At 38.4% G+C, this 117005-nt stretch overlaps 5 protein-coding genes and 1 long non-coding RNA gene across 8 annotated transcripts in view; 2 read left to right on the top strand and 4 right to left on the bottom strand.

Moving 5' to 3' along the window:
- Positions 1-17420: 17420 nt before the first annotated feature.
- On the bottom strand, positions 17421-48107 carry LOC113058735 (FXYD domain-containing ion transport regulator 6). The gene is made up of 9 exons (XM_026226908.1): positions 47657-48107; positions 32242-32295; positions 23100-23123; positions 22966-23001; positions 20935-21009; positions 20576-20612; positions 20422-20471; positions 20292-20330; positions 17421-20190 (listed from the first exon to the last, which is right to left on the bottom strand). The coding sequence occupies exons 2-8, from the start codon at positions 32288-32290 to the stop codon at positions 20302-20304; spliced, it is 300 nt and encodes a 99-aa protein (XP_026082693.1). The 5' UTR covers positions 32291-32295; positions 47657-48107; the 3' UTR covers positions 17421-20190; positions 20292-20301.
- A 1319-nt stretch (positions 48108-49426) lies between these two features.
- On the bottom strand, positions 49427-54002 carry LOC113058734 (uncharacterized). The gene is made up of 2 exons (XM_026226907.1): positions 53519-54002; positions 49427-52769 (listed from the first exon to the last, which is right to left on the bottom strand). The coding sequence occupies exon 2, from the start codon at positions 52761-52763 to the stop codon at positions 50169-50171; it is 2595 nt and encodes an 864-aa protein (XP_026082692.1). The 5' UTR covers positions 52764-52769; positions 53519-54002; the 3' UTR covers positions 49427-50168.
- Positions 54003-54065: 63 nt separating this feature from the next.
- Positions 54066-65660, bottom strand: LOC113058733 (transmembrane protease serine 13-like). The gene is made up of 13 exons (XM_026226906.1): positions 65478-65660; positions 61553-61727; positions 60651-60758; positions 60382-60549; positions 57902-58034; positions 57515-57610; positions 57373-57416; positions 56997-57159; positions 56247-56410; positions 55949-56047; positions 55238-55380; positions 54595-54750; positions 54066-54471 (listed from the first exon to the last, which is right to left on the bottom strand). The coding sequence occupies exons 1-13, from the start codon at positions 65493-65495 to the stop codon at positions 54457-54459; spliced, it is 1482 nt and encodes a 493-aa protein (XP_026082691.1). The 5' UTR covers positions 65496-65660; the 3' UTR covers positions 54066-54456.
- Positions 65661-71266: 5606 nt separating this feature from the next.
- LOC113058732 (uncharacterized) lies at positions 71267-83707 on the top strand. Of its 2 annotated transcripts, none has more exons than XM_026226904.1 (7): positions 71267-71428; positions 80084-80198; positions 80343-80518; positions 80633-80778; positions 80898-81048; positions 81306-81418; positions 82167-83707. In XM_026226904.1, exons 1-7 carry the CDS (start codon positions 71350-71352, stop codon positions 83034-83036), a joined length of 1650 nt encoding a protein of 549 aa, XP_026082689.1. In that variant the 5' UTR covers positions 71267-71349; the 3' UTR covers positions 83037-83707. The 2 variants fall into 2 exon arrangements, with proteins under 2 accessions (XP_026082689.1, XP_026082690.1); XM_026226905.1 differs by lacking the exon at positions 71267-71428 and adding an exon at positions 78979-79216.
- A 14178-nt stretch (positions 83708-97885) lies between these two features.
- On the bottom strand, positions 97886-102755 carry LOC113059033 (uncharacterized). Its single transcript, XR_003278051.1, has 4 exons — positions 102571-102755; positions 100407-100511; positions 100256-100283; positions 97886-98153 (listed from the first exon to the last, which is right to left on the bottom strand). It is a non-coding gene; the product is annotated as an uncharacterized LOC113059033 (long non-coding RNA).
- A 2421-nt stretch (positions 102756-105176) lies between these two features.
- LOC113058731 (transmembrane protease serine 4) overlaps positions 105177-117005 on the top strand; it is a 15994-nt gene continuing 4165 nt past the window's right edge. Inside the window, exons 1-8 of one of the 2 annotated variants that reach the window (XM_026226902.1) lie at positions 105177-105202; positions 113489-113546; positions 113711-113851; positions 115367-115519; positions 115677-115806; positions 116158-116271; positions 116523-116566; positions 116943-117005. The exon at positions 116943-117005 is cut by the window's right edge and continues 103 nt beyond it. In XM_026226902.1, the coding sequence (XP_026082687.1) occupies positions 113740-113851; positions 115367-115519; positions 115677-115806; positions 116158-116271; positions 116523-116566; positions 116943-117005 (616 nt within the window). In that variant the 5' untranslated portion in view covers positions 105177-105202; positions 113489-113546; positions 113711-113739. Of the gene's footprint in view, positions 105203-108072; positions 108436-113488; positions 113547-113710; positions 113852-115366; positions 115520-115676; positions 115807-116157; positions 116272-116522; positions 116567-116942 lie in introns of those variants that run through there. The other variant, XM_026226901.1, reaches the window with a different exon arrangement.

The raw sequence follows: 117005 nt of genomic DNA, 5'->3' as shown, positions 1-117005 counted from the left end.
CAATGTGCATCAGAGAGGAAGTGACCACTGACTGGCCGGCAGGCAGCGACTGTTGAAATCATTGCTAATACAAATCATCTGCATCGCTCTCTCTCATCGGTTGCCTGGAGAAAAGCAGAGAACGAGAGAGAGAGAGAGTACGCCAATGAGGAGAAGGAAGGAGAGAGAGAGAGAGGAGACGGCAGAAGCGGGTGGGCTAATGAGAACGGTAATGCTAATACACAGACAATCAGAGTCCCCCCTCAGGCCACGGCTACATGGTAGAATCATATTAACGCTAATGTTATCTGGTATTAATGCAGAGAGCCCCCTCCCTAACCAAATGCCTGCAAGGTCACTGAGGGTAGAGGGTGGTAGAATAGTGGAAAGGAGGGGGCTAGGGTGGGCGCCTTCCCACCTTAGCCACACACAGGTGAGGCACTAAACGCTAGTCTTCCGTAATGGTGGCTAACGTGCCCCATTTCAGTTCCCCCTGCAGAACAGGCCGCCTGTTAGAGTGCTATATGCAAACTAGCGGCATGCAGATCCAAAATGGCGGCCGAGGAGGCCCAGATGGTGAGCTGTTTTGGTTTAGCATGGCGGTGCAGCGGCGCACAGCTTGCCCAGTTTCGCTGGAGCTGCACTGGCGCTAATTAGCCTGCTTGAAACAGAACCGTACGCCATGTTACGCTCGCCAGCATTAGTCAAATGAGTCAGTGAGCTGCACCAAGTCAGTCAGCTGAGGGAGGATCCCGTGCATCTGCGCCTGCGCAGTCGCGTCTGTTTTTTACAAGACCAAATGTTTTTCATTTCGTAATTTTTATTCTGTCTTTTTTCTGGGTTTTGTTTTGGATTGACGGAGATGAGGATGAAGGGTGGGTGTGATTGTGTCTGTGTACATGAGAGAGTAAGTGAATGAACGTGTGTGGAAACAGGAGGATATTTCTGGATTTCTATCTCTCCCTGCTGCCTGTTGAGGGGGGAGAGATTGGGGGAAAGAGGAAGGTGGTGAAGCGAGACGTCAGGGGGGTGTTAATTTATTCAAATGAGCAAGGGAGGGTAATGAGAGAGAGGGAAAGGAAGAGAGAAAGAGGAAAAGAGAGAATGGGGGGTTGGTTGTCTCTGCAAATCTCCCATCTCCTGATCTTCCTATTTTTGTATGTGTTTATCGTACAAGTCTCTCGCCATTATGGACAGCAGTGGAGCAGGAGCTGGAGAGAGGAGAAGAGTCTTCTTCTCAATTTGAAAGGAATGAGTACCTGGATGAACTAGGGTTAGCCAGTAACCCATCCCAACCCAGTGGATGTTTTTTATATATATTTGCAAATCAAATTAATACAAATATCTTTGTCACTAAATTGAATCTTTTTCATGATTGCTCATGCTGATGAGGACAGAACGGGATGATTTTGTCCCTCTCCCTTGGACTTGGGTGTGTATGTAAGAGTCAGCGGGTGATAACTATATGCAGTGCTTTTGAAAGTATTTGAATATTACTGGCATCTAGTGGGAGGATCGTGCAATGCAGACTATCTATCTATCTATCTATCTATCTATCTATCTATCTATCTATCTATCTATCTATCTATCTATCTATCTATCTATCTATCTATCTATCTATCTATCTGGAATAACCACATTAAGCATTCGTATTCATTAGGCCTCGTGGGCTTCAACCAGTAACCTTTTGCAGTACGATGTTGTTTCCATCCATAGAAGTTTCCATCCAGACCTGTGTGTCTTGATTGTATCTCCATTCCCACGCTGCAGTGGCCCCCCTCCAAGTGGATTTATTTTCACTACAAGTTTAACCAGTCTATGCTTAAGCTCTAAGCAGGGGTGTTAAAATGCTGACCAGCTGTAACAAGACCTTGTGCACTCATGTATACGCTACAAACTTGAACACTTCTCCGTGTGTGGGAACCTACAGGTGCTGACCCTCTCACCATTAAAGGGTAAGTTCACCCAAAAACGAAAATGAACCTGTGTTTTACCTTCCCCCCGAGGCATCCTAGGTGTATATGACTTTCTTCTTTCAGACAAATAGAGTCGGAGTTATTTAAAAGGGGGGTGGGGGGGGGGGGCATCCTGAAGTGAATAGATGCATTTTTGTGATTCACTACAGGAGGCCTTTATTGACCACCATTTAAATGCTTTATATACGTAAAACAATTAAGTTATATAATAAAAGTAATATAACATTTTAAGTAATAAAATTATTCTTTACATACACAGTGGGTAGACAGGAAGTATTCAGACCCCCTTAAATGTTTTACTCTTTGTTATATTGCAGCCACTTGCTAAAATCATTTAAGTTCATTTTTTTCCTTATTAATATACACACAGCACAGAATTGTTGACGTTTTTGCAGATTCATTGAAAAAGAAAAACTGAAATATCACATTGTCCTAAGTATGTGACACTCATATATTTAACTCAGGTGCTGTCCATTTCTTCTGATCATCCTTGAGATGGTTCTACACCTTCATCTGAGTCCAGCTGTGTTTCATTATACTGATTGGACTTAATAAGGAAAGTCACCTGTCTATATAGGACCTTACAGCTTCATGAGGTCAAAGGAACTGCCTGAAGAGCTCAGAGACAGAATTGTGGCAAGGCACAGATCTGGCCAAGGTTACAAAAACAAATTCTGCTGCACTTACGGTTCCTAAGAGCACAGTGGCCTCCATAATCCTTAAATGGAAGACGTTTGGGACGACCAGAACCCTTCCTAGAGCTGGCCGTCTGGCCAAACTGAGCTATCGGGGGAGAAGAGCGTTGGTGAGAGAGGTACAGAAGAACCCAAGGATCACTGTGGCTGAGCTCCAGAAATGCAGTCGGGAGATGGGAGAAAGTTGTAGAAAGTCAACCATCACTGCAGCCCTCCACCAGTCAGGGCTTTATGGCAGAGTGGCCCGACAGAAGCCTCTCCTCAGTGCAAGACACATGAAAGCCTGCAGGGAGTTTGCTAAAAAAAACACCTGAAGGATTCTCTTGTCTGATGAGACCAAGATAAAACATTTTGGCCTTAATTCTAAGTGATATGTGTGGAGAAAACCAGGCACTGCTCCTCCCCTGTCCAATACAGTCCCAACAGTGAAGCTTGGTGGTGGCAGCATCATGCTGTGGGGTGTTTTTCAGCTGCAGGGACGGGACGACTGGTTGCAATCGAGGGAAAGATGAATACAGCCAACTACAGGGATATCCTGGACGAAAACCTTCTCCAGAGTACTCAGGACCTCAGACTGGGCCGAAGGTTCACCTTCCAACAAGACAATGACCCTAAGCACACAGCTAAAATAACAAAGGAGTGGCTTCACTCCATGACTGTTCTTGAATGGCCCAGCCAGAGCCCTGACTTAAACCCAATTGAACATCTCTGGAGGGACCTGAATATGGCTGTCCACCAACATTTACCATCCAACCTGACAGAACTGGAGAGGATCTGCAAGGAGGAATGGCAGAGGATCCCTAAAATCCAGGTGTGAAAAACTTGTTGCATCTTTCCCAAAAAGAGCAAAGGGTCTGAATACGTAGGACCATGTTATTTTCCAGTTTTTCTTTTTTTAATAAATGTGCAAAAATGTCAACAATTCTGTGTTTTTCTGTCAATATGGGGTGTTTGTGCAAATGGCTGCAATATAACAAAGAGTGAAAAATGTAAGGGGGTCTGAATACTTTCCGTACCCACTGTATGTAAAGAACCACCCACTCTTTTTGCACAAGGCTATACACAATTTTCTGAAGGAAACCCAGGCATTTCTGGGGACAAAAAATCTGTTTCCTGGAATGAAAGAGGGGAAAGAGAAAGAAAAAGATGAAGGTGACACTAGCAGAGCGCTTCAGCTCACGAGCACGGCTGACAGGCCCTGTCTCTGCCTTTAATGACTTATTTATTCAAGCATAATTAAGCTTAGGCCTGGAGCGGTGATTAATGCTCTTTGTCAGTTTGCAGAACAATACCTCAAACTTCCTGAGCCCTGGCTCATCTCCAGCTCTTCTTTTCTTTCTGTTTGTCAAGCCATGCAGTTCTTTACCTCTGTACAGTCAGGCAATGACCAAGACTGTATAAACCATGTTATATGCAGTGTAGAGGACAGTGGGGTAAGTTGAGCCACTGCAGGCTGACCTACCTTGTGTATAGGGATCTTCACCTGTGTTTGTTCAATATGATAAAAAAAAAAAAAGAGAAATCCAGAAATATTTGTATGTTTGTCTTATTTGACAAAAGCCTCAATAACTTACCCATCTTACCCCTCTCAACCCCATTTGAGGAGTAGACAAGAGCACGAGAGAAGCAGAATCTAGCCGGTCAGTTCAGCTGCTGAGTTTATCTGTGTTGTTTTGCGCAGGAAGCAGGTTTTAATCTGGAGAAATGATCGTTCAGGATTAGTGAACGCGCACAGATCTGCATAAATCTGTGTTTGCCCAGGTTAAACAAATCTCGGGATGTTTCCTGGAACTCCACTGAAGCGAAACATTATCATTTAAGTGGAAATGTACTGGTTACAGCATTCAAGTGAAGGTTTTAAAGAAGATGAAGTAGTAAAATGCTTGGATGTAGCATAGTTAATGAAATAGCCATGTTACCTTACAATAATTACTTCAATGTATTTTACTGCCATTATTTTCACATATAGAGAATTTATTTTTATTATTAATGAAAAACAATACAAATTAACTGTCCATTATATATATATATATATATATATATATATATATATATATATATATATATATATATATATGTGTGTGTGTGTGTGTGTGTGTGTGTGTGTGTGTGTGTGTGTGTGTGTGTGTGTGTGTGTGTGTGTGCACGCTCTTGTTTTTGTCAGGACACAACTCTGTATAATGACATGGGTATGACACAGGTATTACAAGGAGAGGGTGACTTATGAGGACATAACCCATGTCCCCATTTTTCAAAACGCTTATAAATCATACAGAATGAGTTTTTTTTTTGAGAAAGTACAAATGCACAAAGTTTCCTGTTAGGTGTAGGGTTGGTGAAGGGTGATAGAATCTACAGTTTGTACAGTATAAAAACCATTACACCTATGGGATGTCACCACTTTTCACAAAAACAAACATGTGTGTGTGTGTGTGTGTGTGTGTGTGTGTGTGTGTGTGTGTGTGTGTGTCATTTTCTTTCTCATTTTCAGACCTGAGAAGAAATTCAATTCAAAGTACTCAATACATCAAGTATCACTGATTCACTGCACATCAAACACTTGACAGAAAAGTTCAAATGTGCAAAATTTTTAGAATTTGAGTTAAAGCTTGTATCCCAAAAGCTGATATTTGCTGCCCTCTAGTGCTTCATATTGGATTTTAATACATTTTTCATATATTAAAACAATAAAGTACACACGTACACACATACTATATATGTTTTAATGAAATGTTTAACAGTTAAATCACAAACAAATTAAAGTGTTAAAATACACATAATAATATGACTTCGCTGGCTATTCACATCTCAAAACCATCCAGCATAGACATGAGCCATCTTAAGTTTCTTCATCCGCATGCTTCGCCTGACACACACACACACACACACACAATACAGAGACATGTAAAGACCGTCAGCTCAGATAATCAAAGTCATACACTTAAAATACATATATTTGTTATTTTGTCTACTTCAGTTACATTGCAAAAGCAGTAAAACACTGAAAGCAACCCACCTGTGTAATTCTTAATTCAATTGTGGTTCTATTTATTTACAAATCAATATTACAGCAAATTTCTACGAATAAAAGTAAACCTACTCCTAAAGATTTACACTGGAATAAAATGACAACTCTTTTGTTTTAAAATGACAATATTTGTACAACACACTGTTCGCTGTATGATACCAGAAACACATCGGTAGTGAGAGGATGCTCACCTTACGCTTGCCACAGCGTTTGATGCGGTTACCTACAAGAGCAGACATTCATTACACATCAGTGATTTGACATGAATCGTATGACACACACACACACACTCTGGCTAAACACTTACCTGTCAGGAGCAGGATTGACAGTATCACAATGACCCCAGCAAAGATCAGGCCTCCAATGCGTAGATTCTCATAGTCTGCGAAGCAAAGAACAACTTCTGAATTCCAATATTAACAGGTAATCCCATTATTACTGTCCACATAAACACAAAACTGAATTATTCAAAAATAATTTGCTCATCCTTACCATAGAAAAAGTCAGCATCAGGGTCTACTGTAGGGGCTGGAAACAAAGAGAGACTGTAATGAAACAGGACAAAACTCAACTATCAATCATCCCCTCCAATTAGAAGAACATGCATTTGATCTATTAGCTGCACGCTACATGTAAATGCAACAACGTTCATTTGCCTGAGAAACAAATATGAACAAATAGCGTTTTAGTTTTGCAAAACTTATGCATGTCAACATCATTCCGTTTAGGGGATTTGTGTTTTCGTCCTGAACCAGACGCATCTACACTTTGGCGGATTAGGTATACATGATTAAGTCCCCCCTCGGACACCTGGTTGGGGTCCATATGCCAGCGAATCCAATGTTTAATAGGTTGTCTGAGCGTGTTTCCATGTGCTATCATGATTGTGAGTTTTCATATGCTAAGCGATTTCCCAAAAGGATTTAGTTCTGTATTTTGATGGTCGAGACATGCCCGACTCCTGCCCCAGAGGTGATGAAAATGACAGAGTTAGAAGAGGAAATCAGGGTCTGCAGGGAAAACATGTGGCTTAACTGTCATTGGGTTTCACAGTCCAACACAACAGGCTGAACCGAAACACTTAAAATAACATGCAAACACAGGCCGGCAAATGAAGTGGAAGGTTTTCACTTCGTTTTATTTGAAAATAACTTTCAGAAAATATTGCTTTTTAAGGGAAATAATGCTTTTATTGCCCAGTGAGCGAGCCGAAGGCAACTGTCGCAACTTGCAAATAATAATAATAATAATAATGATAATAATATTTTAAGATTATTGTTTTATTGTTTTTAATATTAAAATAATCATATTTTAATATGAAAAATAATAATATACATGTTTTCCCTGCAAAAATAAAATTTTATTAAATCTTAAAAAAGTATTTATATTTGTAAATACCACACACACAAACACACACACACACACATATATATATACACCACACACAGAATTTTTTTATTTTTTATTTTAATTGTGCATTTTAGCATCTATTAAATTCTAACTGTGTAATTAGTCTTCTTTTTTGGTTGTTGTTCTTTTTTTTTTTTCATTCCAAAAAAAAAAAAAAAAAAAACTTTAAAATGTAAATTCTTTGGCAGAATGATACATTATATCAGTTGAAGAATACACAATATATACAGAATAGATGTAGAAACACCAATACATTCATAGAGTTTTGGTGCAGAATTGGTGTAATAACATACCATAAACCAGTGGTGTGCGGTGGTGTTCTGAAATTCAGAAAGTCCTCAAAGTGTTCCTTTTTATTTTTGTTTTCATTTGAATCTTTATTTCTTTATTAATCAAGCGTAAATTCAAGTCACAGTCACATTTATTGGTTAAGTAAACAATGCTTACACTGAAAAAACAAACATTTTATTCTAAAAGAATAACTCAAGGCAGTAACAATTTCAATATATATATATATATATATATATATATATATATATACTTATGTTCAGCTATTCCTTTGAATAGTTAACGTTTAAAAATGTTAAACATCAAATCTCAGTAAATATTGTTCACAGGCACAGATATTTACTTTAAATTTCACTGAGTTGATTACTCAAAGTTTCCACATATTATATTTTCATACTATTTTAAGCATTATTTTGATGTAAAAAGTTGTTATAACTAAGGGTGTGAGTTTCTATATATATATATACATATTACAAAATTAATAAGTATGTTCTTCCCATTAACGCCATTATATTGTTCATTCAGACTGATTCGTGAGAACATGTACAAACACACGAGGCGACATTTATCGTGTGGACCAGTCACAGCCGAACATAACCAGTCATGTCCAATAATATCGTGATGAAGGCATTGCCTCCTCTCATTTGACTTTCTCCATTAGGGCAGGGCAAGTCAGTTTCACTTGAATTTAATTTTTAAAGGGGGCCAAGGGTGTGGAAGCCATCCCGATCTCTTTCTGGGGGTTTTATAAAATAAGAAATTTAATTTAAATGCATAATGCTCTAATATAACCGACACCAACATCTATTAAAAGATTATTAATTATCATTCATGATTATTAATATATTGTTATAATTTCACACTGATCATCCAAATGAATGTAGAAACAACATAAATGTGGTATTTTAAATATATGTTTAATGGCATCTCTTTACTAAGTTGTTTGATTAACAAAGGCCAGTATTGTTGATACCAATTCTACTATTGATGTCTCTATTAAATGCATTTTCACCTCAATTTTAGTCATTAACTGTAGCCATTCAACATTACAGTTGGCTATAATAGATATATTTTTTTTTTCTTAACATTTAGTAGGCTCTGAAAAACGTCACTTTTAATTTAAGTGAACTTCAAACAATCTTAATATAAACTATAAATTGTATTTTATAGTTTCTGCATTATAGTATATATGTCGAACGTCACCTGACCAAACCTGGAAAACAGGCCTCATCGATTTCGCTTGTCGGAGAACGTGCCAAAAGCTGTAAGAAATTATAGCAATTTCTATGGACATTTAGATAACTACTTAAACTAGCTAGCTGTATTGTTGCATAAAATAAATAAATAAATAAATAAATAAATAAATTATATATATATATATATATATATATATAGCACAGAGACAGACACTTTAGGGGGTCTGTTAAAACTCAGTGGACTCAGGGGAGACAAGAGAGACTCCCGTGTTGACTTTATTGTGGTTGACGCTGTTGGACAATCTTCTTTTAGAAAAAAAGAGTGATTTATACATGTACACTGTAAAAAATTATTTAGCAGTTTAGTTGTTTCAATGAATTTTTTTATGTTGACACAACTTGCAGTTACTGAATTTGTTCATTCAACTAAAAATTTTAAGTTTTCAGTGTCTCAACTAGTTTGAAAGTTGACTGAACTAGGTCATTTGTCCTCATAACTTAAAAAAATTTGTTGACTCAATTCAATAGCAATATCACGTTCACAACATCACTTATCGCGAGATCTCATCATTCTCCTGAATGCTGTTGAAGAGAGAAGAAGGTCGTCAGCCATTCTAGTCAGTTTCTCCTCAAAGTTTGGACATTTGACTAGAATACAACTTTGGTAAGTAAAATATTCGTATTTATTGGCTTAATGTGTAAAATTACATTTGTTGTCTCAGAAGAGTAAGTATTGTTAAAAGAGTCGTATATTCTGTATGTAAGTTACTGTATGTAAATGTTCGTTTCGCGGCACTCTGAAGCCTCAAAATACAGGCGGTTCCACAGTATTCTCCTTATAAATATTAAAACAGATATTCTCCCATGCGGGACAGCGGAGCTAAACTTATGTGGAGCACGATAAAAATACAGTTTGTATGTATTATTTGAGCCCAGGGCTGCGTTAGAGGCCGTGCAAACAGAGCGCGAGAGCTCAACGCGGATCACTGTATGGATTAAGAACCGCGGGAATAAAAAAAAAAGGAACTGCTCTAAACCTGACAGCGTAAGACATTCGTCAGAATATACATCGATGAAACATTAGGAGAAAAAAGAGGATTCCTACTCGAACTGTGTCTTTTCTGCATGTTATAAGGGAAACAAATGAGCACCATAGATGAGCACCTCCCTCAGAGTTCTTCTGGAGCGCGTATCTTAACGTTACATTTGATATCGCTGACATAAGCTTAGTTCTGATGATTTTTTTACAGTCTACGGTTCAGATGAAGTTCTGAAGGTAGCGTTACAAACTCTTCTTTCAGTTTTCTGAAGTAACGTTAGTCATTCAAGTGCCTCGCTAGAACCTAGAACCCAGTGTAATACTGCGTGAATATCTGTTTTTATATAGTCTATGGTGAATATACGGTCATAAGTAAATTGCGTACGTTTAAATCTATATATTTTAGAATAAAAGTAATAATATCATATATCTTGTATAAATAGAGATACAATAACGATCGACACAAATGTGTTAAATTTCCTTTTATTGTGTTATAATTATGTGTTGTGTCATTTAAAAGCATTGTCTGGATGGTATAGTTTGTCTTTGGCATTTAATACAAACTTGTCAATACATTTGTCTTTCTCTGTAAAGATTTATTTATATGTATGTTTATTATTTTACAGTGTTTTAACATGTTTTTGTATTTTTCATGTTTATGATATTTTTGAATGACTGAAGATTCAGCGCAGAATTCAATAATCCTGTGGATGGACCACAGCGAGTCCTTTTGCAGTTATCCATCAAAAAGATATGCAGACATAATGGAAATGGCATTTACATTGTAGAGCTTGGACAAAGTTGTAAGCAAATTTATTTATTTATAAATGCACATTTATTGGAGTCTATATGCTTTACAATTGTAAGGCCCTGTTTAATGCATCCCTTTGTTTTTATTAAAGCACACAGGCTCTGCGCAGGAATTCATCAAGGACATAACTGCTGGGATTACGCTTGTGGATGACCAATCTGAGCACCATCAGTCTGCAGTGATATGGTCCAGGTAATAGAAGAAGAAGAAATCTGGGTGATCTGGGGTTGTAACTCGTTGTGGTATTGTGTACGGTGTTAGACGATCTGGGACTGGGACTAACAGAAATAAACTAATTCAGGTTTAAAACAACTTGAGGTTTAGTAAATGACAATTTTCTTTCTTTTTCTTTTTTGGGTGAACCCTTTACGAAAATGTAGATATTTGCATTGGAAAACAGCTTCAAAATTTAGAGAACATAATTTGACATTATTTTCCCTTCAGTTTTATTTCGTGAATTTTCTATAATTGGTATTTAAAATGTCTTTATAAAGTGTTGAATTTATCTTCATAAAACCACCAGAAACCCTGTTTATGGACATAGCCATTCTTTATTATTTTGCTGAATACTGTTTTGAATCCTGAAAAATGTTCAGTTCTAGCATATTGGCCATTAGCAACTTTGCTTAAAGGATTGTTTCACCAAAAAAATTAAATTAGGCCATGTTTTACTCATTCTCAAGGCACCCTATGTGATTTTCTTCTTTCAGACGAATCTGATCTGAGTTGAATTTAAAATTGTTCTGGCTCTTCCAAGTTATTTAATGGCAGCAGACAGGTGTGTTTTTTTTTGTCAGCAGTCCAAAAATAATCAAGTAAAATGCACCCAACCATCAATAAAACGTGTCTCACGTGGCTCTGGGGGGTGAATAAAGGCTTCCTGTCGCAAATCGATGCACTTTTTGTAAGAAAAATATCCATATTTAAAAAGTTGTAAACACTTTTTTTTCTCTTCCACTGACTATCATATGTGCAAGCCTAATTTTGTGATTCTACTTCGTGATTGGTGTATTGTTGTCTCCTCCGCTCTTCCGTGTTCGTCACTAATCACCGGTGCATGCATGACCCCTATGTCCTATTTTCATCCACCCGGAATGGCTCTTACGAAAGTGAGAGAAAAGGATTTAAATATGTTTTGAATAACATTTTAAATATGTATTTTTTTTTTATTACAAAAACACATGGATTCGCTACAGGAGGACATTATTCACCTCTCAGAGCCATGTGAGGTACTTTTTATTATGAATTGATGCACATTATTTGACTACTTTTGGACTGTTGAAAAAAACACCCACCTATTGCCATAAATATTTTTTTATATAATCCGACTGGATTTGTCTGAAAGAAGAAAGTCATACACACCTACGATGCCATGAGGGTGAATAAAACATACATGGGTTAACCAACCCTTTAGGGCCATTTCATAGTCAACGCATCTGTAGGCATACGTGTCCCCGAGGCTACGCATCATTATGCTTCGGCCGCCATTATGCGTCGGTGCGTAGCCAAATGTGTGGTCCTAGTTTTTGATACGCGACGTGCCGATTCACGCAATACTATGTGTTGTCGGTGGGGGCGACATTGCAAGTATTGTACATTAATTCAAGTATATTGTGTTTACAAAAGAAGAAGGTATACAATGAATTGAATACAATGGCGGGCGAAGAGGAAAAATTATACGAACATATACATATTCATCCACATTTATACGATAGTTCATCAGCAACAGAATACAATCCTCTTCAGTTGCCATTGTAATCTGAATATCACGCGACCCGACTCTACTAATATCACCCGACTTTACTACCCCCTGTTGCGTGAGCCGTGTATTGCATACACGCATCAACCGTGACGCTTGCGTTCACTGTTTAGACTATGAAAAGGAGTGCGTCGCTCGCGTTTCTTGCTCGCGTTTCCCGCGTTGACTATGAAACGGCCCTTAGGAGTCATGCTTTACTCTGAACATGCAGTGCAACAGACTATTATTTAAAAGGAATACCTATTTACACCAATATATTTTCTGATCATTGTATAAATGGTGTGACAGATTAGACACTTAGAATCAGATTAAGAAAAAAAACCTGAATGTTGTATTGGTTTGTCACATTTTATGTCATTCAGAAATCATGTAGAATACCAGTGAAGAAAATAATTTCCCCCCATTTTTAGAATAGTTGGTTCTGGGGGTGTATTTTACACTTATCTTCCCATGGGATTTTAAACTCTTTGTGTTCAGCAGAACAAAGAATTTAGTACAGGCTTTTAACAGTTTAATACAGGAAGTTATTTTGAATGTTTTTAAACGAAACCGTTGAGGAGCACCATTTAATTTTGACTTTCATTTTTGGTTACATTTTTCTAAATATCTTCCACTTGAAGGTGAATTACACTTTGCATTAATTGGTAGCTGTGCTTTTAACAAAACACACAACTTTAATAGTGTATGTACATATGTGTGTTCGTTTATAAATTTATTAAGTAATGTAATATTTTTTTTTCTTTTCCCAGCCATCCAGTGACATTAAGGATGTTGAGAAAGAAATTGAAGAGGGCATTCTGATTGTAACTGAGGAACAGCAATGTGATGTGGTTCCCAAGGAATAACCAACATTGGTCTCATTTGGACATCCTGTCATCACTGACATCTCCCATGTCCCCAAGGCATTTAGACTCCTAATGGGTCTGTATGCAGTGAACAGCACTACCTCCAGCGCATTAAATACACCATTGAGGCTCTGCAAAAACTTGTGAAGATCAGCTGCTCCCACCATGTGCTCGCTACAGCGGCAGGAACTGTAGGTGTGGGGGAGTGAATGTCCAGTGCTCTCTCCACCCTCAACACCACAAATAAGGTGTCCTTGAGCAAGGCACAACTTCTCCCCGGGTACTGCAGCATAAATGGCTGCCCACTGCTCTGGGTGTGTGTTCACGGTGTGTGTTCACTGCTGTGTGTGTGCACTTTGGATGGGTTAAATGAAGAGCACAAATGTATGTCATGTCACTTTCACTTTTCAGTGTTCATGATGTGTCCATCGGCTCCACCGCACTCTTTCTTAAAAAGTAGTGTTTTTTTTTTTTTTTTAAAGGAAAGGTTCTTTTGTGCCTTTCACTATATAGAATGTACATTAAAGTTTACATGTCATGACTTGGAATATGCATGTTCTCATGTAAACAAATGTTTTTTCACCTCTCATTTTCTTAAACAGTATGTACACATTTTCAGTATGTAGCATTATGATGGGGGACGAGTTTGGAAACTTTCAAGATCCTTCTGATGTTAACACCTCTGTCTGGTCATGTTGTGCTGTGAAATTTAGAATCTGACTTTAGATTTTTGTGCTTCCATGTGCATTCATTCCATTTATATCTTATTATACAGAAGTACAGTACACTCATTTTTTGTAACTAATTGTGATATTATATTACATATATCTTGGTTTCTCATTTTGACCATGACTTGCATTATGGTGGGGGGAGTGCATGTGAACTTGTGCAGGGTTAATATGCAGAGTTCAACCTTCTGATTTTCATATTGAGTTATGAATTTAAAAACAATCCCTGTGGTTTTGATCTGATGAATTGAAATGCAACTATTTGTTTCTCAATCCCATGCCAATGTTATTTATTATACATCACACTTTCAAGTGTCGGTTCAGATCTTTAGACGTGTTTGTATTTTGCATTTTTTGTTTTGTTTATCAATTATCAGTTGATGTGTTGACAGCAAATTGCTTGTTCAATTTAAATGTGAATGAAAGTGTTGTCTCTATCATTAAATAATTACATTAAAAAAAGTGTTTTGTCATCTTTATTTAAACATTTAAGGCAGTGGAGTAACATTTGTTTATGATTATTGATCGAAGTAAAAAAAAATCCCTGTTGACACAACATGATTTAGTTGACTGGACTAGAAAATAATAGTCAAGTCAACTTAAAGAAATTTGTTACCTGGACTAACTCCACTCTAGTTTGAAGTTGTTTCAACAAGATTTTTTTTGTCAAGATAACAAAAAAATTTTAGGCAGCGGGGTAACAAAATATTTTTAGTTGACTCAACAAATTCTTTTTTACAGTGTATGTAATATTGGCTTTCATTGTTGTACTATGATTTTTACTGTATTTTTGTCTCATCCAATATTTTGAAGAGACACTGCCTCCCTTACCTCCTCGGCTGAAGCGCCACAAATGCTGTGGTTGCTTAAAAAGTGTTTTGTTGTATTTTTATACCCCAGCACAGTCCCTCGGTTTGAGGCAATCTCTCAGTTGAGAACTGACTTTAATGGAAACATTCTCTCTACAGCTCCCATTAACAGTGTGAAGGAGAAAGCAGAATCCATGTAGACCTACAACAGAAAAAGAAAAGAAGACTCACCTTGTCCAGAAGACATGGCTACTCTCTGTGGGTCACGGAAAAACTGGTAATGTAAATCACAAAAAAGCATTATAACCCAGTAGTCCTTACTTATTTAGTGCTTTAAACAACTGTATGTAATTCAGTGTATTGTGATCCAGTAGATATCTGTACACGTGAATTTGTTGTTGCTGAAAAGCAATAACCCCTTTTCTCTGAATTTTGTAAACGATCAGTTTTGGAGGGCTTTATTTATTTGCCTCCAGAATATGCATTTTTTTTTTTTTTCATTGGTAAATGTGTGCAGAGGATCACTCATTGGTTAATTTGTCTTTTCCAATACAGTTGTCTTCACATTTTGCTTTTGCCTTTCTCTTTTGTAAATGTTTAATCAGTAAACGTTGGATTATTCATTTTAGCGAATATGATTTTCACGGAATGGTTGCTGCAACATGTAAGAATTTAATAGGCTTTGAGCAGATCTTTTTAGAAACACTTAAATAAAAAGGTTTATTTGCCTTTGATTTCTTCTCATTTCAGCTCCTCCAGGCTTTCTTAAGGATAGTGCTTATTTTGATTCACTTCCCAATCCATATCTCATAAGTAATGATTAACTTGTGCGGCTTTGAAGAGAAAATGACTCATAAAGCCTCAGTCAGGGCAGTTTGCTTTTCAATTCTACATGCAGATCTTGTCAGACAAACAAACTCTTCAGGTCCATGATGTGAACTTTCTCTGAAATGCTTCGCTCTAGGGCACAATGGTTTTTGGCTTATTGCTCATTCTTTGTTTAAACTTCTTGACCTAACCTTTAACCACTGCACCACACCACCCACCCACGATTACCCATTCTTATTGACTACTAACATTTCAAACTTAAAACAAGAACATTAAAAAGTGCTGCTCAACATGTCAAATTGAGAAGAAAGAATCTCTGGTATAAAACATACAGTAAAGCCAAATTCCTAATTGCAATTCAAGCATACAGTGAATCTTTACATGCTTAAGGTCATATATGTTCCTGGATCAAATTTACCATAAAATCATTAAGGTATATATATTTTTTTCTTTTTATTATTGTATTTTTGTATTGCATAGATCACACTGACCTCAGGGTTAATAATTGAAATAAATGCAGCCTCCTACCCTTTGTCTATTTGAAAAAATAAAACGTTCTAATAAAAAAATTATGTTTCCAGTAGCAATTTACCCTCAAATTATTTTACTAATTAGTTTTCACATGCTACGATCATGCTAACTGCTACCACAAGTCCATTAGAATTTGCTTTATTGTATTTTTTTTAACTGTTTACGTCTTAAATTGACCCCGAAATGCTAACATGCTATCCTTTTGGATTTGGTTCATTGCATTTGCTCAAAAAGCTAATTTAGGTGGCTCAAAATCTAAACATTTAATTACATTTCTTTTTTCTTTTGTATGGATTACACTGGCCTCAATATTGCATTTTTCAACATGCATTTTATCCCCACATTTTGTTATCAACCTAGATTTCAGACAGCCTGAAATAATTGAAGAGGAATATAAGAAGGCCATTTTAAAACTGTACAGAGGTCTCTGGGACTCCTACAAAGAGAATTTCCACAGAACATGAGCATGCACATGGCACCTAACACACCCCAAATGTCCCAAACCTCACCTGTCATGTCATGAACAATAAACCAATAAAAACATGGTTAACATTCTGCAAAAATCCATAACAGGGTTATCATCTCATCTCACCTGTATACTGTGGAAAGCTCCTCTTCCTCCTGAAGTCTTGACTAATGTGATAGTGTGTCTTTAGTCCAGGTGTATTTCATCCCTCTACCCCTCCCTGCCTCCCAGAGAATTCGTAAATTTGACTGCCCCACCATTCTTTGAAACACTTTTATTAGCCCATAAACACTGGCCTTTAAACTATGATAAAATACCACTGAGCCCAACCTTTAGAGTCATTGCCCAAGGGAAGTCCAATTACATCACAGTATATAAAACACTGGGAGTGATTGTGGCCATATTCTGTCTTGACTTTGAAGTATACTAAACGGCAGACCTTAGAGAGCTTTCAGACATTGGTAATTGACTTCAAATCCACTTTTTGTAGGTAAGATGCTACAATGGTGTCAAATCGATCATTCTGATGGATAACCGAGTCCATATGGTCTTAAATAAAATTTTACCTGACAAAGTGAAAGAGAGCTGATTTTTATGCTGTTTTATAACAAAGTTCGGGAGGAACAGTCGCAGTTCATTAACCTGATAAACACAAGTGGAGACCAATCAGTAATCAACTCATGACAAGGTATAAATAACAGCAGAACCTATCTCTGTTCATTGACGGTTTTCAGCATCCCTCCTCCACCCCATTTCTCCTCACTTATAGATCCATCTACTCTTACCACAACCGGGGGGAGTACTCTGGGTTCGGGCCACATCCCGAGCTCGGAGCCCTCCACCCGGACAGCATGCCAAATACGCATAAACTTACGGTATTAATATACGTAGATGTGAACTCGTGAATTTCTCTCTCTGGCAGGTGATGTATGACTTTTTTTTTAAAAGAACCAGAAAAAGAGAAGAGATTGACTGTTACTTGGCATCTTTGTTCAGATGCCTCAAAGAAAACAAAACGAATCCACACATCGATGCCTGTGTCAGACAAAGACTTCATTTATTTTGAAGCACAAAGAGCGGCCATACACAGCAGCTGCACAGATATGAGACGGATATGTGTTCAATTCCTCTCTAATAGCGAAGCATCTGTAGCGTTAGACGGTGTTCTTGAACACATGTGATTAATATTCAGTGAAATGCTTCTCTACAGAGTGACCTACATTTCTATAACTCTCATAGGTTTATCACAGCAAGTGATGTGTGGAACAACACACACACACACACACACACACACACACACTCACAAACGTATGCAGACACACACAAATGCAAAGCTTAGTCTCTTTAGAGGCCGACATGTTGTTCCCATTGAACAGTTCAGAAATACGACTGATGTTACCAGGTTAGTTCACCCAGAAATCCATATTCTGTCATTGTTTACTCAACTGAATGTGATTTGAAAGTCATACAATCTTAACGTTATCCATAGCTCTGGAATGTTAGATCGAAATTTAAGTCATTTGCAGAAAACACAAAATGTGCACACTAACAGAGTGGAATGAGATTTGAGAGCTACATTGGAGATTTTCAGCAAATAATGGTTTAAATTTCAGTCTGTTCCTTAATTATACCATAATATGTCATTTAAGGCCTGGTTCACACCGGACGGCGAAGAGACGCGGAACGGAAAATCACGCGCGGTCCGGCGCCTGTCTGTTCACACCAGACGCGTATACTCCGCGGCGGTCGACAAGCGCTTCTGCTCAGTTGTTCTTTATTCAGAGCACATCATGGGTAAGTAAATAAACTCATAAAATGAATACACCATGTTTCTGTAACCAAGAAGTCCACCCACTCCCGTTTCTCTGTGTGCATGTGCGTGCGTGTGTGTGTGTTGTTTTTTTTTATTTTTTTTAATATTTTTTTTCTAGTCTGTTTAGATACACAAATATGATCGCATTTGTCACTCGCGGTATTTTAATGTGAAAATTGCTTATATTTTGACAAATGACCGGATTGTCTCGTGTTTCTTGGTGTGACTTCCTGCCGGAATTGACGCGAATCGCTCGCGGCTCGTGCAAAAAATAGACCAGATGCCGAAACTGGCGCTTCACGGTGCGGGCCGGCCGCGGCACGCTGCGGCGCTCCGTGTCTGGTGTGAACGACACCATAGGTTAACATGGGCGCCGATTCTGCGCCACTTCGGCGTCCGGTGTGAACCAGGCCTAAGTCATATGAGACACTTAATGATAGTTTTATGGTGCTTTTTGTGCGCATCAAAGTCCTAGTTCCTAAGCAAGCCAAAGTAAATTTCATTTTTGCACTATTTAGTTTGTCCACAAGGTGGCAACACTGCCTTTGCCTGTTGTTTCACAGTCAACAACACCAAACAAACTACTTTCGAAGACAACAGCTAACATTTTTGTTTCTCATAACTTTTAGATAGATAAAGCACAGACACTGGAAAAGGATGAAATTTCCTTGTGCACATGTTGACCACCTGTGTAAAATACTAGAAAAAGAGTTCAGCTGCACATGTGCAAGCACGCTTTATGCCTTACCTTACTTTATGCAAAACAGCTGCTTGGACATTTAACAAAACACCAAATTTTTTTGCTCCACATAACAATGACAACCATCTTGTTTTTTGAGTTTTAACGACATTAGGGTGAGTAGACGATGACAAATATTTACATTTCTGGGTGACTTATTAATTTAAGAAAGTAAATACGTAGGCTACAGAAGACATGTGTTAGTAAAGGTAAAGGACACAGGTTTGCGGCACTATGGTGAAGTGAACTGCTCCTGCGGTCTCGTTCTCAGGCCGCAGACGTTTAGACTGTGGGTCCGAATAGGGGCTTTGAGCCCGGCAGTGTTACAGCTGATCAGAGGACAGTGGTATAGCGCCCACTCTGGTACCGTAGTGGTACTGTGTTATTTTTGTGCTTGGTCTGGGTTCAATGATCGAAAGATTGTCAGGAGGAGGTGCCCTGAATGTGAGCATTCCTACGAGCTCTACATGATCTATCCATACGTGCGCACACATGTGTACATTGTATATTCAAATATATATTCTTCATCACATATGAATCAATACATATATGAAATAATTTATGTGTGCATATAATCTATATAATATACAAGAGAAAAAAACAACAACAACAAAAAAATAAATAAAAAAAAAACAGCAGGTGTGACACAAATGACAATAACAAGCGGTCCCACCAACAATAACAGCAACAGTTATTCACTGTTGGACATACAAACATTTTTATTTATCTATTTTTTTTTTTATTAAAGGGACAGTTCATCCAAAAATTTAAACTATGGTGTTTTTTTGTTTTGTTTTGTCATTATATGATAAGGGCTACATACAGAATGTTTAATATTACCGCTTTTTGTGTTCAGCATAAAAAAATTAAATAAATATTTGGCAGAAATATTTGGAATGGAATGTGAATGTGATTTTGGGTGAACTGTTCCTTTTTAACCACATGCATACATTCAGTTGGAGAGGAGCCAAAAACGTTAAGAATGATCTGCAGAAAGTGTCTCGTTTTGCTAAAACAACTCACTCAAGACAGACTATTGCAAGAGGGCACGCACGGAAAGACGGATACAGTTACTGTTCACGTGACAGGACTAGAGGTCTACGTACAAGACACCGACCCATCAACTCCTCCCACAAATTTCTTGTCTCCTCTCTTTCCTTTCATAGCCATGGTCAGGAATCAGCTTCATCATCATCAGCATCCGCAGCATCAGTGAAGTCGTTCAAGTCACGGCTATGCATTTAACAACACTGAGAAGAAATAAAGCCAATATTATATAGCAAACATTCTGCACTTTGGTCATGTCTGATGCTACAATCACACTTTCATGAGGAAAGTCACTGCACCTTACCTGGACTGCTTCAGTTCTCTGCTATAGGAGTCTCCTTGGCTTTATGGGGAAGAATAATAAAAAGAACAACAGTTAAACATTTTCTTATAAATGACCTGTATGTGTTAGAAAACATAGTACTGAATCTCACTCTTGGAGACCACAAGGTTCTCTGCTTGAGCTTCTTCATCTCCTGGAGCCCTGAGAAAATATAAAATGTGAAAAAAAATAATAATAATTACAACCGCTGTTTATAAACCAATGCAACACGTGACAGAGAATCAAAGAGACTGTTTAGGTCTAACCTGGACTTCTGGTTGATGCTGCAGCGGCATCTGCGGCCTGCAGGGTGCACACAAGAACAAGGATTTAGATCAAACCGATGGATGGCAAAACCATACCAACCACATGTCAGGTTTCATATTGTGATAATGACTGGGATAATAAGGATTATAATCCATTACATATGTTATTCTTGTTCATTTATATCTCTGCCCCTGAGTGTGACGTATAGTCATGCATCTCTATTTCAAAATAAAACTTTGTAGCTCGGTTTAGCTATTGTACTCTGATTTATTTTGTTTTGCAGGCATTTTTTTGCATGATTTAGATTTGAATGAAGAAATTACAAAAATAAATAGATACATAAAAAGATGTTTCTTACTGAGAATAAGGAGCACTCCCAGAGCAAATAGCACCACAGCAAACGCCAAACCCCAGATCCTCAAACTCTCATAGTCTGGTAAAGAAATTAAGGATTTTCATTTTTGGAGTGTGTTTGAGAATGAGAAAATAAATAAATAAAGATTATTAGTTCAAAAACCAGTTTAATTGTATAATGTAACATTCTCGGATATACAGAGAGAGAGATAGAGAGATAGAGAGAGAGAGAGAGAGAGAGAGAGAGAGAGAGAGAGAGAGAGAGAGAGAGAGAGCCTGTAGGATGGGATTTTAAATGGTATTTTATCAGGAAGTGACATCAGAAAAAAAAAAATAATAATAATTACTACATGTTATTGAAAAGTTATGAAGAAGTTATTTTAGTTTTTTATTTATTGTTTAAAAATAAAATAAATAAAACATGATTCAATTATTCCGAAATATAACCTGGAATATGCAGAATTCTATGTAGATTGAAATGGCAAGTAACACATTGAATTAAACATATAATTTTGAAGTAGGGAAGACTGAAACAATATTTTCTTATAAAAAGTATACTCCTTTAGTATAATAATTATTTTATTTAAAATAAAACAAATCTTTATCATTATTATTATTATTATTATTATTATTATTATTATTATTATTATTATTATTATTATTTCGATATTTGTCACTATATTGGTCGCAATTTTAGCATGGGATCTGGCTGAGGATTATAAAAGCCATTATTTGTCTTTAATTATATATATATATATATATATATATATATATATATATATATATATATATATATATATATATATATATATAATTATTATGATTATGATTATTATTATTATTTATGATTATATGTCATTCTCATGCATTTACACATTTGCAACCTTGTGGTTACCTTAACCTACAATCCCGCAGAACCTCAGAAGCCAATGTTAGTTACTAGATATCTTTAGCAGATTTATTTATTTATTATTATTATTATTATTATTATTATTATTATTATTATTATTATTATTATTATTATTATTATTATTTACAAATCATATTCAAAGCATTTATTTTTTATTTTTTTCAAGGAAAATCCCTGGAGCAATTTTCTAGGTACCTTTTTTTTCAAGGTACCTTCATCAATTGCAACTGTTGTATAGTTCCCACCATCCATGCTGAATGTTAAGCTGAATTTAGTTTGTATCAAACATAGCACCCGCCTGCACACCAAAGATTAAAGCTTTGGACTCTTAAACTACAAAATAATATGACCGCAGATTGCAGGTCTTTCCTTTTGGAAAACTCGAGGCATGATGTTTAAACTGTGGAGTAGCTCAGAAGTGGCTTGCCTCTAGCCACTCTCTAAAAGAGGCCGAACCTGTGAAGTCCTGAAGTGGTTGTTGATGAGCCTCTTAGTTTCTTCCCTGACAGCTGCCTTTCATATCTGGTTGAAAAGCTTGATGTAGCTAGTATCTGCACTTATAGTGGTTTTACAACTTTTCTCTTTCTTTTCTAATATTTCGTTTCTTTATAGCATAGTATCATTTTGAAGTTCCCAAGGAGTGTGACTGATGACCACATGTTTGTTGTGATCTTTTTTCTTGAGACTTCACTAAGGCCCTATTTACTCCTGGTATTTTGATTGACAGGTGATAAGACGGTCCTTCACAGTTGCCTAGGATGCATCAAGACGTGTTAGTGTTTACACTACAAATACGGAGTAGTCACATGCTGCAAATCTGGTTTGAGTGGATTGGTTTTGAAACTCACTTTGACCTTTATTTTGCACCTAGACACAGTATATTTAGTCAAGTCAATCAATTTCAAAGGACTATTTACAATTTGTCAGATACAGTATTAAACATTAAACAGTATTCTAGAGATTAACAAAATACTTTTATTTGTTACTGTATATACTGCAACTAAAAAAAAAAATAAAAAAAATAATTCTAGCTGTTTGAGAAGCATGTTCCTTATAACTTGACATGATCCTTGTAATGTACGTAAATATTGACCTGTGAACGCTTTTGTAAGTATTGATTCTTACCATATACAAATGGTTCCAGTCCCTTCTCTTTTCCATCTGATGGAAAACAATCAGAAATTACACATGTAGCTTAATATAAGTATGGTAAAATATAAAATGTAGTGATGTGGTAAATTAAATAAAGCATAACTTGCCTTGGGCAGCAGAGTCAGTCAAAGCTAAAAACAGAAGATCAACACAGAGAGCAGAAACCATTATGAGAAAAGAGAAGAAAACAATAATGGATCTTTAAATTCACAAAACATTCAATAACTGGAACAAGAGTTATGTTATTTGTTTGTGGTCTTGTTGGGAAAGATCTGAGAGCCCTAAGCTAGATGCAGTATTGGCAGAAATATGACATTTTCTAATAAAAGTGAAATCTGATTCAGACATAATAACAAGGGTTTTTGACAGAGTCAATACTGTATATCAAACTCTATGAATCCATTAGACTAAATCGATGCATATGAGACAGGAGGGAAAAATTATAAAGATTAACATCTTACAGATTTCTCTTCACTGTAGTACTAAAGAAATATAGTTTAAAAATGATTTTCCAAGCAATCTAGGATGAGATTAATCTTAATTTACACTGTATGTTACAATAGAGATGATTATATAGACTATAATCACCATCGAACTGGAATGAGCATTTGAGGAGTTAACAGTCTTAAATGCAAGCATGACAGTTTATTAAATCAAATCATCTATTAAGACGTCTCTTAATATGACATTTGATAGCTGGCAGTGGATAATTTCACAGGTGAATATAGAATTACTCCCTCCCCCGCTCTTCACAAAAGCTCGATTGATTATTTAATTTGACTTTCACAAAGGACATATTTCTTTCTTTTACACAGAATGTACAGTATAATACACAAACCATGAGAGACACCTGAAGGTAGCGTGAAAAGGAACACGACACACGTACAACCTTTGATGGAAAATAACCGGTAAATTACCATTTTTAGATCATGTGTGAACAGGATCTTTAATTTCTGGCAATTTTCTAAGATGAGAAACTGCGAAATTACCTGTGAAATGCCATTTTTTAAGCTATGTGTGAACAAAGCATAAGATTCCAGATATATGCATGAACAAAGTCAGGCACTGATATCGTACTCGGTTACTAACGTAACCTCGGTTCCCTGAAATACGGGAACGAGTACTGCGTCGAAGACGCATATGGGAAAAACCCCCTTTTTCTCCTGAACTGAAGCCTTATTCAATCACGCAGTGAAACTGCACAGCCATTGGATCGTGCAGTGCTATTAAAACAAACCAATGGCTTGGCAGCGGTGCTGCACGAACCTATGGCAGCGAAGCCCGCCAAAGCCCGCCAATATGGGCGGGGAATCTGGCTATATATTGGCCGCTTCGCCACAGGAATTCAGGTTACTTCGACTGAAGCGACGACTGAGTTGTGCAGCCTTTTTAGCATGGCAAGGAACGCAGTACTCGTTCCCGTATTTCAGGGAACCGAGGTTACGTTAGTAACCGAGTACGTTCCCTTTCAATACTTCACTCGTACTGCGTCGAAGACGCATATGGGAACCCAGTTCAATCACGCCATGCTAAGAAGGGAGGACGACCAACGCAATCAAACTTGATTTGTTAAACCAAGATATGATAATAGCAACTAGGGGCAGAATAAGCTCAATGAGGTTACGTCTGGCCTAGCCTGATCATCCCGTGTTCGTATCGCCTCAGTAGCCAAGGGACCGAGTGCATACGAGTAGAGTTTGAGCCTTGGGCAAGAATGGCCAAGAGCATGCAAATGAGGAACAAGAAGGTGACCTTCACACAGAAAGTACCCTAGCATGAAGCGCTGGGACGTCTAGATTGTAAAATCTAGCAAATGTGGACGGCGAGCTCCAGCCAGCCGCCTCACAAATTTCTGCGATAGTCACACCATTAGACCATGCCCAAGACGAAGACACTGCTCTCGTCGAATGGGCTCTTACTCCAATTGGGCTTTGCAGGCCCAAAGAAGAGTAGGCTAGCTGGATTGCATCCACAATCCACCTTGAAAGTCTTTGCTTAGAGACCGGTAACCCTCTGGTGCGGTTTCCAAAGCATATGAAGAGCTGTTCTGATCGTCTTATTGGTGCAGAACGCTCTATGTAGACTTTTAGAGCCCTCACTGGGCAAAGTAGATTCAGCCCTGGATCCTCCTCTGTGTTTTGTAACGCAGAGAGGGTGACCACTTGTGCTCTAAAAGGTGTGGAGAGCACCTTTGGCACATAGCCATGCCTCGGTTTCAGGACGACCCTCGAGTCGTTAGGCCCGAATTCTAGGCAATTAGGGCTCATCGAAAGTGCTTGCAAATCACCCACACGCTTAACAGACGCTAGTGCCAATAGCAGAGCGGTCTTTAGCGACAGGGCTTTAAGGCCTATGGACTGTAGCGGTTCAAAGGGGGCCCCCTTCAGGGCTCTCAGCACCGTGGGCAGGTCCCAAGAAGGGACGGTGGGAGGGCAAGGCGGATGAAGCCGTCTGGCACCTCTCATAAATCGGACGACTAAGTCGTTTCTGCCCACCGACTGGCCTGCTATAAGGGCGTGTGATGCCGCTATAGTTGCTACATAGACCTTGAGCGTGGAGGGGGATCGTCCCTTCTCCAAGAGCTCTTGCAAAAATGACAGTATCACTGATACGTCACAAGAGGTCGGGCTCTCACCATGGTCTGAACACCATGTGGAGAACACAGACCATTTGGAGGCATAGAGGCGTCGTGTAGACGGAGCTCTAGCCTGTGAAATTGTGTCTAGCACACGCTCAGGGAGTCCCGCGGGCTCCCGTCGAGCGACCAAATGTGCAGAGACCACTTCTCTGGGTGTGGATGCCAAATCGTTCCGTCCGCCTGAGAAAGGAGGTCCCGTCTCAGGGGAACGGGCCATGGGGCTGCAGTCAGCATCTGCGACAGGTCGGCTATCCAGTGCTGATTTTCCCAGAATGGGGCTACAAGCAGAACCCTGCATCTCTGGTCCCTGACCCGCCTGATTACTTGGGGAATCAGAGGGACCGGAGGAAAAGCATAAAGAAGACGGTTGGGCCAGTCCTGGGACAACGCGTCCTTGATCTTGGAAAAATATATTGGGCAATGAGAGTTGTCTTTTGAGGCAAAGAGGTCTATTTCCACTCTGCCAAAGACCTCCCATATCTTCTGAACCGTCTGCGGGTGGAATCTCCACTCTTCTGAGGAGACTCCGCTTCTTGACAGCATATCCGCGCCCTTGTTCAGCTTGCCCGGAAGATGCACTGCTCTCAGGGACCCCAAATTGCTTTGGGTCCATTCCAGCAGTCGCGACGTCAGTCTGAAGAGACGCGTCGACGACAGCCCACCTTGGTGATTTATATAAGAGACCACCGTCATGCTGTCCGATCTGACCAGCACGTGGTGGCTCTTTAGGTCTGACAGGAAGCTCTGGCAGGCTCGTTGAACTGCAATCATCTCGAGGCAGTTGATGTGAAGCCTGCTCTCCTCTTTCGACCATTGGCCGAAAGCGGGTTTCCCTTCGCACAGCGCGCCCCAACCCTTGTTGGACGCGTCTGTGGAGATCACTTTCCTTCTGCAAACCATACCAAGTGGAGCACCCCGTTCCATCCATTGCATGTCCCTCCAAGGGGTCAGGGCCGAAATACAGTCCTGACTCACCTTGATATTCAAGCGTCCGTGACGCCATGCATGAGGTGGAACACGTGGTTTCAGCCAATATTGGAGGGGGCGCATACGAAGCAGCCCGAGCTCCAGCACCGGCGATGCCGCCGCCATAAGACCCAGCAGCTTCTGGAATGTCTTTAGGGGTCGAGAAGCACCTATTTTGAAAGAGGCCGCAAGTCGCTGTAGAGCCGCAGCGCGCTCCTTCACCATTGTTGCCCTCATCGTCACTGAGTCTAACACTGTTCCCAGAAACGATATACGCCGGCTGGGGGACAGTGAGCTCTTGACAAAGTTCACCCTGAGCCCCAGGCATTCCAGATGGCTGAGGAGCACAGTTCTGTAACCCAATGCCTCCCCCTCTGACTGAGCTAGAACTAGCCAGTCGTCGAGGTAATTGAGAATGCGGATGCCCTTCTGCCTGAGAGGGGAGAGAGCCGCATCCATGCACTTTGTGAACGTGCGAGGCGCCAGAGACAGCCCAAAGGGGAGGACCTTGTATTGGTAAGCCACGCCCTCGAAGGCAAATCTCAAGAACGGCCTGTGACGGGGGGCTATCTGGATGTGAAAGTAAGCGTCTTTCAGATCCAGCGAAAAGAACCAATCCCCTGAGCGTATTTGCGAGAGGATTTGTTTCAATGTGATCATTCTGAAGCGCCGTCTCATGAGGGCACGGTTCAGATGTCTTAAATCGAGGATGGGGCGCAGCCCACCATCCTTCTTGGGAACCAGGAAGTAACGGCTGTAAAACCCTGAGTCGCGGTGTGCTGGGGGAACGATTTCTATAGCTCCCTTCACCAGCAGATTTTTCACTTCGGCACGAAGAACGTGAGCGTTCTCGTTGTGCACTGAAGTGGTGACCGCCCCGCGAAAGCGTGGTGGCCGTCGTGCGAACTGAAGGGAATAGCCGTGTTTTATTACTCCCATGACCCAATCTGATACCCCGGGAATGGCTTGCCATTGTGAGGCCCGGATGGACAGAGGTTGTATTAACTCGAGTGATTGACCGCCGTGGGGGGACATAGCACTCGTGAGTGTTGTGTGAGGAGAACTGCTCTTTTTGTGAAGGAGTGTGTTTTTTATTTTTTGCACTATAACAGCGCTTTGCTGTCTGGGCGCTAACAAGGGCCCATTGTTTGCAGCAGGAACAACTTCGTCGACATCTGGAGATGGACGGCAGAACACACGGGGCAGTTTGGGGGGTGGTCCGGCTGTGGCGAGACTTAGCCCCCTCCTCTTTCTTTCCTGTCGATCAGGATGACGGCGGCGGCGCAGGGTCCAGCACTATCTTGGGCCGGGGTCCCATGCGCTTGGGATACTGATTCCGTCTGGTGGCCGAGCGAGAACGGTGTCGAGGCTCGGGTTTCACCGGCTGGGCTGCGGTGGTAGCAGCTGGCGCTTGCTTAGGAGGCTGACGAATCGGCACCTGTCTGGGGCGACTGGCAGCAGATGAAGCGCGCTTCGGCAGGAAGTGTCGCATTGCCTGGGACGACTTCTGCGCCTCTGTGAAACGCTCGGCGAATCCCTCTATCGCCGGGCCAAAGAGGCCGCTGGGGGAGATCGGTGCGTCTAGGAACTGGGCTCTGTCAGCATCCTTGATCTCCGTAAGGTTGAGCCATAAGTGGCGCTCCAAGACGACCAGGTTAGCCATCGAGCGCCCAATGGCCTGGGCGGTGCTCTTGGTAGCACGCAGCGCCAAGTCTGTTGCACTTCTCAGCTCCCTGAGTGTGGCGACATCTGGGCCAGACTCGTCGGTGGCGGCGAGAAGTTTGGCCTGGAAGACTTGAAGCACCGCCATAGAGTGGAGCGCCGCGGCTGCTTGCCCTGCCGATGAGTAGGCACGCCCGGCGAGCGCCGACGTCGTACGGCAGGGTTTGGACGGATGGTTGGCCTTGGCTTTCCATCCAATAGCTGCTGGCGGGCAGAGATGCACGGCCACAGACTCGTCCAGCGGCGGCAGCCGTTCGTATCCTCTTTCATCAGCGCCGTCAATTGAGGTGAGGGCGGATGAAGATGAAGTACGCAGGCGCGCTGAGTAGGGGGCGCGCCACGATTTAGTGAGCTCGTCGTGGACCTCCGGGAAGAACGGAGCAGTTCGCTGACGAGGGGCTTGCTGGCGCCCCGGCAGAAACCATTCATCCAGACGGCTACGGGCTGGTTCCTCTGGAGGAGACCAATCCAGACCCAGCTCGTCCACTGCCCTGGAGAGAACGCGGATAAGCTCGGCGTCCATCCCGAGTTTCGAGCGGTTTGGTTCAGATGACATCGAGGGGGCGGGGTCCGGCGAGCCCGACAGCTCCTCAGCATCTGAAGCGGCTAGAGACATGCTGTCCTCTAGCAGTTCCTCCTCAGTCCCTCCAAACAAAACCAGATCACTCGCGGCAGCAGAGGGACACTGGTCTGGCTGTACAAAGAGGACTGGGGAATCCCCTCTGGGCGGAGAAAACGAGGCACGCGGGGGCTGAGCCGGCGTGAGCTCGCTTTCATCCTGCTGCTTTAATCCTCTGCCCCGCCTTTTCTTCCTCGCCGGCTCGCGGGAGGAAGAAAAAGGGAGGGCGCGAGGAGCGAGATCGCTCTCTGAAAAGAAAGCGATTCGCGAGCGCAGAGAGGCGATATTCATGTTCTCGCAATGAGAACATGAATTCCCCGCGAGTGCTGTGTCAGCGTGGGGTTTCCCCAAGCACGCGACACACTCGCTGTGCCCGTCATCAGCGTGCAGAGGGGCTCTGCACGAGCTGCAATGACGAGACGGCATTTGCAACAACGCCGTAGAAAAAGGCTCTTTTAGAGAAATTTGCTCTTTCAATATATCTCACCGGATGGCCGCAGGGAAGCGATGAATCTGCGGTGGGGACCGGCAGTCGCGTTCCAGTGCGAGGCGTGTCAACGGCGAGCAGTTCAGCGGAGATCAGCGAAGCGATGTGACGTCGTCGCTGAAGGAGAAATAATCTGAATTCCTGTGGCGAAGCGGCCAATATATAGCCAGATTCCCCGCCCATATTGGCGGGCTTTGGCGGGCTTCGCTGCCATAGGTTCGTGCAGCACCGCTGCCAAGCCATTGGTTTGTTTTAATAGCACTGCACGATCCAATGGCTGTGCAGTTTCACTGCGTGATTGAATAAGGCTTCAGTTCAGGAGAAAAAGGGGGTTTTTCCCATATGCGTCTTCGACGCAGTACGAGTGAAGTATTGAAAGGGAACTGCTTTGGACCAATTCTAAAATTGTGAAAGGGATGACACGGTTACTAAACACTGTTTACAGTACTGTCAGTCAGAGCTAATGCTGAAGATTTTGGCAAATTGGACAATAGTGAAACTAAAGCACTTCTCATCTGGATCCACAAAGAAATGTCACAGCCTTCAAAGGTAATTTTAGATGACTAACATCACAGAGTTTACTGGTATTTTGGCACTGATGTTTACATACTTAAAGGTGCAGCCACATTAGCAAAATTTTGGAGACATTTTGTGGACAAGAAAGATCCATTGTTCAATATCATACTGATGCTGGTCAGAAAGCAGTAGTAAATGCTACTCCATCTGAAAGCACTGCGAGTTTGTTCTTTGCTTATAATGTATATTTGAAAAAAGCAACACTCGTCAAATTTCTTCCAAACATGAAAAGCATTTATGAAGCATTTGTGATCTTGTCCACCAAAAGGCAACATTTGATATGCTTTTAATCTCACTTCGTAATGTTAGTCAACTGTTTGAAATAAAATACTTCTGTGAAATGATGTGGCTTCTTACACAGAATAAGACACGCAGCATTATTTCATAGTATTCTATCCAGTCATAAAGGCTATGTCGATTAGCATTGCATTATAAATAAATTTTATTACATCGAAATAACCCATATATAGAATTCTTTCTTTTTTTTTTTCCTGCTGCGTGGCATATTTGGAGTTTCATTGCAATAAAAAGTGTCATTTTTTTGTTTTGGCATTGATTTTGACTGCTGATCACTTTCAGAAGTTGTAGTGATGCTTTCTTTTCCAAGAAAGAATGTCAAACATACATTAGTCATATAATTTTTAGCTTTTAAATATTATTTAAATTGATTTCACACACTTGATTTAACATATCAAATTTTTCTTCAATATTGCTCAGTCCTATTTTAGATTGTTCAAATATTCTTAACACTAATAATCAAGATGCCTACCATAATAATAAACAAGATGCATTAAGAGCTGGGGGGTGAAAACTTTTGAACACGATGAAGATGGACAAATTTGTCTTATTTTGTTGAAATATTTTTTTTTTTCCATTAAATTCTGCCCTTCGTAAGCAACAGAAGATACTTGTATGTTTCCCGGTACACAAATTAAGTACAATTTACCTTGATCTTCAAATTCCAAAGTTTTCACCCCCCAGCTCTTAATGCATCTTGTTTCCTTCTGGAGCATCAGTGAATATTTGAACCTTTTTTAATAGTTGTGTTTGAGTCCTTCAAATGTCCTCAGTCTGAAAAGATGCATCTCAAAATCATAAAGTCACTGCTGGAAAGGTTTCAAATGTGCAAAGAAGCTGGAAAACTGAAGAATCTGCAGGACCTTAAAGATTTTTCTGAAGAACGCTGCTCAGTTTAACTGTTCAGAACAAACAAGGGACTCATGCACAACCATCACTAAACAGAAAGACAGTCGTGGATCATCAGGTAACAGAACACAGTATTAAGAACCAAGGGTTCCCAAACTTTTGAGGGGGTTATTTTAATAATTTCAGTATTTTTTTTTCTTTTGTGGACTAAATGTTAATATATTTTATGTACAATATCTTACTCAGGACAGTACTAAATAAAAAAATAATATGCATTTAGTATGATCTCTCTTATTTTTTGAAAATTACTCATATTTTCAGTTGAACATGATAAATATTGGACGGGCGAGGTCCTTAAAATATGTATTACAAATTACACAGTGTTCATTCTGAAATCTGAATAAAGATTTATGATTTGTATGCAAGAGTGTGATCTGTCTATTTTATGGTAATTTGCCAAGTTTAATGTAAGAAAGCGACTACTGAAAGGAAACAGTGAATGAAGGAAGAAAAGAAGGAAAAAAACAAAAAATTAAAGGAAGAAATGGAAAATGGAGGGAGGAAAGAATGGATGAAGGAAGGAACCTTGTGATTGCAGTGTGAAAGAAAACCAGATGAAAACTAGTCTGACAGTGTGCGGAGGGTTTGTTGACAAAGCTGAAGAATACATTTTTTTTCCAGTGTATAGAGCTCTGTGAGTATGAATCTAGTGCAGTTTCACATGGCCTAATTATGGGTAGGGTGGAGTCTCTCAGAGGACTGAGATGGATGAGAGTGTTATTTAAATGACGCCCTCATTTCACAAATTAAGTTTGTTTGGTAAAAGCAGGACAGCAATTCACAGACATGTAGAAGCACAAATACAACACTCTGAGCTTAAGATGGGACTTTTGAAGAACTACAGAGAGCACAAACACATACACGGACACACACAAGTTCATGTGATCCCTGTTTAGGAGAGGTCACTGATCAAATTCTCAGTTCAGAACACTAGGTCATGTGTCATGTCATGGCTTTCTCCCCATCCTTTTCCAGTTCTTTCCAATCCCACCGGACACGGGGAGGGATTGGAATGGAATGGAGGGAGGCACTTACCAGACACATAGACTAGAAGGGAAAAAAGGAAGACCAGAACAGTTTCCATGGCAACTGCAAAGGGAAGAGAGAGAGAGAAAGAGAGAAAGAAATAGTAAATAGTCTGAAAATCTGTGTTAGTGGGTTACATGCTTTCCACATTCAGAAAGACTAGAAAGTTCTCACAAGCTCACTGTATAAATATATATAATCATGATTATGCTTTGTCCTTGACTGGCATATTTCTGGTGTACATATGCAATATTGCTATAGCAGAGTCAGCCTGACAGCATCGGTTGAATTAAATCTCCCTGTAGACTCATAAATCACAGACGAACATCTTGTGGGTTTTGAAATATGTTACATGCATTATTGTTTTTGCTATTCTGTGATACACTATTTTAATAATAAAGTTTTCATGCAACAGCCAGGATTTGTGTGGTATGCCAAAAATCTTTTATCACATTTTGAGTAATTCGAAAGGCTATATATTTTACAATATAAAAAACAAACACTATATTTCAGAAGTTTGCAATCAGTAAGAATATTATTATTTTATTTTATTTTTCAAGCTTTGAATGCTCACCAAGTTTGCATTTATCAATAATACAATAAAACAATAACATTGTGTACTATTACACTTTTAAATAACCATTTTCTTGTGTAGTATATTTTCATTTATAATTTAATTTATACTTTAATATATTTTAACTTTCTGTTTTAACTTTTTATTTCTGTCATGCAAAGCTGAATTTTCATTGTGCTGCTTTGTTTCAGGATTATTTAATAATAACAATAATTATAAGGCAATTATTATTATTATTATTATTATTATTATTATTATTATTATTATTATTATTATTAATAATAATAAATTCATTATTATATTTTTTTTTCACAAACCTGGTAGTTATGATTGGTTGAGTAAGTTGAGTGTGTGAACAAAAAGTAAGTGTCAAAATTAACAGAAGAGGATTACACAATGGTTATGTCAGTAAAGCTTTAGTAAAGTCTTTATTGATAGGCAGTTTGAGACGGCTGATATTCAAGCAGAATATATTCTGTTTCAATTTCAACTGAAAGATAAGAGTCCTTATATATTTTAGGTGCTGACTGGTGTGGTGACATGACATCATTGTCAAATGATAAAGGGCCTTAATTTATTCTAGCTGCTGCAGGTTAGCATGATTGATTATTATTATCACTCTCTAAGATGCATCAGTTTAATGTCATGATTCTGCCCTCGTGTCCTTGATTTTTCCTAGTCTTGAGGCAGGATCATGACAGACCCGTGTTTTGTGTACAAGCACATGGCCTTGTCTTTGGGCCATGTGCTTGTGTTGTCTCGTTCCCTTGCCCCGCCCCCCTTGTTATCCTTGTCTTGTTGTGATTGCCTTATCTGTGCCACCTGTTGTCTCTTGATTAGTTCCCCTATTTAGATCCCCTAGTGTGCTCTGTCTTTTGTCGGTTCATTGTTCCTCACCTGTGATTGTGATTTGTACCTGTACCTCTGATGTGATTGTTTCCTCAAACTGTTCCACGTATTGCCATCCCTGAAGAAGTCTTTGTATACCGTGAGTGTTTGTTTATAGTTAGTGTTCTCCTGTCTTGAGTCTTTGTTTATCTCGTCTAGTCAGTCTATTTAGTATTTGCTGTATCTGCCCTAGTCCTGTTTTCCCCCTCGTGGGTTTTGTTTTCCCCTTTTTGTGAATAAACCCCTTGTTTTGTGATTCCCTGTCTGCACTTGAGTTCCTCCCTTGCCTAACCCTGACAGAATGAACCGACCAAGATGGAACTCAGCAGACAGGAGGCAATGCTGGATGTCATCAGCCAGCAAGCGAGATGGTTTTGAGGGTTCTCGCCTAGTGGTGTTCCGGGGGACCAGGGGAGGTCGTTCCGGAGCAAGCGGTCGAGAGGAGGAGCCACAGAGGTCCCCTCCACCTACCCAGCTGCCAACGATTCCAGAGGGTCGTATCCTGGCCGTGGCCGCTCTGGGGGATCAGGCACATCCCTCACCGAGCCCTGAGGTGCCTCCCACACCCGTCGGTCTCCCCGGGAAGCGAGGGAGACGGTTTTCGTGGGAGTCTGCCTCAGAATCGTCGGCGTCGGAGTCAGCCCTGCCAGAGACCGAACTCCCCCAACCCGTCTCTGACCCAGCGGTGACCTCTGCACCACGGCCAAGGAGGAAGAGGAGGAAGAAGGGGTCTTCCGGTCCTGTGACTTTGTCTCCTCCTGCAGTGGTGAGCGTGCCCGAGCCAGCAGCGGAGAGCGCTGGCGTGCCCGAGCCAGCAGCGGAGAGCGCTGGCGTGCCCGAGCCAGCAGTGGTGAGCGCTGGCATGCCCGAGCCGGCAAGGAGAGCAGTATTCAAGTCTGCAGTCGTGAGAGCGGAGGAGAGAGCCGCGGCCGACTCTGCAGCAGAAACTCTAGTACAGTCTGTCTCCTCTCGTAAGGAGATGCCAGTTATCTTAGCTGCTAAAGCCTTCTCAGAGTATTTGTCCCGTCTTGTCCAGATTCTAGAAGCCCCAGTCAGTCCTGTCTTGTCCCCAGACCCTGTCCCCAGAAGTCCCCCGTGTCCAGCCGTTGTCTCCCCGTGCCCTGTAGATGTTGTCTCCCCGTGCCCTGTAGATGTTGTCTCCCCGTGCCCTGTAGATGTTGTCTCCCCGTGCCCTGTTGATGTTGTCTCCCCGTGCCCTGTTGATGTTGTCTCCCCGTGCCCTGTTGATGTAGTCGCCCCTCGTCCCATAAGTGTTGCCCCGCGTCCTGTGTCTGCCCCTGTCAGGTCCTCTGTCAGTTGTCCAGAGACCTCTCTCCACCCAGACCTGCCCGGACCCCTCGTCGTCAGCCTTCGTCCCGTCCTCCTAAAACTCCTGCCCCACCCACTCACCCTGGTCTGTCCCCCATGAACTTTGTGGTCCCACCCCCTCCCCTTCCCTGTTTGTTTTTTTTGATATGTCACCCTAACCCTTCCATTGTGTATTCATGTTTGCCTTTGTTATTATTTGTCATGTCTTGTTGGTTTGTGTCTGTGTCCCAGTCTGTTATGTCAGTCATGTCCCGTGTTTGATGTTCCCTTGAGGAGCGTCTGGAAGCCGCTCCTTAAGGGAGGGGTTCTGTCATGATTCTGCCCTCGTGTCCTTGATTTTTCCTAGTCTTGAGGCAGGATCATGACAGACCCGTGTTTTGTGTACAAGCACATGGCCTTGTCTTTGGGCCATGTGCTTGTGTTGTCTCGTTCCCTTGCCCCGCCCCCCTTGTTATCCTTGTCTTGTTGTGATTGCCTTATCTGTGCCACCTGTTGTCTCTTGATTAGTTCCCCTATTTAGATCCCCTAGTGTGCTCTGTCTTTTGTCGGTTCATTGTTCCTCACCTGTGATTGTGATTTGTACCTGTACCTCTGATGTGATTGTTTCCTCAAACTGTTCCACGCATTGCCATCCCTGAAGAAGTCTTTGTATACCGTGAGTGTTTGTTTATAGTTAGTGTTCTCCTGTCTTGAGTCTTTGTTTATCTCGTCTAGTCAGTCTATTTAGTATTTGCTGTATCTGCCCTAGTCCTGTTTTCCCCCTCGTGGGTTTTGTTTTCCCCTTTTTGTGAATAAACCCCTTGTTTTGTGATTCCCTGTCTGCACTTGAGTTCCTCCCTTGCCTAACCCTGACATTTAATCTGTCACATTACTAACTATATTTAAAGGGGGGGTGAAATGCTCGTTTTCACTCAATAACCTGTTAATCTTGAGTACCTATAGAGTAGTACTGCATCCTTCATAACTCCAAAAAGTCTTTAGTTTTATTATATTCATAAGAGAAAGATAGTCTGTACCGATTTTTCCCGGAAAAACACGACCGACTGGAGGCGTGACATTTGGGCGGAGCTAAAGAATCACAAGCGCCAGTAGGCTTTTGCGTTGAGAGCGTTTGGAAGCTGTGACCGTGAGGGAAACAACATCATCCAAAACAAACCATGGCTAACAGTCAGATTCAGCGTATATTTATGATCCAGAATCAGATCCCGAGGCTGAAACTGAACGAGAGCAGCAGCAGCAGCAACGACTCGTTCCGAGTGGGGCTCGAACCTGGGTCTCGGCATGGGAGGCGGACGCACTAACAAGGACGCAGAGATATTTGAAGCAGTTTTACTCACCGCCTGCGGTTCCAACACACGATCGTGACCCTTTTCGTTGGGATTGCATCATCCTTAAGAAATAAACGATACGCAAATCCGTCGTCAAACTGGGCCTTGTTTGTAAAACAAGCATTTTCGAAATGCAGGGAACAAACACAAACACTTGCACAACTCCGTTGATTCTCTGTAAAAATAAACTCCATCCACTGGTCCCTTAATGCTGTTTTTTCTTTGGTAATCTGTGCAGGGTTGTCTTGCCCTTGCAACCAAAAACACACTCCTTTTGTGACATTTCGCGACGCTCTCACTCTGATCAGTGAATGTCTGTGGTCTCAGTGCTCTGCTATACGGGAGCGTGCGCTCTTCCGGCAGACGTGCCCTTAGGACCCATATAAGGAAATTCCGCTCCATCTAACGTCACACATAGCCATACTCGAAAAAAACTTTCCGAAACTTGTGACAAACCGGAAGGAGTATTTTTGAAACAGAAATACTCCTTCAAACATACAACTTAATTTTTGAAACTTTGTCCATGTTTAGCATGGGAATCCAACTCTCCCATGAAAAAACTCAGTATGCATGAAATAGCATTTCACCCCCCCTTTAATATATAAATTTCACTCACCCTGTAACCTGTGTCCTATGATATCATTATATATAAATTAATACAATTTTAACAACTCTGATACTAAACCTTCCAGGGTGATCCCATTAGTATTTTACATTACATTATTTTCTATTTTGATAGACAGGGAACTATATTATACAAAACTACTGTAATATACAGTCTATTCATTTCCATGAATTCATTTTTCTACAAACTCTAAGTATTTGTACATCTATAAAGTTGTTCATATGTACGTTTTTGCATTTTAGATGCTGTCAATACACGTATATTGTACATTAAGAATCTATAAAAACCATACTTCACATACAAATCTGCATTGAAAACAAGCTTGCTTACTGTCTCTATCTGTCTTTTACATGTTTCCCAGTTCTTTGAATTTCTGTCAGTGAGTTCTATACCATTTGTTATAGGAGGAAAAACATATTTGTTCAGCGTCATGGGCAGACGTTGCTGAATTCTTCCAGCAGTCCCACAATCCCTATAACATCTTTCAGGGGTCCAAGCAACACCGTGTCATTTACTAGAACATTAAGCATTGGAGAGCCATCAAAAATAATATGATACGGTGTAGAGGAGATTAACTGCCCTTGAGCACAGGAAGGACATTCATCCTTCTTCTTTGACTATTTTTTAGACATGTATTGTATCAAGGGAACAATATTTTTATATAGACAGTTAATTTACCAAATCACAACACACTCATTGCCCTCAGCTGTCCAAACTTTTGACAACCTATCTATCACTCCCGCATGTGAAAGTTCTAGTTCCTTTATAAACAAGCCACAGAAAGCAATCTAATACATTAAAAAAAGATAAATGACCAATTTTCACAAACAAAACAGACTTCAAATCATCTTTATAAAATGACAGATCATGGATATTTGTTTAATCAATATGGGTGTTTTCACACAAAAGAAAAATACATTTTTAAAACTAAAAATTTCACAGAACTCTGCTGCTACTCAAAATTGTAAAGCCAATTCTGTCATCGCCCTCCTGCTGTTATGTAGGGCACAATCATCTCAAAATAGTGTCATGGTCAACCTGTAAAGTGAAAATGTTTAATGCTTAATGTTTAGAGAAATGACAACTGAATGTGTCAAAGAGGCTTTACAGTAAACAAAGAGGCAGAGTGGTTGTGTGGTATCACTTTTATAAAAACAGTTCAATAAACAGAAAGTTACTTAACTTACATTTTAGACACAGTAACTTTAGACACTTTGCTCCACCAATGAAAATAGTTTCAAACAAAGTCAAAGCAGAGCCATTTCAACACTGTTTTTAAGATTTCATGCAGTTGTGGTGTTTTGCTCATGATGATTTTGAAATGAATTAAATTAATAAAATTAATTATAAAGACAATCACATACCACAACCCACTGGTCTAACGATTTAACCTGTATAAAACAGTCTGTAAAATCTCAACAATTATGAACAGACACACAGTTCCTCTTCAGGAACTCGAGCTGTGTCAAATGCTTTGGGGAATGCCTTTGGCAAGACCGACTCTGAATATTGTGTGCAATCTGTCCAATGGATGGGCGTGATGTCACGGGCAGGGTGACGTAGCGACCAGGAAGCTATAAAAGCATGTGCAGCGCAGCTGGCTTCAGCTTCTTGTCTTGCAGCAAGTGCTCTGTGTGTGCATGTCATTCTGTCTTGTCAGTCTTATTTATTGTCGTCTGAAGGGTGAATCCAGACCGCGTTTCAGATTGTGTGTTCCCCCCTGCTTTTATAGCTAAACATCAGAGGCGGGGATACACACAGTCTGTGAGTGGTCTGCCCGGGATCAAAGCACGCTGTGTATGATTTCACATGTGGATGCTTCGATCCCGGAGGGCTCTCTTCGATAAGTGAGCCTTCGCCAGCGATCCTCACTGTACTGGTCCTGGTTTCGCCGAGGCAGAGTGGAACTGGCATTCGTTGGGCTAGATAGATCTGTTGGAGGGAATGGAGACGGGCACATCCTTATCTCCTACCTTACCCATCAGATCTGGGTTCAGAAGCCCAAGCTTCAGTTCTTCCCCCCGAGCATTGGGCTAGACACTCTGCCTTTCTTTCTCCAGGGAGATTGACCGAGGGCGGCGGCGAGTTTGCAGTTGCACAAACATAAAGTTGCATAAGCACCAGTTTACGTCAAACAATATTATGCCTAAACATTATATGGGCAGCGTTAATGAGCAGCGTGCTCATACAGTCGGCTCTCAAGAAAATAAGGGGGCTGATTGTGCTTCTCCACATTTCTGGCGGACGGGCTGAAGACGATTCTTCCTATCTCCACCCGTGTTCCCTATATCTCATTCTTGAGGTTCGGAAGCCTGCGGTTCTTCCTCCTCTTCCTGTGGACTAGCTGCGTCAGCTATTTAATCTCTGAAGGGGTTAATATTGTTTGTGTGACTAAGCTATTCGCGCGCTGTTGAGGCAATGTGTGTATTACATCATTTTGATGTGAATCTTTCCACATCCGACTGCTTGTCTGGTTGTTTAAGATCCATTTAATAAGGAGGAGTTAGATATAACACTTCGATGTGAATTGTATCACAAGTCAGACCGTGCTACTGATTGTTTGACTGCATTAAATTCTGAGGAATATAATGACTTTGAGAAGTTAAAGGGGGGGTGAAATGCTCGTTTTCACTCAATCTCCTGTTAATCTTGAGTACCTATAGAGTAGTACTGCATCCTTCATAACTCCAAAAAGTCTTTAGTTTTATTATATTCATAAGAGAAAGATAGTCTGTACCGTTTTTTCCCGGAAAAACACGACCGGCTGGAGGCGTGACGTGTGGGCGGAGCTAAAGAATCACGAGCGCCAGTAGGCTTTTGCGTTGAGAGCGTTTGGAAGTTGTGACATTATCGTGAGGACAAAACCAACCAAAACAAACCATGGCTAACAGTCAGATTCAGCCTTTTATTTATTATCCAGAATCAGATCCTGAGGCTGAAACTGTACGAGAGCAGCAGCAGCAACGACTCGGTCCGAGCGGGGCTCGAACCCAGGTCTCTGGCATGGGAGGCGGACACACTAACAAGGAGGCAGAGATATTTTAAGCAGTTTTACTCACCACCTGCGGTTCCAACACACGATCTTGACCCTTTTTCTTTGGGACTGCATCATCCTTAAGAAATAATCGATACGCAAATCCGTCGTCAAACTGGGCCTTGTTTGTAAAACAAGCATCTTCGAAATGCAGGGAACAAACAAAAACACTTGCACAACTCCGTTGATGCTCTGTAAAAATAAACCCCATCCACTGGTCACTTAATGCTGTTTTTTTTTTTTTTGGTAATCTGTGCAGGGTTGTCTTGCCCTGGCAACCAAAAACACACTTCTTTTGTGACTTTTCGTGACGCTCTCGCTCTGATCAGTGAATGAATGTCTGTGCTCAGCCTCTCAGTGCTCTGCTATACGGGAGCACGCGCTCTTCCGGCAGACGTGCCCTCAGGACCCATATAAGGAAATTCCGCTCCATCTAATGTCACACAGAGCCATACTTGAAAAAAAGTTCCGAAACTTGTGACAAACCGGAAGGAGTATTTTGGGAACAAAAATACTCCTTCAAACGTACAACTTAATTTTTGAAACTTTGTCCATGTTTAGCATGGGAATCCAACTCTTTAACAGTGTAAAAAACTCAGTATGCATGAAATAGCATTTCACCCCCCCCCCCCCCCTTTAATATATCACTTCAATGTGTACTTTATCACAATCTAGCCCATGTTTACTTGTCTGATTGTTGGATTCCATTAGATTCTGAGGAATATAATGACCGTTATCTAACTTTGAGAAGTTCAATATATCACTGCAATGTGTACTTTATCACAATCCACACCTTGTTTACTTGTCTGATTGTTTGATTGCATAAAATTCTGAGGAATATAATGACATTTATTTAACTTGTGAAGTTAGATGTACTGGAGGGACTGCTGAGCAGGAGCAGCCCCCTCCGCGTTCAAACAGGGCGTTTGCCGCCCGTGTTCCCACATCTCCATCCTTCCACAACACAGGAAGTTTATAAGGTTTGCTTTTGGGGGCAAAGCTTACCAATATCGAGTACTTCCCTTCGGCCTTGCACTCTAACCCCCGCAAGTTCACGAAATGTGTAGATGCGGCTCTGGTTCCTTTGTGTATGCAGGGCATCCGCATTCTGAATTATATCGACGATTGGTTGATTCTAGCTCAGTCAGAGCAGGTTGCAGCTCGGCATCGAGATGTCGTTCTCGCACATATGGGGGAGCTGGGTTTGAGACTGAACTCCAAGAAGAGTGTACTTTCTCCGGTTCAGAGAACCATGCCTTTGTGCATTAGACATGTGGAAGAAACATTGGTTCTTGAATCAGGACCCGGTGTAATGCTAGCAACAGAGCATTCCTCACCGATTGGGGTACGGTCATGAGTGGCCACCCTGCTAGTGGTCTGTGGAGCGGTCACCATCTGACATGGCATACCAGTTGTCTAGAGATGCTAGCTGTGCATCGAGGTTTGAAATATTTCCTCCCAGTCCTGAGAGGTCACCATGTGTTGGTGCGCACCCACAACACATTGGCGATTTCTTATACCAGTCACCAGAGATCTGCGTTCGCGCCTCTTGTACAAGCTGGCACACCAGATCCTTATGTGGTCCCAGGACAAACTCCTCTCGTTCGGAGCAGTGTATATTCCTGGGAGATTTACTGTGGGTGCAGACATACTGTCGTTTCCTCATCGAGGAAACTGTATGCCCTGAGATGGAAACTCTTCAATCCACTCGACACAGGAACGACTGCTGCTGGAGTTACCGACTGAAAGGGAACTGTGTTTTTTAGGTGGGAATTACAATTAAAGGAATAGTTCACCAAAAATGAAAATTATTTCATTAATTGCTTGCCCTATGTCATTCAAAACTCGTAAGACCTTCGTTCATCTTCGTAACAAAGATTAAGATATTTTTGATGAAATCCAAGAGCTTTTTGATCCTGCATAGACAGCAATGCAACAAAAATTTTCAAGGCCAAAAAGGTAGTAAGAACATCATTAAAATAGTCAATGTGACATCAGTGGTTTAACCACTATTTTATAAGGCTTCGAGAATACTTTTTGTGCACAAAGAAAACAAAAATAATGAATTGAAATAGTTGAATAAAGTCATTTTCTTTACACATAAAAAAGCATTCTTAAATCACGGTTGAACCACTTATAGACGATTTTAATGATGTTCTGACGACCTTTCTGGGGTTTGAATGTGGTAGTTGCATTGTTGTCTATGCAGCGTCAGAAAGATCTTGAATTTTGTCAAAAATATCTTAATTTGTGTTCTGCAAAGATGAATGGTCTTACGTGTTTGGAACGACATGAGGGTGAGTAATTAATGACAGAATTTCTATTTCTGGGTAAACTAATCCTTTAAAATTTAAGGATGGCCATTGGAAAACACTGGAAAATACAGTAATTTTTGAACAATATTCTGAATAAAAACATATCATGCAGTGTTTGGATTGACTGGATTTGCTGTATGTAGAGTAACTATATTAAATGCAATTATGTCTCATAATGTTGAACTCACTAAAGCCAACATTTCACAGCTATTGTACCTTTAGCAGACCTCTTAGTTACTAGATGACCAAACAGAAGAAGGAGCAAATAAGCCAGAACCACAAGCAAATGATGGACATCTGGGAAATCTTGCAGCATAATACTATCTTGGATAACCTCATATGTTCTTTTCAGCTATATAAAGAGATACATGGCTCTACAGCTACCTTATGTGTGATAATGTTAACACAGCGAAACACCTCCCTTATCTTGGTCTTTTTTAAGTGCTTCAGTCTTATCATCATGTCACCCATTCTAAAGGCACTGCACACTATTAATGGACACTATCAGATTTAATGAATTCACAAGGAAGCAGAAGTGTTTGGAATGAGCTGATAACAACAACATAGTTGAGTTATTCTGTTTAACCAATTTAATCTCACCTGACATTCAGTTTCGGGTCACCAATACTCAAACAAGGCATACTATACCAGCAGTATTACTAAAGGCTATTACAAACCTTTTATCATGTGTTATAAGAGAGCATTGTGGGTATATTGTAAACAACAGACATTGTCTTGTCAGTTCAGCTTGATTCCTCTCCTCCTAATGGCAAGCAGTCCCTCACAGACATGAGAAGAAACCATTCACACTTGTGTTTCATCCATCAGCCCAGCCATAGATTTAGGATTATGTTTGTTTGACAGGAATGTACTTGGATAAATCACTGGTGCCTTACTGACCTAAAATCATTTCTGTGTGGAAAGAAAATCAATAAGCAGTCTTTGTGTGACTAAATGGGCCCTTGCTAATTCTCTCTATACAAGTGTGGATCTATACATGTATTGAACATTTGCTCATGTTTTCTAATATTCAGAAATGTTTAAAATTAATAATAATAAATATATATATTGCCGTTGACACTATTTCATTTTATTATCTTTAATATTTTCAAAAACTGTAAACAACCAGTGTTCACATTTGCAGTATATTTACAGTTTCTGAGGACATATTTGTTGTATTCAGTAGTTAGGTGCTCATTTAATTATTTCAAACTATTTCAAATTGTTGTCACGTAAAATAGTGTCCTACTGTATATTTAAGTGTTTAGAAGGCAATTTCGGATACAGCCCTAGCGAAGGGAGAAACTTTGAATCGGCATTTGCTGTTTTGCAAAATGATTCACTTTTTCAAAGTGCTCGAAACAATATGCTGGTGACGTCTGCTGGTCATAAAAGCCACGTTCTGCCATGAATAGATGGCGCAGGCGGATGGGTTCTTAATGCACATTGATAATATTAAGAGTGTTAAACTACTTGCCACAAGCTGATTGGTTCATGTACAAATCCATTGAACTTAATATTTTATATATGAATGGATGTTTAACATTCCCTAGAGTTCCTCTGAAACCTTCAACCTTCCCCAGCTCCACCTGTATAAATCTGCTACAGGTTATTTTATATGATTTTTGTGCAGCAGCAGTATGTCTTAAGTAAGCAGCAAATTAGGAATTTATTGAGGGAAAAGTTCTAGTTAATAGTGAAAAAGTCTTCCCTATTCTCAGAGTCTGTGTATGTATTAGCATTGTATGTGTCATATATCTGTGATTTATTTCCCATCCTCTTGGAGATGCATGCTATTCTTTGAGGATCCCTTGCTCTGCACATTTAAGTCAGAAGAAGCCAGTTAACTCACGGACACCAGGACACAAGACTCGTCTGGCTTTAATTATCAAACACATCCTCTGACCTCAGCAGACATATAAGTGGTATAGTTATAGCATCAATTCATTCCTTCTTCTAAGTAAATGCCTCCCCAGTTGGTCGCTGACCCATGAAATTCACCCTGAAAGTCAATTGAGACTACGTTGTCGGCCACAGATATTTCCTCTGTTCCCAGAAAACAAAAAGAAGACTGTCACTAGGCTGTATCTGGATGGCTTGCAAACAAGATGAAACAAAATTCACTTCCAATGACTGTTATGTGTTATGTGTTATATGAATTATGGATTTCTATACTGATGTATACTGATGATACTGTTTGAGTCCCGCCATAAGCACATGTTGAACAGTAGAGTATCTTATGTAAGATGACCAAACAGTCACAAACAAAGTGCATATGTTGTTGTGCTATTTTTGCTGGACTGATTGCATCATCAAATAGTAGACCATATGTCAGAAGCTGAGAGGATCTGACTTCATTGATATGACTCGCACTATTTAATGAGAGGGAATAATTTCATCAACAGAGCTTGGCGCCGACTGAGAGCGCTCATGACTAGGTGTAAGAGTGCAAGTGTTTACACACATTTATTCTGCCAGAACTGGAGCAGTTTCTCCCCCAATCTAATTAGCTCTTTTTATGCCCTTTAGGCCCACTAAAAACACCAGCTAGGAGAGACAGTTCTCCTGCCAGTTGCCATCTCTTTTTTAGACAGAATGAGATCAATATTTTCTTTGACTTTCACACAAAGTGGTAATGTGATATTTTTTTTAAGGAAAAAGTATGTGAACCCTTGGATATATCTGGATTTCTGTATTAATTGGTCATTAAAATTAATCTTATCTTCAGTTAACAACTAAAAATGCTACGGTAACAGAGTGGTGCAAATGGATACAGTAGATGACTACATGAAATTGAGTCCACAGAGTACAATCACATAACACTAAAATAACATGATGTAACAAAAACCAATTTTTTTTTCTTTTATTATTTGTAATGGTTTTTCTGTAATTCAGTGGTGCTAATTATAATTGTAATATTTTAAATTATATATATATATATATATATATATATATATATATATATATATATATATATATATATATATATATATACTAAACCAATGTTTCAGAATACAAAATTCAAAAATTTACCTTGACCAAACTGTATGTATATATATATATATATATATATATATATATATATATATATATATATGTATATATATATATATATATATATATATATATATATATATATATATATATATATATATATATATATATATATAATTCTTTCTAAAAGTTTCTGTAACATTCTGTAATATTTTAGTGCTTTCTGGAACATTCCAGAACATAAAAGACAAAAATCATCCTGCGTACACTACTGAATTTTGTATGACTCACTTTTGGTAAATGTTTATCTTAACTGTATAACTGTTGTTAGCTCAGTATTATGCATGTACCATCTGATTTTTAAGCAAGAGTAATAACCGATTTGCTTGTATAAGTTACCAACATGGTTATTTATTAATTTATTTAATAATTAAAAATGAATATGATTTTCATATTCAGCATGTCAAACTTCATAAAGAAACAGTAAAAATAAAAGTGAAAGAAAACTCTCTCTCTCTCTCTCTCTCTCTCTCTCTCTCTATATATATATATATATATATATATATATATATATTTCACAGTTTAATACAATAAACATTAAACAAAAAAGAAAAATGAAAACACCCTCATGCACACATTTTTTTTTTTACGCCAGCAGTTTTCCTATTCAAATTATTTGCCAACAGTTTAAAACGGTGTGCCTGTTTCCCTTCCCTCAATCTGGTTTATGTGCAAAATGATATCTGACCCCACTGTGGTTAACTAAATTGCATCTCTTTACTTTACAAATAATGTGATAGAGTGTAAGTAAACTGCTGAAATGCCTGCAGGGGTGTTGATGACAGAAAATGCTATAGTTTAGCCTATAACAGACGCCAAACCAACATTGGTGCACTAGGCTATACTCTCTTTTCTATTTGGTAATCTCATATGATTTCTGATTAACCCACTATCTGTCATGTGCGATGTCAGTGTCCCATAATTACTCCTTACCATATTTCAGATGAGCAAGACATTTATATTTAGAATATTTATTGTGACAGATCTAGGATTTCAGTTTATTGATTCATATTTTGCTATGAATAATAGGTCATCGTTAACTATAAGGTGAGACCCAAGCCCTTCATCACAACCAAAACGAGGGTAGACTGTATCCATGACAACAAAGCTTTCACTGCCGCGCTGCCAGACGCGTCTCTACCAGGGTGCAGACATTTTGCTAAGGCAACTGTATTCGTCAGGTGATCACGAATATTAGTGCCGAAAAGAGATAAGCCTAGTGATGGTAACCTAGAAACTGAAAAGGATGGCTATATAGCCATATATATATAAACATCCCAGCGAATCAGACGTTATTTGGAAATTGAAGCGCGATGCCACACGTACATGATTGTTAAATGTGTAAAATAAGTCCCGTTAGATAACCATTTCCTCAAATAATAATCATCACCTTGTCTTGTCTCACCCTGAATGGGTTTGTTTGTGTATCACACTTAAATCACGACTACCAAAAATGTACATTATATTTAAGCTTGACTTGAAACAATACAATTTTAGATATGAAATAAACCAATATGAAATATGTAACAATTGCCCAATCAGAATCAAGTATTCTAGAGAGCGTCACGTAATAAGCACTCTCTCCGTTCATAACCTGTCGATTAGTACCGAATATAACCCGCTACCTGTTGTGAGCCGTGGTCAACCCCTCCCAAACTGTGGATTTCCTTCAGCACGCATACTAAAAGCTGATATCCCCACACTCTTGTGTTTTCTATTTATTATCATTATTATTATTTATCATGCTGATACATTTTCCTCTCAGTAATTAACCCTAACCCGCTCGCGCGCAATCACCATTCCCCGTCTCATTTCAGATTTCCACATTTTTCTTATTATAACACAAATACATCACGCAGATAAGAATATGCCAGACTATAACGCAAATGATGTATTGAGGTTCTGCAAGTAGTCATTTGAAGCTTTAATTGGGCAAGAAGGCACGAAGCAATTCGGACACACCCACGCGCAACAATAACAGCGCGCATTATACAGAATTGTATATAGGCTACATTTGTGTATTAAAATCAGAATTCACTTCTGCTATTTGTAAACTGTATTATCCATCTTAAAAAAATTATATTGCAGTTGAAATGCACACTGCCCATTTATGTAATGTTTACAATACTTAGACTGATGATGTCATTGGAGTAAAATCGAGGCTTTACGCACGTCATTCCGATATATCTTTTTTATAACGGGATAAACATCATGCAACATCACTAAGACTATAAAGCTACATCAAACCCTAGTTGGATAAGTGACTTCATGCCCTACCTCGTCTCGTCTCCTTAAGGATACTTGTAAGTGAATGGGCAACAGTGGGTCAAACGCTGACACGATCCGCACGACTGTTGTGTCCTCGAGTCGTTTGTCTGATAAGTGGATTTTTTGGCTTTTTGAAATGGAGCGAAAAGTTACTAATGGATTACAGTCCACGTAAACGAGCGATTGGTGATGATATAGCAGCCAACAAGATCCACCTCTTCTTTTCTGATATAAATATATTTACTGTCGGCTTGTCCCTGTCTCTTCTCTGGCGCTCTCTCGGTTCCCGCCCCGGCACGCGCGCAACGAGAGACACCGCACGCGTTGGTCGCGAGTGTTGGTTGGTTGATCTTTATAAGCGTGCATGGTCACATAACACAAGTCTTCAAAGCGTATGCAAAAGTCCATGCAGAGCCTGTCGTAATGGCTCCACTAAAAATATGTTGTTGTTTTTTTCGGTGTTCTCACACATGCAATGTGTTTACTGTTGTTTTCAAATGAGTTTGAATGTAAAGCAAATCCGAGCTTTTACCGAGCTCTTTAGCATTTCACATCATTCTCCTGTGAAAATGACTACAGAAAATGCACATTCAGAAGAGATGTCTCAGACTGCCCAAGTTTGGATAACAAAGACATTCGAAAGTCTGACATTTCAATATGACCTCAAACATTTCCCATTAAATTCTCCTAGCTCTCAGCAGTTGTCTCTCTTTTTATCCAATGTTATCTGAGGAAAAGCATCTGGGACAAGGTTGATTCCACAACAATATTTTCCTCTGGACTGGGGGTGGCATGCAAAATGATTTACAGAGGAAACTGAGACTAGTTGTAACACTTTTTACTCCAGTGAATATTTATCAATGTGGATGTACTTCTGAAGGTCAGTTGTACAGACATATGACTTTAAACCTTGGCTACAAAAAAAAAAAAAAAACCTATATATATATATATATATATATATATATATATATATATATATATATATATATATATATTCTTATTCTTTATGCTGAAAATTCCATTACATTTCATTGATCACTTAAATTATGTTTTAATTCAAAACACAAAATTTGACAACAATATGACTCTTGCTTGTGTAAAATTGTTATTTTAAAACTGTTGCCCAACAGTTAGTGTTTTTCTATGTATATCTTACCCTGCACTCTTTCAACTGAAGTGTTACACTGGAAATCAGAATGTGTCCTTGTCCAGTAGTTACGGCACAATGAGATATAGCATTTCTCATTCTCCATTATAATTTATTGCAATCGGAGAATAAAGCTCAAACTGTATCCATTTTTGACATGATTTATAAAAGAAACAGTATATGAATCAGAGATAGAAAAGGATGTGACCTTCACATATAGGCTAAAATAATACCAGATTTTATCATAGCTCATAGACACTGATTTTCAAACAAAAAGAACATCCCTTTGGTTATTAAATACATATTTGTAGAATACTCCCAATATGTGTGTGTGTATATATATATATATATATATATATATATATATATATATATATATATATATATATATATATCACTGATTCTTGAGAGTCGGGACAAAACAGGTTTTAAAAAACTTTTTTTTTAAATACACACTATATCAATTAAAGTTATATGTTTCTGCAGAGAAAGGTCCTAGCTATTTAACCATGTAAAGGAACAGGTTCTAAATAAAAACACATTTTCAACAAATCAACATGTTTTCATTCAGAACTTGTTTAGTGTCAACTCCATCAGACACACTAAAAAGTATAACATTTTAATTCTTTCAATCCAACAAGAAACTAAAATTCTGAAGTATATTGTAATAGTGTTTAGTTACTCTGATATGTAAAAAAATACAATATATACACTTAGGTTGTGATTCCACACTATTCTGAAAACTCAGATTTCTAAATATTAGCATTTTCAAACATTGATTTTAACTTTAATATTTCCTTAAATAAATAAAGAATAAATAAAACATAAGAGAATGTAGATCAGATGGTCCTTTATTACAAAAACAACATAAACTGAAGGAAGAATATTTTTTCCCCAAAAGATTAACAAAAAAATACATCCAACGCTGTTGATGAAGATCTGACGGTGTTGACGAAAAACTGATGGTGTTGACAAAAATATGTGTGCATTGCTGATTAATGAACAGATGTGCTTTTCAAATACTATACTAAAACTACTCATTGTTTTTAAAGTACTGTAAAGCAAACTATAATTAAGATATTGCACATACACCATTTCCAACTATTATAAATTACACCGTTTCCAACTATCAAAAAAAAAAGAACAATAAGGGAAACCAGGGGCCCTCCTCCCCCAATTTTTTCATCTATCTCCTCTATACCACTTCCTGCTCTTCTTTTTCTCATCCACCTCTTCTCCTCTTCTTTTCCTCTTCTTTTTACTTTGAAGTGAGGTGTGTGTGTGTGTGTGATGTGTTTGCCCTGCACTGCCTACTTTATACTGGGTGTGATCTTAAATTAACAACAATAGTGCAACACATAATCTAAGCTGCGTTTATGCCTTGGGCAGCAGGCGTCGGACATGCTCACGCTCTATGAAGTCCATCACATCAGGGGCTATGCTGTAGATCTCTCGTTTTCTTAATTTGACTGGTGATGCAATTCCCATTAGTTTCACTATGATGTCTTTAACTGGGCAGAAACAGACATCCTTTGTGAGAAGCTTAGGCTGATACTTTGCTGTTGGACCATGGGGATGCAGAAACTCCACTTTCACATCTTGATGCTCAGTATCCACGGCAATGGTCTTGGCTAGCCACCAGTGGTCATCATATACTACTGCTAGCCAGTCTCCATTGTTAAGGCTGCTAACAGTCGTTACTGTCACAGTACCCTCAGGACTTTTCAGAGGCTCCTCATCTAACTCCTCCTCCATTACATCTTCCCCCCCTACCATCTCTTTTTCCATCTCCTCCAACAACATGGCCAAAGGTCTTTTCTTCCCTGCCCTCCTTGTATCACTCTGCTGTTCCTCTGGGTAGCCATGGAAATAGAAGGTAGCTGGGCTGAAGCACTGGCAAACCAACATCTTGCTGCAAAAGCAGGATAGTTGTCTGTGCTGGATCCTGTTCTCATGTGGGATGACCTGGTGTATTTTTCTGGTTGAGGGAACCTGTTTGAGAGGATGCATGAGAAGTGTATCATATCTTTGCATGTCTTCTTCTGCAATGTGATACAGCTGAATGCTCTTCAGACTGTTTGAGACCTTTACAAAGAATGTGTGTCCATCTGTCACATCATTTCCTCTCAGGACCAGGTTGTCAGCTGTTCTTTTCACTGTTCCGCCAATGCCGTCTGGTGTGCCCTTACCATGGGAAGTGGGGAAGAAGTTCCATGTGGCTCTTTCAAACCCAAGTGTAGGTGGGATACAAGACAGAAGGAAAAAATTCTTCTTGTTCTTATATTGTTTACTTGGACCATCAGACCAAAAGTGCACAGTGGTGACCTGTGGATATCTTGTTTTGATATCTTTTAGGACTGGATCCATGTGTGTCCAGATTGCTGCAGCATCCTGTCTCTTTGACTCTGAAAGTGTGCAAAAACCTGCCTTTCCACCCTTAATGTAATACATTCCAGTATGTAGAGTTAGCTGTGGCAGATTTTGTCCAAAATGGCAGGCCTGTACTTCAGATTGATACTTGCATCTCCAGAATTCTGAAAAGTCAACGTGAACAATTGCTGTACTTTCTTCACAAGTCTCAATTGTGTTTCTGTATGCTTTTGACTGGTTTCGGACTAAACACACATGTGTTGTGGTTTCATTTCGGAGTATTTGCTCATAGAGTTTAATTAGCTTTGAAAGACTGCCACTGTGTTGGACGAGTTTAGTGTTGATTCCATTGACTGTCTCTTCTTGAACTCTCTCCCACTGCTTCCACTGAACATGGATTTTGTCTTGCTCTTGGGTTGTAACTGTTCCTTTGTTTACACATCGTGAGCAGGTGCGAAGAAGGCAGGCCTCACTTGCTGGAGAGCAACAAACTAATTGAAAACTGTCATCCAGTTTGTTTGACTTCACAACACCAGACATTCTAAGGACCTCAAGAATTAAGTATGCATTTTCATGCTTTTGACATAGACATGTCTTCCGATCAGATGCTTTTGGTGCTGTAATATAGAATGGTTTCAGAGAACAGAAAGAAGAATAGCTCAGCTTCACAGTAGGGTTACTAATGAGGAAGTCAGAGTGGAGGTTGATCATGGAGTCTGCCAGGATCATTCTCTGCTGCTTTATCTTATTCCTAGTGATGGTGTCAGTCTTATCAGTGGTCACACGTGCAGAGTTCAGAAAAAAATCCTTAACAGTTTCTGTTATACCCTTTAGGAATGTTGGCTTTTTCTTTGTCTGTTTCTTTCCTCTTATTAACTTGTAGGTTATCCCAAACTGGTGGATTTGGTGAAGGAGACGATACTTTTTGAGAATCTTGCCTGAAGACACACTTAGTGCTGGTTCCTGACGCCGTGGCCCAGGAGTTTGTTTGTTTTTCTTCAGCTCTCTTCTGAGGATGTTGTGGAATAGAAGGACTTTCTTGATTTTTGGATTCCTAATGTTGCTTTCTGATAGCATCTTCTTTGTTTCTGTGCCTGGGGAGTCAAGTGGTGTTTTATTTGTAGCGTTTCTTCTTCGATATATTTTCTTTCTCAGTTTGTTTCGTTGTTTTGTTACCTTCTTAAGCTTCTCTTTCAAAGTTTTTATTTCTCTTGAATGCCTTTTTCTCGTTTTACTCCTCTCCCTTTTCTGTCTAAGAGACTGTCTGCTGTGTCTGGCATTATATTCTTGAATATCCTGATCTTGCGGACTATCTGGAGGGGTGTGTGCCCTCAGCACTGCATCTTCAATGGATCTTTTCTCTCTAGACCTTTTCTGTGCCTCTCTCCAATACTTTCTCTGATTCCTCTTTGCCCTGTCTCCCATCTCGTCTATTTGTATTACTTTTTTGTCTTTAACTCTCTTCTTCCACCTTTGTCTTTCCTTCTCTTGCAGAGCATGCTTGCTCTCTTGGTCACTGTTTAATTTTTCTCTTCTCTTTCGTTGGTACTCTCTATTTCTTCTCCTTTGATCCTCAACTGACAATTTCTGTCTAGCCATGCTTTCCTAAAATACAAATTGAAATAAAGAAAAAATTACTTGAATAAGAGTATAGAATCAGATTTCTTGAATAGTGGATGGATGTAAAATCCTCAAGGTGCAGTATGTAGTTTTCATATAAAATCTACACACTGGCTTCTCATTCCTCTATCTCTGTGTCTATATATACACACACATACAGTATATATGTAAAGTATGTAAGTATATATATATATATATATATATATATATATATATATATATATATATATATATATTATATATAAATAACATGTTACACAATAACAAGCAGACCACTGCCTGCCCATTCTTTACAAGTCAGATGCGTATGGTTAAATAATGTAATGCAAGCTAAATGTGCATTTAAGTGTAAATAAAACCCTGAAATAATAGTTTAATCTTATACTATATTTACAAACAATATTATAATCGCACATTGAGAGGTTATTGGTGGATTTGTCAACTCCATCAGCTTACAGGTCAACTCCGTCAGACATAGAACCTGACGGAGTTGACGTCTGACGGAGTTGACATAAGGGCATGTATTTTCCCTCCAAAACATGTATTGTACACTACAGCTAGGTAGTTTTTCCTCAGTTGCTAGCTGTCCCAATAACCTCACTAAAATACTTAAATTCAATCCACTGTGGTTTATAAAAAGTATCTTAACAGAAAGATGGTGTTGACATGGTGCAGCTGTGACCATAGGAATATTGACATTGTTTGTCTAATATATTAAAAAAATGTAAACATACCAGAGCATGTGTGGTAGTGCTGCATTCACCACAGGCAGGGAGATGAAAAGGGGTCCTCAGGGATATAGCTGACCTGAATTTCCTGATTTAAATAGCTTTATTAAAAAAATCTGACGGAGTTGACAGAAACTGAGGACACAACTTTAATAGGTAGATTTTTATGGAAAATATAGTTTGATGTTCACTTCATGCATTGTTTTTTATATTTATACCTCTTATTTTTTATTGGCTATATATGTTTTCACAATTTTAGAGCTTTTTTAAAGTTTTTTGGTATGATTAATATTGTGACCGCTTGCTGAGGACAAGTGCAATAACATGGACCTTCTAACCACAGACCACACATTAAAAAAAAAAAACCCAAAAAGATAAAAAAGTTTATTCTAAAAATTACATGGGTATATACAATTCCTTTAGATTTAACTTTGTAATTATGTCAATCATGATGATTTTTTAAATTTTTGCTATAAATTAGACTTTTCTATATGGGACATGTTTTGTCCCAACTCTCAAGAATCAGTGATATATATATATATATATCTGTGTGTGTGTGTGTGTGTGTGTGTGTGTATTATTATTATTATTATTTTTTTTTTTTTTTTGTAGAATCAGTGAAAGGATACCAAGTTAAAGAGGCAACAAAGGCTCAGATTCAGCAGCGTGTACTGAAAATGCAGTATAAATGCTAATAAAATAATTGAGAAAAGCACAGCGACAGAAGGGGACCACAGGGTCCTCAAAGCCTGCAGCTCTGCTTTCCCAGGTTGCGTTGTTTTATTATTTTATTTCTGAAAGTCTGTTTTCCTTTGTCCAGTTGTGTACAATATTGCAACATTGTCCCATCTCAAAGTGCATTGCTCTGTCCTACATCTTTTGTCCTTTGTCCACTGTCGTTATTTAAGTCTTCAGCAATGGGCACCTCATACAGAAGAGAGCCATCAGGGCTTCTCTTGCTAAGATGACATGACGTAAACAGGTTAAGAGAAAGCAATAAGTATATAGTACATAGATGGTAAAATAACAGTATTATGAATCAGTGAGATGTGGAATATGTTGGATCATGTTGTCCAGCTTACCTGCATCTTGCTGTAGATCCAGGGCAGAAGGCTGGTCACTCTGCTATATACTCCTGGTTTTTGTCTTCGTCCACATCCTGCTCCCCAACTCGTAATTCCAGCCAGATACCAGCGGTTATTACCTCCCTTGCACACCAGCGGACCTCCACTGTCCCCCTGAAAGCAACGACAAGGACAGAGAGAAAGCAAATGGAACATAGACTTCAGATCATTGTGAACAAACATGTTTAACTCATCAGTTGAACCCCATGATTTGGTTTGTAGCACCACATGATATATATATATATATATATATATATATATATATATATATATATATATATATATATATACTGTATATATATATATATATATATATATATATATATATATATATATATATATATATATATATATATATATATATATATATATATATATTCTTAATAATTAGTAGGGAAAAAAAAACAATATTGTCCCATTATAATATTTATATAAAGTACTTCTTAAATAAGTGAATGTGAACCAAACAGCATGCAGCATTTGTCCCAATCAGAATAAACAAATGTAATGAGACAGAGAAACAATGGACTAGATTTTGAGAGTAAAAAATGTACGTAGTGGCCTGAGGTCAGTTGTGTTCTAGTAGATGAGGAAGACCCACCTGACAGGAATCGCGGCCCCCATTAATATCACCAGCACACATCATATTTTTGGTGATGGCCCCACCGTATACGCCATTGCTGTTACACAGATGCGTGTCGATGATATTCACTTTCACTTCCATGAGGCTTGTAGAGGCATGGTCTATGAGAGCAAAGGAAATGCTCACAGTCAAAAGTCAGCTAAAACTTCAAAGAAGACTGTCAGTTGTGTCTTGTGTGTTTCCCTCTCTGTGCCCTTATTTGGTCCTTCCTGTTCCTTTCTTAGTTTAGTTTGATTGTTTAGATTATGTTCCAGCTGAGTACAGTTAATTATCCTGTGTATATTAGTTCCTGCCTGTTTAGTTTTCGTCTGGTCTACTCATCACACTCTGATGTGTGTCTCAGTATTTTGCAATTTAAATAATTAGTGTAATGTACTATGTTATTAAATTTACATTAATACATTATATTTTTTTTTGTGTTGAGACTTGTTGTCAGAGAAAAAACATCACATGCAAGAGATACCTTAATGTTGTCATTGTCTTGCATGCATTAATTTCTATTTCATTTTATTTCTGGCATGCTTTTTGTGAATCACTAAATTTTGTACGTTTATTTTCTCCATAACATTGTCCCGTTTTGGTCAATTATGATCATACATGGTGTTGCTCTCTGTCCTATTTCCTTTCCTCTTCCATTGTCATGAATTCTCATTTTAATTGGTTCTTTACCTGCTCCCTCTTGTGTTGTCCCAAAGCCAGATGTCCAGCAATCTGATTCACCTGAAAATATTTGGTCAAATGTAGGAAAGCAAACTGGCATCACAGTGCCTGGATTGAGAAGAGAAATGTTACTGTAGATTATTTGGAATAAAGGAAATGAGTCATATACAGTATCATAAACAATATATGTAACTTTCATGGTTTCTAAATGGTTTTACTGTAGAAAAAAGAAAAAAAAAGAAACACTCTGAATATATATTTTTTTTGATTTTAGGGTGAACTATTTCATCAAGTAAACCCAACTCACTGGAGAAGGTCACAGGACTGCTGAGTTTCAGCAAGGCAACATCATTATCATTGTTGCTATAGTTCTCATTCACTATAATCTTCTTCAGAAGGTAGGGGGTCTGAAGGGCACTCTGGGAAATAATACCAGCATAGACACGCCAGTTAACAGAATTCTTCATTGAGCTGTGATCAGAAAAAAAAGAATGGTTATTTCAATATATGTTACAATGGAAAACAAGAGAGAGAAAAATACTTCTGAATACTTGCTGAAAATCAAAGCAGCTATACATAATAAACATTTGGTAATGAACATTTTAGTTCCTGTTGCTAAAGTCATAGAACATAAATTAGCAACAGCAGTGTTCTCCAAAGTATGTGCATATACTTTTAATAAATTAATTGCTTTAAGTCTCTTCCAAATGAATACAAATGACCATAAATTTGTGCTGAATGTAGTGAGGGGCGCTTTAGAAATACTGCTTCATGAAAATTGGCAAATGTTTTTTTTTGAGTCAGACATTAGGAGCTTGTAAAGAACTAGCTTGTAACAAACTTGTCATGTGATTTGACAAAGCTTCATTTTGTCATGCTGTTTTGCACCTTGGTTTCGAAAAGGTTTAAAATACTGATGTGCCTGTGCTAGATCCCATTGATCTGGACCAATACATACGTTTACCTTACTAATTTCATTTAATAGATTTCACTGTCATGAAAACATTTGCAACTTAGTTTCTTCCATCACTAGCTGAGTGAATGAGTGAATACCAACCCTTTGAAGCAATGGGCGGCTGACACAACAAAGTCTGGAGAGACGAGTGTTCCACCACAAACATGACTTCCGCTGTAATGCAGGCTAACCTGCCAAGGCCACTGGCCAAGCTGAGAGGCACTGCCCCCTATGATCCTGGAGGCACTCTGCGGCTTGCCACAGTCTGAAGGAAAAGAAAACCTCTTAATTGCATAATTCAATATTGTATGAATCATCCATTACTCATCCACGCAATGTCTCACAATATATCAGTATATAGTTAACAAAGGTGTACGCTGATGTATGACATGTAACATTCAGTTATGCATCACAGTCATTAAACATAAACTAAGATTAAATATGACTGGTGGTTTAATAAAAATAGATGTATTTCTACCTGTGCATTCAAGTGAGACTGCTTTTCCACCCTGACAGCCCGAACTGAACAGACAAAAATCACAGAAGACATTATGTACCATTGAGAGGACTGTTGTCTTGACAAAACCAAACATTTGCTCTGATTTATAATGTAGTCATACCTGACATTGACCAGACCCTGTATAAGTTTGGCTGATCTAGGTCCTACCGTAAGGGCTACGGATGTCTTGCTATCAACTGGATTTGATGCATAAGACCTAATGGACAGAAACCCGAGGCATCAGTTAAAATAGTGGTTGTTGGGACAGATACATTGATGCATTAAGGTGTTAGTTCACCCAGAAAAAAAAACATATCTTTTAATTTACTCTAATGTAGTTCCAAAACTGTATGACCTTTATTTAAAACAGAATGCCATGCATTCTTCAAAAATTTCCCTCTAAATAAGGGAAGTTGTATGGGTTTGGAAAGACATGAGGGTGAGTTAATGATGGCTGAATTTTCATTTTTATTAAGTATTCTTGTTAGTGGTGGATAGATATGTGTACCTTCTAAAGCCCAGTTGTTCACAGATCTGGTCAGCATAACTCTTATCCAATCCCTGATTACACACTGGAAGGAATCCACCATCCTTAACAGAAAATGTTCTGACCTGCAACACTCCACCTTCACCGAATCTCACTGGGGATAGTGGAGAGGAACAATGGAATTAAATGTCCTTAATTAGGATTTTTGTCTTGTTATACAAAAAAAAAAAAAAAAAAAAAAAAAAAAAAAAACACCTGAATTTCTGAACAAAAATATTGCAAGACTTGCGTGTTTTCTCAGATTTTCATTATTATTATCATTATTGTATTCAACAATTTACAGTTAATTCAAGATACATTTCCCAAATCTTATTATGTTATACAATTTTGTTTCTAAATATCCAAAAGTAAATTTATCAGATGTTATATATATATATATATATATATATATATATATATATATATATATATATATATATATATATATATATATACAGTATTGTTCAAAATAATAGCAGTACAATGTGACTAACCAGAATAATCAAGGTTTTTAGTATATTTTTTATTGCTACGTGGCAAACAAGTTACCAGTAGGTTCAGTAGATTGTCAGAAAACAAACAAGACCCAGCATTCATGATATGCACGCTCTTAAGGCTGTGCAATTGGGCAATTAGTTGAAAGGGGTGTGTTCAAAAAAATAGCAGTGTCTACCTTTGACTGTACAAACTCAAAACTATTTTGTACAAACATTTTTTTTTTCTGGGATTTAGCAATCCTGTGAATCACTAAACTAATATTTAGTTGTATGACCACAGTTTTTTAAAACTGCTTGACATCTGTGTGGCATGGAGTCAACCAACTTGTGGCACCTCTCAGCTGTTATTCCACTCCATGATTCTTTAACAACATTCCACAATTCATTCACATTTCTTGGTTTTGCTTCAGAAACAGCATTTTTGATATCACCCCACAAGTTCTCAATTGGATTAAGGTCTGGAGATTGGGCTGGCCACTCCATAACATTAATTTTGTTGGTTTGGAACCAAGACTTTGCCCGTTTACTAGTGTGTTTTGGGTCATTGTCTTGTTGAAACAACCATTTCAAGGGCATGTCCTCTTCAGCATAGGGCAACATGACCTCTTCAAGTATTTTAACATATGCAAACTGATCCATGATCCCTGGTATGCGATAAATAGGCCCAACACCATAGTAGGAGAAACATGCCCATATCATGATGCTTGCACCTCCATGCTTCACTGTCTTCACTGTGTACTGGGGCTTGAATTCAGAGTTTGGGGGTCGTCTCACAAACTGCCTGTGGCCCTTGGACCCAAAAAGAACAATTTTACTCTCATCAGTCCACAAAATGTTCCTCCATTTCTCTTTAGGCCAGTTGATGTGTTCTTTGGCAAATTGTAACCTCTTCTGCACATGCCTTTTTTTTAACAGAGGGACTTTGCGGGGGATTCTTGAAAATAGATTAGCTTCACACAGACTTCTTCTAACTGTCACAGTACTTACAGGTAACTCCAGACTGTCTTTGATCATCCTGGAGGTGATCATTGGCTGAGCCTTTGCCATTCTGGTTATTCTTCTATCCATTTTGATGGTTGTCTTCCGTTTTCTTCCACGTCTCTCTGGTTTTGCTCTCCATTTTAAGGCATTGGAGATCATTTTAGCTGAACAGCCTATCATTTTTTGCACCTCTTTATAGGTTTTCCCCTCTCTAATCAACTTTTTAATCAAAGTACGCTGTTCTTCTGAACAATGTCTTGAACGACCCATTTTCCTCAGCTTTCAAATGCATGTTCAACAAGTGTTGGCTTCATCCTTAAATAGGGGCCACCTGATTCACACCTGTTTCTTCACAAAATTGATGACCTCAGTGATTGAATGCCACACTGCTATTTTTTTGAACACACCCCTTTCAACTAATTCAACTAATTGCCCAATTGCACAGCCTTAAGAGCGTGCATATCATGAATGCTGGGTCTTGTTTGTTTTCTGAGAATCTACTGAACCTACTGGTAACTTGTTTGCCACGTAGCAATAAAAAAATATACGAAAAACCTTGATTATTCTGGTTAGTCACATTGTACTGCTATTATTTTGAACAATACTGTATATATATATATATATATATATATATATATATATATATATATATTTTTTTTTTTTTTTTTTTTGCAGTGTAGTCTGCAGTGGAACTGTCAACAACATTTGCCATAACACAGTAAATTGAGGACTTACTGTGTACTGTACATGCTTATTGCAGAGCAGTGCATGTAGTTTCACTTTAAATCCAACCCAGACAGCAAAATAGCGTTGGCCCAGATCCGGCCCACACCTGGCCCGCGTGAAATCGGTTCTGGGCTGAAACTGCTTGCTGTCTGGGAAAGTATTATCTTAGAAACTCTACCACTAATCTTTCTGTGTTGTGTCCTGAAAGATTCAATTGCATCTGACTGTCAGCCTCTTTGGTGTAGAAAGTGTTCTCACCACAGTTTGTCTCATCGACGGCCTTTTGACAGTCTTGGATGCCGTCGCACTGTATGGAGGAGTTGGAGCAGGTAACAATCAGGCCATCATCCATCTCATGCTGTCCTTGTGCATTGCAATCGTTTCCCTTACAAACACTCTCATAATACAACTCGGATGCATAATGCACTATCCACATACACGAGAGCAGTAAAGAGAAAGAGGAAGAGAGGGATTTAGATTAGCATTAATGGTGTGTCTTGTCATTACAGATACATCTCTTCCCTTACCTCCAAGCCAGATGGCCAGTCCAATTAAAGCAAACACCACCAGTGCACCTATCCATCCAACCCAACACTTAGCACTGCATCCAGAAGACTTCTGGCTCTTAGGAGGAGCTACAGGAATAAGAACAAATAAGCCATCAAACTCAACTAATCTCCCACATTTACAATCCAAAATATGCAGCACTGTAAATGTAGGCATGTCAAGGACTGGTCATTTCAAAACAGTGCAGTTTATAAAGACAAATATGAACTGTCAACCCCGACCATGGTTTCAGGTGTTTTTTTTTTTTTTGTTTTGTTTTTTGTTTGAGGGGGGATTGAAGTAAAAAAGTAAAAAAAAAAAAAAAAAAAAAAAAAAAAAAAAACAATCCTGGTGATTGGTTATTAGCTCTCTCTGCTTTTATTATGAACAATTTGTAATATATATATATATATATATATATATATATATATATATATATATATATATATATATATATATCAACGCTATCTCACAGCCAATTCGTACGTATTTTACGAGATGGCTTATTCGGACGAATTTGTACAATCTCACTCGTACGATTTTACACTATTTGTCTAAACCCCAGTGACGGTTAGGTTTAGGGGTGGGGTTAGGTGTAGGTCATTCGTACAAATTCATACGAATTGTGCAACTGGTAAAATACGTACAATTTGGCAACAATCGTATGAATTTGTACGAGTGTGTTCGTACGAATGCGTACAAAGAAGCCACCTTGTGAAAAATGTATGAATTGCTGTGAGATCGGGTTGTATATATATATATAATATTAGCTTCAGTTAGCAAGTATATCTTACGTAAAGAGTTTTGTTGTTGTTGTTGTTTTATTTTTATTTTTTTTTACAGTAGCACCAAACTGGAGTGACTGAAGAGATTCAGTACATACCAACAACACGCTGTGTGACGATGACGGCTGCTACATGATCTGGATCCTTTGGAACATAGTAAGGCACAGGTTTCTGTGTGACCCCATATCTGTCCTGAATAATCATCTCCTCGTAAGTCATTGGAGGCGTCTGTGGGTCCACTGCTCCAGAGTAGTATGGTGGAGGGGGGTCCGTCTACAAAAGAAAAAGTGAAAGTTTTCATAAATGATAATACATTTCCATCACCTTTGTTATGACTGGTGTGGTTTGACAAGTTCATGGTAAAGCATTATCAATTTAAAACACAAGCGGTGTCACACAACACTTGCTCTTAGAATCTGATTGTGAACCTTGTCCTAAATATTTTAAATGTTACGACTTCATTCTAGTCAAATACCATTACAAATATGTCATTATACTTGTGTTTCTGGTCTACTTGGTTGGTTTTACACCGTACCCTTTAGAATGGTTTGAAAAATCTAAAAAAAAAAAGAAAAAAAAAAAAAATCTGTTGCCATGAAATTAAGTTGTGATTTGTATTTCTTCCCAAATGTTAATGTATAGTTAGTGAAACGTCTTCTCAAATGGATTTACGGGTCGGAAATAGATCTATGTAAACAGAAAGTGCACTGGAAAAATTAAATAAAACGATAAGGTGCGGAAAAATTTTCGATATTAAATTACAAGTATATGTCACAGTTAAATAAAGAGCGGCAAGTGACATTCAAATAAATCAGAAATTACTCCTGTAATATTTGTACTTGTTGAACTTTTTTTATTTGTAATGCTTATGAAAATATCCTGCTTATTCAGTCGAGTCTGTTTCTGTTTATTTGTAGTCACAGTAGCCTGTATACGTCACATTTAGAAAGAATGATAATATTTCTATTTTTTATAAAAGCTCCCAAACATAAAACATGAAAACGTGGAGCTAAACTCTGGAGACGAGACTTATGATAGATAATATAAGTTACTAAATAATTACACGATTGTGATAGAGAATAAGAAGCTGACATCTGATTTCTACAAGAGGTCATGTTTACTATGGTAATGTTAATGTTTAGCGTGCACAGTCTTTTGCATCGTTTATAAATATTTTGTTTGTTTTAACTGTCTTGTATGGTGATTATAATCCACATCAGATCAAGTTATTGCAAAGACTCCTGCTGACTGAAAGTGAGTTTTGAGCTCAACTTATTTAAAAAAAGTCTTTAATGCTGGTGTTATAGCTGTTATCTATCTGAAATGATCCGCGCTGACGCTCTCTAGACGCGGAGAAACCCCGCCTTTGTTCATAACCACTCCTCTAGCCCCAGCTGGCCCACTTTGGCCCAAGGTTTCCATCGGGCCATTGGCCCCGAGGAAGCCCCGACGAGGCACGATCAAGCCCTGGAAGTGGCATTGGAAACGCGACTGGCCCTTGCACGCACTAGCACGCCCGGTTTAAGCTCACCAGTGGAAACGCGGTTATTGACTGCTTACAAACAATCCATCTTTGATACTTCCCCTAAAATGCCTTTTGTAATAGACATGCAGCTTGGAAACTTGCTTCATTTCCTTGTCTTGTTTATTTCACCCCTCTCATTGCATTGGCTAAGACTATACAATCTATAATCAAGACGAACAGATGTGACCAGGTTTTCTTAAATTTTTTATGGAGGGCACTATTTTCTGGGAAAGACTTTGTCTTGAGGAAAGGTTGGCAGATTGCCTCTGACAAAGTGTTGTAACCTACATAAACAATTTGGTAACTAAGATCAAATCAGGGGCGTCATGCACTTCATAATTTTGTGGGGACACAAGTGAATGATGGGGAGGGGGGGTATCATGAAATATCTCGATTCTAAAATATGTGTAGTAAATGCATTTTGCTCCTTATATAGATCATGTTAGTTCATCTTTACGAGAGAAAGTATTTATAGTTACATGAATAGTCGAGTAAAAGTATACAGGGGTTATTGTCATGTCATTCCAAATCTGTATGACTTTCTTTCTTTTGTGGAGCACAAAAGGAGCATTTCTGATTATTCCTTAAAAATTTATGCAAATAAAAGTGGTCTAGTCTAAAGTATTATACTATACATTCCCTCTAGTGAGCCTTTCATTGTTGCGACCGACAGTAAGTCAATGAGCTGAACTCGAGAATCAAATCGAATACTTTGCCTACTTGGAAGCATCGGCATGTCTCTGAAAACCATGGTTACTTTGTGGCATGGTTAATCTTTTGGAAGGGTCCATGTTACGCACTGTAGGCCTACACCTTCAGAAGCTATGTAGTTGAACCAAATGCTATCACATATTTAGTATTGAGTTGTGTTTTATGACTGATGTATTTTGAAGGCCACACTACCTCACTCAAATTTCAATGGCCTCTTTCTCTGTCGATTTGATTTGAAAGGTGGGTCGTGTTTCTGGCTTTTAAATTGTATTAAATTACACTTTAATACACCATAGCTACCCCTCTTCAAGTATCACAATACACAATAAAGCTAGACCAGGAATCTGGTTTTTGATTACTGCCTACCCAATACTTTGGTTAGCTTATTCAAACTGATTATTCACCCAAATCAGACCAGTTACATTTTTGGTGCAGTGCCATTTTTTCAATTATGAATCAGTCATATTGAAAAGTGTTAGAAAGTATATTAATAATTAATGTATTATTTATTATTAAACCTACTTAATTGGTAAACTGTCTGGAATGATAAGTCAGTTTTATACCGACATACCAAAACCATACTGAACACTGGACAACTTTCAGTCCAGAATGAATAGTGGGTTTCTGTCTGACATTTTGGATGATGAGAGTGTTATTTAGCTACCTCAACATACCCGATTCCTTTAAACCCATTCTTAAGATTCAGTGGGCTTTAAAACAGTGAGAACAAAGGCAGCTGAGATTAACCATTATCAGGCTAAACACCTTTAATGACCTAGGGTTTGAGAAATGAAGTGTGGTTTAGGGTTCCTGTTGTTGTGTTTGAAGCTGGATTAGAGAACGACAATGTGTTCATTTCAGTGTGGAGGAACTGGTTTGTAAAAAAATTCACCATTATACAAAAGAGAGACTAGCAATTATATACAGCAATTGGCAGCTGAGTAGCTGTAGCAGTGGATAACAAATTAAATATAAACTTTTAATGCATTATCTAAAAACTTTTCATAGTAAGTTTTATTTTGTATAAATTTTATTTTATTTTTCATAGTAAGTTTTATTACTGCTCACTATATGTGAGCAGTAGGTTATTGCCATATTTTTATATAAATTTAATACTATAATTATAACTCATTGTTAGATTTCTTAGGTCCATTAAATACTCTTAACAGATACAGCGTTTGATTTTAATCAAATATTGATAAAACAATATTCAATTATATATAAAAACGAATATTATATAGTTAACTAATGTTAACAAATGGAGCCTAATTGAAAAGTGTTACTATTATATAATATATAAATATATGCATTATTATTAATGGAATTGGAAATTATTTGCTAGATAACACATGCCCTTAACACCACAAGTGAAACATTTTATGCATGTTAAAAAAGTTTAAAAAGTTTTTTTTTTTTTGTTTTTTTGTATAATGGAGTATTACTTATTAGTAATTTATTAACGGATTAACTATTTAAAATCACGAGGTTAAGTACACTTAAGTATTTCAATTACTTGACAGGTGTCATTTGTTATTAATTGTTTTAACAAAGTAAAACCAAAAACATTTCTAAAAAAAAACAGCTGAAGTATTTCTTGAGTGCTTGAGACCACTTCAGTACATGCAAGCCAGACCCATACAAATGCATTTATATTAAAAGACCACAAAAATAGACCACATGATATAAACATTTAACAGGCCACACATACATAAGAAATAAAAATACAATAAAAAACACAGGTCTAAAAGTGTTCTCTCTGCAGCCAAATATCTGTGATTCTGTCTTACCGTGTCATTGTCTGCCATTAGACACAGGAGTGAGCACTGGTTAGTTCCAAAGTGTTTATATATTAGGATGGGTGGGATTTCAACCTGTCTCTACAGTCCCAAAGGAAAAGTGAGACCCTCTTTTCTATCTCTGACCTGCTTTTCAAGACATAGTAAGGACTGCCCTCTTATCCTCCCTCTTTTAGTCTCAATGGAGGAATTCCAGTGTCATATCTACCTGCCCAACCAGTTTCACGATACTCGAGCCCTGGATGCTCTAAACTCAACCTCCCTCATGGTTCACAGGAATAAATAAGTGAAAAAAGTCTCGCATCAAAATAACTTCCTTGTTGCAAAGTAATTAAATCTGTAATGCTGTGTTCTCTCCACACTATGTGTACAAACAGTTGCTTTGAGATAAACATAGTTCTGTTGGATAAATATGGACTAGTTAGACTAAAATTTGTTTGATTTTTTGAGAGATTGTCAAAAGATATTAAACTTTAATCATTGCAACCTTTCATCATTCAACTACAGGCCACAAGTCGGTAATGGTTTTCTGTTTTTTTATGGTTTGGCATGTTGGTTTTTCTATTTTGCAAGCTGTTTGAGCATCACAGCCAAATTAATTACCCTATTATAAAGCCTATTAAGGTAACAAAATATGAAAAATTATGGCAGATATTTAGGCCAAAGTGCATGGGTGAAGATAAAAATCGTTGTTATCATTTTATCTTTGTGAGAATCAAAGATATTCATTACAAATACAGATATTATACAAATAAAATGTTTTATTGTCAGATACAATAGATGTATTTATCAGGAGTATTAAAAAAAGTTAATTAACCAAAAATATAAATAAAACACTATATACACTGATTACTATTAAAACAAGTGTATTAAACTTTTTCAGTCAAGAGTATTGAGTGATTTTTTTTTTCTCTGTGTGTTTGGTGTTTTATTAACTTTAAAATAATAATTCAACCAAAAATTAAAATAGTGTATTATTTTGTATACCTACACACTCACTCAAAAGTTGTTTTAAACCTGAATGAGTACCCTTCTTCTGGTAAACATAAACACTATTTTGAAGAAGGTAGAAAACCAAACAGTTGCTGGTTCACAGAGACTTCCACAGTATTGTTTTCCCTCTACTATCACTATCAAAGTCAATGTTAACCAGCAACTGTTTGGTTACAGAAATTCTTTAAAATATCTTATTTTGTGTTCTGCACAAGAACGAAGTTAATATAGGTTTGGGACAATATGTGAGTGGATAAATGACAGAAATGACATTTTAGGGTGAACTATCCCTTTAATTCATGCATGTGGCCTGTCTCTTTAAGATCTTCACTCATCCAATATACAGACATGCATCTGTTTCTTGCAGTATGTTTACTTTCATTTTAGACATATGCAACTGAGTCTATACATAAACCTTGTGTGTTTTGACAGTATTAGAACAAAACATAACTTAATTCAGTAATCAGGCACAGTGTGATGAGCTTTTTCATGTGGACTGTCACACGCGCTTTGAGTGTGTTCAGAAAAACCGCACGTCAGAAAAGTATGGCGTGCTTTTTTATCGTTCGCTGCTTGAGGAAAGTGAGTCGTTCGCTGAGGAAAGTGAGTCGGTTCGCTGCGTGAGCCGGGTCTCCGGCTGCGGAAAGTGGGTCTCCGGCTGCGCAAAGTGAGTCTCCGGCTGCGTGAGGAAAGTGAGTCCTTCGCTGCGCGAGTCATTCGCTGAGGAAAGTGAGTCGGTTAGCTGCGTGAGGAAAGTGAGTCGGTTAGCTGCGTGGGGAAAGTGAGTCGGTTAGCTGCGTGACGAAAGTGAGTCGTTCGCTGCGTGAGTCGTTCACTGAGGAAAGTGAGAAGGGTCTGGCTGGCTCCACTCGCCCCCATGGAGGCGACGTAATTCTACGTAAAGTGTTACCCGGACCAACATGGCGGCCGCGTCATTAGTGGAGGCGACGTAATTCTACGGAAAGTGTGGCCCGGTCCAACATGGCGGCGGCGTCCCTAGTGGAGGTGACGTATTTCCGCTCTTGAGTGGAGCTCCACTCGCCCATATGTCTGCAGCCAGACCCTCTTGAGGAAAGTGAGTTCGCTGAGGAAAGTGAGTCGGTTAGCTGCGTGAGGTGGGTGTGTGTATACTGATGCACCGCCGGCCTGTCAGTGGTAAACTCAGTGGCTACTGGCAACTGTACGGTGAATTCCCGCGACAAATCAGTAGCCTAATTTTTGGACCGGACGGCACGCCATAGAAAAGCACACAAATTCAACATTTAAACAAGCAGTAAGGCTTTAAAGCAGAAAAAAAAAAAAAAAAAAAATTATAATTAAACAACAGCTCCTCCCATGTGAAGAAGGGCTCACTCACACAATGAAATACTCATAAAACACAGCTCCCAAGCTGATTATATATATATATATATATATATATATATATATATATATATATATATATATATATATATATATATATATATATATATATAATAAACACAGCTCCCAAGCTGATTATATATATATTATCAGCTTGGGAGCTGTGTTTTATGAGTATTTCATTGTGTGAGTGAGCCCTTCTTCACATGGGTGGAGCTGTTGTTTAATTTAGTTCTATTTTCCTTGTGAAAAGGTGGTTTTCACTGTTCTCTGTTACATCCATTATATTTCTTTAATTATATTGACCATCCATGTTAGTTGAAGACATATATTGCTGTTAAAGATGTTAACTAACATATATGTGCACTTATTTGTGAAAGATGGTTTTGTATTACTGATATAATTTAATGGATTGTACCTTCCATGTGGTGTGGTACATTTTTATTTATATTGTATTGTGTTTAACGTTTATCTAAGTATTTTGGGTTTTATTCTTTGTATTTGGGATGCATGTGGCATTCAACATTAATTGTCATATGTGGAAAGTTATTTTACCAGTCTTTGAGAACCCCCCTGATTTAAGGTTTAAAATAAGGGCAGCTAAAACTATATTGTTTTGTTTTATGATTTGATATGCATTTTTAGTTTTGATATTAGTAACTAACAGTTCTATTTTCCTTGTGAAAAGTGGCTGTTGCAGATAAAGAGCCCAATAAATAAGCTTCACCGCTGTGAAGACAACGATCTTTGTGTCCTCCTCATTCAGTCATAACCCAAACATAACGCAGAGCCATTTGGGGGAGCACACAGACGAAAAGGGTTACATATATACACATATATATATATATATATATATATATATATATATATATATATATATATATATATATATATATATATACTGCATGATATTAGTGGTACTTATTACTTTTTATATTTGTGTTTTTTTTTTATATACTTGTGGTTTTGTTGGTTTCACACGCATAGTTCCAAACTGTCCAAACGGTCTAAAATTATAACAGTTTAAAGGGGGGGTGAAATGCTCGTTTTCACTCAATATCCTATTAATCTTGAGTACCTATAGAGTAGTACTGCATCCTTCATAACTCCAAAAAGTCTTTATTTTTATTATATTTATAAGAGAAAGGTAGTCTGTACCGATTTTTCCCGGAAAAACACGAGCGCCTAGAGGCGTGACGTGTGGGCGGAGCTAAAGAATCACGAGCGCCAGTAGGCTTTTGCGTTGAGAGCGTTTGGAAGCTGTGACACAGATCCAGAGGCTGAAATTTAACAAGAGCAGCATCAGCAAAAGCGTCTCTATGTGGTATGTACTGAAACTGTATATATTTGCTTAGCGGTTTTGGAAAATGACTAAGTTCCACTTTGTCGTTTTTTTTTTTTTTAAGCTGTACATGTGGAAAGTGCAGTTTGATGACAACATCGCATGTTGTTTACTTGATGTGCTTACGCGCTGATAGCCAAGTTAACAACACAGAGATATTTGAAGCAGTTTTACTCACCGCCTGTGGTTCCAACACACGATCGTGACCCTTTTTCGTTGGGACTGCATTATCCTTAAGAAATAAACGATGTGCAATCCGAAATGCAGGGAACGAACAAAAACACTTGCACAACTCCGTTGATGCTCTGTTAAAATAAACTCCATCCACTGGTCCCTTAATGCTGTTTCTCTTTTGGTAATCTGTGCAGGGTTGTCTTGCCCTGGCAACCAAAAACACACTTCTTTTGTGACTTTTCGCGACGCTCTCGCTCTGATCAGTGATTGTCTGTGCACAGCCTCTCTCAGTGCTCTGCTATACGGGAGCGCGCACTCTTCCGGCAGAAGTGACTTAGGACCCATATAAGGAAATTCCGCTCCATCTAACGTCACACAGAGCCATACTCGAAAAAAACTTTCCGAAACTTGTGACAAACCGGAAGAGTTTTTTTTGGAACAAAAATACTCCTTCAAATGTACAACTTAATTTTTGAAACTTTGTCCATGTTTAGCATGGGAATCCAACTCTTTAACAGTGTAAAAAACTCAGTATGCATGAAATAGCATTTTACCCCCCCCCTTTAATAATACAAACATTTCGCACACAACAATTTAGCTCAATAAAACAAGTGTTAATTAAATAATGAAAAGGTGAACAGAAGTTTGAAATTTGCCATCACATAAATAATTACGTTTTAAAATAGGAAAAACTTATTTTAAATTATTACCATATTTTACAATATTTTTTAATTTTTATTGTCTTTTTTGATCATATTAATACAGGTTTACAGGTACATTTATATCTATACAAGTGAGGGTTAAGCATTGTTATTGGAGGAAGTTGTCACAGGTATTTTATACAGTGACCTCTAAAACTTGACACTTTGAACACACATATGACACACATGTACGTCATTGCATTAGATATTAAAATACATAAACAAAGCATTGTTTTATTAAGTTTACATAGACAGTAGATTATCTCCATATTTTTGCATTCTCTCATTTTAAAATGTTCTTCTTTCCCTTTTATTAATACTATGGATATAAGTATTATTTTAACACTGGTGAAATGAAATAGGACCAGTTTAATCTTTTGATTCTGAATTAAAATGTGAGAAAATGAGAAAAACTTGATTTATTTAACAATTTAAACCAACATAAAACAAACAATGAATTCTAGGAATTTTAAATTAGAGCAGAATATAATGAAAGCAAGAAACAGGTTACATCAATATTTTCACTGACTATATGAGCTGAAACACAAAGCTTGTAACGGAGTGACATAAAGAATGCATATTCAGCAATTTATAGTATCCTAAGGGGTGTTTCCATTGTGTCATAGCTATGCAGTGTTTCATTCCCTATCCAGAGAACATAGGTTACATGAGATGATCAATACCAGATCATCATATTCAAATGATTTCTGAATAATCATGCACTGAAGACTGGAGTAATGATTCTGGAAATTCAGCCTTGCCATCAAAGCAAATAACTACATCATTTTAGTCACAATCTCTAGCTGAGGTGCCTGTGAGTTTCGCTAGAGGGCACTCCATTACAGACTCTTGCCACTTTACCCCAGACTTCAGTCCCCATAATCCTTTGCCTGGACTCATCATAACTGATTGCATTCAACTATGTCTTGTTACCTCATCTGTCTCACTCTATTTAAAGCCTGGTTCTACACACACTCATTACTTAGGATTGTGAGCCTGTAGGGTTTTCCTAGTTTCCCAGTTTCCCAGTTTTCTTGTCTTTGTGGTTTGCTGCCTGCCCTGCCCTCAGAGGCATCATTGATTTTAAATGCAGCTTCCAAATGACGAAAAAAAAAAGGCAGAATCATATATTTTATATGTTTAATGCAATCACACCGGTGTGATTAGATTGTTCAGTGCACAGCATCAGCTGCTAAATTTAAATCTGTGTCACTGGCTGGCGCTGAGCTAGAGACAGACGCGTTCATATAACGCTTCATGATAACCAATCAGAAACAATTATGTTGCGTTTATGAATGCAATGACCAATCAGAGACGTGCAGAAGATTCATCACTGAAACGCAACAAAAAGTGCAGATTTGCGTACAAATGTAAGTAAGATATTCGTTTCATATGCAAAGTGCTTCAGTGATTTTAATGGGAGTTTTTGAGAGTGCCTGAACTCTGGCTAGACTGAATGAAAATGTTCTTTGATAATGTAAATGTTCTTTTCTCTTTGTAAAATGAAAGTTTTAAAATAAGTAACTTACAATATTGTTATTATTCAGTTCAAATTCAGTTTATGGTATGATATGGCACTTAAGTAAAAAGTCGGGTTTTTATGTGTAGTTAATAGTTTATATTACTTTGCCCAGCAACATATATTGATCAAATAACAATCTATAAAGGTGCAAAACGCGTTTACTTACACATATTTGAGAATCGAGATATTTCCTGATATATTAAGCATGTTTAGAACTGGTTTTGAATAAGAAGGAAAAATAAACAAATAAAACATAAGCCTATATTAGTCATACGGTGCTATCATAGCTGCTGTGTCACAGGACAACCATGACTTATACCCCACCCCACCCCCCAATGTGCCCCCTCAAAAATGATGAATGCATGACGCCCCTGCCTGCCCTGATCAGTTTACTGGATTACTCTTTTGTGTCTTTCTTGATAATGTTTGCTGTTGTTTGACCCTGCCTGTTTGACCACTCTTTTGAATAAAAGCCTACATTTAGATCCTGAACTCCGTTGTCACGCCTCCCATGTTACAGGAGGAACATATTCCATTTAGAAATACACAAAATTAGAGTGTGTTGTTTTAATTATCATAATATTATTCACAAGTGTTATTTTGATTATAATACTATTTCAGAATAGTACTGTTTTACTGTATTTTGTCAGGGCTACTTTTTGGAGAACTTAAAAGCAGAAAATTTAAAGCTCATAATTTAATAAAATCACTCCCATTAGTTATGCAAATTATTGTGTATTATTTTATTATTTTAATGATTTCATGGTTTTAGGCTTACTGTTGTCATGGCAACATGTTGTGAAATTGTATAAAACTGGGCAGAAAAGATTCATATTTTTAGATTGATACTTACAGATTGTACTGTAGGTGTCTCACTATAACTCAGATTTAATAAAGCAAGGGAGTCCAGCATATGAGTGCCAGTTCTTGTTTAATGATAATAAATGGTTTTATTAATTGGTTTTATAAAGTCAAGCACATTAGCAATCTTACTGACCCTGCATGATCTCAGCTGTTAGGAAGACAGCCAAGTTTATAAAGTGCAACCTCACTATGCACTATGCACAACCTCCAGTTGGCCAAATGAAGGATAGTTGCTTTGATCATTTATATCAAGATACCTTTATTACTAGAGATCTAGCTTCCTGCAAGGCATCTGTTGTTACCAATGCCAGCTGATTTAAAAACACACAAAAAGCTGTATTTTGCACAGATGACGCCATAGTCCACAAATTGAGGTTGGATAGTGTACTACTGAGTTTATTGAGACACAGACAAACAGAAGTGCTTATAAACAATATATTACTGTTTGTATTCTGTTGATACATTGAGTAGCCATATTGGATTCTGAGCCAGAACTCTGACTTTGGAGGGCATTCCAGTTAAATGTTTGTACTGGAAACTCAGAATTTTCTAACTCTCGAGTACAAATGGAATGCAACAATGATCTCCAGGAGCACTTGATACTTACAGAAAGGTGTGTTTGATTAGGGCTGGAGCTGAACTCTGCAGCTGGGAAGATCTCAAGAAAGTGGATTAGTCACTCACTTCCTCAAATAATTTCTAATTTGACACAAAACACGTATTTCAATGAAAGAAGAACTGAATACATTTTTGCTGCTTTCACGCCATGTCGTAATTGATTTCGAAATGACAGCATGTGACGTAATACTGTTCACACCCTTGGACTCGGACTCCCAGTTCTCAAGTTGTAATCATGGGCTCTACGAGGATGGGAATGCTTTATACAAGTTGGTTTCTCGTAATCATGGTAATTACGATATGGTGTGAATGAATCTTAAGTACACTTTCTATTAGAACAGGATGAAAATGTGTAATTTGTTAAAATTTCCGTATTTGTGTCATAATGTTAACATTACTGCTGTATGATAGGGAACAGTTGGGTTCATTCTTGGGTTCGTGCTTCATTTCACCCTTGACTGAGTCTCTGCCACACATGTTAGCAGAAATGTTGAGAATAAAATAGTGTTTCGATGACATTAGCAGTTTATTTGGAAAACTGAATCATTATATGGCAGCAAAGGACACACCAAAATGGCCTATGTCAGGAGAAAACACATGGGGAAAGTGCTGTTGTCAAAAAGAAACATTGTGAGGAAGGACAAAGAGGAAGTTTCAGCCCAATCCTAGAAGAAAGACTCATTCTACCATCATCAGTACAGTTTATCCGACCCAGCTGAGATGCATATCTGAGAACACACACTGCTGACCTGTAAGCCATCAGTATAACTTCAATACTACAGTGTTGTGGTGGGTTTATCACTGTTAGAATCTATTTTCAGATAACCTTGCCATTAAATTATACGAAGGACGAAAAAAAAAAAAAAATGCCACTCAGATGGTCACTTCTATGTGGTCTTTGGTCAGAATAAGCTCCAAAATGTACTTTATGATATTAGTCAAAGGTTTGTCTACTTGAAACTGTTGTGAATGAAATTTCCTCTGGGCAATAATGTAAGTAATATTACTCACCAGAAGAGGGCGATGTTTGACCGTTTTTAGGTTGTCTGGGCTCTGTTGAGTGCCCTTCTTTGCTTTGGACATGGAGCTTCCAAACTGGTGAAAGTTTCCGAGGAAGTGCTGGTTCTGTTTGCAAAGATTGAATAGGGACAAGCAAAATTAGGCTAATGATAATAAATAAGAACAACATTTCATTATAGTTACATTTTAATTTGGTGGTAATCAAATTACAGTTACATCCAAATTAATTTTATATTACCAGAGTGATTTCTTTGTATCTGGGCTTGTCAGGACAGGGAAATCAGAAATCCATTTGCATATATATTTTGTTCTTTGTCATGGAAATACAAAAAGAATTGTATTTAAAAGGGAAGAAGCACAGTGCAATGCAAGCTATGTCTACCAACAGCAAAATGTCTGTTAGCTTCAAACAATTCAACCTCAAATCAAAAAAAAAGCATCATGAGATAAGCTGATCTTTGAAAACTGTTATCATGCTATTGCAGTGTCATGTTTGTCTGCATGATATCTTATAATAAAGTTCTTATAATTCTTCGTAACATGTATTATAAGCAATATGCGACCTACTGATGTTATTCGTTTCAAAATAAAATATAATAATAATTCCCCCATCATTTCATATTGCTTTTAAAATGTTATATTTAAAACATTCATGTCATAACATTATTTATGCAATTAAAATTACTTTAAATGCATTCATGTCACCCCTAGGCTACATTAAAACAGTCCGTAAATGCATCTAATCAGATTCAGTTTCTAAATAATGTTGTAGAATAAGTGTGCACACCCTTAAACTAATACTTTATTGAAGCACCTTTTGATTTTATCACAGCACTCTTTTGGGGTATGAGTCTATCAGCATGGCACATCTTGACTTGACAACATTTGCCTACTCTTTTTTGTAAAAATGCTCCGTATCTGTCAGATTGCGAGGGAATCTCCTGTGCACAGTCCTCTTCAGATCACCCCACAGATTTCCATTCGGATACAGGTCTGGATCATTGTAGAGCTGAAGGCTAGCAGAAGTCTGAAGGTTTTTGCCAATATTGCCTGGTATTTCGATTTGTTCATAATTCCCTCAGCTTTGACAAGGCCCAAGACACTATGTCTCATTGTCATGCCTCAGGCTTGCCTGTACATCTCAGTACAAAAGAGTTGATTATGTTTAATTCAGGTGCCTTTTTATACTCACAGAGGCTTTGCTTGAGGCTGTTCTCACTGACTGCCGTCTGCTAATGAATTTTGGTATTGTGTTTACACTCATTTCAAACAAAGTAATGGCATTCCACATTGAGTCAACACCAAGACACAGCATCTTGGAACCTGGTTGCATACTCAGGATAAGACATAACAATACTTGAAGGACATAACAGTTAACACTTGCTAAAAACAATAAGACAATTTCTGCTGTACTTCAAGTATAATTCATATGTTCTTTTGTGTCAAACATAAACAGAAAAACATTACAGCAGTCTCGATTGGGCTGATTATACTTTACATAATCATAAAAAAGCACCAAACATCTTCAAAACACAGCAAAGAGCCAGTAAGAATAAGACTTTATTTATTTATTTTTGGAAAGCAGCAATGAATCAAAGGAAAAGCCATGAAACTAGTCAGAAAGTACCAGAAAGCACATTTGACCAAATATACAAATTTCTCTGTGATGAACTAAATTCAAATGCACTTCATAAAATTCAAATAACACAGCAATGGGGAACTTAATCAAACCCTTTTAACATTATAAAAAAAAAAATATATATATATATATATATATATATATATATATATATATATATATATATATATATATATATATATATATATATAAATAAATTAATATATTATTATTATTATTATTATTATTATTATTATTATTATTATTTTATTTATTTATTTATTTATTTATTTATTTTTTAATTTAGAAAAAAGAAAATGACAAAATAGGCCTTTACATATACCATTGCTGCAACGGAAACAGTGTGTCATTGTGCCATATTATTTTTGTGTGATTTACACACTGCAGGATTGGGTTATTTTTCAGTGCTGTGTTTTTTCCGTTTGGTTTGACTTTGACTACATTAAGAGGGGTCATAGATCTTCCAGAGAGCCAATGACAACATCTGCACCTGATGTCTTAGCAAATGATAAGCTGGGTCAATCGGTGTTCTAGTAACAGAATTAATCTTCAACTTTATGCGGTGAACCATCTCAGAGAGGCCATGTAATGATTCGAACTCTCGAGGAATATCTAATGTAGAATGCATGTGCATTTTGAGTGTAAATATTGAAACTTGCCCTGGATATTGTGGATGCTCATTATGTGATTCATTCTGATTTGACCTATTTACAGTAGATATACGTACAACATAAAGCAAAACCCATAATCCAACCAGACGCTCAATTTATTTATTTGTAATTTTCAAATCATTACAACTATTTGAATTTATTGTATTTTGAAAAATGCTGGCCGAGCATGCATGAGCCAGCTATTGCTATTTATGGTTTTGTTTGGTGAGATGATTCTGTTTAATAAAATGCACAGCAGCTATAATAAAATCATAATTACATGAACACATCATTTAGAAACAGGACTGTCTTATTTCTAGTTCTCACTTGTTGAGTGAGGTTTGTGTAAAGTTCAGCATGTGATCAGGTTTGTAAAAATCCTTTTATGAGCAATCCGTTCTTGGACCAGCGTTTGTCAAAAGGAACCGAAGATGATCAGTTTCAATATGAATCGGCTCTCCAGGCCTATTTGAGGGTGTGTGTATGAGCTGGTTGGATTACCACAAGGCTTTTTCAGTTTTTTTACTAATGGTATGTGTGTATGTCTGTTTGTGTGGATACTTTGTTTAAAATAATTATAAAAAAAGTATAAATGTGGAAATGAAATTTAAAGGGGTCATATGACGTGAGCAATTTCAAGTTTTCCTTTCTATTTGGGTTATTACCAGTTGCTCATAAATAGAATAGTTCCCTTAAGTTGCAATGACTAAAGTCTCAAACCCAAAGAGATATTCTTTATAAAAGTTAAGACTCGACCACACCCTCCTAAAACACCTCGTTTAAATGCCCCCACGTCTATGTCACGAGGTGAGAAGATTTGCATAATGGCGCCCAAATGTTCATGAAAAGAAAGAAGGAGTAACTTTGATTCTCACTGTAGTATTGTTACCGCCGCCGCCATGTCGTGGAGATGCTGTGTGTTTCGTTGTGAAAGCGAAAATACTTTGTTAGGTCTTCCGGAAGAGGACACAATTAGAAATCAGTGGTTATCTTGTATTTACAACACTATTCCAGAACAGTTCAAAACAAATATTCAGATGTGTTCAACGCATTTTACAGAGGACAAGGACTTTTCCCTGGCAGAGTAGCCTACAATGCTGGTGATCTGAAAAATAATGCTGTCTCACAGCCTGTAAGTATGTTTTAAGATTTAAAGGATTTGCCACTGATGATTCAAACGTGAGTTTTGAGCTGTGTAAAGTAGCGCTTGTTGTTTGTCGTTTTTCCGATCACAATTTTTATGTTTACCTGGCATGATACAACGCTACACATACAAAGACAGTACCGTATTTTCCACACTATAAGGCACACCTTCAATGAATGGCCTATTTTTTTATATATATATAGGGCGCACCGGATTATAAGGCGCATATTATAGAAGATACTGCAGTCAAACGTTTGACTGAGTTTGCATTATGCATCCACTAGATGGAGCTGTGCTAAATGGAATGTCAACATTTTGATCCATATATAAGGCGCTCCGGATTATAAGGTGGACTGTTGTTTTTAAGTGTGCCTTATAGTGCAGAAAATACGGTATAAGCCATTATAATCAATTATGTCCCCACTAAATGCTACAAATACCTTGCTTGGAATGGGTTTTATTGGTTTTGTCTAGTCGCGACAGGAGATGACATCACAGTATGGCAAGGGGCTTAACATTTCCATAACATGCTTGAGCCATTTGTCCAATCTCAACACACTGGAGAACCGGCCAATCAGCTCACACCTCGCTTTTCAGAACGATGAGCTTTGTAAAAACTGACTAGCTTGTCAAGGTTTTCGGACCCTTAAACTGCATAAACACATTTCATTATTTTAGCAATTTCATATGACCCCCTTTAATAAAACAATGTTTCACAGAAAACCACAAATCATTAAAAGCTTAGTCCTCTTCTTAGAACTCGGTTACAAATTCCAACCACACCCCGCTAAATGTCAAAGTTGGTTTCTGTACTAAGAAAAATAATTCTGCAAACAAATAGATGCATTGAAGACATGCAATTGGATGTGCAAAACTGCATAAAAAATGATGTGCATTCACTGTGCATGTATTATCACTAAGAATCCAGGCACATATATACATGCACACACATGCATGTGGTCACATGTTGATATGCAAACATACTTGTAGATAATACTGAGAAACACCAAAGCTTTTATGTCTAAGAAAATGTGTTAATCACAAACAGTAATAACTTAATGAGCCATTACTAACAAAAATTCCTTTGTAAATACCTAGAACAAACATGATAACTTTGGTACTCTCCCTAATTAATGTGTGCATTGGTATTTCCCTTTACATTGGCAATAATTTACATGTAATCGTAGGTTCACACAATAATATTGTAGATGTTTCATATTCTATATTTACATGTGCTCATGTACACGGCTACAGTTTGCACTTGATGGTACATTTATAACTAAAAGACAGAGAGAGAGAGAAAGAGAGAGAAAAAACATGTTGCTTTCCTCAGAGTGGGTGAATTATCTGCCATCACGGAAGACTGACTAAACCAAAACAGAAAGGAGGGGGGAGTTCACAGTGCAAATACATAGAGAAGCAGTCAACCGCTCAGCTTCACATTCACATGAGAGAGAGAGAGAGAGAGAGAGAGAGAGAGACGCGCGGACGCAACTGAACATTGAGCTGGCTCTCTTAGAAGAGTGGTTTAGTTATCAGGAACGCTTCATGTTGAGCTTTTATGCGTGTGTTTGTGTGTGGAACTGGACTGGAATTGGGATTTGTAATATTGGATATGATTTTCAACTGATATAAACATGGATTGGATTTCATGGATTTCTTTTTTGGTCACATTAATAATCATTCCAGTTTACATATCAGGTAAGAATGATTGATTGATTTATGTAAACTATTTTGAAGCTAATTCTTAATTTTGCTAGGATATATATATATATATATATATATATATATATATATATATATATATATATATATATATATATATATATATATATACTGGATTTTACTGGATAATAATCGAAAATACTATTTATTTGTACATTAAATATTCATAAAAATAATATCCACAATACTGAAAATGCACAATAAAGTGCAAGTGGGCGCTTGACTTGAAACTTGTCCCCAGTTTCTGTCACAGCGATGACGTGAGTGATGTAAATTCCTTGCCAAATTTGGCCGCCCCCAAGTGACCTAGGAACCTCTCAAAATGAATGTATGTCAAAGACAACCTTTATCTATTCATTGAACTATTTATTTGACAAGGATATCGATTAGAAACACTGATGCTAGGTGATATTTGTCCGGTTCCTCAGGTGTTAAAACCAAATGCTATTCGTTCATTGTTAAAACCACCCTAGAAAATACTGTTAGAGAAAACTGAAACTTGTGTAGTTGGATTTTTTACTGAACCCACACAAACTAACCCCGGTCTTCGCCAATACATTGTATTGTTCGGCATTGTGTAAGTGCTTTTTGGGAAAATTTGGGTGGTTTGCTTGATGAAGCAAACATCCATTTAACTACAATGACCAAAGAGAAGGTATTGTCATGCCACCTACATCAGGAAAGTACAGCTGATCATTATTTGTTCACAATAAATACGGTACCTCAAGTGTGACTGGAACAAGTGCAAATAAACCACTTCTCTATTGGGAAGAGATGAGCATTGATCAAAAGAATGGGGAAGGGTGTGGATAATTCTGATATTTTTTTCTTATTTGTTCACAGGTGAACCGCTGGAATTAAATGTGACATTTGACATATGGGAGGGAAATGTAACTGTGCTCTGGGATCCCCCTGAAGTAGCCCCTCTAAATGCCCTTTATCAAGTGAATACAGCACTGTAAGCAGAAATCTTTTCCTTATATCCATCAACCATTATAATACAACGCATATCCACAGTTGCCAAAATATTATTTTCATTTTTAGCTTGAACTAATTTTTACAATACTCCAAAGCTAATAGCTACTTGTCTTTGCTTTGATAGAGATAAAGGTCCTGATGCTGAGTGGGACATTGTGCCAGAGTGTAACATGACGACAGAAACTAGATGTGAACTTGGGAACTTTATATACCAACCTTTAATGAAAATAAAGATCGGACTGTTTGAAGGAAATTATAACTTTTCCTGGTCAGATCCAAGACGAATTCATTTAATGGACAGTAAGTATTCGCAGGACCACTATTTACCAAACAAAACTGTAATAAATACAACTACCAAATTTTATTACTGTCTACAAGTTGCACAGTTGGTAATGGTGATCTTCCATCTTCCAGGCAAATTGTTGGCTCCAGAGTTTGACCTTTCTTCCTCCTCTAATACGGTGAAAGTTAAGATTTACAGAAAGCCTTTTCTCAAAGATCTTTTTGATTATGGCACAGAATACACAGCTATTCTGTATCCAAAAGGACGGGAGAGCGAGGTTGGTTTTTAGTGGACTAGCCCAACATTTTTTGTTGAAAATTATCTTTACAAGAACTGAAATTGCTTATTATACTGCATGCCATTGCGATCCCTAAACCTGTGTTTTCCCTGACATAGGCTTTAACAGTAATTGATGATGAAGAAGATGGTGAGGTGGAGTTCACTTCATTATCGTTATGGCAGGAGTATTGTGTTCAAGTGAAAGTGGAGATGGTATCTAATGATGGGAGAAACACCTCATTACCACAATGCATATATCTATCAGCAGGTACTATACAGTAGATCACATTTAAATAACTAATAATCATCTAATTTTACAGATGTCTCTCAAATAGAAGAAGAATCTGATGCTGTTTTTCTAAAATGCCAGCAAAATCTTAAAAATGAATCTGTATTTATTTAATAGGCATTATATGTAGCATATAATGCTTTGTGTTGGGTTTATTGGGCATGGTTGTTGGGTTTATGTATGTTCCTAGAATAATTTCTATGTGAAATTTAAATCACTTCCTCACTTTTTGTCAGATATGTCCCTGATGATCTTCATAGCTGCTATCGGCGTAGTTGGAGTCATGTCCTTCTTCATGTTTGCCGTCTGTTTCTTCCTGAAGCGTCCGAGTAAAATGCCGGCGGTTCTGGTGAGTACGCTTGGGGGTTTTAAAACAAATGCAGTTTCTTCAAAACCAAAGTGCTAGAGCAAGCTAGTTTCAGGGTCTTAAAAAAGGAATAAAGTCTAAGAAGTACAGCTCAGTTCTGACGCCTGTCATAGGTGTTGGTTCTCCTTTCGAGGAACAGTAGCAGAAAAGGGAAATGCTGGGGATTTTTCATGTCTTGCGTATCTATCATTTCAGTGATGTTTGGTTTTAATTATAACACAATTCGATTCAGAATGAAACTATTTTCTGTCACTTTCTGGTTGTCAAATAAACAAATACATGATATACGTATACACATGTATGTGTAGGCAGATTTGTAAATGTTTTTTGAAAAAAAAAGTGTACACCAAGCCTGCATTTATTTCATCAAAAATGCAGTAAAAACATCAATATTCTTATATATATATATATATATATATATATATATATATATATATATATATATATATATATAATCATTTTAAATAACTAAAAAGTGTACAATGTATTAATATGTGACAAAGCTGAATTTTAAGCAACCACCATTACTGCAGTTTTCAGTGTCACATGATCCTTCAGAAATATTTTGAAGTGTGTTGTGGAAAGAGTAATACATTTAATTTAATTGTATTTTATTCTAGATTCTTCAATGAATGCATCCCCATTGAATAATTATTATTTCTTACACATACACAGACCTTACGGACCCCACATTTCATTTATTATATCATCTTATTTCTATTTCCATCAGAAATCTGCTGTGAATGGATGGAACCCTATGCACGTAGGATTGATCCAAGTGGAAACAGTCACTGACAAGGGATGGGTAGTTACCAACAATAAAAAGGCGGGAAAGAGTAAAGCATTTGATGAGAACAAGAACCTGCTGGAGGAGGACAAAGAGAGAAGAGAGAGTACAGACAGCGGGGTGAGTGTTGGCCAGCAGCATTCAGTTAAGAACCCAAGCACAGATGGAAATATGGGACAGGAAGACAGCGGCTGTGGCAGTGTGACTGACTCCGAGGACAGTCTCAGCAGTGGAAGAAGAAGTCTGGAAGAGCTCCCTTCCCTAGACGGAGGAGTAAATAGCTGCAACCAAACTGAAAGAAAAGAGGACAGTGGCTTGGGAATGGGAAACCGGGATGTGTCTGACAATCTCAATGGGGCAGGTGGGGACCTCCTGTCTGAGATAGTAGTCGTTGGGGATGGATATCGTAGTCAGAGTCCTTCAACTTTTGCTGAAAGTGAGGCCAACATCCCATGTGACGTACAGGCTAACATGGCTAGCCCTAGCTGTGGCTATCGGTCTGGTCATGTCACATGCTTGTGTTCTGACGTTGAGACTTGCATGTGGTGCAAAACCAGGAAGCTACCAACAGACAGTGATTCATTGTCTCATGAGCAAACCACAACCGATAATGACAACGACAGACCAAGCTATTTGAAAAAATCTCCTTTACAGTCTGTGAATGTATTAGGTTTGGGGGATTTGTCCTCCCAGTATGACGAGGACTGCAGCGAGTCGTCGCTTTTTATCACCTGTCCACTACTTCTACAAGAACCTTGCCAGATGGACACGTTGCCTCTTAAGTTAGGAGACATAGAACTGACATTCACGTGAGATGTGGGCTTTTTTATGACTGGGTAAAAGCACAGATCAAAGCGTATCTGCTTTCCCTCATGTTGCTTGCTCCAGAAGACGTTTATTTCTCGATTAGAGCAACAGCAGAGAGATGCTTTGTGTGGCTATGTCACTAATACTGGGACATCCGATGTGGGACCGTCCCTCTGTGACTTCCTGCATGCATCAGGTTATCATTTTGCCAATATGATGACCAGAGAGGAGACATTCAAGCTTCTATTTGAGTGAATAAGAGTGAGATACTATCAGAATGGGATGACGATGACACTGAGACATTTCTAATTCTCAGTATCTAATCTCACGAATCTCACCCACCATTGAGACAGTGACGCAATTATGTTACAATCTCAAAAAAAAGGAGGGAGTTTTGGTAGCAATGCTGCAGAAGAACAAATTTTTTTGGGTGCCCAAAGAACCTTTCAGTAATAAGTTCAATCACTATAAAAAAAGTGCAATGGTAAGGTTGTGTGGATGCTAAAAGTTACTCATAGGACCATCAGTGGCAATAAAAAACCTGTACATACACACTTTTACAATTTTGTACATGCATTGTACATTACATTTGATGTTATGCACTGACATTTTTATATGCTGAATATTGAGTTGTGCTGAATGTGATGGAATGATGGGAAATAAATAATAAAAATAACTAGATTTTGATATTTTATTTGAAAAAAGTGCATTCATATGCAGAACTCAACAACATGATGATTAGACTGGTTACAAGGGTGTTGCTTTTGGGGTTTTTGGTGTTTTAGCATTTTGCCAAAATCAAAAGTCAAAAGTGGCTTAGCAAGCACCAGTAATTTTTTCTATTTTTATATTTACGCATGTGGCAGACACTTTTATCCAAATTGACTTACATTATATTCGAGGTACACATTTTACACAAATTGTTGCTTTCCCTGGGATTCGAACCAATGACCTTGGTGTTGCTAACACCATGCTACTGTTTGGAAAAAAATAAAATAAAATAAAATATCTGTACTTTTCTTTATGTTCACTTTAATGTCATTTCAAGTAAAAAAAAAAAAAAAAAAAAAAGCACGATGTGTCCCAAAAATGTGGCCCAAATGTGAAACCTGTGATTCTGCATATCACCAGCAAGAATGTATACAAATCATGAGGGCAGGAATGTCCCGTATGAAATTCCAATATAATAATACATATACAAATACTAATGACAGAGGGAAAACTTCCTCTAGTAGAAACCCATGAAAACCCGTGACTGTTTGCATATTACAATGTCAGACTTGCTTGTAATTTCCTCTAACAAAACATGAAATGGATTACAGCTAATGCAAACCACATCACTTCTGTAAATAAATAAATAAATAAAAAGTATAATAATATATAAATAAAAAGTCTAATGAAAACAAGTTCTATAGAATCCATGAGCAATTTACCCTAGTAAAGTCCTGGATATAAACATATCTTCCAATGCAACAATGAAACAAGTGATCTTGAGCAAACCCATTACTCAATGTTCCCATATAGTCACTGCGCTATATGGTGAAACAGACTGAGTAAGCGAGTGAGAATAAGAGAGTGAAACTCAGCCGCAATCAATGACTTCCATCTTCAGATAGGGAGGGAAACAAGAAGTACTCTACCCACATCATTTTCAACACACTGACAGAAGCTTGCAAAAGCTCTATTGATAATAAAATAGCCTTTTTTTTGAGGGAGAGAGAAGTGTACATACTTGCATCAGAAATCATCAGTAATTATCAGATATAGTTTTTTTTATTTCATTTTATTATTTTAATTATTATTATTATTTTATTTGTTTGTTTATTTATTTTTATTATTTTTTTTCAAAGAAAGACCTCAATCTTATATAGACTGTAATACAGCATGAGGATTGATTTGAATACTTGCTTTCTCCGAAAAGTCTTGTGTTTACAGTCATTTGTAGAATGGCTGGTACCTCTGCTTCTCATCTCAATAGCAAATTGATTGCTTAAAGAAACCACACAGCTGATACAGAACACAAGAACAGCATTTATACACACCTAACTATTCATCATTAAATCTCACAAGTTCAGTTTTGAAAGTGTCAGGCTGATGCATAGCGAAAACGGTTCACTTTCTGTACTACAGACTACACTGCATTGAAATCACTAAACAGGTGGTAAATAATATGTTCCTTTGTATGGAAAAGTCTTAAATACCTGGTGAAAGTTATACTTTTTATAACACGTTGTTTCAGTTTATAAGTAAATGAATATTTTCCAGTACAATGATAATATATATATATATATATATATATATATATATATATATATATATATATATATATATATATATATATATATATATATATATATATATATATATATATATATATATATGAAGAGTTCAGATGCAAAAGCCTCTAAATTTCATCTGAAATTTTCATCTAAAATTAGGATTTTTGTCAAGCTCCTATGCTTAGGTTGAGTCATTTTACTTTAATGGCAATGTGCAGGTTCTTTGCCAGGCTATTAAAGTGAAATAACTGAACATAAATATAGGAGCTTGATAAAAATCCTAATTTTAGATGAAAATTTCAGATGGCATTTAGAGGCTTTTGCATCTGAACTCTTCATATATATATATATATATATATATATATATATATATATATATATATTGTCATTGTACTAAAAACAATTATGTAAATCTGGAAAATATTCAGTTTAAATTATGTTAACAATATTAAGTTGATCTTTTTTTTTTTACTACTATAAGATGCATAATCATGAGAAGAAATTCAGGTCAGTTCAGTGAGTGTGGCCATTTGTAATTTTTATAGGTCTGGCTTCCGGTTTCATTCACGTACAGCTATTTTTAGCTGTATAAAACAGCTTGTTTTCTTGCTTGATATTGAAAACTGCTATTACTTTATTATTTTAATGTATTATCCTTATTATGAACACACTGGTTTATAGTGTAAACAGTTTTACCATTTACTGCACATTGTTATTCTTCTCATTATTTCCCTATAGTGGCTAATGAACCGAAATACTTATGTTCAAGAATAAGGTGTATAGATATTTTTCTTACATTCTTCTTCCATATTTATAATATATATTTCTACTTTCACACACACATTTTTCTTTCACATAAAAATGTTTCTGCAGACATATACAGTAAATATGGTTCTCACGGATACATAATGAAGGCCTGGCGTCGGACGTTCCGCCGCCACCAGCTGCTTAGGGTGATGGAGGATCTCATCAGGGTCTACAGTACGGACACTCTGGAGTAGTTTAAGCAAGCCGACACTAACCGGGGCCTCTCAGTGCCACTAACCATTTGAGGAGAGAACATAGGAGGATACTGGCTCGGTCTGGCCAGTCTGGGACAAAGGGGCATTGAGAAACAGGACCTTGTTGACAATCAACATTAATACCGGACAAATGAAGAATGCACAAGGAGGAACTTAAGTACAGAGATTAATTAAGGTAATAAACTAGACAAACTTAACTAAATTAACTAATCAAAGAATGACAGAAACAAGGTCAAGTGAACTCATGGGATAAATGTAAACAAACAAAGCCCATGAACAAAGCAGAAAATCACTCTCAAACCAGGATGCAAGACTTGCTCAACTCATCCTAACACAAATATGCATTATGCTATTTAAGGTCATCCTGTTTTCTTTTCAAATACAGTTTTTGTTTCACTATTATTATTATTTAATTTAAAAATATAATTCTCTATCCAACTTGTTCTACAGATTTGTGTACAAGTGTTATGATACTGATTTTGATAGTGTTGATGTTTTAATAATAAGGAAAATGTCTACTGGCCCTATTGGACCAGTGCTTAATAATTTATTATATATACGATTTCAAAGGTTTCAAAGATTTCCCTGGCCTTGCCACAATCAGTCAATCAATCAATTAGATGTATTTGTATTGTAATAAATGATAACCATTTAGCTCAAATAGATACAATATTTAAGGTGAGACACTGCAGGCAATAACACTGTTTTTTCAAGCACCTGCCAATTTTGAGATTTTGGGCTTTTGGTTTTTCATAAAGTGCTTTTTCAAACTAGTGGAAGGAAAACATCCAAAAGACACTGTTAAGTGTTTCTTTTAAAGCACTTTATCTGTTTGTGTCAATAGATTTCAATTACAATACATATTTTTAAAGGCCGTTTTCTTAAAATGAGTTTTTTCTTCAACACTGACCCATAAATCTCCACTTCAGTAGCACTTACACACACCAAACTTGATATTTTTTTCCTGTCTATATTCTGAAGGTTTTTACAGAGGGTAAACCTTGGTTACATGTGTAACCAAGACGTTCCCTTTCAGTCGGTCACATTCGACGTTGCGAATGGGGTCCCTTACCAAACGCCACATGGCTGTCTTCCAGCGACCCGTGTAAGTGATAGCACCCTGTCGTGAGGCCAGCACGAGTGAGGGCCTATAGCTCGCACAGAATACACTGGGTAGCATATTCCAGCTGGACATATGCTAGTAGGCTGCCTGCCCGTGGGAGGATTTACAGAAAGCAGGTATCTACCAAGGTGGTGATACGTAAGAACTCTGAGGTACCCAGCCCGCAGGGTGGAAGTTTCAACGACAGAGCTGGCAAGGGGCTTGCCAAGGGAAAGACACATGCTGCGGAGAGACTTACTGTGGACATACACACGTGGGATTACCCAGAAAGGAGAATCACGACACATGGTGGCACCTAGTCCCACACATGGCTGACCAAGGGGCATGTACGCAAGTGTTGGACATCAACCCAGGGTTCTGACTGAGGAACTCACCTGAGGGAAATAGCGCATTCATCCAGTCCGCGGAGTGGAATGTCACAGCAAGCGGATTGACCACGAGCAGGTCCTTACTGGCCCGAAGGGGCGAGTACCCGAGAGGACACGGGCTCTACACGGAAATTATAAAATCTCGCGAATGTGTTAGGTGTCGCCCAGCCCGCAGCTCCACAGGTTTTTGCTAGCGAGGCTCCATGCGCCAGCGCCCAGGAGGAAGCTACGCTCCTAGTTGAGTGAGCTCTCACCCCTAGGGGGTATGGCAGGTCTCGAGCCTGATAAGCCAGGACAATAGCATCCACTATCCAGTGGGATAACCTCTGCTTGGAGACAGCCTTTCCCTTCTGCTGGCCTCCGTAATAGACAAAGAGCTGGTCTGAGGTCCTAAGGCACCGAGTTCTGTCCACGTAGGTGCAGAGCGCACGTATTGGACAGAGCAGCGCCAGGGCTGGGTCTGCCTCCTCCAGGGGCAGCGCTTGCAAGTTCACCACCTGATCCCTAAAAGGAGTGGTGGGAACATTGGGCACGTACCCAGTCCGGGGTCTCAAGATAACATGAGAGTTAGCCGGCCCAAATTCCAGGTACGCTTCGTCAACTGAAAATGCCAGCAGGTCCCCGACCATCTTCACCGAAGCCAAAGCCATCAGGCTTATTTCAAAGATAAAAACTTTAGCTCTACTGAGAGCAAGGATTCGAAGGGAGCTCTCTGCAGTGCTGACAGAACCACTGCGCAGGCCCAGCGGCCAGTTGTGTGCCAGGGCGTCCGTGCCGAGGGTGTCCTCGGTCAGGGAGTAAAACAACTGGCAGTGGGAATTTTCTGGAGAGGCAAACAGGTCTACCTGAGCGTCTCCGAAGTGTTCCCAAATCAGCTGAACTGACTGGGGGTGGAGTCTCCATTCCCCGGGGCGAGACTGCTGTCATGAGAGCTCGTCGGCAGCACGATTGAGCCTGCCCGGAATGTGAATGGCACGAAGCGACCTCAGATGCTTGTGACTCCACATGAGGAGATGGCGAGTGAGTTGCGACATGCGGCGGGAGCGTAGACCACCCTGAGGGTTGATGTATGCTATGGTCGCAGTGTTGTCCGTACGGACCAGAACGTGCTTGTCCTTCAGCAGGGCCCTGAAGCGTTGCAGAGCAAGACATACCGCTAGCAATTTGAGGCAATTGACATGCCACTGAAGTCTGGGTCCTGTCCAGGAGCCTGACACAGTATGCCCGTTGCACATGGCACCCTAGCCCGTGGCAGAGGCATCTGTTGACACAACAACATGTCTGGACACCGGTTCTAGGGGCACGCCGGCCCGTAGAAACGAGGGGTCCAACCACGGGGTGAAGTATCGGCGGCAGGCCGGAGTGATGGTCACTCGGAGCATGCCCTGTTGCCATGCCCATCTCGGGACTCGGTCGTGAAGCCAGTGCTGAAGCGGTCTCATATGGAGTAGCCCGAGCGGTATGACTGCCGCCGCGGACGCCATATGCCCCAGGAGCCTCTGAAACAGTTTCAGTGGAACCGCTCTCTTGCCCTCGAATTGTCTCAGGCAATTCAGCAGTGACTGCGCACACTCATTCGACCGAGTCTATTTCCATACCGAGAAAAGAGATCCTCTACATAGGGAAGAGTTTGCTCTTTTCCCAGTTGACCTGAAGACCCAGCCGGGCGAGGTGTCTGAGCACCAGATCCCTGTGCTCGCACAACCGCTCTCGAGAGTGAGCTAGGATCAGCCAGTCATCAAGGTAGTTGAGGATATGGACACCTTGTTCCCTGAGAGGAGCCAGGGCTCCCTCCGCGACCTTCGAAAAGACGCGGGGAGACAGGACCAACCCGAATGGGAGAACCTTGTACTGACATGCCTGCCCCTCGAAAGCAAACCGAAGAAACTGTCTGTGTCGAGGAAGAATGGAGACATGAAAGTACACGTCCTTCAGGTCGATCGCTGCAAACCAATCCATAGGACGAATGCATTCGAAAATGTGCTTGGGCATTAGCATCTTGAACGGGAGTCTGTGCAGAGCTCGGTTCAAGGTAACCCAGTAACCCACCTGTCTTCTTGGGTACTATGAAGTAAGGGCTGTAAAAGCCGGACTTCATGTCAGCTGGAGGGACCGGCTCTATCGTGCCCTTTGCCAGCAGGGTCGCGACCTCCGCGCGCATGACAGGGGCATCTTTGCCCACCATCGTCGCGTGGACACCCCGAAACCTGGGGGGACGCCGGGCGAACTGAATCGCGTAGCCGAGCCTGAGTGTCTGGATGAGCCAGTGAGAAGGCCTGGGGAGCTCTAGCCAGACTCCCAGGAACCAAACCAGCGGGGTCAAGGGGACTACAGGCGTACCCACAGTGGGGCAGCGTGGTGGAGCAGACAGCCCCGGCATGGGAGGCATAGCGTCCCTTAGCGGGGGCGGAGTGCGGGCACTCGTCTGACTCCAAGTGGCAAAAAGGGCATGAGAAGGCAAAGCGTTCTTGAGCCGTCTTTGCATGGAAACTGGCAAGGGGAGAGGAGAACAAGAGCAGCGAGGAAGCACGTCGCCAGCTGTCGTTCGTGGCCTCTTGGGACCCAGAGGTAGAGAAAACAGCTCTTTTAGTGAAGGTTTAGGTACCACCGGCCGCAGGGCCAGTGGCGGAAACAAAAAGAAAACGAGAACAAAGGATTCTCCCCCGGCCCTCCTCCGGGGGAAGGAGTGGTCCTGATACCATCTCCTGATGAGCTGACATCTCCAACTCCGGGTCGCCGGTCTCAGGAATGCCGCTTGGCCAGGCGTTTGGCAGGTTTAGGGGCAGAGACGGGTTGCGCCGCCCTTCTGCGGCCATCTTCTCGCTGCGGCCGGGGTGAAGGCTGCTGCTGTGGCCGAGCGGGAGTGGCCTCAAAATGCTTCTGGGCGGCAGAGAACTGCTGGGCAAAGCTCTCTACTGAGTCGCTGAAGAGGCCATCCTGGGAGACCGGGGAGTTGAGGAGCTGAGCCCGATCAGACTCCCTCATGTCTGCCAGGTTCAGCCATAGGTGGCGCTCCTGGACCACCAAAGTGGACATCACCTGACCCAAGGAGCGCACAGTGACCTTCGTCGCACGGAGAGCGAGGTCGGTAGCAGTGCACGCCTCCTGCAAAACCCCTGGGTCAGCACCGCCCTCGTGCAGCTGCCGCAGCAGCTTGGCCTGATAGACCTGAAGTGAGGCCATGGCATGCAGGGTAGAAGCGGCCTGGCCCGCAGCTCTGTAAGCCTTGGCCACAAGCGTGGATGAGAACTTACAGGCCTTGGAGGGCAGCTTGGGACCACCACGCCAAGCGGAGGCGCTCTGTGGACACAGTTGCATCGCAACAGAACGCTCCACCGGGGGAATCCCAGCATACCCCTTGGCCGCCCCGCCATCGAGGGCAGTGAAGGCGGAGGAAGAACCAGAATGGTTTCGGGCAGTTAAAGGTGCTTTCCATGAACTAGTTACTTCCTGGTGCACTTCCGGGAAGAAAGGAACCAGAGGGGGGTGCTGGCGATCCGCATGAGCAGCCCCCAGGAACCAATCATCCAGCCTCGAGCACTCGGAACAGGTTGGAGGATTCCACTCAAGCCCAATGCTCTCCGCTGCCCGGGAGAGCACGGCCGTCAGCTCGGGATCAGACTCGGACAACGCTGGCACTCCCGAGGGAGGTAACGCAGCCGAACCCTCATCTCCCGAGGACTCAAGCCTGCCTTGTGATGCGGCGATCGACATACGGTCCTCTTCGCGAGCCCCGAATGAGATGTCAGGAGCCTGAGAGGGTCCAGCAAACTCATCCGGGAACTCGACCGGCTGCTGCGTATGTGAGGGGGGTGTGGCTCAAGGAGGTTCGCTCGTCGGGGAAGCCCACATGGTAACCCTCAGATCACCCTGGCCACCAGCCGAAGTAGCCCTCTTACGAGAAGAAGAGCTAGAATGGGGTGAGGCAGAGGGGACTCTATACCTTTTAAGGTAATCGAGTCTCGATCTCAACGCTAAGATGGTCAGGTCCCCGCAATGAGAACATTAGCCATCCACGAACGCAGTCTCAGCGTGCTGGAAGCCCAGACACGTGACACAACGATCGTGACCGTCACGAGGAGCGATATATCGACCGCACCCAGAAACACACGGGCGAAATGACATCTTTAAAAAGACGCAAATCGGCCCGTATCTCTTTTGTGAGAGAAATTTGTCTCTTTTAGAGGTGTTGAAGCGCTCAGGGGAACGCAGGAGCTGTCGCAGGAAACCCAGATGAACCGCTGAATCGCGCCGTCACACCAACACCAGCTCTTGCTTGTAAACACTCCGGTGATTGCAGCAAGCGATGTGCTCGGCTCCGAAGCGAAAGCTTGAATGCGAGTTGCTCGCATTGCTCCTTATATACCCGCTCTGCGGGGCGGATTTTTAGTGCAAAAAAAAAAAAAAAACTATATTGAATCGGATTAAAGTGACAAGTGACAAAGGGCTCAATAGCAGTTATTTTATTTAACTGACTAATGAGGTAGTGGAATGACGTCAGTTCCATGCTGAATGGGGTAGTAAGCAGATCAATGCTGCACAAAGTGACTGGTGCATGCCAATATATATTAGTGGGGGCCTGGGGATGTGGGATCTGGGGATGTGGGATCTGGGGGCGGGGTTTCATAGTTCAGTGGTGTCTGTGTGACGGGTGGGTGGGATCACCTGTGATGCAGAGGGCTTTGCGGGTGAGACGGGTTCCATAAATGTCCTGGAGGGAGGGGAGAGAGACACCAATGATCTTCTAAGCTGCTCTCACTATGCATTGCAGAGTCTTTCGGCAGGACGTGTTGCAGGCGCCGTACCACACAGTGATGCAGCTCAATAGGATGCTCTTTATGGTGACTTTGTAGAAGGTGTACATGATGGGGGGCGGGGCTCTGGCTCTACTCAGTTTGCGGAGGAAGTAGAGATGCTGTTGTGATTTCTTGGCCATTGCTGCTGTGTTTTCAGTCCAGGAGAGGACCTCTGTGATGTGCACACCCAGGAACTTGGTGCTGCTCACTCTCTCCATGGTCGCACCGTTGATGGTCAGAGGAACGTGCTGAGTGTGTGCTCTTCTGAAGTCTACAACAATCCCCTTCGTCTTCTCCACGTTCAGAGAGAGATTGTTGTAACTGCACCACTTGGCCAGGCGGCTCACCTCACTCCTGTAGTTTGTCTCATCTTTGTTGCTAATGAGACTCACCACAGTCGTGTCATCTGCAAACTTAATAAGGAGGTTGGAGTTGTGTGACAGTGTGATATCATGGGTCAGTAGAGTGAAGAGGATGGGGCTCAGCACACATCCTTGGGGGGCCCCAGTGTTCAGTGTTATGGTGCTGGATGTGTTGCTGCACCCCGTACTGCCTGAGGTCTTCCAGTCAGAAAGTCCAATAACCAGTTGCACAGCGAAGTGTTGAGCACCAGCTGAATCAGTTTGTAAATGAGCTGTTGATGGATGATTGTGTTAAATGCTGAACAGAAGTCTATGAACAGCATTCTGACATATGAGTCCTTTTTGTCCAGATGTTTGAGTGCTGAGTGGAGGGTAGTGGAGATGGCATCATCGGCCAGCCGGTTGGACCGACATGCAAACTGTAAGGGGTTCAGGGAGGGGGGGGGGAGGGGGGGCAGACTTGATTTGGTGGATGACTAGCCGTTCAAAGCACTTCATGAGGATGGGGGTAGGTGCAGCAGGGCGATAGTCATTGAAGCAGGATGGAGATGTCTTCTTCGGAACTGGAATGATGGTGGTAGTTTTGAACATGTGGGAATAACAGCCTGACTCAGTGAGATGTTGAAAATGTCTGTGAAGACATCAGTGAGTTCTGCTGCACAGTCTCTCAGTACACGTCCAGGGATGTTGTCAGGACCCAGAGATTTGCGTGCATTGATCCTGCTGAAGAATCTCCTCACACTGTCTGAGGTCAGCGTCATCACCTTGTCACCGGGAGGAGGGGGAGTCTTCTGTGCAGTGGTACTGTTTTGTTGCTCAAAGCGAGCGAAAAAAGGTGTTCAGCTCGTTCAGTGATGAGCTCAGCTCGTGAATTGGTGAGCTATCCTCCTGGAGTGCTGTCTCTTAGCCTTTCTGATGCCGTGGGACAGATTGGCCATTGGGACAACGAGAAGGCTGGAATCAGCAGATCGTAAAGAGCGAGTAGGGGTGTAGGGGAGAAGCAGGTTACAGAGGTAGGGGGGAGCAAGACCATGCAGAGACTTAAAAGCGAGAAGGAGAATTTTGAATTTAATATGGTAAGCCACAGGAAGCCAGTGAAGATCATGCAGAATTGGGGAAATATGTGCAGAACGCTTGGTGTGGGTGAGTAGTCTGGCAGCAGAGTTTTGAATGTATTGTAATTTGGAAATGGAGCTAGCTGGTAGGCCACTGAAAAGTAGACCCCCCCTGTCATCCATGGCTTCTGGTTGGCCCAGACAGTGATGGTTTTTGTGACCGTGAGTGACCGTGACTTTCTCTGAGTACTTCTGGAGGTCAGTGGTGTTATTGGATGTAGCAGCCTGCTTAAACATGTCCCAGTCAGTTGTGTTGAAGCAGTCTTGAAGAACCTCTGATGATCCTTCTGGCCACACTTAAATCTGTTTGTGAACTGGTTTGGCGACTTTAACGAGTGGTCTATATGCAGTCATTAACATGACAGTGATGTGGTCTGAGGGTCCGAAGTGGCTCCTCTCTATGTGGTGTAAACAAAGTCCAAAATGTTATTACCTCGTGTTGGAAAGTTAATGTGTTGGTGTATTTTCAGATAACATCATAATGATCACTACGTTCACTAGGAACAAAAATAACAGCCATCTACCGGTTCTCAAGGATTTAGCAAGTGAAGGCCTGGTGCTGGAAACTCCAACAGGGTCTACAGAACACACACTCTGGAGTAGTTTTAGCAAACCGAAACTAACCGGGACCTCTCAGTGCCACTAACCATTTGAGGTGAGAACACAGGATGATACTGGCTACACGAAGGCTATAGAATTAAAAATGAAATAAACCCTCTTAATGATTCTCTCATGATACTCTCATACTTACTCAGTATTAAACTCTCATGATTTCCAAAACATATTTAAAAATCCTATTGAAACTAAATAAACCAAAGTATGTATATGATATTTGGGCTTTAAGTACTTTTTACACAGTTGCATTCTTACTGCACTAATCAGTTTAATACATACAGTTCAAGTTCTACAGAACAATGGAGACAAACCAAGAATAGAAAACAGGAAGTGCTTTAGAATGCACTTCCTGCATTCTATCTTTGATGTCACGACTTAAAACTGCCTATCAGTAAAAAAAAAAAAAAAAAAAAAAAAAAAAAAAAAAAAATATATATATATATATATATATATATATATATATATATATATATATATATATATATATATATATATAAACCTTTGTGATATTTATAAGATTACAAGAAAAGTAATTTAAAGTAGTTTCAGATGTATAGCATGTCACAATTTGTATTCATTGACATGTCAATCCAACTCCCTATATGGAGAATAATGAATACCCGAAAATAAAAACTAGGACTCAAAATGGTGTAAAAAGAAATAGATCTCAAAACATTAACTGGAAATTTGCAAACAAATAAATAAAAAATCAGCAAAAATGCAAAATCTTCTCATCTAGTGACCTCCAAAGACATTGCATTTGTTTATCTGTCACCCTTTAAAGAAAAGATGCCTACAAGTTTAGAAGCAAATTGGAAAATTGTGGAGTTTTTGTGGGCTACGTTGACATCTCACTCCTCCGGTTTGCTAACAACTGCTATCAGCTTAGTCATGGCTGCGGTTTCCTAGCTTCTATGCAGATCTCACAGATAGTATCTGCCACATATGACCGACACCGAACAGAGAGATTTGAGTGTATCATCTCAGGGTTTACCCCACTCTAATATGTAGATATGATAAATAACATCCTAATTCACACTTTGATCGCAGTTATCAACATTTAACGAGTCAACAAAATAGTTCACAGTGTAAGATATTGTAAGATTATCATTATTTTTTTAAATGTTCTCACTTAGACTGAAGCATGTCTCAGTCTGAGTACCAGACAGGAAGTGAGTAGGAAGGGCTGATGAGGAATGTGGTATTTTTAGTTGTAGTTTCTCAGTAGCTCTGTAGGTCTCAGATTGCCCACACAAAAAATCAATTGAGAATCAACTGCCTAAAGCTTATACTTTACAAAAGCATTCCCACGATTAATCATCTATTTAACCCAATTATTCACAAGTGCTAAAATGTCATATGCTGGTTGGGGCCATTGCAAATTTTATCTAAAGATACATACAGAAACCTGACCAATTAATGAAGTGTACTCTTAAAGGAATATTTCGCCCAAAAATGTAAATTACCCCATGATTTACTGACCCTCGAGCTATCCTAGGTGTATATGACTTTCTTCTTTCAGACAAATACAATCAGAGTAAGAGTAAGAGTAGTCGAAGGAGCGTCTATAGGCTAGATATCTTCATATTAAACATACTTTCGCTATGAATCGTGCCTTATTCACATGACACAGCCATAGTTTCTCAGTTACCACTCCCAAAAAAAAAAAAAAAAAGAGCTCAATTTGTTTGCAAAAACTCAGTTTGTTTCTATTAAAGATAAATATCTAGATCATTCAGCACTCACTGAGAAATTAACTGAAATTCACTGATCATTCACTGAGAATCAGCTCTAAATGATTCGGTGAGAAGGCGCAGCCCTGTGAATCAAACTGAATCATTCAGAACGTGTATATATATATATATATATATATATATATATATATATATATATATATATATATATATATATATATATATATATATATATATATATATATATATATATATATGTAAGTCGCTTTGGATAAAAGCGTCTGCTAAATGCATGAATCTATTTATTTTAAAATTATATATATATATATATATATATCTTTTTTTTATTTTTTGTTTATTTTTTTTTACAGATAATAACGTTATAATTTATGATCAACCGCAAAAATGATCAAAAACACCATAAATTAACAATACAGTAATTCAGTAGTGCTCTGTGCCATATGACACCATAATTTTAGCCTTTCAAAGACATCTGAGTGAGAATCCTGTGGAAGACTGCATGATAAAAAGAGATATAAAGTTAAAAATATGTACAGTTATGAGACACAAAGTATTGAATGTGAGATACATTAGCATTGGGATATATAAAGCCAGCACTACAACAATAAAGTTACAATCATTTTTTTTTTTTTTTTTTTTTTTTTTTTTTTTTTTTTTTTTCTTCATACTCTGGGGATGGTGTTAGCACAGTGGATAAGACACATGCCTTTGGTGTGAGAGACCTGGGTTCGAATCCACTGTGAGACACCAATGTGTCCCTGAGCAAGACACTAAACCCCTAGTTGCTCCAGAGGCGTGCGACCACTGACATATATAGCATTTGTAAGTCGCTTTGGATAAAAGCGTCAGCTAAGTGAATAAATGTAATGTAAATGTACTCTGAGGGGGAAATGGGCAACTGTCGATTTAATAGAAGACTACCAGGAAATGTGAACATGGTGGTGTTTTCAAGTGAACAATGATCACCGAAGAGCAAAGAGGAACAGAAATCACAACAAAAATGTTCACAGGGGTCCAAAATGGTTCTATTTTGCATTTCATCAATTGAATAGCTATATAGTACAATTTGAGTGAAAAATTGAATAATAATAATAATAATAATAAAAAGAATACTTCTAGTGTAATAAATCTGGCCAAAAATGATCAAATATGACCATATTTTTCTTTGAAATTAGAAATCATGATATACAAGTCAAGTTCCATATTTCATCACCTTAACAGGAAATGTATCACCCAAGATGATTTCTTTGTAAATCACAATGGCTATTTTGTGACCTTTCTGCGACCGAGGAGACTAATATTTCATCAGTGTATATTATGTGTACATCAGTACCTTTGACGTCATTTTTATGTGGAAACAGTCTGGCGTGAGAAGTAGGCTTCGCCGTGTTTTTGTGGTGAGACTTGTACGGTGACAAAATTCAGAGAATGTCAGAAAATGAGAAAAACAACGAGAGAAGCTCTAGATATGAATCATCAACATCCCCATCACTAACACCTTCACCTCAGAAACGTGAATCACACTTTACACAGAAATAATTTCATAACAATATGGGAAAAAATTACAGTTACAGATGTTGTAAATAATGCACTACAATAGATTCTGTCATGTCTATGTACACTATCTATAGGCAGGGAGAATGTCGTAGGAGGAGTGACGGCTGTTACTTCTTGTCAACGATTCTGCTGACTGAAAATGGAGTTGAAGATTTCTTAATCCCAACTTTCCTGTTAAGATACACACAATTGAAATAAGTCAATAGAAACCAACCATAAAATGATTCCACACACAAACATAAACAAACAATAATTAATACGTTTGCTTTTAAATTAACAGCTGCAGTGATGCTCGGACACTATTCAAGACTTTCTCTTCTCTTCTTAATCCGCCGCCTCCGCCTCCTCCATCGACTCTTACAGCGGACGACTTTGCAGCTTTCTTCACAAATAAGACAAGATCCATCAGTGACCAATTCTCCACACCGCAGACCGAGGACAACGTCACAATGACGGATGCACACACTTTATCCTCCTTCTCCCCACTCTCAGAGATGGACGTCTCCAAAATTCTCCTGTCCAATCATCCTACTACTTGTCCACTTGATCCAATCCCCACTCACCTCCTTCAAGCGATCTCTTCTTCAGTCATACCTTCACTTACTCACATTATTAACTCCTCTCTTCACTCTGGAACATTTCCCTTAGCATTCAAGCAGGCTCGGGTAAGCCCACTGCTCAAGAAACCATCTCTAAATCCAGCGCTTCTTGAAAACTACAGACCGGTATCCCTTCTTCCATTCATTGCAAAGACACTTGAGCGAGCTGTGTTCAACCAGCTTTCTATGTTCCTTGGACAGAACAACCTCCTGGACATCAACCAATCTGGCTTCAAAAGTGGCCACTCAACTGAGACTGCTCTGCTCTCGGTTACTGAAGCCCTGCGACTAGCAAGAGCAGCTTCAAAATCCTCGGTACTCATCTTGCTGGACCTGTCTGCTGCTTTTGACACTGTTAATCACCAGATTCTCTTGTCCACCCTCAGAAAGATGGGCATCTCTGGAACTGCTCTCCTGTGGGTTAAGTCCTACCTCTCTGACAGATCCTTCAGTGTGTCTTGGAGGGGTGATGTTTCAAAGTCACACCACCTTGCTACTGGGGTTCCTCAAGGCTCAGTACTTGGACCACTTCTCTTCTCCATCTACATGACATCTTTAGGATCTGTCATTCAGAAGCATGGCTTTTCTTATCACTGCTATGCTGATGACACCCAACTCTACTTCTCATTCCAGCCAGATGACCCGACGGTAGCTGCTCGCATTTCAGCCTGTCTGAGTGACATTTCTAGCTGGATGAATGACCATCACCTTCAGCTTAACCTTACAAAGACTGAACTCCTGGTGATTCCAGCTAACCCATTGATTCATCACAACTTCTCTATACAGCTGGGCCCGTCAACCATAACTCCTTCGAGGACAGCCAGAATCCTAGGTGTTGTGATGGATCATCAATTAAGCTTCACTGACCACATTGCTACAACGACCCGGTCCTGCAGGTTTGCCTTATACAACATTAGGAAGATTAGACCCTTCCTGTCAGAGCAAGCAACCCAACTTCTTGTCCAAGCTCTTGTTCTCTCCAGACTGGACTATTGTAATGCTCTCCTGGCGGGCCTTCCTACATGTACTGTCAAGCCTCTGCAAATGATCCAGAATGCAGCAGCGAGGGTTGTCTTCAATGAGCCAAAAAAAGCTCATGTTACTCCTCTCCTCATCAGGTTACACTGGCTACCAGTAGCCGCTCGCATCAAATTCAAGGTACTGATGCTTGCCTACAAGACGACCACTGGCACGGCACCAACTTACCTAAACTCACTGGTTAAATCCTATGTGCCCTCCAGAAGTTTGCGCTCTGCAAGTGAACAACGCCTTGTGGTGCCATCCCAAAGAAATTCAAAATCACTCTCACGGACCTTTTCCTGGACTGTGCCCAGCTGGTGGAATGACCTCCCAATCCCAATTCGTACAGCTGAGTCTTTACTAATTTTCAAGAAACGTCTGAAGACTCATCTTTTTCACCTGCACTTAACCTACTAACACCAGTACTTTTCATTTTCTTGTCTTTGTTCATTTAATTAAAAAAAAAAAAAAAAAAAAAAAAAAAAAAAATCCTGGCTATGCGTTCTATACTAGACTAACTGAGACTTGTCATGGCACTTGTATACTGTTGTTGTTCTCCTGTTGATCTGACTGCTTCTATTGTTCTCATTTGTAAGTCGCTTTGGATAAAAGCGTCTGCTAAATGATTAAATGTAAATGTAATGTAATGCTTACTTTAAAATTTTGTCTTTCACCGAAGGATCTGTCAAAGAAAAGAAAAAAGAAAAAAAAAAATTTTTTTCACTGTTAACTTGCATTGTTGTATACTAGTTCAATGAATTTGATGAATGCTGGTTTGTTAGTCAGGTATGAGGATGGTGCTTACTTTTGCAACATTTGATTTTCTTGATGCAGATCTGCACCAAACAGATAAGCACGAATAATCCCAAGATCCCAAATGCTACGGCTATCCCAATTGACGAGGCGCTATCTGGAAGATACCATCACATAATCAGCTCAAAATATATGTATAAACAACAGCACACCATTACATTACATTACTTTTTTAATTTAAAATTTTTTAATTTTAGCTTTTTACTAAACACAATTAAGCACATTGTTAAGTAGCTAAATTAAATTACATTGACTTGTTGAGTGTGCATATAATGATGATTGACTGGCTACCGTATTTTCCGGACTATAAGTCACACTTTTTTAAAATAGTTTGGCTGGTCCTGTGACTTATAGTCAGGTGCGACTCATTTATAAAAATTAATGTGACATGAACCGATAGAAATGAACCAAGAAAAAACATTAGTCTCCAGCCGCGAGAGGGCGCTCTATGCTGCTCTGTGCTCCTGTAGTCTACACTGAAGACATAGAGTGCCCTCTCGTGGCTGTAGACGGTAATGTTTTCTCTTGGTTCTTGGTTCTAAATAAATGCGACTTATAGTCCAGTGCGACTTATATATGTTTTTTTTTCCTCATCATGACATATTTTTGGACTGATGTGACCTATACTCTGGTGTGACTTATAGTCCAAAAAATACGGTAGTTTACTGTGAAATAATGCAACTATACAACAGCATGTATGTCTAATGTCCAATAAAACATGCCTACTCTTTTACACATTTAAATTTATGCTCAACAACAAAAAGAGTACATATTATATTTTAAAATAAGCAAACTGGTATGCAGCATTAGACTTTCTCATATCATCAAAATTATCAATATGCAGTTTTTTTTATGGTTTTGACTACAAAAAAAAAAAAAAAAGATTAAATAAATAAAAATACATAGTTCATTAATTCTACTTTTTGCGCTCTTGAAATATAGGCTATTAAAGAACAAGGAAAGCACACACATACTGTATTACATTTTTATACATTTTAAAAGAATGGCATATCAAACGATAATTGGTAGCTACAGTATACAATTACATTAAGAAGACACTTTTATCCAAAGTGACTTACAGTGCGTTTTTTTACAGTGCCATTTTGGTTGTTGTTTTTATTTAAAAAAAAAATGTATGTGACATCACCACAGTCAAGTGCAGGAAGTCTGTGATTTTATTGTCCCAACTTGTGACTAAGGGCCCTATTTTAATGATCTAAACGCAAAGTACTCAGGGCGTGTCCAAATCCACTTTTGCTATTTTAATGGGTGTTTTTTTTTTTTTTTTTTTTTTTTGGTGTAACGTGCAATAAACCAATTAGAGTCTCATCTTCCATTCCCTTTAAGAGCCAGTTGCGTTCGTGCCATGACGGATTTGCTATTTACACGGCGGAATTTGACAAGTGCAAAGACAGAACGCATCTATATATAAAAGCCTACAAAAAATTTGTATGCATTGCAATCCTTTTATAATCCTTCCAAATAATTTTTTTTTATATTTGGTATGTTTGTGTGCTGCTGTGCATCCCTGTGTTTAATAAGCAGCGTGCTCAACAAAGAAAAAACATTGCGCCAGACTTTAGACCAGGTTTGAGTTGGTCTATGGCGCAGTCTACTGTATTTATAGCTTTCTAGCAATGCGCCAGCAATGTGCCTGAACACACCTCTTTTTTAGACCAGCATGCCCATGGGCGCACAAATGGGCGCAAATGCATTTGCTGATTAAATAACGTTGCGCTAGACGGGAAAATGCGAATGGCGCCGGACTGAAACTAGCAAATACACTTGCACTGCGCCTTCCGTTCCATTGCGCCGGGTGTATGATAGGGCCTTAAGAGTTTGACTAAAACACACATATTTACTAGAAAGAACACACTTTTAATCACAACTATTGCTAGTTATGGATGCTAAGTGCTAAGTGCTAAAATCTAGCACATTAGCTTAGCTGATTACATGCATTATGTAATGTTAAACATTTAATGAATCCACAAAATACTTTGACACAACACTAACATACTGTCCCTGAACATTTAAAATGTATTAGTATGTGTTGACAATAAAAACACATTAAAATATTCACATTTATTCATTCAGAAGCTAACAAAAGCTTGTTTGTGAACAGCAATAGCCACACTCTGAGAAACTGTGTTTCTTACCCATGATGCTGTTTTTCCTGAGAGCAGCTGTACTTTTTTTTTTACAATGTGCTCACAAGAAGAGTTAGATATCCGTTTTTTACTCAAAGAAACAAGTATTTTCCAAGTCTTTCTCTACAGTGCTAACTTTCTATGCCACTAACTAGTCTTATACACATCTGTTGACAAGGAAAAGGTGACATTTTCTAAACTGGTCTGTCTTCATTCTCCTCTTTTTTTTTTTTTTTTTTTTTTTTTTTTTTGTAAAAGGCCCACCCTTTTACATTAGTGCTTCACATTGGCTATTATGGATTGTTCTGATTGCTTCTTGAGCTTATTGGCTAGTTTGTTTCAGTGATGATGACATTTTTTAGTCGTGCTAAGACTGAGGCTACATTTCCTTTTTGATTTGGAGACACTGAGGTGATTTAAGGACAATTGGTGAGACTCTTTTCAGTTGAAGTAATTGTTCTGTTCTGGTAAATGTGCAGTATGCCACAGCATGTCTTCACCCAGTCTTCTTATATACACCTACATTTGTCATCTAGTTTATTGTCACCTGTCTGGTTATGAATCAGATGGAATGAGTTTCTGCTTTGTCATTCATAACACGGTAGACTTTGTGTGGGTGGATCGGTGTTAAGTGAACATGCATGTGTTTCGTAATGCCCTCTGCTGTTCAATAGATGAAATACTGGAGGCTGGTGGGCAACATGGTTGGTGGACATGCTTTTCTATAGTGCAGAGTGAAAAGTCTATTTTTATCCATTCATGGACTTCCTCTCTCGGAATGCAATAAAACACCCTTTAATTCAACAGGGGCTTGTGTACGACAGAACGGGAAACATAAGGAAGGAAATTCAAAACCATAGAGATAAGGTTCAGCCTTGTGAAAGAGAAAGTGTTAAGTGTTTTCCCCACATTGTTCAACCCCAAGGCCTCAGATAAGATTATTCTTTGCTAGTTAGTTAATTAGTTCTGGAACACGTAGTTACATTAGTTTAGTCACTGTAGCGTTATATACTTTAGAAATATAACTACATGTTCTAAAAAATTTTTGGCTTCAGATAAGAGTATTTTTTGTATTATTTGTAAAGTGAAACCAACCGAACATGACAGATGCTCCAGAGACTAATTTATCGTTGTTCTTGTAGGGGAATTTTTCTGTAGCATGACATAAAACATTTAAATAAAAAATGTGTTATATTAGGTCAGTTTCTAGAAATACAAATGTACTTTTTTTTGTTTGTCTGGAAAATTTTACACACACACAAAAAAAAAGTCTCAAAAAGGAAACAGAAACGGAAAAAATAAACTTTTCATATTTTAATAGGTTTGCAGTAATGCAAGGTAAATGTTTGACCTTTACGTGAATAGAAGAGAGTGGGTCAAATGAGTTGAAGGACTGATGTAGGACAAAATATCAGCTCTTCATTTAAGAGGAAATCCCATGTGTGGATTTCGCATTTTGCACCTGTTTCTGTTTATTTAAAAAAAAGTGTGTAACTGGTGAAAACAGATCTGATGTCCTGCACACAGTCAGTTGCAGAGTTCAGAAATAGAGCAGATAGACAGAGAAAGCAGAACTCACTGCAGAATTCCCGGAATGCATTAAACACATAGATCAGGTCAATTTACCAAAACCAGTCATGTGCCACTCACAAGGCTACATGTCTAAAATACCCTTGAATAACACATTTTTGGTTCTTGCCTAAAATGAGGCATTATAATATAATATAATATAATATAATATAATATAATATAATATAATATAATATAATATAATATAATATAATATAATATAAATTAACAGAGTCCCACAGATTGTTATCTTGCCTATTTACAATGTTACTTAAAAATTTATTAATATGATAATAGTTACTTCTAAAAAAAAAAAAAAAAAAAAAAAATCAATCAATCAATTAACACATTCGGACATGAAATGTTAAATTATTTTATAAATGATTTAAAAATAATTTTAGAATGTTGTAATGGGACTGGATTAACATGAGAGACATGAAGCTTGTAGATAATATAATATAATATAATATAATATAATATAATATAATATAATATAATATAATATAATATAATATAATATAATATAATATGCAATTAAATCTGATTATTTCTGACAATTTATGAAGTGCCTATCTTTTGATTTAATTGAAACATTTACTCTAACACTCATATGTGTCCTTTTGTAATTATTTAAGTAGAGATTCACATCCTATTTTACTTTGGTTTAGCTGAAATGATTCAACACATCTATAGACAGATACTTGATTCCACACTAGCTTTGTGTAATATCCCGGTCAGTGCAGTAATCCAAGCCCATTTCCCTGCATATGGGATTCCGGGATATTTTTTGTTGTAGTGTATCTTTCATTCCACAGAATGTAAGATACACTACAAAAAAAAAAAAAAAAAAAAAAAAAAAAAGATTACAGGAATAAATGGACAATGGAGTTAGTGAAAAAAGAAAGACAGAGGCAAGGATTGGTTATAAAGAGGCTTGATTCTGAAATGTATGTTTGTTCTGAAACTGGTTTGCCTCGTGAAGACTTACTTCCATCAACACAGAGGACGGAAGAGAGGAAAATAGGATCATATCCTGCCAGTCTTCATCAACACCAGATCCTTTCGAAATACAGTAAGGTCTAGCTTAGTGTTTCTATTGGTTGCTTACTTTTATTTATTATGATTAATAATTCATTCCTTTATATTAACTGTTAGTTAATGTTTGTCGTTATGTAAGACATATAATTTTCCAAAAAGAAAACCCATTTAATATGTAAAACAGCGGATATTGCTTAAGTTGGGAGATGTTTAAGGAAACTGGACTTGTAATTGTTCTGGTTGTGATTAATAGCAACATCATCATAATTAAAGTTCATTAAATTATATTTACTGTAGACTTTAAGTACGTGTGTGTATTTGTATCAGGCAGGGCGTGAGTAGTGTTTTCCGCTTAGCATAGAAGGAAGTTTAAAAATATGATTTAGCTGAAAACAACCAATAAATAATTGTGTTTCTAATACATGACAATGTAAGAAGTGCCTTATCACCTTATCTAGTGTTTGGGTAAAGCATTTGTTCCAAAACATTGACATTCTTCTGTAGATTAATTTTAGTTTACTATAATGATGCAACAGATCTATGGACATATATCTTTTTATATTAATATTGTACAATATTCAAGTAATGTTAAGAGCATTTTTTTTCCTGTATATCAGATATGAGGTTATGGATATGATTTATTCCTCTAAAACAGTTTTATTTTCATTACCATTATTTTATTTATTTTCATTACCAGCACTGATGGCATTGGCTTTGTTTTTCACATTCTTGCTCAGTATCAAAGTGATTTGGAATACAAAAACAATGTGAGTCACTGATTCACATGACACTTTAGTATATCTGCATCATAACAGTAGCTGAGCGACTTACTTTGTAACGATGGCAGTCTCAACAACATGTTTAGCAAGGTAAACAGCTCTGGTCATGGCTAGTCAGTATATGTTAAATAGTTCATTACACACAGTTTCCTAATACAAGACCAGTATCATGGGGTCATATTTATCAAGGAGAGGTCACACTGACCTGACCCTTAAAAGAAACATGATCACTCTCCCATTGTTAATACCGAAAACATGTGTTCTCTACATCTCAGTCGAGTCCTCTCTCTTTTTAAAGAAATAAATAAAAGTGATAACAGAGCACCAGGGTGAACTGATTATGGATCTGGTTCACTTGATTATATAATGGTTTATTGTGTGTTTACCTTTGAACTATAGCAAAGTTTACCGATTTGACCAATGAGTTTAGAAAATGAGGTGAGAGATTGATTCTATTTATATACCCTGAAGTTGAATTCATGACGTGAGTATTGCGTTTATGGCATTATGAGGTAAATGTTAATTTGAGGCAAATTCTTAAGTCATGGTAAGTAACTGTACTCCTAAAAGGAAATAGTATAAGCCTCAATGTGCATAAGTGAAATTAATGATTGAATCAAATGGAAACGTAAACAACTGAACTGAATTAAGTGTGAATCTGGATTCACAGTTATAAACTACTCTGTCAGGTATCATTTATAAAATTGAAGTAAAGTTAAGTAAACCTAATTTAATCAAATCAAATGGGAACATAAACAACTGAACTGAATTAAGTGTGAATCTGGATTCACAATTATAAACTACTCTGTCAGGTATCATTTATGAAATTGAAGTACAGTTAAGTAAACCTAATTTAACCAAATCAAATGTAAACATAAACCACTGAACTGAATTAAGTGTGAATCTGGATTCACAGTTATAAACTACTCTGTCAGGTATAATTTATGAAATTGAAGTAAAGTTAAGTAAACCTAATTTAATCAAATCAAATAGAAACATAAACAACTGAACTGAGTTAAGTGTGAATCTGGATTCACAGTTATAAACTACTCTGTCAGGTATAATTTATGAAATTGAAGTAAAGTTAAGTAAACCTAATTTAATCAAATCAAATAGAAACATAAACAACTGAACTGAGTTAAGTGTGAATCTGGATTCACAGTTATAAACTACTCTGTCAGATATCATTTATGAAATTGAAGTAAAGTTAAGTAAACCTAATTTAATCAAATCAAATGTGAATATGGCTTCACAGTCATAATTAAAGTAAAGTAAAGTGAAATTAACCCCAAATAAACTAAACTATAAAATCAAATGAGGAAATGGTCATACATTTAGCGTTTTCAGTAGTGAAGTAAGTGAAATGAACAAACTCCAATCCAATCAATCTAAATGAAAAGTGAACTTAAATCAAATTGATTGTGAATATGCTCTTAAAGACATGGACTTTATTATTAGAAAAATGTGTTTTCTTCACTTCAGGACTAAAGTAAAGTGAACCAAACAAAATTGAACCCGATTGAATCAAATGAGAAAATGATTTCACAGTCATAAACTGTACTCTGACAGGTAGCATTTTCAGAAGTGAAACGAAATAAATGAGTGAGTAAAAAGAACTTAAATAGTGAAACGAGCAAAGTTAAATGAAGCAAATCAATAGTTTTACAGTCACATTCTACTCTTACAGGTAGTGGTTTCAAAAGCATAACACTGCAGAAACATAATTTGTGAATGTAAAGCTCATAATCTTTTTAAAGAAATATGTCACAATGGTAGAAGTGCAATTACGCATTCTGAAATGAGCAATGATACAACAGCATGAATGATATGTTCAGTTGTTTCAATGTGAAAAACCCGGAGATTCCTGATCCACATTAATAACTAATTTTATGAGCTGTCCTCATTAAAATAGTTTAAATACAGCATAATTGCAATGATAAACTACTAGTCACAGCCACCAAAATCTGCCTGAAAGAAGATCCGGGAAATTGAGAGCCATTTCCTGCTTCAAAAATGGTGCAGACAGCAGCCCTGAACCCAGATTAACTTGTTATCCTGCTAAACTACACACAAGATTTGGCCCCGTCCCAACGAGGAAGTGAATGCAGCAGGGAGGAGCAATGTATCTAGGTGAGATGGGCGGAGGTATCCTCTTACATAGGTGAGAGTTTTGATCAGGAGCAGGGAAACTCTGAACGAATCTGCACAAGACAAAGGCTGGAAAGGAGGAATTTATCAAAAGGCAGTGTCTTGCAGCGTGGTGAGTTTGAAACAGCATTAGGGCAGATCTGGTAGCAGTAATTAAGTGAAAGACAATACAAGGAAAAAGTTACAGTAAAAGAAGCATAGTGTAGAAAACGAAGATTGCAGGAAGGTGTCTTCTTCTGGCATCGAAGTGGCTTCTGTGGTTTCTACTGCCCAGTCTACTGTGGTCTGTACGACCGGCAAATTGCAGGAACGTATCGACAGCAGTGATAAAACCATGAGGGTGAGTGTGAACTGATTTTTTTCTACTCAAAGAAAGTTTTTCTGCGCAGTCATAAGCAGGACATTTGCTGTAGATCACTAGGTTGACAAGTGTAGTCCGTGTTGTTGCGCGATTTTGAAAAAGATAATTAACTTTTGGATGATATGGATCTGTTGAGAATTGTGCGGTTATTGAACATTTGCTATGTACTTGGAGGAATTCGCTTTAAAGCTGATAATTCTCTCATAATTCTCTCATCATGCACTTACCTTTATGTCATGCCAAACTAATCTGACCAGCATATTTACGATCATATGGACAGCAGATTTATTATTAAACGCAATTGTTATTAAAATGTCCATGGTTCATTAAAATCTAGCCTATATGTTGCACTTGAATTGACGTGCTACATCCGTTATGTTGTAACGTTGTAATCATGTGATGACTTGTCAGCTGCATCGCTTCACAACTTATCTCCTGTGGCCTTATGTGATAGCAAAAATCAGCTGTGCACTTCAGAATATCACGAGAAATAACTTTTTTTCATGCTCTTTTATAATTTTTGGACACAGTACTATTTTCACATACTGTTTTCACCTACTAGGATACTCTGTAGTATTCAGACTACTAGTCTGTTTGTTAGTGATGGGGATTTTTCGCAGACTTACAGCAGGTTACATTGTGAGGCCAGTAGATGGCAAGTAATTGTCTTATTTTTCATTCAAAGAACAAAACACGTAAAAGTCTTACGGGCCATTGAATTATTCACTTAAGCCATTCAGAAAAATAAAATAAAAATAAAATACTAATTATAATAGAATTTTGCTGTGTCTGCAAATATTTGTATTGGTTTTATTGACTGTCTGTCTCTAAAATGTAAGTTAGTCAATATAAACTCTGTTAAATTTTATTTTAAGGAGTACTTTTAACCGGCATGGATATTACTAGCATATTGGCTGTTTATTAGTAATTATAAAACACATATAAAAAAAAAAAAAAACAACAACAACAACTTGGGAACAGCTAAGGCCATTGCTTTTAGTCCTGATTAAATGTTTTTTTTTTTTTTTTTTTTTTTTTTTTTGCATTGGTTAAGGAGGTTTGGGTGCATCTTTTGAACTAGCAATAAAATAACCTGAATATGTGGCACAGGTATATACAGCCATACATGGCCATAACTTGTGGATGTAATAGGCTATTGTAAACTATTTTGTGCTTTATGGTGACGTGAAATATACATGTTGGTTCAAAAATCCCTACTTTGCATTTCAGTCATTTGAATAGGTTTGGTTCCTGAAGTAAAGTGCATGTGAGGTTAGTATTCCTGAAGTTTTAACTTCAAAAACTGAGACGTTGATAACAAATGCTTGGCTGCAGTTTGAAAGGAGCTATCTGGGTTGGCATGTGTAACTAATCTGATTTGGCTTGGATACTTCTCACCTAAGAAATCTGTTTTGTGGCTGTCAGGTATAGTATTCTTCTGGTGTCCTCGAACCTGAACATTGATTATATTTTGCTTGAATTTAGAGTAACCACACTTTAAATGGCATGGAGTCAATTTTATGTATGACTAGATCTCTTTCTCAAAGCATAGTACTAGACCAAGCTCTAAAAACAGTATATCCAGATACACTGGATGGGGCGAATAATGATAAACGACAAAACATTTAATCTATCTGTCATTTTCTTACCTGACATTGTGGTTTTGTGCAGTTGTTTGTTGTAATTTTAAAGTTTCAGGTCAACTGTCACTCTTCCGAAAACAGACATCATCTCGTTTTACAGCTTATGCATTGTTTCTCTCTTGTTCTGTCTGGTTTTAGATATATTGTTGTTAATTAACATTATTAATGAGCACTTGAACTATCTTTACCATGTGCATTCGGGTTTCTCTCAGCCCAAGTCTCATTATGTGATAAATACCCTTTTAAGTGAAATTGCACTTTCATGTTCAGTGGTTTCATTATTTGTTGAAAGGGGATGCAAGCACTGATCTATATATAGATCAGTGGATTCAAGCTCCATTGTCAACATTTTACTGAATTTGAATTTTACTTATACTGTATAATATCAGCAATATATTCGAAAAAAAATCTCGCAATACAATGCTGTATTCTGCTGCTACAATGCTGTTTTTTTTTTATTATAATTATTTATTTATTTTATATTGTGAAACCAATGCAGACTAGGTCATTTTCTATGCTAATACAACAAATTAATATAAAACGGACCACACTACTTTTCAATGTGGGATAATATTGCAATTAGCTTAATTATGATGATATTTGACCTATGGTGGATGGTTAAGTGTGTTAAATACCGCTATCTTACAACCAATTCGTACGTATTTTTACGAGGTGGCTAATTCGTATGAATTTGTATGACCTTACAAGTACGATTTTGTACGATTTGTCTAGACCCCAGTGACAGGTAGGTTTAGGGGCGGGGTTAGGTGTAAGTCATTCGTAAAGATTCATACGAATTGTGCAACTCGTAAAATACGTACGATTTAGCACAAATCATACAAATTCATACAAATTAGCCACCTCCTAAAATATGTACAAATTGTCGTAAGATCAGGCTGGTTAACATAATTCTATAATTACTTACGGGTGAATTTTGATTAATTAATTAATAAAAATAAATGCATTTACAACACAAGAAACTGAATACTGCACATTGTTTGTGGTGGTGGAGTTGTTGACCCAAAATGATAACTCCCACAAAACAGATGCCATGCAACAAAACAATAAACTTTCAAATCTGAAGAAAATATCTCGAAGAAAACCATTTGCTCAACTGTCCTTCCACGCATCATCAAGCCCCCTCTTTCCCTCTTGGCCAGAATGCCCTGGTCACTGAAAGCTGATTTAGAAGTGTCAAAAACTAAGTTACTATACTTACATATTGAGGTTATTATATCTTAAGAATGGTCTCAATTTCACAGTAGTCAATTATATATAAAAAAAAAAAGACTGAAAACCTTTTGAAGAATTGTGTTCTGCTGTCAGAGGTGTGTCTCCCTCAGGGTCCGTGAGAATATTTTCCCATCTCCGACCAGGTGTGACCCTTGGATCATGGGATACTGACAAACCAAAAGTTTTAATTATGTTTTTGCAACTAATTGGAAGATTTAAGTGGAGTCTGGTATTACTGCGAATCTGCGAACCATAATGAACGAACAATTGAAAGCATGGAATATCCAGAATAATCAAATATCTAAATTAGGATACTTAACTAGTTTCTTAATTAGAAATACAGCTTGAAAAGGATAGTTCATCCAAAAATGAATAGTCTGTCATCATTTACTCACCCTCATGTCGTTCCAAACCTGTATGCGTTGATTTCTTATGCTAAGCATAAAATATGTTTTGTATATTACTGGTAATCAAACAGTTGGTAGGTGCCATTGACGTCCATAGTATTTATTTTCCTACTGTGGAAGTCAATGGGAACCACCAACTTGTTCGATTACCTTCAAAATATCTTCTTTTATGTTTAACATAAGAAAGCAACATATATACAGGTTTGGAATGAGATGAGGGTGAGTAAATGAAGAGAGAGCTTTCATTTTTGGGTGAACTTCCCCTTTAGGTTTAATGATCAATTAAAACTGGAGCTATGCTTAAACATGGAGCTAGAATAAATTTGATTCTAAATTATGATAAACCTAGTTCAAGTATAACACCTACTGTACAAACATTACACCTCCTCCCATGCCATTGTATTCTGTGGTTGGGCCAATCAGGCGGACCTTACAAAGTGTTCTGTGTATATTGTTTGAAAATGCTTATAGCTATTATTGATAAATGTATGTTTAAGGTGTGCCATCTCATTGTGTGTCTAAGGTCTGTCATCTCATTAGCATTAAATATTGCACACATACTGGTGAAAAATGTATAGCTTGAATGCACTGTAAGTCGCTTTGGGTAAAAATGTCTGCTAAATGCGTAAATTAAAATTGTGGTTGATAAATTAATAAAAGGTGAAAAGAACACACCCCAAAACTAAGTCTTTAGTCTGAATGCTTTGTGTCAATACAACTTCCATCATGTAAGAAATCAGCCATACAGCTCCAACTTGTTGTGCACAGATACAAGCATCAGAAATTCAGATACTATCACACCCCATTCTTGACCTCAGTTCCTGGAGCTTATTAGTGAAACTGACCTGTTGCTAATCAGTTTGTGATTCCCAATGACGTTGTTTAGAGGCTCATTAGAAAGGCATGAGTGCCATAAGTTATAGGCTGCTATTAAGATAAACTGTAATTTGTATGTAATTTGAATCATACAATTTCTGTTAAAGGGGTCATACGATGCAATTTTATTTTTTTCTTTCTCTTTGGAATGTCACATGCTTTTGTTGCATAAAGAAGATATGCAAAGTTGCAATGAGTAAAGTCTTAAATCCAAAGAGATATTCTTTATAAATGTTAAGAGTCAACCACGTTCTCCTATAACGCCTTGTTCTAACACGCCCCCACATGTCTACATCACAAAGTGGGAAGATTTGGATAACGCTCCTCAAATGTTAATGCAAAGAAATAACGGTTTTACTATTATTCTTGCTATTGCCGCCATGTTGTGGAGTCGCTGTGTGTTTTGTTCTGAAAGCAAAACTACTTTGTACCTAAAAGAGAACCTATGATGGGATGTGGACTGAGTCTCGTCCTCCTGGGAGACAGCATTACAGTTTGTTAAGTGGCGTAACATTTCTATCACACGCTTGGGGCATTCAGCCAATCACAATGCACTGGATAGCTGGCCAATCAGAGCACACCTCGCTTTTTTAGAATGATGAGCTTTGTAAAAATATATGCGTTTAAGAAAGGCGGGGCATGCAGCTACTGTTTACTTCTTGCTGCGGGTAAACTGCATGTTTATGCTGAGTAGGATGGTTTACAAGGAAGTGAGAGAGATTTCATGAGCTAGTGGGAAAAAAATATCTCGTGACACATTGAAAGCAATACGAAAACTACAACTGATTAACATAGATTAATGCGTACGTGTGTGAAAGAAATAACAATCTCATGTTCCCTTTCCTCTTCTCTCTTCCTCATTCCCATTTTCAGACTAAAGTTCCGGTTACTGAGGAGAACACCAGACCCTTAAACCCACCACCACAACAAGGTACAGTATCTGGGTTAGCTGGGTCTAGTGTATCACATGATTTATCAGTCCAGTAAATACCCTCGGTTGTAAAACGCATGATTCAAGTGGGTGTATTACCAGAAAGAAACCATAAAGAAACCACACTGCATTGATTTCAACTTCATTTTAATATTCTCCTTCAGTGCCTCAGCCCGGAAAACACAGAAAACCCATGACGGCTCCAAAGACTCAGAAAGAGAAAAGGCCAAACAGGAAAAAGATCATCATTACTGTCCTGATAGTGGTGGTCGTACTGGCCATTTTGGCTGTGGCGGCGTTCTTCAGTAAGTTCCAGGTCATTTTAACCCCGTCTGGATTTCATTTGAATGCACATGATTATGATAATGATGGAGGCCGAGGCTAGTCGTCTTGCTTTCACTCCTGTGAATATTTCTCAGGGCAAGTTTATGTTTAAACGTAACCTAAAGACTTGGCTACATAAGTTGCTGGATATTTTCACTGATGAAGTTAGCTGAACAAGCACGTAATGTTGTCAGACTGTATGTCATTGAATGGGCTATTTGTCACAATTTATCAGTAAAACACTTGCACAATTTATGTAGCAGGAAAAATATAAAAGCTATCATGCATGAACATCGAATGATAGACTTAAAATAAATTGTACAATTCATAACATTGAAAACAGAAATGCTCCAGTATAAATCTGTTACATTTAAAGCATGGAAACTGTAATGCACAGTATAAATGTATAAAATGCAAGTTTTTATTATTAAATCATGAATAATACTTAAAATAGTCATGGACATTTCAGTTGATACTTAGTACAAATTAACTGACTTTATTTAAAAACTGCATTGTGTAAAAACCGTATTGTGTATGTATAACTGTATTTATTTAAAACTTTATTGTGAAAACTGTCACACAATTTTATAACAATTTTAAGCATGAAAAGGGTAATGAATTCATCATATAACTTGTATAAACTGAAAACATCTAAAACCGCAATACATTATATAAATTTATACAATTTTAAACATGTAAACTGAAATACATAGTAAAATAATAATAATAAAATAAAATTAATGTAGATATATATTTACACATTTAGCAGACGCTTTTATCCAAAGTGACTTACAGTGCATTCAGGCTAACATTTTTTACCTAACATGTGTTGCCTGGGAATCGAACCCACAACCTTGTGCTGCTAACAAAATGCTCTTCCACTTGAGCTACAGGAACTATTTTTTTTTATTTTTTTATTTTTTTTTTATTATGTCAAGCTTAACAAATAGTCAATATATAGTCAAACCATTCTGTTTAGCCTCAATTTTTTTAATTATATAATCTTATTTAGATTAAAAACTGCTCATGTTACATGTATGAATCATCTTTGTTTGGATCATGATTAATATATATATATATATATATTATAAATATTACATGAAAAACATTTGAAAACCACAAGTTAACATCTAAATATATAGCATTAAAAGTAATTACTAGTTATACTGAATGTATTTTATATAATTATTATTATTTTAATTTTTTTTTAACGAATTGCCCTTGATACATTTTTTTTTAAATAAAAAAACATGTACCGAGAACACCTGAGAGGCAGGCTTCCTTCAGTGTTTGTTTTTAATGTGGGTCGGCGAAACTGACCTGCTTTTTTCTGTTTATGACCTTTCACACATTTACTTTTTACAATAACAATGAGTCACAAATTGACAAGTCTGAACTTCTCATTAGTTATTTAGCCATAAGCAGACTGATTCGTTTAACCTCAATGCTGATTATTTAAGTAACAAATGCTGTTGTTACTCCTCTTCATGACACAGTCAAGCAGTTGATCGAGAGCAAGTATTATTTTTGCTCCAAGTCGGTGAAGTTCATTCCGCTAGAGAAGGCCTGTGATGGGAAGGAGGACTGCAGTGGAGCGGAGGACGAGTCAGCCTGCGTCACAAAGTTTGGAGCCAACTCCACCTTCCCCTGTAAGCACACACACACACCCACACACACATACCTGCTTAAAGGCATGTGTGCAGTCAGTACTGCTAGAACCTGTATGTCCTGTTTAAGGACAAACAAGATAAAATCCCCAACCGCACCCTCTGAATTTTAAAATGGTAATGTTGTCTGTCTCCACAGTACGGCTGATCTCAACCAATAACGTGCTCCAGATATTCAGGCCTGATGAGAATAAATGGAAAAGTGTATGTGCAGACAGTTTCACCCAACAACATGCTGAAACTGCGTGCCAGCAGCTGGGTCTCTCAGAGTGAGTTTTGGCCCACAAATCATAGTGTCATTGCACACTTAAAAACTTCCTGTTTCAACAGAAAACTTAAAATTTCAGTTTAAGTTATTTTAGTATGTCATGTTAAATGCCTTTGCAACGAGCTGGAATGAAATAAAATAATTTGAATTTGAATTTTATTTCTGTTAAAGTTCATTTTATTTTATTTCACGTATCAAAAGTTAATTTGAGGTTCCAGTTTCAGTTAACTATAATAACCCTGTTTTGGATTCATTACCTCTGTAAACATTTTAGACCACTAAATAAATGTAAGAATCCAGCTGATCATTTGATCTCACTTTCATTGTCTTGCATTTTTCCTCCTGTTTTCAGTAAACCCACGTTCAGCACTGTTCAAGTGGGTGTTTTGCCATCTGATCTGAAGATGTCTTTCTGTATGGTGGGCTCATCTAAACCCCAGACCTTCCAGCTGACCGTATCCGATCTGTGAGTAGATCTACACACTCTACCTTTGTACTTACAGTGGCCTTGAAACCTTAACATTTCAGAAAAAGAATGTTTTTAAATAATAAAACCTTAAATATGTTGTTTACAAATTAGACAAACGTACTTGCCATTTTCCTGGTTGTCAAATGTTAAGCATGAATTAAATTAATTTGCAAGTATTTTGGGGGGTTGCCCATTATTAGTTTTGTTTTTAAGCATTCTCACATTCTCTTTCTCTCTCTTTTTCTCAGTAAGTTATGCAGTCAGGGAGCAGTCGTCACGCTAACATGCTCAGGTAACCGTGGAGTCCTAATCCAACACTAATTAGGACATACTGTAGTCAATAATGAAACAAATTGCTAATTACAACAAGCACAAAACTTGCAATACAGCATCAAATGTGTTCAATGACCAATCAGTCATATGGACTGAGCAATTTTACATGTTTTAAAAAAAGAGAATAAGAAGATGTAGCTAATCATTTGGTTAACGCTTCCTTTAATGTTTTTGTTTAAAATACTGTATTAGGGTTGACATTTATTTATGGCATATATTTGTATTATCCAATTTAGTTTGAACATACAAGTTTTATATCATATATTATTTTTCTTATGGTGACGGACACATTTTGTGATTTGTTTTGATGTATTATTGGCTTTTTTATTTTGTAGCAGAGTGTGGGCGGTCCAGAAACCAGGACCGGATTGTAGGCGGACAGGACGCTATCATTGAGA

Source organism: Carassius auratus, chromosome 40, assembly GCF_003368295.1.
Source record: "Carassius auratus strain Wakin chromosome 40, ASM336829v1, whole genome shotgun sequence".
In the NCBI taxonomy this organism is placed as follows: Eukaryota; Metazoa; Chordata; class Actinopteri; order Cypriniformes; family Cyprinidae; genus Carassius; species Carassius auratus.
The sequence above is the reverse complement of the archived record's forward strand: the minus strand, read 5'-3'. Positions and strand labels throughout refer to the sequence as shown.

Bases quoted from the DNA above. Each gene is read 5' to 3' on its own strand.
- LOC113058734 (XM_026226907.1), bottom strand. From the start codon at position 52,763: ATGGCTAGACAGAAATTGTCAGTTGAGGATCAAAGGAGAAGAAATAGA.
- LOC113058732 (XM_026226904.1), top strand. From the start codon at position 71,350: ATGAATGCAATGACCAATCAGAGACGTGCAGAAGATTCATCACTGAAA. The intron at 71,429-80,083 runs GTAAGTAAGATA...ATTTGTTCACAG, and splicing joins GTGCAGATTTGCGTACAAAT to GTGAACCGCTGGAATTAAAT. The intron at 81,049-81,305 runs GTACTATACAGT...ACTTTTTGTCAG, and splicing joins ATGCATATATCTATCAGCAG to ATATGTCCCTGATGATCTTC.
- LOC113058735 (XM_026226908.1), bottom strand. From the start codon at position 32,290: ATGGAAACTGTTCTGGTCTTCCTTTTTTCCCTTCTAGTCTATGTGTCT. The intron at 23,124-32,241 runs GTAAGTGCCTCC...TTCTGTTTTTAG, and splicing joins CCTTCTAGTCTATGTGTCTG to CTTTGACTGACTCTGCTGCC. The intron at 23,002-23,099 runs GCAAGTTATGCT...GTTTTCCATCAG, and splicing joins GACTGACTCTGCTGCCCAAG to ATGGAAAAGAGAAGGGACTG.
- LOC113058733 (XM_026226906.1), bottom strand. The intron at 55,381-55,948 runs GTAAAGAACCAA...TTGCTCTCATAG, and splicing joins GACAACACAAGAGGGAGCAG to ACCATGCCTCTACAAGCCTC. The intron at 54,751-55,237 runs GTGGGTCTTCCT...CGTTGCTTTCAG, and splicing joins GGGGCCGCGATTCCTGTCAG to GGGGACAGTGGAGGTCCGCT.